This window comes from Capricornis sumatraensis, chromosome 19 (genome assembly GCF_032405125.1).
Source record: "Capricornis sumatraensis isolate serow.1 chromosome 19, serow.2, whole genome shotgun sequence".
Lineage (NCBI taxonomy): Eukaryota > Metazoa > Chordata > Mammalia > Artiodactyla > Bovidae > Capricornis > Capricornis sumatraensis.
Genome location: NC_091087.1, coordinates 39,565,896 through 39,710,074, shown reverse-complemented (window position 1 = coordinate 39,710,074; position 144,179 = coordinate 39,565,896). Strand labels below are relative to the sequence as shown.

General features: G+C 41.1%; 1 protein-coding gene across 1 annotated transcript; it reads left to right on the top strand.

Moving 5' to 3' along the window:
* Window positions 1–57,820: 57,820 nt before the first annotated feature.
* Window positions 57,821–124,340, top strand: PEAK1 (pseudopodium enriched atypical kinase 1). The gene is made up of 4 exons (XM_068991586.1): window positions 57,821–60,963; window positions 83,351–83,544; window positions 102,220–102,965; window positions 123,183–124,340. The coding sequence occupies exons 1-4, from the start codon at window positions 57,821–57,823 to the stop codon at window positions 124,338–124,340; spliced, it is 5,241 nt and encodes a 1,746-aa protein (XP_068847687.1).
* The last annotated feature ends 19,839 nt before the right edge of the window (window positions 124,341–144,179 follow it).

The window sequence follows — 144,179 nt, the reverse complement described above, 5'->3', positions numbered from 1 at the left end:
AAGAGGAAAGAAAGGACTTTGAGAGTGTTGCAAAGTTGAAAGCATAATTCTTCATGGAATTTATTCTGAGTAAGAGAGAAGTGAGAATACTCGTTACAACAGAAGGGTAATGGTTTTGTATCTTGGTGAGATCCAAGAATTGTTGGAGTAAAGATCTACATTTTGAGCAAACATACCAGGTGAGATACAAGTCATGTGGATGTGGGCCACTCTTGAAGAAGCATTTACAATAGTTTTGAGTCATAATGGTTGTTAGAGAAAATACCTGTTTTTGTTCAAATTACATAGTATATCAATTTAAACACAGGCAGAGATGCTTGTAAGAAAGTGAATTTATACATATGTGGTGTAGGAAGACATTAACCATTGATACCTTAGAAGGGAGTAGATTAATGGTCACAGAAAATGAGTGTAACATTGTTTTATTATACATTTAGCTTTTAAAATATATTGTAAAATTGAACATCTGTTAAATTGTATCTGCATGTGTTTAAATTTTTCTTATAAATTAATTGTTCAGATAGTTAATTTCTATTTACTTCTGAAATTTTGAATCTACTTGTATATTTTAATTACAATATTTTATCCACATCTGAAAATAAAATTATGCTCTAAAATTTTGTTATTACAAGAAAATTCTGAATTTTAGTTTAATTTGGGCCGTTTTTCAAACTGAAGACGCTGTCTTTAATTCCCTTTGTTAGCCTAATTATGCACTTGCAAATTGTTCTCAGTAAAACTTGGCCTTTAGTTTTAGCTGCCTTCCTTTGCTTAGGAAGCCATTGCAGTTTTCCTTTATTAAACTGAATCGGCACCTGTCTTGGAAGACTTGATGAAAAGTACACTTAGTAGTCTAAACGACTGGAATTCTTGTTTATTGAAGTGCACATACTTTATTGCTGAGCTTTGGTGGAAGAAATGTCATGAAATTTGTGATGGGTATTAGAATATTTCAAAATACCAAATTTATATTACAAGAAAGGTTAAAATGATTTTCCCCAAATCTATTCTTTGTTAACTACAACTATTTTATACTGAATTTGTGGGCACTTTTTCCCCAAGTGCCTTATGTCATTATATATTTACTATAATTATTATATGCCTTTGAACAGGTACCTTATTAATATGTACACTGTTGAATGCTTTTTCTAACAGCTTCAGTCAACTGCCAAATGTTATTAATGGCCAGAACTAGGCTGGGCTATAAGAATACAAACAAAATACAAAATGAGGTCCCAGATGTTAGGACACCTTTTAGATGTTTATATTTTGCCCATAATTTTGCTTTTCACTTCTCAGTAGTACTACATGTTGTAAACCAAATTATACTTCTTGTTTTATAAATATATTTGCCACTTTGCTATTTCTGTGTTTTTGCTGTGCTGTTTCTTTTCTACCTTATTTCCAATTCTGTGTCATCTTTCCTCATTAACACTCGTCTCAAATGCTATCACCTACATGATAAGTACTTCCTTCATCCAATAAATACACTGTAGTGGCACTTATGTTTGCCCTGTTTTAAATATTAATATATTATATTTTATTCTGCCCCTTGCTTGAAATTAGCTCTTCGAGAGTAGTGTCTTATTTTACTGCTCTTTGTATACACCATGTCATACCTAGCATATAGTAGTCAGAAAATATTATATTATACATTGAATTAAAAAATCAGAAATAGCTATAGAAAAATAACATATGTGACAAAAGTGGTCAGGAGTCAAATACCTGTGATCATGAGAGAAGTGATCAATGCTGAGTTACTGAGAGGATCGCACATGAGTTGAACCTCATACCTGAGGACCCTAAAGTAAAATCAATCAGAGCAGGTGCTATGGGAATGATACATTCCATTTAAAATGACAGTTTCCATAAATTGAATTAATATTGGGAGATTTGATAGTCTTTGACTTTCCCTGATTGCAGTAGAGTTACAACTTCTTCCATGTTATGAATGATATAGCCTTTTTACATAGTGAATATACTGGAAACAAAACCATGTCTAGTCCAGAAAATCCTCTTAGAGTAAGGATGTCAGTATGGGTGATAACTAGCCATCCTGTGAAAGGCCATAAATCCCAATGAAGTGATCTGTCTAATATTCCTTTCAAATACATTTGGGACTCTGGAGATTGTTTCCATTCCCAGAGTCTTGGCAGCTGATCTCTGCTGAATACTGCAGACTCCCTCAGAAGGTTTTTGTAGGGGACTTGACTGGTTTTGAATGAGGAAGTAGGTTCTGGAGAGCTGCTGGAATGAAAATCACTGGAATAGTGTGATAAAAGGCTGAGCTTTCTATGTCCAGTACATCCTAAGTGATAGAGAAGCCACGTGGATAGTGCCCTCTGGCAGAGCCATGTCTCCTGGAGAAGAGTAAAGCTGGTTTTGACTGTCAAATGGGTCATCTAAAACCACAGCCATCTTATCCTTTAGTGCCCAGGACCCTCAGTACCTGTAGGGGCTCATGAAAATGTTTTAAAGTCTTTTGAAATCCAAAGGAACAAATGAACAAAATGTTTTAAGACCCTGTTGCTGGCAAAAATTGAAGGCAGAAGAAGGGGCGGCAGAGGATCAGATGGTTAGATAGCACCACCAACCCAATGAACATGAATTTGAGCAAACTCTGGGAGGTAGTGAAGGACAGGGAAGTCTGGTATGCTGCAGTCCATGGGGTTGCAAAGAGTCATGCATGACAGTGATTGAATACACATGCATTAATATATTTGTCTTCATACCAAAAGGGCAGTAAATACAATTTTTCACTTTTTTATGGAGGAAGGGCCATGAAGATAAAGTGTTCTGGGCCCATAAAATTCATAGTGCAGCATTGCCTGAGATGTACCCACTTCTCAAGTTTGGTGCTAGACTGCAAAAAAACAGCAGCTTTGGCCAGATACGTGATATTTTAATCTACTTCTTTCTCTCTGCATCTTAGTGCTTCATCTGTCTAATGAGGAATATGGATCAAGCATACTGTGAGGGTCTTGCAGGTCAAACTTTATTCACTGAAGTCCTGCACCAGAAGTTCTGGAAAAGTTAAAAGGCCAAAGCAGGTTATCTAACATGACCTTATTATGAACTCAGGTCCTGTGAGAACCTGTGGACACAGAACAGACCCGGTAACCACCCTATATTTTTTGAGTCCAGTTAGAAGTACAAGTTCAAAATGATAAAAGCATGATTAGAATGCAACTGGTAAAAAATTAGAGGTAGTAAAGTGTCTTGTGTAAGTACTCAGTAAAAATGAATGTATAAAATAATGATATATGTAAAATATTAGCCTATTTTCTTAAGAGAAATCTGCATTTAACAGAAAAAATATTAACCTGTGGGATTTTTTTCTTACTTATGCTCTACAGAACAATAGCAGAAAACATTTTGGAGATGGTTGTATCTAAACTATTTAAATCTATGGACTTCCCTGACAGTCCAGCACTCTGTTTCCAATGTAGAGGCTGTGGCTTTGATCCCTGATTAGGGACTAAGATCCCCATGTCATATTGAGGGGCCAAAAAAAGTACTTAAATCTCATTTCTACAAACTGTAAGCTTCTGAAGATTGTTGTTATTGTTCAGTTGCTAAGTCATGTTCAACTCTTTGCAACTCCGTGGACTGCAACACACCAGGCTCCCCTGTCTTTCACTATCTCCTAGAGTTTGCCCAAGTATCATGTCCATGGAGTCTGTGATGCCATCCAACCATCTCATTCGCTGTCACCCCCTTTCCTCCTGCCCTCAATGTTTCCTAGCATCAGGGTCCTTTTCAATGAGTTGGTTCTTCACATTCAGGAAGCCAAATGGAGCTTCAACTTCAGCATCAGTCCTTCCAATGAATATTCAGGGTTGGTTTCCTTTAGGATTGACTGACTTGATCTCCTTGCTGTCCAAGGGACTCTCAAGAATCTTCTCCAGCACCACAATTTGAAAGCATCAATACTTGAGCATTCAGCCTTCTTTACAGTACAGTTCTCACATCCATACATGACTACTAGAAAAACAATGGCTTTGACTGGATGGACCTCTCTGCTTTTTAATACACTGTCTAGGTTTGTCGTAGCTTTTCTTTCAAGGAGCAAGCGTCTTTTAATTTCTTGGCTGCAGTCACTGTCCACAGTGATTTTGGAGCCCAAGGGGGGAAAAAATCTGCCAGTTTCCACTTTTCTACCATCTATTTGCCATGAAATGATGGGACCAGATGCCATGATCTTTGTTTTTTGAATGTTGAGTTTTAAGGCAGCTTTTTCACTCTCCTCTTTCACCTTTATCAGGAGGCTTTTTAGTTTCTCTTTACTTTCTGAGATTAGAGTAGTATCATCTGCATATCTAAGGTTGTTGATATTTCGCCCAGCTTGTGATTCATCCAGGCTGGCATTTCACATGATGTACTTTGGCGCTAGTGGTAAAGGACTTAGATTTTACAGGAAATGTAAGAGACACAAGTTTGACCTCTGGGTCGGGAAGATCCCCTGGAGGAGAGCATGGCAACCCACTGTAGTATTCTTGCCTGGAGAACCCCATGGACAGGGGAGCCTGGCGGGCTATAGTCCATAGGGTGTCAAAGAGTCAGACACTACTGAAGTGACTTAGCAAACATGCACTCTGTGTATAAGTTAAATAAGCATTGTAACAATATACAGCTTTGACATACTCCTTTCCCAATTTGGAACCAGTCCATTTTTCCGTGTCCGATCCTAACTGTTGCTTCTTGACCTGCATACAACTTTCTCAGGAGACAGGTAAGGTGGTCTGGTACACCCATCTTTTTAAGAATTTCCACAGTTTGTTGTGATCCACACAGTCAAAGGCTTTAGTGTAGTCAATGAAGCAGAAGTAGATGTTTTTCTGGAATACCCTTGCTTTTTCCATGATCCAACAGTTTTTGGCAATTTGATCTCTGGTTCATCTGCCTTTTCTAAATCCAGCTTGTACATCTGGAATTTCTCGTTCATGTACTGCTGAAGCCTAGCTTGAAGGATTTTGAGCATTATCTTTCTACCGAGTGAAATGAGCACAGTTGTACAGTAATTTGAACATTCTTTGGCATTCCTTTCTTTGGGATTGGAATGAAAACCGACCTTTTCCAGTCCTGTGGCCATTGCTGAGTTCTCCAAATTTGCTGGTATATTGAGTGCAGCACTTTGACAAATCATCTTTTAGGACTTGAAATAGATCAGCTGGAATTCTATCACTTCCACTAGGTTTATTCATAGTAATGCTTCCTAAGGCCCTCTTGACTTCACACTCCCAGGATATCTGGGTCTAGGTGAGTGACCATACATACCATCACAGTTATCAGGGTTTTTAAGACCTTTTTTGTTTAGTTCTTCTGTGTATTCTTGCCACTTCTTTTTAATCTCTTCTGCTTCTGTTGGGTCCTTGCCATTTCTGTCCTTTATTGTGCCCATCTTTGCGTGAAATGTTCCCTTGGTATCTCCAGTTTTCTTGAAGAGATCTAGTCTTTCCCATTCTCTTGTTTTCTTGTATTTCTTTGCATTGTTCACTTAAGAAGCCTTTCTTAGCTCTTTTTGTTCTCTGGAATCTGCATTCAACTGGGTATATGTCTCCTTTCTCTTTTGCTTTTCACTTCTCTTCTTTTCTCAGTATTTGTAAGGCCTCCTCAGCCAACCACTTTGCCTTCTTACATTTCTTTGTTTTGGGGCTGGTTTTGGCCTTCTTTGTAGCCAAAGATGGAGACACTCTATACAGTCAGGAAAAACAAAACCTGGAGCTGACTGTGGCTCAGATCATGAGCTCCTTATTGAAAAATTCAGGCTTCATTTGAAGAAAGTAGGGAAAGCCATAGGCCATTCAGGTATGACCTAAATCTGAAGATTAAGCCCAGAATAAAACTGTTATTTTCTGTTTATTTTATAAGGTTTTATCATTTTCTGTCTAATCCAAAATGTGTGCTGTATTAAGATATTAGAACAATATTTCTCTAACTTCTACCTCTACTGTCTCTATGTTATTTATTTTTTGGATTTTGGTAGAAAATGGTCAATGCCTATTTGATGTTCCTCCTATAGTAAATGGGCCTCTGTATCAGTTATACTACTCCAACCTCCTTATTTGCTTACGGATAGCATACTGATAGAAAACAGGATGATTTAATGGATGCCTACAAAATGTATGATTAGAAAGGTTAATTTGCTGAAAAACAGCTATTACAGAATGACAAAGAATTTACTTTTAGATTGCCTTGGGTTTTTTTCCCAGTCTAGTCTTTTGATGTGCATCAGAAACACCTGTGCTACCTTTTTAAAAAAAAGTAAAAATATTTTGGTGCCATCTCAGACCTGCTGGTTTAGGAACTATGAGGATGTAACCCATGCATCTGTATTTTGAAAAAGATCCCAGACTCTTGTGGCAGGCACTGAAGGTTGCGAACTTCTGACGTATAGTCAAATAGAAAGAAGCGTAGACTTTAGACTTAGATCTGACTCCATAGTCCAGGTATGCCACAGTCTAGGTATATGAAGCAGGATGTAGGTCTATGACCGAATTACTTAATCTCTCAGAGTTTCAATTTCCTTATCTATAGGACTGGAATGGTAACACTTCAATAAGGTAGATGTGGGACTTAAAGGAGATAATAAAATTTCTTGACAGTAAGTGATAGCTGGTATTGTTATTCTAACTATTCTGAGTTATCCTCGGTTTTCCTCTTGACTTATGAAGAGTGAGATTTATCTCACAATAGTTCTTTTTCTGCATCCAAAAAATATTTATGCAGACCTTCCTCCAGCTATCTTTTAATTAGACAGATTTACTTTGGGTTTTGCACTTTCCTCCAAGCTTGCCTTTGGACTACTTAGAAAAATAATAGAGAAAATAGGTAGCATCTTGGCTTTTAGCTTCCTTACCATCCTCTGGAGTAGCTTATTATTTTGGATCTAGTTTCAAAGTTATTCACTGTCTTGTTTTAAAAATAGGAATATTGGTTTATCTTGAACTTGGGACATAACCTTGTTAGTTCCAAAATCTTCAGAACAATGGGTTTTTGTTAATGAAATAACATGTGGATGCCTAATTCTTTGTATTGGCAACTCTGTCATCATATGTTTATATGGTTAATCTCTGTAGATCTATAAATGATAATGTTTCAAATTTCTTTTGAAACATCTCAGGTAAATTTAACTGGTAATGTAATGGTGGAAAAACTCCAGAAGAAAAGAGAAGAGGAAAGAGAACGTCCTGTTCTGGATAATGGTCTTTCTACATGTATAATATCACCCATATATTTTATTTTCAGTCGCCACAAACTTGACAGAATTAAGGGAAAGTATTGATTTCTCTTTTTGTTTCATAGTTCAAGATTGATCAAATACTCAGAGCACAGGGCTAAGCTTGAATATTTAATTTACACAAACTTTGCCTAGGATTGAACAAGACTATGACTAGCTGCCTTCTCTCGTGAAATGTATATCACAGTGCCTTCTAGCAAGGGGCTCCCCCTTTATTTACTTTGTTGGCTTCATCATATATATAAAACTGAGTGTATTAAAAGTTATTTTGAATTTAAGAATTGCAAGTGCTGGGGCTACATACCATCATGCTTGGTGTAGCCTTCCTACTTGTTTTATTTCTAGGATTGCCATTAAGAGTAGTCTTCTGTTTACTATTTGATTTTGTGTGTGTGTGTGTGTGTGTGTGTGTGTGTGTGTGTACGTACGTATGTATGAATCTCTGCTGAGATTCCACCATTGTTTATTTCTGAACCACAATACCATTTAGGAATATCTAATACCACCCTATTGTTGGGGTTTGTTGGGGTTTTCCATGAAATGTTACAAAAAACCCAAATGAAGTTTGGGACCAACCCTATAGTGAGTATGGAGAAGGAAATGGCACCTCACTCCAGTATTCTTGCCTGGAGAATCCTGTGGACGGAGGAGCCTGGTGGGCCGCTGTCCATGGGGTTACACAGAGTCGGACACGACTGAAGTGACTTAGCATAGCATTGTCAGACAAGGAAATGCACAAGCTACAGCAGATGAGGATATGAATAGACAAAAACCATTTTAACCACCTGATACATTCAAAGATCAAACAATCATCATAGTGTAACACCAGTCAATGAAACATTAAGTTGTCTACTATGTGTAGGCTTTATGTGAACATACCAAAGAAATGGACTGTCTCTGAGAACAATGTAGTTGGGGAAAATATCCAGAGATCCATAAATGTAATTGCAGGGTAACTCCGCACACCAAGCTCTTAACAGGGGTCATGTAGTATAATATAATGCTTGAGAACATAAACTTTGAAACTAGATTGCCTGGGCTGAAATCCCAGCTCCTCTACTAACTGTGTGACCCTGGTCAAGGACTCAAAAGTGCTTCATCGGTAAAGAGGAAATAGTAATCGATCTGAAGTATGGAGAGTTTTGAGACCCAAGTTAAGAAATGTGGCTTTGATAACACTGAGAAACAGGAATTCATGGTAATTTTTTGAACAGACAGGTTACATGATGAAATTAATTGAAGAACATTATTTTAATGAGTGTATATAGATGGGGTGAGAAGGCCTGGAGGCAAAGACAGCAGCTGGGAGAATGCCAGAACATTGTAAACATGAAAGGTGCAACTGCAGAAGTGGAAATAGGTGGGAAAGGCCAGAAATCACTGTGGAGGAAAAAACAACCAGATTTCATGATGGATTTGATGTGTTTTTAAATACCCCTCTCCCTACAAATGGCATAATTCAGCAAAAACCTAGAAAATGCTGGTGTAGCAGCTCAGTGGAAATCTCCTGTAAGTGTTGGCGGAAATTATAAACTCTGGGGACTCCAGCTGGTAATGTGTGCATTCACTTACAGCTTCCTTTGCCCCTTTATACACTAGAGCACAACAGGAAATATTGGCTTATCCGTTTAGGACCTGTCTCTATAGGAGATGCTTACTGAACTGAACACATTTGTTTAGAACTAATTGACCTTTCTAAAGCAGTGTTTTTTTAAGAGCTTACTCAAATTAGACAGACTTTAACCATCTGATAAGTCAGAGACAAATCAGTCCTCGTTTAAACAAAGCCAACAATCCTGTTAAAGGAGAAAAGCAGCAAAGATGGAAGGTATCATCAGACAAAAGAATGCTGTATTAGTGAAACTGGCCAATCATGAAAATTTTATTATAATTTGAACATTGAATTTATTACTAATCTTTTCTTGTTTTTATGGTATTATCTGGGTGACACAGTCTTTTTTGTTACAGGATATAAGAATGTTAGATTTGTGAGATTATAAAGTAGAAGAATCTAGAATCAGAAATAACATAATGTCTTGGTATCCCGAAGGTAAGGTAAGGTAAGATGAAGTCGCTCAGTCATGTCTGACTCTTTGTGACCCCACGGACTGTCGCCTGCCAGGCTCTTCCATCCATGGGATTTTCCAGGCAAGAGTACTGGAGTAGGTTGCCATTTCCTTCTCCAGAGGATCTTCCTAACCCAGAGATTGAACCCAGGTCTCCCACATTGTAGGCAGGCGCTTTACCATCTGAGCCACCAGGTATCTTTGACTGGATTTATTTCTCTTCAATTAGAGAGATTCTTGAAGTTAAAGGAGAAAAAAACCAATATTCCATCTAATTTTTAAGCTTTTTGAGGATTTTGACTCAGATTTTTTAATTTTGATGCTTAATAAAGAATAACCCTGATAAAAAGTAAGAATGTCGGTTTAAGAGAATTCCCTTAAATTATACTCAAAGCCATGGATTTTTGACTCAGAGGCAGTCTTTCTTGTCCCATGTGAGTACTTTATAAACATAACAATTGTAAATTGAAAGTTTTTAAAAATCTCTCAAGTGAGGCTATTGTTTTCCCCTTTAACACATTGTGGTCTGGTCAGTTACTTCAAGCAGGTTGGTTTTAACTATGTGACAGATCTCCTGTTTTCAGTGAGGAGAAGGATCCATCAGTAATTTTATGTTTTTGTTTCTGTAACAGGACATTGATAATTTTATTTTATGACCAGTCAGTTCCTTAATGGGTTTAACTGTGTTCTCTCTGTAATCAGATGCATTTTACTCTTCCCACTAATCTTATTCGTTTGGGTTGTGGCTAGATGTGTAAAAAAAAGTCTATTTTTATGAGATCTTTTGTCTTGACAAATGAACTCATAAATCCTTTCAGTTAGCAATGGTATTAGAGACCACTACTGAAAGAGAAAATTGCATTTTGTAGGGTAATATGCAGGTCACTTGCCACTATAGTTAAATCAAGGAAAACCTTGAATTCAGGTGAGGACAGCTATTGCTTATAAATGTACTTCATTCCTGCAGGTCATATCGTGGCTCTTTGGCCCTTATCACTTTAAGGTAAAATCTTGACTAGGCATGTGCTATTGTTTAGACTTGGATGTTTGCTAAGATGAGTGGGTGAAAAGTGAGAGATGAAACTAAGCTCTTACCAGGTAGGAAACAAAGGGTGGAATAATGACTTTAAAATTTGCTGCAAAAGTGCTCTTAGCAAGTGAAGCAAAAGCTACTGTTCACAATTTACAAAATTACATTATAGAAATGCATTAAAATACTTATTTTTCCAGAAAGTATTGTTGGCCCTAGGCTAATTTCTACCTCTTTAGCTTTGAACGTAATTTAGTCATTGTTGGATTAATTATAATTAAGATAATTGCTTCTCAAGCTTTCATGAACATTCTAACCTTTTAAATCACTGATTTAGGAGGTCTGGAGTGGGCCCTGAGAGTCTGCATTTCTAACAAGCCAACATGCATGCATGCATGCCAAGTTGCTTCAGTCGTATCCAACTCTGTGCAGCCTTATGGACTAGAACCTGCCAGGCTTCTCTGTCTATGGGATTCTCCAGGCAAGACTACTGGAGTGGATTGCCAAGCCTTTCTCTAAGGAATCTTCCCAACCCAGGTATCGAACCTGAGTTTCTTACATCCCCTGTATTGGCAGGCAGGTTCTTTACCACTAGCGTTACCTGGGAAACCTCAACAAGCCAACAAGTGATACCAGTGCTGCAAGTTACTGGACCATATTTTGAGATATGGTTGTTTAGTCGCTAAGTCATGTCCAACTCTTTTGCAACCCCGGACTATAGCCTGCCAGGCTCCTCTGTCCATGGGATTTCCTAGGCAAGAATACTGGAGTGGGTTGCCATTTCCTTCTCTAGGGTATCTTCCCAACCCAGGGATCAAACCCATGTCTCCTGCATTGGCAGATGGATTCTTTACTGCTGAGCCACCAGGGAAGGAGGAGTCTAAACAATTATTTTTATTACCTTCCTGCTATCGTCTTCCTGTGTTTGCCTCCTCTTGGCCTATAAGATCTAGCTGTTTGGGGGACTTCTTTGGTGGTCCAGTGGTTAAGACTCCGTGCTGCCCCTACAGGGGGCATGGATTCAAGCCCTGGTCAGGGAACTAAGATCCAGGCATGCTATGCAGCGCTGCCAAAAGAAAAAAAAATGAAAGCATTAAAAAAAAAAAAAAGATAAGCTGTTTGCTGTTTATTTGACCACTTCAAACTATTTCAGAATGCTTAATGATCCTATGAGAAAAACAACTGCATCTGAAAGATATGTGCCTTTATTAATGGAAAGTCCATGCTTTGTCTCAGGCCATAGTGGTCTTTTGTTATTTCTTCTTGTAAAAAATTGAATCACTGAGAGGAGTCAACTAAGAAAGATTTTTCCATTTAATTATGGTTATATGAAGAGGGCATAGGTCTTGGAGTGGGGTCTGGACTGTGTGACCTTCGTCAGATTACTTAATTCATTAGTCTATAAAATGAAAATACTTACCTACATAAGGTCATTGTCATGGTTAGTGATAAGCAATAATGTAAATGAAGTATCTGGTATAGTACCTACAGTATGGTTAGCAGTTAATAATAAGCATCCCAGGCACTGAATGGGATGAGAAAAGCATTGAAAGCCATTTAATTTTCCCCTGGAGAAGGAAATGGTAAACTACTCTAGTATTCTTGCCTGAAGAATTCTATGGCCAGCGGAGCTGAGCAGGCTGCAGTTCATGGGGTCACAAAGAGCTGGACACGACTGAGCGACTAAACAATAATTTTCTTTACATCCAGGATTTCATTAGCAATGTAGCTAACATGGAGGGGGGAAAAAAAACCTGAACTGTTTTCTGTTAAGGAAAATTAAAGGTTAAAATTATGTTTTAAAAAATTTTTGTTTCTGTTCTGCTTTATGTTTTTTAAAAAATAACTCATTTGATTTCTTTGGGAGACTTGGAGTCAAACCACTTTTCTGAATGACCATTAGATCCCCGTGATTCAGAGAAGAAATAAAATTTTAGATTCTCAACCTATTTTGAATAAGAGAATTAATTCCATTCTCTCCTGACTTGTCTGAATTTTTGAGGCCAAGATATGCCCACATGGTGACATTCTCAAGGACTCTTCTGTGTCCTTTTCCTCAGTATAATAGCGAGGAGAATCATCAGGAACAACACAGCTGGCATCTTGAGGAAAATGACATAAAATTGGCATTGCACACTAAGCCTGGAAAAGCCAACAGTTGTTCAGTTACTAATCTTTTTAGGCAGAGCCTTTGATTTGGCCCAAAACTACTTCAGCTTACCATAGAAGTATTTTATTTGCTGCCAAATTTCCTCACTAACCTTAGTCTGAAACACAAGCATGTAGGCTATACTGGGGTGTGTTGGGTTTTTTTTCTTCCCCTTCATTTTGATTCCCGTTCCTCATTCACATTAGCTGGTTTCCTTATCCAGGGCATGAAATATTTGCCCAGTTAGGTGCTTCATAACACAGATTCTTTCTAACAGCACATGTTCCAGGATAACCCATTAGCTATGTTATATAATTGGGAACTCTAGGTTAGAGTATTCATCTGAAAGAAAATATTCTCTCAGTACCCCTGGGCTTAGATCTGTGCTATCATTTGTTTCACTTCAAAGCTAATTGAAATCAGCCAGCCTGTGTTTCAAAATATCTACACATATTACCAACCATCTGGCTGCTCACAAATGATGAAGACATTTAATATAAAACCTGGTTAATGCACTAGCCTCTCACCTCTGGAGAACAAATCTTGCCTAGGACACGACAATAGAGGGCGCTCATTTGGGTCCCCAAACTCATAACAATTTGATGTAATCCCTCCCAGGTGACTGACCATGTGATAAACATTCAGAATTATCTTTGTTGGAATCATTGAGAGCTGCAGTGACAGAGCAGAAGGTTTATGTAGAGCCATCAGAGCAAGAATATCTAGAGTACATTGCATGTGGGTAAAGGGCATATGAGACTTTTAAGTAACTTGATGTAATTCTTTTCTTTTATGAAAGTGATGTTGAGTGAAATACACCTGTAATCTTGTAGTAGAAAATTTGGAATATATACATTTTCATTTGACATTCTGTATTAGTCTTTCAATCTTTTTTGTTAGATTTATGTGCATTGTTTTTAGCAAAACTGGGATTATCCTGTATATAAGTAGTCTTTTTAAAACTAGTTATGTTTTATAGATACTTTTCAATGTCTTCAAGTAACCATCTCTATTTCATTAACTGTATAATATTCTGTCATATTGCCATGCTATATTAAGTTACTAACCTCCAATATTATGGGATATTTAAGTTGTCTCTCATTTCCCTATCAGAAATAATGCTGTACTGAACATCCTGTAGAAATTAATGTGCATGAAAATTAATAATTGAGCATAGCATTGCCTTCCTGTAGATAAATTCTTAGAAATTGCAAGATCCAAACACATGTAAGGATTTAATGTGCTTATTTGTTTTTATCTTTATTCTTTGTATATTTGCGGATGTTTTACGTATGCCTTATCACCCTTGAAAAGACCTCTACTTCCTGGGGGGGTTTGGGAGGCCCATGCCCTGGGCACGTATAATCTTAATTCTCCGATCAGGGATCAAACCCATGCCCCCTGCAAAGGAAGCATACAGTCTTAGCCACTTGGACCACCAGTGAAGTCCTTAGATGTGTATATTTTTTGCACTTTTCTTAGGTAGTGTGTAGAATACTCCACAGTCTAACCAACAGCTAAGTTGGTTTTGGTTTTTGTTTTTACATTTTAGAGCAATGCAATAGATGATTTATTGATTTCTTAATGTTTAATTTGAATTTCTGGGAATTTTAGTAACCTAGCCTATTGACAACACCATAATTATTTTTGCTGAGATGTCTCAAATAAATTTCTTATATATATATATAACACTTATCAACTCTAGTCACAAATTAATAAAAGGAAAGTATTCTTTATTCAAGGAACACATTCTAGGTAGTAATAAATAACAGGATTAAAAGACATTACATTTGTTCTGCTGCCTTGAAGCTTTGAGTAAAAACTGTCATCTTTAAATCAAACATCTCAGTTCAGTTCAGTTCAGTCGCTCAGTCATGTCCGACTCTTTGCGACCCCACGAATCGCAGCCGCCAGCCCTCCCTGTCCATCACCAGCTCCCAGAGTTCACCCAGACTCACGTCCATCAAGTCAGTGATGCCATCCACTCATCTCATCCTCTGTCGTCCCCTTCTCCTCCTGCCCCCAATCCCTCCCAGCATCAGAGTCTTTTCCAATGAGTCAACTCTTCGCATGAGGTGGCCAAAGTACTGGAGTTTCAGCTTTAGCATCATTCCTTCCAAAGAAATCCCAGGGCTGATCTCCTTCAGAATGGACTGGTTGGATCTCCTTGCAGTCCAAGGGACTCTCAAGAGTCTTCTCCAACACCACAGTTCAAAAGCATCAATTCTTTGGCGCTCAGCAGTCTTCACAGTCCCACTCTCATGTGCATACATGACCACAGGAGAAACCATAGCCTTGACTAGACGGACCTTAGTCGGCAAAGTAATGTCTCTGCTTTTGAATATGCTATCTAGGTTGGTTATAACTTTTCTTCCAAGGAGTAAGCGTCTTTTAATTTCATGGCTGCAATCACCATCTCAATGCAGAGTAAATTTTTGTTCATCAACTCTCCAAAACCAAGCAAATTTTACTAAGACATTTGTCATCTTTTACCAAATTTCTCATGAAGAATTTTCTTTTCTCTAAAGAGCACAACTTTTCCCCTTTTTCCTACTAAATTAACCATGGCTATTTTTTCTTCTTTTCCCTTTCACATTTTGTTTTAAAAAAGCCCAACTGTATTTTGCTTTTGTGACTCTTAAATTGCTAGCATTTATAAATGTGTTAACTCTTGTAGAAGAGGGAGGGGGTGTTGATGTCTGTATACTCTATACTCATATATATGAAGTATTTGCACATAAGTCAGAATTAAGTAATGATTATAATGACATTAAAGTACTGCTTACTAATAAATGAATTTTAATATATACCATTTGGAGAAGGAAATGGCAATCTACTCCAGTACTATTGCCTGGAAAATCCCATGGACAGAGGAGCTTGGTAGGCTACAGTCCATGGGGTCGCAAAGAGTTGGACACGACTGAGCAACCATTAGAGCAGAAAACTATATTAGACCCACTGAATTGAGACTCTTAATTAGTTAATGAGGGTAAAATGCCTTGAAGGTGGAGTATCTTCTAAGTGCTATGTATTGTTTTAGTTGGAGTTTTATTCTTTTTGGTAGCAATGGCTTCAAAGTCAATTTCATTTTTACAGTATATCAATCAAAAAGAGGTTTAAATTCTTTTCCAGTCTTCCACTCAGACTCTTTGGCTATAGAAGTATTGATGAAACTATAGTATGGACAGTCCCATAACTGGGCTTTCATTAATGGCAATTTTACATGCTACTGATATGTGGATATGGGAAATGTTTGATTTTTATCTCCTACTGTATAGTTATATCCTGATAGAATGATAATCTACTATATGGTATCTGAAATATACTACAGTCTGTAATTATCTGTTTTTACTCTGTGAACCAGACTCATACATCTAAGGAATAATTTTACATTGATTTGCTTTTATAATAGTCCTCACTATTAAATAAATAATGAAAGGGGCACCTACTGCCTAATAATAGGAAAATTTACTCTTTTATGGTAATCCATATTATTGCTGAATTTTAGGGTCATCAATAAGTCATTTGCTATTTCATTTCTATTCTTTGCTTCCCTCTGCCAGTAGCCAAGTTAAGACCTCATTACCTTCCACCTGCACTACTAGAACTGCTTCCTTACTACTCTCCCTACTTCCCATCATTGCAGTTAATTTTAAACAGTACAGATAGATTAATCTTGGACTAAAATATAGATATAAGTATATTATCCTTCTGCCTAAAATGTATATTTTATTGGGTATACTCCTAGCTATAGCTAGCATTCGACAACTTATATGATTTAATCCTAACTTAATAGTTCATCATTATTTCCCATCTCAGTGCATCTTTCCCATCTAGGCTTTCTTACCTACATACCTTTCCTTCAGTTCAGTTCAGTTCAGTCGCTCAGTCATGTCCAATTCTTTGCAACCCCATGAATCGCAGCATGCCAGGCCTCCCTGTCCATCACCAACCCCCAGAGTTCAGACTCACATCCATCAAGTCAGTGATGCCATCGAGCCATCTCATCCTCTGTCGTCCCCTTCTCCTCCCACCCCCAATCCCTCCCAGCATCAGAGTCTTTTCCAATGAGTCAACTCTTCGCATGAGGTGGCCATAGTACTGGAGTTTCAGCTTTAACATCATTCCCTCCAAAGAAATCCCAGGGCTGATCTTCAGAATGGACTGGTTGGATCTCCTTGCAGTCCAAGGGACTCTCAGGAGTTTTCTCCAACACCACAGTTCAAAAGCATCAATTCTTTGGCGCTCAGCCTTCTTCACAGACCAACTCTCACATCCATACATGACCACAGGAAAAACCATAGCCTTGACTAGATGGACTTTTGTTGGCAAAGTAATGCCTCTGCTTTTGAATATGCTATCTAGGTTGGTCGTAACTTTTCTTCCAAGGAGTAAGCGTCTTTTAATTTCATGGCTGCAGTCACCATCTGCAGTGATTTTAGAGCCCAAAAAAATAAAGTCTGACACTGTTTCCACTGTTTCCCCATCTATTTCCCATGAGGTGATGGGACCGCATGCCATGATCTTTGTTTTCTGAATGTTGAGCTTTAAGCCGACTTTTTCACTTTGCACTTTCACTTTCATCAAGAGGCTTTTTAGTTCCTCTTCACTTTCTGCCATAAGGGTGGTGTCATATGCATATCTGAGGTTATTGATATTTCTCCCAGCAATCTTGATTCCAGCTTGTGTTTCTTCCAGTCCAGTGTTTCTCATGATGTACTCTGCATAGAAGTTAAATAAGCAGGGTGACAATATACAGCCTTGACATACTCCTTTTCCTATTTGGAACCAGTCTGTTCCATGTCCAGTTCTAACTGTTGCTTCCTGACCTGCATATTAAATAGCTTAGAATGCCCTATACTTCTTTTTCCATACTACCCTCAGAAATAACCCATACTCACTTGGAGAAGAGAGACAAGGAGCTGTGCAACTAAGTCCCTTTCAGCTAGGGACTAAATGCAGTCTGTGCAGTGCAAAATGGATGGCAAAGATGCAGACAGAGAAAGACCTGAATCCTTTATGGTCTGGTATACCAGAAAAGAGAAAATGGGAAACTGGGAATGCACAAGAGAGAGTGGTTTGCAAGGGAAAGAGCCAGAAAGATCTCCAGATTTTTATCTGCTTACATCTCTGATTGACCTCTGAACCATACATGCCTAGAATAGACTCAGCCCAGCCCAACTAAGGACTTCCCCGGTGGCAGTAGTGGTAAAGAACCCACTTGCCAGTGCAGGAGCCCTAAGAGATGCAGGTTTGATCCCTGGATCAAGAAGATCCCCTGAAGGAGAGCATGGCAATCCACTGCAGTATTCTTGTCTATAGAATCCCCATGGATAGGGGAGCCTGGCAGGCTACAGTCCATAGGGTCACCAAGAGTCAGACATGACTTAAGCAACTTAGCACACAGCACATAGCCCAACTAAAATGAAAAGATCTCCTACAGTAGAAAAAATGTTTACAATTAGAGATTAACCCCCCACAGTTTTTTAAAAAATCACTAAAACAAAGAAATACTGGAGAAAAATAACGGACTTTATGTGTGTTAGTCGCTCAGTCGTGTCTTTGTGACCCCACGGACTGTAGCCCACCAGGCATTGTGTCCATGGAATTCTCTAGGCAAGAATACTGGAGTGGGTTGCCATTCCCTTCTCCAAAGGATCTTTCCAACCCCGGGATCAAACTGGGTCTCCTACATTGCAGGGGGATTCTTTACTGTCTGAGCCACCAGGGAAGCCCATGTATGTACATAACATACAAAGTACCAAGAAAATAAAATACTTTCTCAGGAGAAAAGATGATCTGTTGTTTCCAACATCCAGATGAACCAAGTGTTGGAATTAGTATACAAGGGTTTCAAGACAGCTATTATAACTATTATCAATGAAGTGAAACAAAATATGCTTTCAGTGCATGAGAATCTAAACAGATGTTGGCAGTAAAACAGAAACAAAAAAAAGACCAAATGGAAATTCTGGAAATGAAAAGCAGTTGAGTGGACATGACAGAGGAAAGAGTAAGGGATTTCAAATCGATCAATATTAGTTATCTGAGGGGGGAAAAAAAGAAAGCTTATAGGGGAAAAGAACAAAGCCTCAAAGGTCTGTTGGCTAGTGTTTAATATTTGCCTTCTCATCAGAAATCATTGAGGACAGAAAGAGTAGGATAGTATCTGGAAAAAAATGAACAGTCAACCTAGAATTCTATACCTAGCAAAAATATTATTCAAGAATGAAGGATGAACTTATTGTGGTGATCATTTTGCAATTATATACTTTATTCAAATATCAAATTACACTGTACACTTGAAACTAGTATTATGTAAATTATACATCAATTTAATGAGTGAAAAAAGAATACAATTTTTAGATGAAAGAAAACAGAAAATTTGCTACCAAGAGACCTGCTCCACAAGAAATGTTAAAGAAAGTTCTTTAAGCTAGAGATAATAATTCTAGATGGAAGCATGAACATTCAGTAAAGAATAAGAACTCAGACATTCTAAATATATGGGTAATATTTCATTTCTCCAAACTCCCAGAATTCTTTATCTATAAATCTTGGTATACTTCTCATTTTCTATGTTTCTGTATTTTGTCATTTTATCTGCATACTTCAACTCCCCTAAAAAATAGGCTAATTTTGAAGTCAGTGGAAGCAGGGATCATTTTTAACTTTATCTTAGGTCCCACAGTCTGACTTTTGCATATCTTATTATTTATTTTCCTTTTTCAAAAGCAATGGTAGACCATCATTCCATTTAATGAAGGATTCCAGTTGATTGGATTTCAGTCTTTTCTGATTGCAAACATATTGGTTTGGATATATGTTTGGCTTAGGGAATCGTGATCTCTCAAAATTTACTTTATCTGACAAAATAATTTCTTTTTTGTTTAGACTCATAGCTTATGTGTTTCTTTAAAAAGTTTCTCAGTTGATAGACAAAAAAGATGATTTTTGCTTACACTAACCTCTAGGAGATACTACATGGGTCCTACGTATGGGATATTGGGTATAAACAACACAAATAACTCAATGGGGTTTTGAAAAAGCTAGAAATGTTCTTGGATTAGATGTTTCTCGTAAGAAGCCAGATGCATAATATTAAGTCCAAATTCATTGAAGACCATTTCCCAGGACCTTGTGGATAATATTGCCCTAGTTTAGAGAAGGCAATGGCACCCCACTCCAGTACTCTTGCCTGGAAAATCCCATGGACGGAGGAGCCTGGTAGGCTGCAGTCCATGGGGTCGCTGAGGGTCAGACACGACTGAGCGACTTCACTTTCACCTTTCACTTTCATGCATTAGAGAAGGAAATGGCAACCCACTCCAGTGTTCTTGCCTGGAGAATCCCAGGAACAGGGGAGCCTGGTGGGCTGCTGTCTATGGGGTCGCACAGAGTCGGACACGACTGAAGTGACTTAGCAGTAGCAGTAGCAGACAATCTATATGCAAATATAGAGTTTAGAGAAGGGAGCAGATAATGAAAATACCCCTTGTTTGGCTTCTGCCAAAGAGTAGCAGACTTTCAGAGTTGGGAATAAATAAATTTTACCAGATTCTTCATGAGTCTTAGATATGCTTATATCCTATATTATTGAGTTCAAGTGAAATCAACATATTTTACATGATGAAATTATAATCGACATTTATATTTTTAAAATTTAGGAGCCTGATTTATCTTTTTGCCCAAACTTAGGGCTATGTCACTTCCCCATGTCAAGTAACTAAAGGCAAGGCCAATTTTTAATTTTCTCAAAAGGAGATTTGAATCCAAAGTACTTGGACAAGTAGTCATCTGAGGTCCACATTTCTATACCAAATATTCAGGAGATCATTGACTCTAAAGACATTATTAAAAGTAGGAGAAGTAATGAATAGGGAATCTTAGAGACTGAAAAGCCTGGGCTGAAGTTCCAGCTCAACCACCTAATAGCTCTAATGATGTAACCTTGGAGGGATGTTCCCTTGCCCCAAGCCTATTTCTTCAGTCGTAAGAATGGAAATAAGAATTCTTTGTTCACATGTTTATTTTGAAAATTCAGTGGTTATATGTTTTGGTTCCTGTTACTTCTTCACACCGAATACTTGTTACTTGCTTTCCCCTTATTCAATCATAAGAAAACATGAGAAAAAGGTGTTTGCTTCCACTTATAAAAAGTGTTTACACCCACTAGGATAAGGTACTCAATAATTATTAATGAATAAATGATTTATGAAGAATTATTTTTAATAATTATCAGTGTTTAACCTCAAAAACGACAGAATGATCTCTGTTCATTTCCAAGGCAAACCATTCAATATCACAGTTATCCAAGTCTATGCCCCAACCAGTAACGCTGAAGAAGCTGAAGTTGAACGGTTCTACGAAGACCTACAAGACCTTTTAGAACTAACACCCAAAAAAGATGTCCTTTTCATTATAGGGGACTGGAATGCAAAAGTAGGGAGTCAAGCAACACCTGGAGTAACAGGCAAAATTGGCCTTGGAGTACGGAATGAAGCAGGCCAAAGACTAATAGAGTTTTGCCAAGAAAATGCACTGGTCATAGCAAACACCCTCTTCCAACAACACAAGAGAAGACTCTACACATGGACATCACCAGATGGTCAACACCGAAATCAGATTGATTATATTCTTTGCAGCCAAAGATGGAGAAGCTCTATAAAGTCAACAAAAACAAGACCAGAAGCTGACTGGCTCCGATCATGAACTCCTTATTACCAAATTCAGACTGAAATTGAAGAAAGCAGGGGAAACTGCTAGACCATTCAGGTATGACCTAAATCAAATCCCTTATGATTATATAGTGGAAATGAGAAATAGATTTAAGGACCTAGATCTGATAGAGTGCCTGATGAACTATGGAATGAGGTTCGTGACATTGTACAGGAGACAGGGATCAAGACCATCCCCATGGAAAAGAAATGCAAAAAACCAAAATGGCTGTCTGGGGAGGCCTTACAAATAGCTGTGAAAAAAGCGAAAAGCCAAGGAGAAAAGGAAAGATATAAGCATCTGAATGCAGAGTTCCAAAGAATAGCAAGAAGAGATAAGAAAGCCTTCTTCAGTGATCAATGCAAAGAAATAGAGGAAAAGAACAGAATGGGAAAGACGAGAGATCTCTTCAAGAAAATTAGAGATACCAAGGGAACTTTACATGGAAAGATGGGCTCGATAAAGGACAGAAATGGTATGGACCTAACAGAAGCAGAAGATATTAAGAAGAGGTGGCAAGAATACACAGAACTGTACAGAAAAGATCTTTACTACCCGGATAATCACAATAGCGTGATCACTCATCTAGAGCCAGACATCCTGGAATGTGAAGTCAAGTGGGCCTTAGAAAGCATCAGTACGAACAAAGCTAGTGGAGGTGATGGAGTTCCAGTAGAGGTATTTCAACTCCTGAAAGATGATGCTGTGAAAGTGCTGCACTCAATATGCCAGCAAATTTGGAAAACTCAGCAGTGGCCACAGAACTGGAAAAGGTCAGTTTTCATTCCAATCCCTAAGAAAGGCAATGCCAAAGAATGCTCGAACTACCGCACAATTGCACTCATCTCACACGCTAGTAAAGTAATGCTCAACATTCTCCAAGCTAGGCTTCAGCAATATGTGAACCGTGAAATTCCTGATGTTCAAGCTGGTTTTAGAAAAGGCAGAGGAACTAGAGATTAAATTGCCAACATCCGCTGGATCATGGAAAAAGCAAGAGAGTTCAAGAAAAACATCTATCTCTGCTTTATTGACTATGCCAAAGCCTTTGACTGTGTGGAAAATTCTGAAAGAGATGGGAATACCAGACCACCTGACCTGCCTCTTGAGAAATCTGTATGCAGGTCAGGAAGCAACTGTTAGAACTGGACATGAAACAACAGACTGGTTCCAAATAGGAAAAGGAGTACGTCAAGGCTGTATATTGTCACCCTGCTTATTTAACTTATATGCAGAGTACATCATGAGAAATGTTGGACTGGAAGAAACACAAGCTGAAATCAAGATTGCCAGGAGAAATATCAATAACCTCAGATATGCAGATGACACCACCCTTATGGCAGAAAGTGAAGAAGAACTAAAAAGCCTCTTGATGAAAGTAAAAGTGGAGAGTGAAAAAGTCGGCTTAAAGCTCAACATTCAGAAAACAAAGATCATGGCATCCGGTCCCATCATTCCATGGGAAATAGATGGGAAAACAGTGGAAACAGTGTCAGATTTTATTGGGGGGGGGGCTCCAAATCAATGCAGATGGTGATTGCAGCCATGTAATTAAAAGACGCTTACTCCTTGGAAGGAAAGTTATGACCAACCTAGATAGTATATTCAAAAGCAGAGAGGTTACTTTGCGACTAAAGTCCATCTAGTCAAGGCTGTGGTTTTTCCAGTAGTCGTGTATGGATGTGAGAGTTGGACTTGAAGAAGGCTGAGTGCCGAAGAATTGATGCTTTTGAACTGTGGTGTTGGAGAAGACTTTTGAGAGTCCCTTGAACTGCAAGGAGATCCAACCAGTCCATTCTGAAGGAGATCAGGCCTGGGATTTCTTTGGAAGGAATGATGCTAAAGCTTAAACTCCAGTACTTTGGCCACCTCATGCGAAGAGTTGACTCATTGGAAAAGACTCTGATGCCGTGAGGGATTGGGGGCAGGAGAAGAAGGGGACGACAAAGGATGAGATGGCTGGAGGGCATCACGGACTCGATGGACGTGAGTCTGGGTGAACTCCAGGAGTTGGTGATGGACAGGCAGGCCTGGCGTGCTGCGATTCATGGGGTCGCAAAGAGTCGGACACGACTGAGCGACTGAACTGAAGTGAAGATAAATTATGATCAAATACGTTTATAGTAATTCCTAGTAAATAGTGATTACAGCAATGGCAAGTTATTACATTATTTTGCCTGACATGTGTATGCTGAGGTGAATGTTTTTGCTGTTACTAAATCAACATCATTTAGCCAAAGTTGCATTTAACTCCATGGCATCTTACTGGAGCCATAGTATCTGCACTGCCCAGAATTTCATCCATATTTAATGTTGTATGGTGCATTAAGCTGCAGTATTTCTTTATTTGTGTAATATTCTTAAAACTTTGCTGCAGGTTCATTTTTAAAATCTATTGTTTTGAAACATTTTATTAGATAAATTAAGCTTCCATGCCTTGAAAAGCAATGCAGTGTAGTACTGGGATCAGCAATTTAATGTATAAGGTTCAGGTCATAATAAGTTAAGCTTTGCCACCCACATAGTCTCTTTGCAACTGCTCAGCTCTGCCTTGGTATCAGAAAAACAGCTCAGACAATATATAAATGAAGGGTGTGCCTATGTTCCAATAAAATTTTATTTACAAAAAACAGGTGGCAGACCAGGTCTGACCCATGGGCCATAGTTTGTTAATCCCTACTGTAACAAAATAGTCTGCAGGTAGAAAACCCAGGAGGGAATCTGTCTATGATATGATCTGGCTGAGTGTTGATAACAAACGAAATCCATTTAACTTCCTTGTAAATTCCTGTTTCTTAGTAAAATTAAAAGGTGAGACTGTGGTTATCTGTCTTTCTATCTTTAACTTTCTTATCTTTTGTCATCAAAAGTTTTCTGGTATGTAAGGCACCTTTGCCTGAAGGATTTAAAAAAAAAACTAAAGATAAAAATCAGTGCTGAGTTATGACTTTATACTGGATGTATAAACTAGATTTAAAACAAATTACACACTTATTTTGGAGAAGGCAATGGCACCCCACTCCAGTACTCTTGCCTTGAAAATCCCATGGGCAGAGGAAGCTAGTATGCTGCAGTCCATGGGGTTGCGAAGAGTTGGACACGACTGAGTGACTTCACTTTCACTTTTCACTTTTCATGCATTGGAGAAGGAAATGGCAACCCACTCCAATGTTCTTGCCTGGAGAATCCCAGGGACGGGGGAACCTGGTGGGCTTCCATCTATGGGGTCGCACAGAGTCGGACACGACTGAAGTGACTTAGCAGTAGGATACACATATTTCTTCTTTACTTCCCTGGGGCTCAGATGGTAAAAGCATCTGCCTACAATGCAGGAGACACAGGTTCAATCCGTGGGTCCGGAAGATCCCCTGGAGAAGGAAATGGTAACCCACTCCAGTACTCTTGCCTGGAAAATCCCATGGATGGAGGAACCAACCTCCCAGTCTGTGAGAACAAACCAGTGATGTCTATACAATGATAGAAGCTTTCATGCTCATTGCTTGTGTATAGCACATGGAAACTATCAGTTGCATGTATTGAATAGATTTTTGTAAAAATAATTGCATTATACTGCCTTAGTGTAATATAAGAAGTAGTAAACAAATAGATAATTTAAAAAAAAAAAACACTGAATAACACCCAGCACTTATCCTATATGATATCTGTTGCATCTAATAGTTGCTGATTTTAATCCTCAGTTTCCAGGGGAAATTAAAGTTCAGAAACATAAAAAAACTTACCCAAGAACACATAGTTAGGTTAATTGTCAGAGCTGAGATTGATCCCAGTACATTAGTTTTCTATTACTGTTCTAAGAAACTGCAGTGGACTTACTGGTTTAAAACATTAGTTTATGGTGGCTCAGACGGTAAAGAATCTGCCTGCAGTACAGGAGACCCAGGTTCGATTCCTGGGTTGGGAAGATCCCCTGGAGAAGGAAATAGCAAGCCACTCCAGTATTCTTCCCTGGAGAATTCCATGGACTGAGGAGCCTGGCGGGCTGCAGTCCATGGGGTTGCAAACAGTCGGACATGACTGAGCAACTATGCAACAACAACAGTTTATTATCTTAACAGTTCTGGAGATCAGAGGTCTAAAATTAGTCTCAGTGCTTTAGAATCATGTTTTTGTCAGGGTTGCAGTCCTTTTGAAGGAGAGTTCTCTACCTTTTCCAGGTTTTTTTTTTTTAGCATAATTGCTTTACAGTGTTGTGTTAGTTACTGCTGTACAACAAAGTGAGTCCGTTATATGTATACATAGATCCCCTCCCTCTTGAGCCTCCCTCCCACTCCCCATCCCACCTACAGAGCACCGAGCTGAGCTCCCTGTGTTACACAGCAACTTCTCACTAGCTGTCTGTTTTACACATAGTGGCACTAGTGGTAAAGAACCTGCCTGCCAGTGTAGGAGACATAAGAGACATGGGTTCAGTCCCTGGGTTGGGAAGATCCCCTGGAGGAGGGCATTAGAACCCACTCCACGGTCCTTGCCTGGAGAATCCCATGGACAGAGGAGCCTGGTGGGCTGCGGTCCACAGGGTCACAGAGTGTGAGTATATATATGTCAGCCCTCTTCTCCCGGTTCACCCCGCCACTCCCCTTCCTGCTCTGTGTCCATACGTCTGTTCTCCACATCTGCATCTCTATTCCTGCCCTGCAAACAGGCTCATCTATACCAGCTTTCTAGATTTCATACATATGCTTTAATCTACAATATTTGTCTTTCTCTTTCTGATTTCACTCTGTATGACAGACTCTACATCCATCCATGTCACTACAGGTAAAGGCTGCCTGCGTTCCTTGCCTTACAGCCCATTTCCTTCTTCAAAGCCATCAGTGGATGGTCAAGTCTTTGTCTTACCATATCATTCAGTCTAACCCTTCTACCTCTCTCCTTCGCTTTTTTTTTTCCCATTGTTTTCTTGATAAACTTTGTATTTTTAATTAGAGAATAATTACTTTACAGTTTTGTGATGGTTTCTGCCATATATCAACATGAATCAGCCATAGGTACACAAATGTCCCCTCCCTCCCATCTCCCTCCCCATCCCACCCCTCTGGGTTGTCACAGAGCACTGACTTTGGGTTCTGTGTGTCATACAGCAAATTCTCATTGGCTATCTGTTTTACATTTGGTAATGTATATGTTTCAATGCTATTCTCTCGAATCATCCCACCCTCTCCTTCCCCCAAACTGTGTCCAAAAATCTGTCCTTTATGTCTGTCTCCTTTGCTGCCCTGCAAGTAGAGTCATTAGTACTATCTTTCTAGTACTAGATTCCACATATATGCATTAATATATGATATTTGTCTTTCTCTTTCTGACTTACTTTCCTCTGTATAATAGGCTCTGGGTTCATCCACCTCATTGGAACTGATTCAAATGCATTCCTTTTTATAGCTGAGTAATATTCAATTGTGTATATGTACCACAATCTCTTTATCCATTCATCTGTTGATGGCCGTCTAGGTTGCTTCCATGACCTATTGCCTCTGTCAGCATTAGGGTACATGTGTCTTTTTCAGTTATGGTTTCCTCAGGTTATATGTCCAGTAGAGGAATTGCTGGGTCATATGGTAGTTTTATTCCTAGTTTTTTAAGGAATCTCCATACTGTTCTCTATAGAAGTGAAGTAGCTCGGTTGTGTCCGACTCTTTGTGACCCCATGGACTGTAGCCTACCATGCTCCTCCGTCCATGGGATTTTCCAGGCAAGAGTACTGGAGTGGGTTACCATTTCCTTCTCCAGAAAGTGAAAGTGAAAGTGAAGTCGTGTCTGACTCTTTGCGACCCCATGGACTACAGCCTACCAGGTTTCTCTGTCCATGGGATTTTCCAGGCAAGGATACTGGAGTGGGTTGCTATTTCCTTCTCCAGAGGATCTTCCCAACCCAGGGATTGAACCTGGGTCTCCTGCCTTGTAGGCAGATGCTTTACCATCTGAGCCACCAGGGAAGACTATATCAATTTGTATTCCTACCAACAGTGCAGGAAGGGTTCCCTTTTTTCCATACCCTCTCCAGCATTTATTGTCTGTAGACCTTCACATCAGTAAAAATGGCTTTGTCCTTCACACTTTTAAGGACCCTTGTCATTACTTTAGGCGCACCCAGGAATCCTGAATAATCTCTTCTCAAGATCCTGATGTAATCACATCTGCATAGACCCTTTTGCTATATAAGGTAACATTTTCACAGGTTCTGGGGATTAGGCTGATGGTATCTTAGCAAGGCCATTATTCTGCCTAACACACCCAGTGAAGAAAAATTTTTTCAAATAATTCCACTTTGTCCTCTCAGTATCCCACAGAAAGGAGAATGAATTATTGTCATCTCTTTGGGCAGATAAAGGATCCTGAGGCAGAAGTAATATGTAACTTTGCTGCAGTTTTATAATTAGTTAGCCTGCAGGGTATGGGGGGAGGGAGTATCTTTTAAGTCCCAATACAGAAGGCTTTCTACTGGATCATACATCCATAACATTTTTATCAGTATTAGGCATTTGATGCTAATATAGGTAAATTGCTTCCATGTCTCTAGATAATCAAACTTGAATTCAACCCAAATTAGACTTGATTCAATGCCCTTGCCATCTGTTAGCTTGTTTGATAGTTTCTGGTAAAAAAACGGGGTTGAGGGGGAATGCATCTTTTCCTAAAGGATAAAGAAATATGCTAAGGATAAAATGGATTCAGACGTTTGGCTTTTATTGGGTACTTTGAAAAATCTCTTTGCTAGTGTTTAGACTCAGTGTTTAAGGGTTTATGGAAGTCTTGAACTTTCTATATCATCTAATATATATGTCACAAATAAATTTTTAAATATTAAAAAAGATAAAAGGGTTGTCATACAGTACAGTTTTTCTTTGAAAAAACTGACTTCAATTTAAGTAGTTGAATCTGTACTGTAAATTTACTTGCTAGTAAGTAGACACCTAATTCTTATTTTCAACAATAGTAGCAATAGAGAGGAGATAGTATTTTGAAAATGAGTAAAAATTAAATGGAACCCTTTATAGAAACTTTGTTTTTTAACTGCTATGTGAAGTGGCAATGGAGGAGGTAAAGAACATGCGTTATTTGATAATTGCTTATGAGTTGGTTTTTTAGGCTATTACTTCAGTTTTTCATCAGTTAATTCTCACAGATAGATGTTTCTGTTTTTTCAAAACCAAATATTTTCACATATTTCACATATTAGACTTCAACTGTTCCATAATCCATCATTTTTTATTGTTTTATTTGATTTTTGTTATTCTAAATAGCACTTTGATTTTTGAGCCATTTTCCTAGCTTTTCTCCTTGGGCAGGAAGGACGATGCTTTTCTTCTGTACTGTTACCTGGAACTCATGGATCTCCTAGTTAACGTAAACAGTTAAACTAATAAAGCAGGAAGGAAGGATGGACACAGTAGTTAACACTGACTGATAATCTTCACCTTGAGGAGAAGCTACTAGTCTGGCCAATGTAAGTCCCATAGAAACAATACTGAGAAAGGGGATATCATTTTCCCAGAGCTTCTGGTGGCTCTTGCTAAGAGAGTGGCCAAGTACAGAGTGGAATGGGATATGCGGGAATCAAAAACTAGTAAAGTGTTTCATTGGTTATCAAGGAATGTAGAAACCACGATTTAATAGAATCATATGGGACTTTGATGTGAGTCAGGACTGGGTTCATGTTTCAGCTTACTACTAAAGAGCTGTGCAGCATTGAGCAAGGAACTTACTAATCTCTTCAGTCCCTCACTTCATTTATTAAAATGGTCATTCCTGCCCCTCAAGATTATTGTATGAATTAGGGACATGACATATATAGTATTAGTAGTAGCCCAGTAAATAGGCATTAAAGGATAAAAATCAGTAGATTGCAGTTGGTGGGCTGAGTCATAGAAGAGTTTCCCTCCAGTTGGCTTTTTCTCACCGACTCTGGCTAGAAGGTCTCAGGGGATAGAACTGCGCTCAGAGCCTTGCCTCTCATTTCAGAGTAGCACTCCATTTGCAGCCCAGCCTGGTAAAAGGCAGGCCTGCACTGAGCCTGGGCTGAGGGGGAGCCCAGTGAGAGTCCTGAAAGGAAAACTGAAAGCGTAACTGGAAATGGAAAACGTAGTACTCCTTGTCAGAAACCCTCTGTCTTCCTTCTACATTCTCCTCTAGTACCCACCACACTGCCCTGGGTCTCTCTGTTATGGACCCCTGTTGTTGAAGAAAGGACTCCTTTCTGTCTAGCCAATCAATCAAACAACACCCTTTTGGAAAACAAAGTCTCATTTAAAAATTTTAAACTAAAAAAAAAAAAGTATGTGCCAACGTATATAAACTCAAATTATTTTACTGCTACACTAATTTAGTTGTGGAAAATTTCCATGTTTTTTTTTTTTTAATTTCCATGCTTATAGTTAACCTTTAATTAAGTCTCTTTTTTTTTTTTTTTTAAGCATTAAAGATATCTATGCCCTTGATTTTTTTTTTAATTAAAAGACCTTTTTAAGAGCAATTTTTGGTTTCCGGCAATATTGCACAGAAAGTAAGGAGAGTTCACAAATACCTGCTCTCCATACATGAACACATCCTACCCCACCAAGATCTCATACTAATGTGGTACGTTCATTACAACCAATGAACCAATATTGATACATCATTATCAGCCAAAGCCCAGTGTTTACATTAGGATTCATCCTTTGTATCGTGCATTCTATAGATTGTGATAATCTACCATTAAACAGAACAGTTTCACTGCCCTGAAATTCCCTTGTGCTCCACCTGTTCATACTTCTCTCCCCGAAAACCCCTGGCAACCACTAATCTTTTTACTGTCTCCATAGTTTTGCCTTTTCCAGAATATCATATACTGGTCGAAATCATATACCTGTATGAAATATTTTCAGATTGACTTTTTTCGCTTAATAATGTGCATTTAAGATTCTTACATTATCTTCAGGGCTTGCCAGCTCATTTTTATCATGGAATAATATTCCATTTTATCAATGTACCACAGTTTATCCATTCACCTATTGAAAAATATCTTGATTGCTTTCAAATGTTAACAATTATGAATAAAGCCATGATAAACATTTGTGTGCATGTTGTGTTGGATGTAAATTTTCAACTCTTTGGGGTAAACATCAAGAAGGATGATTGCTCAACATATGATTCGGAGCATCTTTTCACATACTCATTTGTTATCTGTATATCTTCTTTGGTGACTTACGTGTTTCTTCAGATCTTTTGCCCATTTTTTAGTTGAGTTGTCTGTTTTCTTACTGTTGTATTTCAAGAGTTCTTTGGATAGCAGTTCTTTTCAGATCTATCTTTTGCAAATGTTTTCTTCCATTATGTGGATCTTTTCATTCTCTTGACATTGTTTTTCACTGAACAAATATTTTTAATATAATGAATTCCAATTTATCAATTTTTCCTTTCATGGATCGTGCCTGTGGTGTAGTATCTTAAAAAGTCATTACTAAACCCAAGGTCATCTAAATTTTTCCTGTGTTATCTTTGTCCAGATCCCCTCTCTGCCTCCCTTTCTTTCTTCCTTCCTTCCTTTTCTTTCATATGGATTTCTGGTTGTTTCAGTATCATTTGTGGAAATGACTGTATTTTCTCCATTGAATTGCATTTGCTTCTTTGTCAAAGACTGATTTACTGTATTTTTATGGATCTATTTCTGGACTTTCTCTTGTGTTCCACGAATTCATTAGTTCATTTACCAGTAACACACTATCTTTGTTATTGTAGCTTTATGTTGTTGCTGTTGTTGTTCAGTTGCCAGGTTGTGTCTGACTCTTTGCTACCCCGTGGACTGCAGCACACCAGTCCTCTCTGTCCCTCACCATCTCCTGAAGTCTGCCCAAGTTCATGTCCATTGCATCAGTGATGCCATCCAGCCATCTCATCCTCTGATGCCCTCTTCTTCTGCCCTCAATCTTTCCCACCATCAGAAACTTTTCCAGTGAGTCAACTGTTCACATCGGATGATAAATTACTGGAGTTTCAGCTTCAGCATCAGTCCTTCTATTGAGTATTCAGGACTGATTTCCTTTAGGATTGACTGGTTTGACCTCCTTGCTGTCCAAGGGACTCTCAGGAGTCTTCTCCAGCACCATAGCTCGAAGGCATCAATTCTTTGATGCCTTTATAGTTAGTGTTAAAGATGGGTAGTGTCAATCCTCGGATTTTCTTCTTCAAACTTGTGTTGGCTTTTCTGAGTTGTGCTCTTGATTTTAATTCCATAGACTATGTTATGTAGGTCTGGAATAAAACTTCATCATAGTATTCTACCTTAGCTATATATCCAAGAGCAGTGTACATTATTTTCTTATATACTATTTTCCCCAGATTTTTATCATCCCCATATTTTGTATTACTCTAAAACCTGCTATTCAAAGAATGGTCTGTGTCTCCCAACCTACTAAATCAGAATCTGAATTTTATAAGACACACCAGTTCTTGGAAAGCACGTAAAGTTTAAGAAGCCCTATGATAAAAAAACAAGCTTTATCTAACTGTGAATATGACACAGTAGCTTTACATTTTACAAGTTGAAAGTCCCCTCATGATTCAAAAAGCACATTCAGGATGTAGAAGGTTTTTGTTTCTTCATTTATTTTGAGAGTCTGCTCATTTCAGATCTACTGCTCAGCCAATTAAAAGACAACAGATAAACTAACATTCTGAATATTGTCTTTTCATTATTTTGGGGTTTATCATTGGGAAAAGCTAATTCAGTCCATTTTTACACTGATGTATTGATAGAACTTCTCCAAGGAATTCCAGGCACCTTGGAGGTAGCTTGCCATACTGTTTGTTGTTAGTCACTAAGTCATGTCTGGCTCTTTGTGACTCTACAGACTGCAGCACACCAGGCTTTCCTGTCCTTCTCCATCTCCTGGAGCTTGCCCAAACTCATGTCCATTGAGTCTGTAATGCCATCAACCATCTCATCCTCTGTTGCTCTCTTCTCCTCCTACCTTCAGTCTTTACCAGCATCAGGTGGTAAAGAATTGAGTCGGCTCTTTGCATCAGGTGGCCAAAGTATTGAAGATTCAGCTTCAGCATCAGTCTTTCCAATGAAAATTCAGGGTTGATTTCCTTTAGGATTGACCGGTTTAATCTCCTTGCAGTCCAAAGGATTCTCAAGAGTCTTCCCTACACCACAATTCAAAATTATTAATTCTTTGGGTCTCAGCCTTCTTTGTGGTCCAACTCTCACATCTATACATGACTACTGGAAAAACCATGTGGATCTTTGTTGGTAAAGTGATGTCTCTGCTTTTTAATGTGCTATCTAGCTTTGTCATAACTTTTCTTCCAAGGAGCAAGTGTCTTTTAATTTCATAGCTGCAGTCGCTGTCCACAGTAATTTTGGAGCCCAAGAAAATAAAATCTGTCACTGTTTCCACTTTTTCCCCATCTATTTGCCATGAAGTGATGGGACCAGATGCCATGATCTTAGTTTTTTGAATGTTGAGTTTTAAGCCAGCTTTTTCACTCTCCTCTTTCACCTTCATCAAAAGGCTCTTTAGTTCCTCTTCACTTTCTACCATTAGAGTGGTATCATCTGCATATCTGAGGCTGTTACTATTTCTTCCAGCCATCTTGATTCCAGCTTGTGATTCATCCAGCCTAGCATTTCTCATGATGTACTCTGCATATAAGTTAAATAAGCAGGGTGACAATATACAGCCTTGACGTACTCGTTTACCAACTTGGAACCAGCCTGTTATTCGATGTCTGGTTCTAACTGTTGCTTCTTGACCTTCATACAGATTTCTCAGGAGGCCAGTAAGGTGGTCTGGTGTTCCCACCTCTTTAAGAATTTTCCACAGTTCATTGTGATCCACACAGTCAAAGGCTTTAGTGTAGGCAGAGAAGCAGATGTTTTTCTGTAATTCTCTTGCTTTTTCTGTGATCCAACGAATGTTGGCAATTTGATCTCTGATTGCCATGTAGCCAGAGGCACAAATGATACTTCAGAGTTTTATTTTAAAGACAGAAGCAGAAGTAGAATCCCCAACCCAGTATTAGATGTCAGACTTAGTCCCTGGTGGCTCAGTCAGTAAAGAATCTGCCTACAATGCAGAAGACAGCCTTTAGTTCAGGAGAGTCAATCCCTGGTCCGTGAAGATCCCCTGGAGAAGAAAATGGCAACCCACTCCAGTATTCTTGGAAATTCCCATAGACAGTGGAGCCAGGGGGCTACAGTCTGTGGGGTTGCAAGAGTCAGACAGAACTCAGCTACTAAACCACCACCACCACTGAAACTACACCAGCTCCCTTTATGTATCTGACTTATTTTGTCACACTCGGTATTTACTTCAGACATGATTTTGTTCCAAATCAAGTTAAGCTTTAATATTAATGAAGGCATAGGTATACAGTAAACAACAAAATTCTGTAAAGCAATTATCTTTCAATTAAAAATAAATAAAATCAAAAAAAGAAAATAGAAAATATTAATGCAGTCTTCTAGTTAGAGATAGGTAAAATGAAAGCAGGTGCTTAGTTTCACACTAAGCTATTCATACCTCTATGTTCAAGAAGCATTGTGTTTTCTGCCTTTTTGCTTGGATTTGATTTATGGGGTAATTGTGCTCTTCATAATTTAACAATAGATTTTTGGAGTTGTCCAAAAGTCATCTTAGTTTCTACCTAGGTTGGTATAAATCATTGCTTTCTCTCCATTTAGGCAGAATTCTGATTTTTCTCACATATTTCCTAAGTATTTGGACTAGAAATTGTGATTGGTTTTAATATCTTGTCTCCTTCAGTTTGTCTTGTCTCAGAACACAAGACTCTTAAATTCTCTTAAGAACTTACTGCTGAACACTCTACCAAAATATTTTTCTGTTTAAGGGGGGGAAAAGTAGAACCAAAATTTGAAAACTAATAGAAAATACAAAAATTATTAATTAAAATAATAGAAAAGATTTTAATTACTGAATCATTGCACAGAAACCTCTTGATAAAAATGTTCATGTTATTTTGGACTCTTAATTATGTCTAAATTAATTAAATTCTGCTTGAATAATTAATTATTTCTACTTCTCACTTTTAGGCAAGAGCCCAGGGAAAGGAATGAACCTTAAATGGTCTTTGCCATTAGGAAGGCTTTTGTAGTCTATTATTTATAAATTTTGTTGTTTCTATTTTTGCTTTACCCTCCCCATGAATTCTTTGGGGTAATATTCTGATTTTAAGCAATTATCTTGCCCTACACCATAAACAAATATAGATATCCTAAAATTCTGAGTTCTAGGCTTAGTTATAAGGTAAAGTATATTGTGTTTAATTTTAAAGGTATGCCCTAAGATCACATTGTCTACCATAATCTCAAAATTCCCCAAATATATTTCATATTTAGACTTCTCTTCATTTAGGTTTCCCTTCATGTTGATTTTTTAATGAGCATACCAAAATTCTCCCTGCTATTTGTTATTATTTGGGGAGGGAACTAACATTTGTCAGTGCTTGCTGTGAACCACATGACATACGTGCGTCCCAGTACCCCCTTTTCCTTCAAAGTCTAGGTTTTTTGTATGCTTTGCTGCTTCCTTGCCTGATAAGCCTCTCAGGTTTTAGTGCCATCAGCAAATCAGAAACTAGTCTCTGTCTCTCAATCTAGAAAGATTTTGGGTATTTGCAACCATTAGAATATATTTGAAATTATGGTGATCCAAGAGAATATATATGGGCTTCCCTGGTGGCTCAGAGGTTAAAGCGTCTGCCTGCAATGCGGGAGACCCGGGTTTGATTCCTGGATCGGGAAGATCCCCTGGAGAAGGAAATGGCAACCCGCTCCAGTATTCTTGCCTGGAGAATCTCACGAACGGAGGAGCCTGGTAGGCTACAGTCCACGGGGTCGCAGAGTCAGACACGACTGAGCGACTTCACTTCACTTCACTTCAAGATAATATAAAAGGAAAGAGTGATGAGTAAGAAGAATTAAGAAAACAAATAGCTTTTAGGAGTTGTTTCTCTAACAAAAATTTTACCAAATCATACTTTGAGAGCTCCCAATAGATTATATCTTTCTCTCCAATGCTAACAATATTTACCAAAAACCAAAACATGGAAATGTCATGTAGGATTTTCGTTTGCACTGTTTTATTCCCTGACCTAGCAATGCTATGTTTTTCACTACCACACAGACAAATTGGGGGAAAAGGTAGTTGGCTCAGGAGCTTCATTTGATCTATCTCTCACCTGTTTGTCCACTTAACAAATGACACTGATAAGCTTATAAAATTTTCTCTTTAGTAGAAAAATGGTAGACCTAATATTTAGCTGACTCTTGCCTACAGAGGTCAAATAGTTTATAGAGGAATAGCAGGGCTCATAGGCTGCTTAGCGTGAAATATCGAGTGATCTAGAGGGAACTGCAAGAATGATGGTATTGCTGCTGCAAATAATTGCAGGAGACGCTTGTGAGTATTGCACAGTAAATCTGCACCTTCCGTGTGTACTCATTTAAGGGGAAGCATCCTCCGGATGGAGCATCAGCAACACATGTCTAATAGGTGGATTCATTTTAATATGCTCATTCATTGAATAGGCCTGATGAATTAGTGCATGTCACCATCTGGTACTTAGTGAGGCTATTCATTTTTAAAATGTTGAAATTGCAGGGAATGGTGCACACCAATTAAAATCCTTTTAACTGGATTGTGTTAGTATAAAGTATATGTGTAGGAAGACTTCATTGGAATTCAGCATGCATCTAAGGGTATACACATCAGCCTGAAGTCAATTAGAACAAAGGAAGTCAAGAGAGGGGAAATTCAAGAAGAGCTATCTGTTCTTTTTCTGAATGTGTCTGCTCATTTATTGCTTTCTCTCTGTTTTTTGCTCTTCCAGGCATGCAGTTTTCTTGACTGTCCTCCAGCCTTTCTTTTCTTGTTTGTTTCTTTTTGGCTGCACTTGGTCCTCATTGCTGCACAGGCTTTTCTCTAGTTGCTGAGGGCTGGAGCCACTCTCTAGTTGCAGTGTACAGGCTTCTCACTGTGGTGGCTTCTCTTGTTGTGGAGCACAGGCTCTAGAGTGTGGGCTTCAGTAGCTGTGGCACACTGGCTCAGTGAGTAATTGTGGTTCCCAGGCTCTAGAGCGCAGGCTGAATAGCTGTGGCACACGGGCTTAGTTGCTCCAAGGCACTTAGTTGCTCAGAGATGGAGCCCATGTCTCCTGCATTCGCAGGTGGATTCTTTACCACTGAGCCACCAGGAAGCCCCCTCCCACCTTTTCTTTATTTTGGGTTCCCTTTCTCTCTCTCTCTCTCATCCTCCATTTTATCCCCATTTCCTCATCCTTTCCCCATCCCATTATTCTTCAATTATGCATTAAAACAAAAGCATTGGATGAATAAAACCTAAGCTCTCTATGCAGAGAACATCATGAGAAACGCTGGGCTGGAAGAAGCACAAGCTGGAATCAAGATTGCTGGGAGAAATATCAATAACCTCAGATATGCAGATGACACCACCCTTTGGCAGAAAGCAAAGAGGAACTAAAAAGCCTCTTGATGAAAGAGGAGAGTGAAAAAGTTGGCTTAAAGCTCAACATTCAGAAAACGAAGATCATGGCATCTGGTTCCATCACTTCATGGGAAATAGATGGGGAAACAGTGGAAACAGTGTCAGACTTTATTTTTCTGGGCTCCAAAATCACTGCAGATGGTGACTGCAGCCATGAAATTAAAAGATGCTTACTCCTTGGAAGGAAAGTTATGACCAACCTAGATAGCATATTGAAAAGCAGAGACATTACTTTGCCAACAAAGGTCCATCTAGTCAAGGCTATGGTTTTTCCAGTAGTTGTATATGGATGTGAGAGTTGGACTGTGAAGAAAGCTGAGTGCCAAAGAATTGATGCTTTTGAACTGTGGTGTTGAAGACTCTTGAGAGTCCCTTGGACTGCAAGGAGATCCAACCAGTCCATTCTGAAGGAGATCAACCCTGAGATTTCTTTGGAAGGAATGATGCTAAAGCTGAAACTCCAGTACTTTGGCCATCTCATGAGTTGACTCATCGGAAAAGACTCTGATGCTGGGAGGGGTTGGGGGCGGGAGGAGAAGGGGACGACAGAGGATGAGATGGCCAGATGGCATCACCGACTCAATGGACATGAGTTTGAGTGAACTCAGGGAGTTGGTGATGGACAGGGAGACCTGGCATGCTACGATTCATGGGGTCGCAAAGAGTCGGAAATGACTGAGTGACTGAACTGACTGAACTGAACTGAAGCTCTCTATGTCCTAGAGCTATAATGAGTTCTAGTTGGCCAAATTTTTCTGGATAACTGTGAGTCTGAGCTCTTTAAACATTAAAGGGCTTTTAGTTACAATTATCATTTGGTGCTTATGTGACCTACATTTGTACTGCAAGGAGATCAAACCAGTCAATCCTAAAGGAAATCAACCCTGAATATTCACTGGAAGGACTAATGCTGAATCTGAAGCTCCAATACTGTGCCCCACCTGATGTGAAGAACTAACTCATTGGAAAAGACCCCGATGCTGGGAAAGATTGAGGGCAGGAGAAGAAGGGGAAGACAGAGGATGAGATGGTTGGATGGCATCACCAACTCAATGGACATGAGTTTGAGCAAGCTCCAGGAGATGGTGAAGGACAGAGAAGCCTGGCATGCTGCAGTTCATGGGGTCGCTAAGAATCAGACATGACTGAGGAACTGAACAATGATGACAAAACTAAGATTTGGGGTGCTTTTCCTTTCTTCTATCTTTGTTTATTCCCCAAGTTTGCTATATAGGTATTTATTTTATAATTGAATAAATAAACTTGTAAATAATAAAACCATTTATATAAAAATCTTTCTAAAATATATTTTAAACTGCTGTTTTCCTCCCTTTTTAAATACAGGATACCAAACATAGTTTAACATTTTCTTGATATCTTGCTATAATTAGTATCAGTGTCAATCACAGTGCTATTCTGGAAAATATGGTGATGCTATTAAGGGATATAGGGGCTTGTTTGCCCCACACTGAAATGCTGTTTGAGGTCTTAATTTGGGGGGGGGGGGTATTCTTATTATTTTTTTGCTGTCAGCAATCACTTGTCACTTGCCACTTCTGTCTGAATTCTTCTGTCCCCTTATAAGTTATCTTGATCTCTGATAATAAAGCATCATTTATTCATCTGTTCAATAAATATAAAGTACCAAAACTATGTAAGAAATGTCTCCTGTCTTCAAGGAGCTAAGTGTAGTGAGTGAGAGAAAGAGAAAGTTGTATTCAAACAGTCATAAATACCACAGAATGGGAAATTTGAGGAGGAAACAGTTAATTCTTTAAGAGGATGATCCACAACTTCACAGGGGAGTTGGCATTTGACTGAAGCATCAAAAGTTTTGTAGAATTTTTGAGCAGTTGTTTTATGGTAGACATATAGAAGATGATTTTTTTAAAGGGTAAGACAGTATCTGATCACAGAAGAGCATTATACTCTAAAGAGTTCAAATGGATTGTATAGACATCTGAGAACCAGTCTTGATTTTATGAAGAAATCGGTAAAGTGGTAAAGATTTGTTTTTTTAGAGGAATTAGGAGACAACAGAATACCATCTCAGTATTTCAAAGAGGAATAAAATCCAGCACTTAACCTGGCATTGATTGTATATCATATGAGAAGAACGAGGAGAGGGGTCAAGCTGACCTAGTGTAAATGCCTATGGAAGTTGTGATCCCATTAATTGTTATAGTGCTCAGAAAAAGATGGAGCATATTTTGGAGGAAAGATAACTAATTTTGTTTAGAGTGGTCTAACAGATAGTTGGAAGCTGAAGTCTGAAACTTCAGAGCACAAGAATAAGAAGTAGAGATTCTGGGAAGATATTGCACTCATATGTTTGGGAATAGACAAGGTTACAGAAAAGATGATTAGAAAGAAAGTCTTTCGTAAAGAGTGATAATGGAAGGGGCATCTTTTTGAAAGTGCAGTAGGGTACGCATATCTCCATTCAAATAAATTAACATTGTTACCTCAGTGAATTCATAGTAAAGTGGATAGGGAGTGTACAAATCAAGGGCAACGTGAGAGAGATAGTTATATTTCACCACTCATAAGTAGAGCATTCATCATTATTTCTGTACAAAAATACTGGCCTGAGTTGATCAAGTTAAATTGGTGTGCAAACGGAAGAGTCTAGAAGTGAGACCTGAAGGCTTTTTCCTTCTTTTTGTCTGGTTTTCAACTATGCCCTGAATAGGTAATCTTGCCAGATTAACTATGTCCATAGACAAGAGTTGTTTCTTATACATGAGAAATACTTTTAACTGTTTGAGGTTGTTGAAGGACTGATAAAGAATCCACCTGCAATGCATGAGACCTGGGTTCGATCCCTGGGTTGGGAAGATCCCCTGGAGAAGGGGAAGGCTATTCACTCCAGTATTCTAGCCTAGAGAATTCCATGGACTGTATAGTCCGTGGGGTTGCAAAGAGTTGGATACAACTGAGCCACTTTCACTTTCACTTTCAAGAACTCTGACTACAAGTAATTTCTTTCATTGTTAACTTTGTTTGAATGGGGAATTTACTGGTGGTCCAGTGGTTAGGACTTAAGTGCAGTCACTGCTGTGGGCCCAGGGGTTCAATTCCTGGTCAGGGAACTAAGATCCCACGAGCTGTGTGGCATGGCAAAAATATATATATATATATATTAATGATTTAAATTGGCACTTTAACTAAAACTTGCATTTATATAATTTTGAATTGGTAGTAAATTTTAGAAACAATTTAAAAGATATTCATGTTATCAAACATCATGTTGATTGTGTTGTATGTGTCTGTGTATCAATGTATGTACAAGTCATCTGTATACAGGAAAAAGACTTGGAAGGGTATATAGTAAGCTTTTTGGTTTGGGCTTTTGTTTGTTTGTGTATCCATATTTTCTGATTGTTTTCATAACATAAGGAATTAAGTTATTTCTCATTTAAAAAAAAAAAAAGGATAGGATAAAGGCCAGGAGGCCTAGGGAGTTTGACAACTTGTATAAATGTAAATCTAATTAGTAATGGCCTTTAGCTTTGTTCACTTGCACCTCTGAAAGCTCAGTTGATAAGTAGATTGTTATGATAGGAATGGAAATGCTACCCAATACTCTGGCAACCACAAGGACCAGGAGCCCAATACCTGTTTAGGAATGGCTAACATCCTACCTGCCACTTTACATCCAGAGAAGCATTGGCTGTCTGTAGTGGTCCAATGTTACACACCACAGGCATGTATGTTCACTGATAAGGAGATTAAAGACCTAGAATACTTTTGAGAGCCGTTCAGCTTTTCTTCTTTCTGATTGTGATCCTCTTAATGTAAATATTAACATCTAACAAATACCCTAGAGTCCAAGCTTTTGTTGTTTTCTTGAGACCAGCGCTGGAGGAAACCTGTTGGCATATGTTCATGCCTACCTGGACAATGTGAATCCTCTGACCACAGTTGACATCCTTCATAATCCATCTCTGGTCTCATCACTTCACTTCCTCAGCCCAAGTTTTATTTTTCTGCCTTTTGTCTATGGTAAAATAAAGGTAACCAGAAAATTATCACTTTGCCTTTCTCTTTCCTTCCCACATCTGTGTCAGCATCCTGAATCTTTTGTATTACTCTCACTAAACCGTTTGCACTCAACATTTAGAGTAAGGTTTATATAAGAAAACAGCAATTAAAGTATTTTTTCTGTTTAGATATGGACTACTTGGCTTTAGGCTGTTATTTTCATTCAAACATCAGTTTTCTCATTTTCCACAGTTGAAGTAGTACAATTGTTGCTAACTTCACTGTCTACACTTCTCAGTGTGCCTCTGGGAAAGTCATCCTGGGTCTTCATCTAGGGAGACCCCAGAGTCATCTTAAGTCACTGTCCCTCTCTCCTAATGTCCTGCTGGCTGATATGTACTGTTTATTTGGCCTCTCATATTAGCCCCTGCCCATTAATTCCAACTGCCCACATTAGTTTGGGGCCTTACCTGGTATGGTATTACGAAAGTTGAACCAACCACATTTCCTCCAGCCTTGCCTCTTATCAGTATATCCTTTCCATATCCACCTGAATTCTTAAAGCATAGTAATATTGTATTACTCTATTGCTCGGCAACTCCTTCCTGATAAAATCTGAGAGCATCTCTTGAAAATAATGCAAAACACAGGTCCAAAATAGGATGCTAAAGTTTCTTTGCAAATCAGTTGATTCAGAACTTGGAGTGCATTTTCCTTGTAGAAATAATACATGGTAGGTTTACAAAATAGCCAAAACTTTCAACTTAAGCATCCATAATTGAAGCCTCCCAGTTTAGTTAACAGTGTTTCCACCTGGAATGTCAAGATGCAGTCTAAATATGTGTAGAAGGTATGGAGGAGGTAGTTTCCCTTCCTATCCTGCATTGGATATAGAGATTTAATAAAGGAAGAGATTTAATAAATAAAGGAAGAAAGAACTAATATTTATTAAGTGCATATTATTTATCAGTCTCTGTTAGGCACTTTACATATTTTATCTTTTTTGAGACACAGCTGGCATTTAACATTGTGTAAATTTAAGGTATGCAGTGTGTTGATCTGATACATTTATATATTACAATATGATTACCACCATAGCATACCATAGAATTAGCTCACCCCACTATCACATCATATAATTATCATTTCTTTTTTGTGGTAGAACATTTAAGACCTAGTCTCTTAGCAACTTTGAAGTATGTAATACAGTATTGTTGACTATAATCAGTATGCTCTGAATTAGACCCCCAAAACTTACTCATCTTCTAAGTATAACTACATCTCCCAATTCTCCTATCCTTCAGTCCCTGATAACCACCATTTGGGTTTCCCAGCTAGCTCAGTGGTAAAAAAACAAAAAACAAAAAAACAACCCACCTGCCATGCAGGAGATGCAGGTTCAATCCCTGGGTCAGGAAGATCCCTGGAGAAGGAAATGGCAACCCACTTCAGGATTCTCACCTGGGAAATCCTATGGACAGAAGAGCCTGGCAAGCTGTAGTCCATCGGGTCACAAAAGAGTCAGACATGACTTAGTGACTAAACAGCAACAGCAACCACCATTTTACTCTGTTTCTATGAGATTGGGTGTTTTCCGGTTTTTTTAGATTGTACATGTAAGTGATATAGTACTTGTCTTTTCTGTCTGACTTATCCCACTTAGCATAACACCTCAAGGTCTATCCATATTGTCACAAATGCCAGGATTCCTTCCTTCTCATGGCTGAGTAATATGTTGTATATACAACATCTTTGGCTATTCATCCACTGATGGTCTTGTAAGTTGTTTCCATTTCTTGTCTATTGTAAATAATGCTGCAGTAAATGTGAGAGTAGAGGTATCTTTTCAGTAAATTGTTTTCATTTCCTTTGGATGTATACCCAAGAAGTGGAATTGCTGGGTCATATCTGCAGTCCTATTTTTTTTTAATTTTGAGGAATCTCCATACTATTTTGCATAGTGGCCTAACCAACTTACATTCCCATCAGTGGTACAGGAATTCCCTTTTTTCCACATCCTCATCAATACTTTTATCTCTTGTCTTCTTAATGATTGCCATAGCAGATGTGAGATGATATCTCACTGTGGTTTTGATTTGCATTTCCTAATGACTAGTGATGTTGAGCATCTTTTCATATACTGGTTGGTCATTTGGATGTCTTCTTGGAAAAACATCTGTTCAGTTCTTCTGCCTATTTTTACATCATATTTTTTATCTTTCTGTTATTGAGTTGTATGAGTTCTTTATATATTTAGATATTAACCCCTTGGGCTTCCCAGATGGTGCTAGTGGTAAAAAAAACCCACCTGGTAAAGTGGGTAAACTGGGTAAAGAACCAATGCAGGAGACCCAGGAGACATGGGTTTGACCCCTGGGTCAAGAAGATCCTCTGGAGGAGGGCATGGCAACCCACTCTGGTATTCTTGCCTGGAGAATCCCTTGGACAGAGGAGCCTAACAGGCTACAGTCCACAGGGTCACAAAGAGTTGGACATGACTGAAGCGACCTAGCATACACCCATGCATTAACCCCTTATCCAGTATATTGTTTGCATATATTTTCTCCCATTCTGTAACTTATTTTTTCATTTTATTGATTTCTTTTGCTGTACAGAAGCTTGTTAGTGTGATGTAATTCCACTTGTCAATTTTTGCTTTTGTGGCTTGTACCTTTGATGTCATATCCAAAAAACTGTTCCCAAGACCAGTGTCAGAGAGCTTTTTCCCTGTGTTTTCTTCCAGAAGTTTAACAGTTTCAGGTCTTATGTTCAAGTCTTCAATCCATTTTGAATTGATTTTTTTGTCTGTTGTCTAAGATGGAGGTCCAGTTTCATTCTTTGGCATGTGGCTGTCCAGTTTTCCCAGCCCTATCTATTGACGAGACTGTCCTTTCTCCATTGTATTATTCTTGGCTCCTTTGTTATAAACTAATTGGCCATATATTCCTGGGCTTATTTCAGGGCTCTCTGTTCCATTTGTCAATATGTCTGTTTTTACTCTTTTAATTACTACAGTTTTGCAGTATACTTTGAAATCAAAACACGTGATGCCCCCGCCTTTTTCTTTCTCAGGATTGCTTTGGCTATTCAGGGGCTTTTGTGTTTCCATACAAATTTTAGGGATTGTTTTTTGTTTTTCGTTTTTTTTCTGTGACAAGAAAATGCCATTAGAATTTTAACAGGGACTACACTGAGTCAGAAGGTAAGAGATTAAATTGTTATTTTGAAATCAGTTGTGTTTCTACACACTAACAATGAAATATCTGAAAAATAAAACAATCCCATTTATGATGGTATCTAAGACAATAAAATACTTAGGAGTAATTTTAACCAAGTGAAAGTGAAAGATTTGTACAATGAAAAGAATATTTTGTTGAAAGAAATTGAAGACAACACAAATGGAAAAATATACTGTGTTTGTGGATTAGAAGAATTAATATTGTTAAAATGTCCTTACTACGCAAAGCCATCTATAGATTCAGCACAATCCCTGTATATGTTAACTTAATTCATTTTAACAACAGTTCTATGGGGTAGGTGATTATTATACTCCTTTAACAGATGCTTAGCAAATTAATAATGTAAATGAGATCAGAAAAGGAATAATTACCTGACATAAGAGAATATTGTTTTTAAGCACTGCTTTTCAAACTTCAGTAACTTATAGGCTCCTTTTAACTGATTTTAAAGCTACAGTCTTTTAGTATTGAGGTACATTATTACCATAATTTTACTTAAATGTGAACAAATATAAAATTAGGTATAAATTCTTTATGCTTATATTTCTTATGTAGCTATAAACTAAAACAAATTTAAAAGTGAAGTACCCCAAGAAAAAAGCCTGTAAAACTAATGAAATTCAAATTAACAACACTGTTTTTATACAATAGATGATATTGTGGTGAAACAATTGCTGCTCACAATGTGGATACGGAGCTGCCTGCAACCCCACTGATATTTTTGGCAGCTTTCATTACCATTGGCTCTCTTCTTCTGCCACACTTCTTTCTAGAATGTTGAAAATTCAGGACTGGTACAATGTGCAGTGACTGCACCATGATGTCATTTTGGTCTTTTCTTAGTGGAACTGTGTCATTTACGTATTAAGTAAACCTCTTCTTTTCTCATTATTCCTAACAATCAAAGTAGTGTGCTTGATACAAGCTCAGGTTAGAAAAACAAATATATATATATATTTGTAATACAGTTACAAATCATGATGCTATGCTTAGTTAATAAGTGGCCATTGTAGTGTTCCATTCTATATTTACTTTAGATTGTAAACTTTGGTTTCAGTTCAATAGAGGGGCTGTTTTGGAGTACTCACCAGTTCAGGCTTCCCTGGTGGCTCAGAGGTTAAAGCGTCTGCCTGCAATGCAGGAGACCTGCGTTCGATCCCTGGGTCGGGAAGATCCCCTGGAGAAGGAAATGGCAACCCACTCCAGTATTCTTGCCTGGAGAATCCCATGGACAGAGGAGCCTGATGGGCTACAGTCCACGGGGTCGCAAAGAGTCGGACATGACTGAGCAACTTCACTTTCACTTTCACCAGTTCAGTTCAGTTCAGTCGCTCAGTTGTGTCCGACTCTTTGTGACCCCATGAATCGCAGCACGCCGGGCCTCCCTGTCTATCACCATCTCCTGGAGTTCACTCAAACTCACGTCCATTGAGTCGGTGATGCCATCCGGCCATCTCATCTTCTGTCGTCCCCTTCTCCTCCTGCCCCCAATCCCTCCCAGCATCAGAGTCTTTTCCAATGAGTCAGCTCTTTGCATGAGGTGGCCAAACTACTGGAGTTTCAGCTTCAGCATCAGTCCTTCCAAATAACACCAGGCTGATCTCCTTTAGAATGGACTGGTTGGATCTCCTTGCAGTCCAAGGGACTCTCAAGAGTCTTCTCCAACACCACAGTTCAAAAGCATCAATTCTTAGGTGCTCAGCTTTCTTCACAGTTCAACTCTCACATCCATACATGACCACTGGAAAAACCACAGCCTTGATGAGACGGACCTTTGTTGGCAATGTCTCTGGTTTTCAATATGCTATTTAGGTTGGTCATAACTTTCCTTCCAAGGAGCAAGCGTCTTTTTACTTCATGGCTGCAGTCACCATCTGCAGTGATTTTGGAGCCCCCCAAAATAAAGTCTGACACTGTTTCACTGTTTCCTCACCTATTTCCCATGAAGTGATGGGACCAGATGCCATAATCTTTGTTTTCTGAATGTTCATATACGCTTGAAAATACATCCTGGATCCCAGGTTGATACTCTTAATGTATTTTAAGCCATTATTTATTTATGTGGTTGTTCAGTCACTAAGTTGTATCTCACTCTGTGACCCCATGGACTGCAGCATGTCAGGCCTCCCTGTCCCTCACCATCTCCTGGAGTTTGCCCAAGTTCATATCCATTTAATCAGTGATGCCATCCAACCATCTCATCCTCTGCCACCCTCTTCTCCTTCTGCCTTCAATCTTTCCCCCCATCAGAGTGTTTTCCAGTGAGTCGGCTGTTTGCATCAGGTGGAGCTTCAGCTTCAGCATCAGTCCTTCCAATGCGTATTCAGGGTTGATTTTTCTTAGGATTGACTGATTTCATATATACTTATTAGAATAATCCTCCAAATACTTCTAACAGGAAAGACTGTTAAGCTAATTTATTATGATAACTCTTTGAAAGCAATAAATTTATATTTCTTTAAAGTATTGTATAACTCAGACTTTCATTAATTTAGAAGTACTTTTTCTCTTTCGAATTTCAAGTTATAAATGTCTTATGGGATGTACTGTTACTCTGTTCTGTAACTGGGAAGGTAAATTTTAGTTTGACTGGAAAAATAATGCCTCCTACCAAATTTTCAAGTCATGCAAGACAACAAAGAATAAAGCCTCCAGAAATGGTGAAGCATGATAACAAAGGACATTTTCGCTTCCCCTGATTATGTTGTTGTAAGCATTCAAGTGGGATTTCTCTCAAAATAATCGACTCTTTCTTGGGTCTCTTTCCTTCCCAACCTCTTTCTCCCCTCCTTTTCTTCTTTCTCTTACCTTTGACTCTTTCACTTCCTCATTCTCCCTCTTTGTTATTCCCGTCTTTCAAACCAGAGATCACCTATCTTTTCACATCTCAATTAGTCTGCAGTCTTGCTTTCTTCATTTGACAGTTGACAGCAATGGAGAAGAATATAGTAAGGCGCTTCTAACAGCGTCTCACCAATTGCTCTCAATCAGCCACTTCATCGACCCTTCCAAATAAGGATGGTTCCTGACTCAGGCTGGGCTAGATGAAAGAGCATACTTAATTTGCCTCAGAATATTCACTCCAATACTCTGAAGTACAAAAAGAAAAAAAAAAAAAAAAAAGCACCACGTTTGGGGCAGCCCAGGTAGCTATTTGGCTCTTAGTTTTACTCCTAACTTGCTCTTCAGTGAGTACGTGCACCCTGCAATCTCAGGAGTGAGCTGGGGATGGTAAGGGTGTGCCTGCTTCTAACACTGCTTTGCTCAAGATGGAATTGCACCATGGTAAGCAGTGCTGCTGTTGCTGAGTGAACTGTTTTTCAGGCACCACCATGCTTACATTTAAAGCAGCCTCCAGATACCATAGGTAGCTGAGCTCTACCATTTACATGTACATGCACTCATCCATTCTGGCTCTGCCATGTTAGCCATGTGACCTTGGACAAGTCTCAGTTTCTTTATCAGTGAGGTGGTGCTATACACATCATAGAGTTTTATGAGAATTAAGAGTTTTCATGGGTAAAAAGCTTTAAATGCTGCCCAGCATTAGCTGGCTAAAATTGCTTTTATTCAGGAAGCACTTATTTAGTATCTGCTATATTCCAAGCAATCCAAGAGATCAAGAGATGAAAAAGACACAGCCCTGCCTTCTGGGGACCTGTATAATATAACATGGTCTTACAATAAAGGTATTTAGGGAGTTAGGTAAAGCTTCATCACAGGTAAATTTTGAAGTGGGTCTTGAAGGGTAAACAGGCTGTTGCCAAATGGAACGGCATTAGAGAATACACATTCCAAGCAGAGAGAATCATTTGTGAGTAGAGTAAAACTGAAAAATACTATGGAGTCCTTGACTGTTATTAGATAACATTTTCACCTGCTCTCTGATGCCTACCTTCTTACATAGGGGTCTGAAGTGGGTTCAGTGAACATTTTGGGAATTATAATCTTATAACTAGCTGTTACCTAATTTATAATAATAATAATTATTATTATTATTTAACTGGTTCATCAAAGAATTTGAACTGAAGAATGTGTCGGGGCCTTAGCAGTGCCTCTTTACAGCATCTGCTGTTGCACAGTTCTTATCCTGAGATGACCACCACGTGACAGGAACAGTAAATTGTTAGAAAAAAACTGGTGGTTAGAACAACTGGAAGTGGGTGGTCTTCCTCCTTTCAGCACAGCTTTTTAGTTAAGTTTTCTAAATTAAGTAGGTCTTACCTTGGCTTCTTCTTTAGACAGAAGAACCTTAAGTCTTAAGATCTTGCCTATTCTTATCATTAGCAAAGAACTGAGATTTTTTTCGCTCCTTTGTTCTAATCTCAAATTAAGAAGGTTCCTTTTATTCATGGAATTTCCATTTATGTGCCAAATTCAAGCTGTGTTTTATCTCCTACAAAGCCTTTTCCTGCAGCTTTGCTTTCACTTCCTCTCCCCACCCTTGTAGTCATACACTGAAGGGTTTGGCAGCTGGTTGAGGTATCGGTCAGCATTTTTCACTGTGGAAGGAGGAAAGGTTGGAAACAGTGACGTGGGGATACTTGTCAAATTTTCCTTTCCTTTTTTATTTAAGTGACCCACTCCTTCCATTACAAAAGCCTAATGAGAACCTTGGCTTGTAAATTTTACTTTAGTAGCCTGGAGCTGGACTACAGTAATGTGTTGGATGACGTATAAGCAATAGTTTCTCAGTGAAGAGTATCCTTAAAAGCCCATGTAAAACAGTGAGAATTCTTGATTCGGCCCCTTTGACAGTATGACAGGTTTTATGAAGAGCAATAATGGGCTCTGGGAGTCACAGGATTGGGGAAGGAGCTGAGCAGTCCATTCTCCATCCTCATTTATTAACAGATTCTCCTTGGATGCCTTTAGGAAATACTATGCTTATGGTATTTAATATACCACCAGGACGCCCTCACCTTCTTCACTGACTTGGAAATTCCATCTAGCTTGAGGAGGTCTGACTCTTTCTGTGGGCCTGTCTATTCCAGCTTTGAGATCCTGTGTGGATTTGGCTGTCTTGTATCAAATCTTGAAACAGTTGGACTGTAAGCAAACTAATTATGTCATTGACTGTATAGCAGTAGAGAAAGTAAAAAACAGTAATAGATTCTTTAAAAGCTGTCATGACTAGAAGTGAAATAAGCTACCCGTGAACAGCTTCATCTATAGCCTGGAGGGTTTTGGCATTGAAAACTGTCAAATATTAAATCAGATTTTAGATCATGGAATCCTGGCTAGCTCCTAGGGGCAACTTCAGCCATTACGCTTTCTCATTGAGCATTTCATCTGCAGGATTTGCTTTGAAATTATAAGGGATGTGGAGGCCAATGAGTTTTTCCTTATCCAGCGTTCCATTTGATACTCCATAGCTGACCTGTTTTGGCAAATAAATAGAAGACACCAGGGTAGACTGTCATATATCCTTGCTTAAGTGCCTCAGGAGACACATTTTTTATTTCTCAAGCATGACTTTGGTGGCTAGAGTTTCCCATTTTGGAGGTGTCAATGTTGAGCAGACAAAGCTGCTAGTTATTGATTGCCATTGAAGTCATTTCACAAAGGCAGTAAAGCCCAAGGACTGCTCTTTGGATAGAGCTACAACTAGTGTAGCTTCTCTTTCTAAGAGCCTGTTATAAGTTAAAATAGTTTTGACAGTGTCTTTAAGCGCACATCTTTGTCTCCAAACATAATTAGTGTTGAAAAATGAAACCCTCATAGTTAAGGCTTTGTGACTTAGACAGCAGCTCCATCTGGTGCTAGCTAAAGGTGTTTGCTTGGTTCATCTCTTGGTTTTATAAGATTGAATACAGATGTACACAGAACTTAGAATGCCAAATCCAAGGCTTCAGTTTTATTGATGGGTTTCTACTGCACACAGCACTGACATAAGCTGATTGTGTTCCTGGTGAATCTCATTTGTCTATCCTGTTGATAATGTGATAGCTGCTAATCAGCTCAGCAGCATCTCTTGACTGAATTAACTTATGTGCACTCAAAATGGAGAATTATTTTTACTATCTGTCTACCACATAGTAAAAGAAAAATATACTCTGCTACTTACAAAGAGAAAATTTAATCCCTCTCTTTCATCAGTGGGTTTAACTTGGTTAACAAGATATTAGGCTGGGATGCCTTATTCTTTGTCATCAATACCACATAGGCTAAGTAGACAGGAATTTTTTTTTTTTTAAAGATTCTTGATAACTGAAAGGAACTTCCACAAACTGCTCATAGAAGTCACTTCTGAATAATAGGATTATGCATGATTTCATTTTCTTTATGCTTTTCTGAGTTTTCACAGTGAGCATACATAAGAAAAAAACAAATATTTTATATTACAAAAGAAAAAAGTAATTTAAAAACAGAACATCCTATAGGTAGCTATAGCCTTGAGTTGCTGTTCTCAGTCTTTCTCATTCATTTGTGTGGCCTTTTCTGGGCTTCAGTTTCCCTTGTCAATAAAAGAGAAGAATTGAACTAAGGGCCTGTTCAATTTTAACATTCTAAGGTTTGTAATTATTAATATCTACCCCCTTTTTTCTCTTTTCAGCTTCTCACACTCCCCTGTGTCTGTTTCCAGTATTTGTAGTCAACATGATCTAGTTTTTGCCATACTAAAATAAGGAAATCCTTTCAAGACCCCCTCCCCCATACTCCCAGCTCTTTCTTTCTTCTACCTCCCACTTAAACTTTGCCAAAAAGTTATCTAAAATTACTCTCTCTCATCCCTCTTCGACTCACCACAGTCTGCTTTCCATCCCTGCCACTGCACCAGAATAATCTGGGCTGAGATCACCAGTGAGGTCACAGTGCCAAGTCCAGTAGGCACATTCAAGTTCTCATTCTCTGTTAGCTCTCAGCAGCATTTGAAGTACACACAATGAAATCTTATCTGGCTTCTGTATCATTACACTTAGGGCTGTTATTTTTGAGTTTACTTTGGGGGATATCCTCTTCTCCCTGGTTCACCCACCAAGGCTACCTCCCAAGCTCACTCTGTTTTCTTTTTGGCCTAGCTATTCCTGTGCTAGTAGTACCCAAACAGAAAAGAACAGCAGAATTCCCTTGTGTCCCAGACTTCTAAATTCAACTGCTTGCTCTGTAGTATGCAGGCTAACAAAATATGGACTCCTAATCTTTCCTCCAAGTGTTATACCTCCTCCAGAATCATCCATCTCAATAAATGGCCCCACAAATCACTTGAATACATAAACCTAAAACCTCAATGTCTAAAATCCAGGGTTTCATCGTATACTTTTATCCACTTTCCCTGAAGCTACATTCTCATACAGGTCCTTGCCATATCTTATTTTGCCAACTGCTCTTTAAATAGTCTCCTGGCCTCTTGGCCTCTTGTACTATTCTCCCCCAGTCCATTCTCTATACAGCAGCCAGAACTGTCTTTTATTTTTTTAAGTCAGATTTATTGAGGTTTGATTTATATATAGTAAAATGCCTTTTTTTTTTAAGTATACAGTTCTATGAGTTGTGACAAATGCATGCAGGCATATAACCACCACCATACAATATTTGGATTGTTTTCAGTTTTTACCTGTCAACCTTAACATACAGTGTTTAGTGTAAACACAAGTTTTCATACCTGGAAATGTAATCACTGGGTTACCTGGGAAGTTTATGTTTAACTTTATAACAAACTGCCAAACTGTTTTCTGAAGTGACTGAACTATTAGCATTCCCACTAGCACTGGTAAGAATCTCAATTGCTCCATATCACATCCTCCTTAACCCCAGTTTTTGGTTTTAACTTATTTTAATTATTCTAATAGATGTATGGCAGTACTTACTGTAGTTTTAATTTGTATTTCTGTATGACTAATGATATTTAACATCTTTCCCATGTTTATATGCAATCCATTTACCTTTGGTGGAGTATCTGCTCAAATCTTTTGCATTTATTTTTATTGGATTTGTTTTCTTGAATTTTGAAAGTTCTTTGTATATTCTGGATACAAAGTCCTTTGTTAAATTTGAACATTGCAAAAAAATTCTTATCTGTGGCTTGTCCTTTCGTTCTCTTATCAGTATCTCTTATCAACACTAAATTATCAGTTTTTTCGCTATGGATCATGCATTTAGTGTTGTATCTAAGAACTCTTCTTATACCAAAGTTGCAAAGAATTTTTCCTATATTTGCTTTCAAAAGTTCTGTAGCTTTACATTTTATACTTAAATCTGTGATCCCTTTTGAATTCATTTTTGTGTGTGAGATGTGACTATGAATTAAGGTTCATTTTTTTGCCTATGAATATCCAGTTTTTCTAGCACATTTGTTGAAAGGTATCCTTTTCATTTTTATAAAAAATCAATTAACTATATTTGTGTGGCTCTATTTCTGGTCTCAGTTCTCTTCTATGTCTGTTCTGATCTATATCCAGAATCAGTAACCTTTTTCTTTAAAGAATCAAATCATAAATATTTTAGGTTTTGCAGGTGAAAAAGCAGAAACCAAAATATTATTATGTAGGCACTTGTATAAAGAAAATACATTTCCATGAATTACATTACAAAATTCAAAATGCAAAAATTGAGGATAGTTTTTTTTTTTGTAAGACAGCTCTACTTAATAAGAAGAATGGAATTCTGTTTTAGGAGAGGCATAAATAGTTTGTGCTAAGATCAACAATGATTAATTTTGCTTCATTCAGGTTCAGAATTAGTGTTTCCTGTCATCAAAGTTGATTACAAATATTTGTTTATTGATGCATATCTGTAATGAAATTTCACATATTTTTATCTTTGAAAATGTTTTTCATACAAGTGATTCATGTGGCAGTGGAAATGAAGTTTAGGGAGTGCGGAAAAGTACTGCAAAGTGATGAGGGTGCTACATGGTCTGTCATAACTACTCAGTTCTCCATTGTAGCACAAAAACCACCGTCAGTACAGTTCAGTCCAGTCACTCAGTCGTGTCCAACTCTTTGCAACCCCATGGACTGAAGCACGCCAGGCTTCCCTATCCATCACCAACTCCCGCAGCTTGTTCAAACTCATGGCCATTGAGAGTGTGATGCCATCCAACCATCTCATCCTCTGTCGTCCCCTTCTCCTCCTGTCTTCAATCTTTCCCAGCATCGGGGTCTTTTCCAATGAGTCAGTTCTTCACATCAGGTGGCCAAATATTGAAGCTTCAACATCAGTCCTTCTAATGAATACTCAGGACTGATTTCCTTTAGGATTGATTGATTTGATTTCCTTGCAGTCCAAGAGACTCTGAGGAGTCTTCTCCAATGCCACAGTTCAAAAGCACCAATTCTTTGGCGCTCAGTTTTCTTTATGGTCCAGGTCTCATATCATACGTGACTACTGGAAAAACCATAGCTTTGACTAGATGGACATTTGTTGGCAAAGTAATATGCTTTTTATATGCTTTTTAATATACTGTCTAGGTTGGTCATAGCTTTTCTTCCAAGGGGCAAAGGTCTTTTAATTTCATGGCTGCAGTCACTATCTGCAATGATTTTGAAGCCCAAGAAAATAAAGCCTGTCACTGTTTCCATTGTTTCCCCATCTATTTGCCATGAAGTGATGGGACATGCCATGATCTTCGTTTTTTTGAATGTTAAGTTTTAAGCCAGCTTTTTCACTCTCCTCTTTCACTTTCATCAAGAGGCTTTTTAGTTCCTCTTCACTTTCTGCCATAAGGGTAGACAATATGCAAACAATTGGACCTGGCTATGTGCCAATAAATTCTGAAAGAGATGGGCATACCAGAGCACCTGACCTGCCTCTTGAGAAATCTGTATGCAGGCCAGGAAGCAACAGTTAGAACTGGACATGGAACAACAGACTGGTTCCAAATAGGAAAAGGAGTATGTCAAGGCCGTATTATTGTCACCCTGCTTATTTAACTTATATGCAGAGTACATCATGAGAAACGCTGGGCTGGAAGAAACACAAGCTGGAATCAAGATTGCCGGGAGAAATATCAGTAACCTCAGATATGCAGATGACACCACCCTTATGGCAGAAAGTGAAGAGGAACTAAAAAGCCTCCTGATGAAAGTGAAAGAGGAGAGTGAAAAAGTTGGCTTAAAGCTCAACATTCAGAAAACGAAGATCATGGCATCTGGTCCCATCAGTTCATGGGAAATAGATAGGGAAACAGTGGAAACAGTGTCAGACTTTATTTTTGGGGGCTCCAGAATCACTGCAGATGGTGATTGCAGCCATGAAATTAAAAGACGCTTACTCCTTGGAAGGAAAGTTATGACCAACCTAGATAGCATATTCAAAAGCAGAGACATTACTTTGCCGACTAAGGTCCATCTAGTCAAGGCTATGGTTTTTCCAATAGTGGTGTATGGATGTGAGAGTTGGACTGTGAAGAAGGCTGAGCGCCAAAGAATTGGTGCTTTTGAACTGTGGTGTTGGAGAAGACTCTTGAGAGTCCTTTGGACTGCAAGGAGATCCAACCAGTCCATTCTGAAGGAGATCAACCCTGGGATTTCTTTGGAAGGAATGATGCTGAAACTCCAATACTTTGGTCACCTCATGCGAAGAGTTGACTCATTGGAAAAGACTCTGATGCTGTGAGGGATTGGGGACAGGAGGAGAAGGGGACGACAGAGGATGAGATGGCTGGATGACATCACTGACTTGATGGACATGAGTCTGGGTGAACTCCGGGAGTTGGTGATGGACAGGCAGGCCTGGCGTGCTGCGATTCATGGGGTCGCAAAGGGTCGAACAGAGTGAGCAACTGAACTGAACTGATGTGCCAATAAAACTTCATTTATGGGCACTGAAATCTGAATTTCATATAATTTTGACTTGTCACAAAATAATTATTTTTAATTTTTTTCAACCATTTAACAATTTTAAAAACATCTTTAGCTTATGAGCATACAAAAACATGCAATAGACTAGATTTGCCCTATGGGTTGTAATTTGTTTATCCCATTTCTCTCATCTATACATATTTCTATCCTTTTGCCAGTTGTACCTTGTCAGGATTACTATAGCTTAAAAGTCTTAAAATCTGGTAATATGAGTCCTGCAACTTTGTTCTTTTCTGAAATTATTTCTGGCTATTTTAGTTTCTTGGCCTTCCTATATACATTTTAGAATCAACTTGATGATTTCTACAAAAAATCCTCTCAGATTTTGGTTGGAATTACATTGAATCTGCAGAGGAACTTGGGGAGAATCGACATCTTAACAACACTGAGAGAACTTGATGTATTTCTCTGTTTATTTAGAGCTTTGATCTCTTTAATCAGTCTTTTAGTTTTTTGCATTTAGATTTTGCACATACCATATTAGACTTATACCTAAGTATTTCAGGTTTTTTGGTCAAAGCTGTCTTTTTTAAATGTAGATTATGTCATCTTGTTTCCTTGTTTAAAACCCTCTGGTGGGTTCCCACTGCCCTTAGGAAACTCTATACTTTAAAAGGCTATAAAAGGCCCCATGTGATCTGGACCCTGCTCTCTTTTTCAGCCTAATTTTATGCCTTTCTTCCCCTTGCTCAAAATGTTTCAGTCTAAGAATACCAAGAAGTAGTTTTATCAACTAAAGTATATAACTTTCAGAACATTTTAAAGAGTAAATAAATACTTTCAAACAAACACTTGAAAATATATTTTAATTTTATTGAAAAAAGACATTCCATGATCTCCAGCAAAGAATGAACTTAGATTCTGGCCAAGTCATTGGACTCTCTGTGTGGAATTCTTTGATCTTTGTCTGCATTTCTTCCACTGAGGCAGAGTGCTCTGTGAATGTTGTTTACAAGGGATGTAGCTTTGTATATATTAGCTAAAAAAAATGTTCTTTCCTTTCTTATAAATGTGCTGAAACTTGATGAAAGGCTGTGTTTCTGACAAACGAAAGACACTGGTCGCTGTCATTGTCCATGAATGAAGTTAAACTTTCCAGCTATTAAAATAGTTCTTACATGTACATGCCCACTGCCAGCTTTATTATAATATCCAAAGTGGAAATGTAAGATTGTAGTAGGAAGGTTTGTAGCACTGTGCCAAAGAGAGAGACGAGAGAGAGAGAGCCATAAGATTTTTTTTTTTAAGATAAGCCTCAAACTAGCACATTTAATCAACCAGTGTTTATCCAGCTCCTTGCTATTGTTGTTTAGTTGCTAAGTTGTGTCTTAATTCTCTGTGAGCCCATGGAATGTAGCCCACTAGGCTCCTCTGTCCATGGAATTTCCCAGGAAGAATACTGGAGTGGGTTGCTATTTCTTCTCCAGGGAATCTTCCTGACCCAGGGATCAAACCTGTGTCTCCTGTTTTGGCAGGCAGATTCTTTACCACTGAACCACCAGGGAAGCTCATCCAACTCCTTACATTAGACATATAGAAATGAATAAGATATAGCCCAGGCTTTAAAAAGTTCAAAAACTAGTGAGAAAATAGACAATTAAAAGTGAAAGTGCTTGTTCATGGAGATATGTCTAAGTGACTTTGATGGTACCAAGGAGAAATGAGTAGCCCAGTGGGATTTAGAGTTTGAAAAGACTAGTTGATTTTTAAGACATAAGGTTAGAAGGGAGGCAAGGACTATATCCTAAATACCTAAGAGGCTTGTATTTCATCCTGTAACTCAGAGGTTCCAATACCTCAGTGTAGATAGAATTACCTGGAGACCTTGTTTAAAGATCAGATTCCTAGACTCTTCCCTAAGAGACTGACTTTGGGTGTTTCCCCAGGTGGTTCTTACCCATCTAGCAACCCCTATCTGACATTTTTGGAGCCAATGCATTAGGTAATATTGAACCACAGAATAGTTAAGCTAGGTAATATGGTGATCATATTAGCATTATAGAAAAAAATCTGATAATAGTAGAGAATGGTGGAGTCACTTGAGAATTCACTAAATGCAAATTCTGATGCAGTAGGACTGGGATTGAACTTTAGATACTACATTTCTAACAGCCTTCAAGATGATGCTGATACTGCTCTACTAAGGACCACAGTTTGAGTAACAAAGGTAGAGAGGTTAGATTGGGATGGGGTGAGGCTACTGGCATGGAGATCAGTTAACAACCTATTGCAGGAATCTAGGCAAAAGATGGTGAGTATCTGAACTACCAGCAGTGTCTGGTAATAGGAAGGGGTGCCAGTGAAATGTAATAGATAAAGTTGACAAGACTAATTTACAGAAGGATTTAGGATGTGTAGTTAGACGTGAGGGGAGAGGTGTCAAGAATGATCTGAAGGTTGAAGCTTAGCTATCTAGGTAGATGATAGTGACAGTAGCTGAATTAGGATAAAGACAGAGGAAGAAGGTGGCCTGGAGGGTAGATGAGGGCTGGTTAGAGTATAAAAGCATCTTAACAGTTGAGAAAATAGGTGGGCAAACGATTAGTCCTGGATGCATTGTGTTTGAGGAGTCTATGAGGTATCCAAACATAAAGGGTAGGCAGAAGAAGAGGAACCCACAATGTCCTAAGAAGTTTTAGGTTGGAGGATAACAGAAAGAATGGTTTCACTTCCAGGAGGGGAAGCTCACATATCACTGTCACAGAGGCATCAAATGAAATATTATATATACTTGGTTCAGTGAGAATGCATAAAATTATGGTTTAAAAACTAGCATTTCAAAATGCTAATTAACTAAAGAGAGTTCATAAAGTGCCCAAATTGGTTTATTTCTCAGTCTTTTGATTTAAGGAAAGTTGGAGCCAATATTTTCTAATTATTCGTCATAATAAATGTCATAGTACCTTTTCCATTCAGATTTTCTTCTTCTCTCCCCCTTCCACCATCAGGTTGATCACACTTAGAAGAGCTGCTAAGGAACACAGGAGAGGTGAAAACTAACAGATGAAAGTTTTGCCATGCACTGAAAGGAGAGCATTGTCTGTGAAGTTCTATTTTTAAAAATGTCTGCTTGTAATACCTTTACTGAACACGTTTGGAAACCTGGTGAATGCAAGAACTGTTTTAAACCTAAAAGTTTACACCAGCTACCCCCAGACCCTGAGAAGGCACCCATCACCCATGGCAATAAAACTAATGCCAACCACAGTAACAACCACCGTATCAGGAACACTGGAAACTTCCGGCCTCCTGTGGCTAAAAAACCCACTATCGCTGTGAAGCCCACTATGATGGTGGCAGATGGGCAAAGTGTGTGTGGTGAGCTTAGTATACAAGAACACTGTGAGAATAAACCTGTCGTCATAGGATGGAACCGAAACAGGATGGCCTTGAATCAGAAACCACTTAATAATAATAATGAAGATGATGTTGAAGGATTTAGCCATGTCCCTAAGCCTTATGGGAATAACGATAGTGCAAAGAAGATTTCAAATAACAATAATGGACTAACTGAGGTGTTAAAGGAGATAGCAGGCTTGGATACCACCCCTCAAATAAAAGAAAATGAGGCTAACTCCAGAGAGACATTCTTAGGAAGAATAAACGATTGCTATAAACGATCCCTGGAAAGAAAGCTTCCACCAAGTTGCATGATGGGCGGGATGAAGGATACTCAGGGCAAGCATGTTATTCTGAGTGGGAGCACAGAAGTGATCAGTAATGAAGGGGGTCGATTCTGTTACCCAGAGTTTTCTAGTGGTGAAGAGAGTGAGGAAGATATGCTCTTGAGTAACATGGAGGAGGAGCATGAGAGCTGGGATGAGAGTGATGAAGAACTGCTGGCCATGGAGATTCGCATGAGAGGGCAACCTCGCTTTGCCAACTTTCGGGCAAACACTTTGTCTCCTGTGCGATTCTTTGTGGACAAAAAATGGAATACCGTCCCCCTGCGAAATAAATCTCTGCAAAGAATCTGTGCTGTAGACTATGATGACAGTTATGATGAAATCCTGAATGGTTATGAAGAGAATTCTGTGGTCTCCTATGGACCAGGAAGCACTCAGAGCATGGTGTCATCTGACTCCACATCCCCAGATTCCTCTTTAACAGAAGAATCACGTTCTGAGACAGCCAGCAGTTTATCCCAGAAGATCTGTAATGGGGGAATTGCTCCTGGTAACCCGGGAGATTCTAAGGACGTAAAGGAAAGTGAGCCCAATTTTGAAAGCCTCTCTGGTAATGATCAGGAGAAGGAATCCTCACAAGCCTCTAAAAGCTCAGTAAAAGTTCCAGAGACACACAAAGCAGTCCTTGCTCTCCGATTAGAAGAGAAGGATGGCAAGATTGCTGTACAGACTGAGAAGCCAGAAAGTAAAGCCTCTACAGATATTGCTGGGCAAGCAGTAACCATAAACCTTGTTCCTGTGGAAGAGCAAGCAAAGCCCTACCGAGTTGTGAATCTGGAACAGCCTTTGTGCAAGCCGTATACTGTCGTGGATGTGTCAGCAGCCATGGCCAGTGAGCACCTTGAGGGCCATGCTAACAGTCCCAAGACTAAAAGCTCATCTTCTACTCCAAACTCTCCGGTGACATCACCTGCATTGACATCAGGACACATAAGTGCCCATTTCCAAAAATCCAGCGCCATCCGCTACCAGGAAGTATGGACTTCCAGCACCAGTCCACGACAGAAGATACCTAAGGTTGAATTAATCAGCAGTGGGACTGGACCGAATGTCCCTCCAAGGAAAATATGTCACAAATCAGCACCTACTTCACCCACAGCTACAAATGTTTCCTCCAAAACCATCCCTGTGAAGTCACCCAATTTGTCTGAAATAAAATTTAACAGTTATAACAATGCCGGTATGCCACCTTTTCCAATTATCATTCATGACGAGCCAACTTATGCTCGGAGTTCCAAAAATGCTATCAAAGTTCCCATTGTAATCAATCCAAATGCGTACGACAATCTAGCCATTTACAAGAGTTTTCTCGGAACCAGTGGAGAACTTTCAGTGAAGGAGAAAACCACAAGTGTAATAAGCCACACTTACGAAGAAATAGAGACTGAAAGCAAAGCATCTGATAACACTACTGGCAAACCCACTGAATGTCCCCAAGCTAAAGGGTTTTCAAACAGCACAGAGCGCAAAGGGGGCTCAGTGGCTCAGAAGGTTCAGGAGTTTAACAGCTGTCTTAACAGAAGTCAGTCTTCACCACAGAGAAGCTACAGTTCCAACCACAGCTCCCCAACAAAGCTCCAGAGAACCACTCAAGAACCTGTGGCCAAAACAGAAAGCACTCAGGAGCTTCAGGTGGTGGGCAGTAGCAGTAGCACCCGAGAGAAAGCGAGCACCGTGCTTTCTCAGATTGTGGCTTCTATCCAGCCCCCGCAGTCTCCTCCAGAAATGCCCCAGTCTGGCCCTAAAGCTTGCAGTGTGGAAGAGCTTTATGCAGTTCCTCCTGATGCCGGTGCTGCTAAGACTACACCCAAGGGTACACCGGTGCGCCCCAAATCTCTCTTCATGTCCCAGCCCAGTGCTGAGGCTGAAGCACCTCAGACCACAGAAAGTCCTACCACCAAAGCACAGAAAGATCCACTCACAAAGCCAGTCACCACCCCTCCCTCCAAATTAGTGACGAACCCCCAAAGCGATCCACCAGCCCCTTTTCCCCCACCACGCTCGACTTCCTCCCCTTACCATGCAAGTAACCTTTTGCAGAGGCATTTCACCAACTGGACCAAGCCAACCAGCCCGACCAGGTCAACGGAAGCTGAATCAGTTTTGCACTCTGAAGGCAGCAGGCGGGCAGCTGACGCAAAACCTAAACGCTGGATCTCATTTAAAAGTTTCTTCCGCCGTCGGAAAACAGACGAGGAAGACGACAAAGAGAAAGACCGGGAGAAAGGGAAACTGGTGGGCCTGGATGGCACAGTCATCCACATGCTGCCACCTCCTCCAGTTCAGCGCCATCACTGGTTCACAGAGGCAAAAGGAGACCCCAACGAGAAGCCAGCCATTGTCTTCATGTACAGGTGCGACCCTGCCCAAGGCCAGCTCAGCATGGATCAGAGCAAAGCCAGGGCAGAGCAGTCAGCAGTCACAGAGAAGGGTGGAGCAGAGGAGGGGTCACTACAGGACTCAGAGAAGAAGAAAAGGAGTCATTCATCTCCATCACAGATTCCTAAGAAAATTCTCAGGTATGTAAAATTGACTTGTGGAATATAAGAATTTTTTAAAACATATTTTCAGTTGCTGAGTTTTTTGCATCTTTAAGGTTGTATGAGAGCTATTTTTGTTTTGTAAATACCACTCAGTGGCCATCATCTATCTTTATAACTGCATTCCAAGAGTAGAATATTATTAAAATGATCGTATTGCATTGGACAAGTTTTATGGCCCTGAATCTTTAGCTAAAGTAGCCTGCTGCATTCTGGTAAATGCAGAGGAATTTTAACATAGAAAAACAAATTTGTAACACTTTACTAGCAATAAATAATATGTTACTTTGAAATGCTATGGTAGTATGAGGAAGAAACAAGATCAAATGAATAAATGGTGATACTATTCTTTACTTCACTGTAAGTGAAATCAAACTCTTTAAGCAATTTGTTTTTTTGGCTTTCATTAAGATGTTATGTCTATATGGATTATTTTTTAGGGGAATATTCGTTGTTTTTACTTCTATCTCTTTCTGTCCTATTTCATGTGTTGTGGAAAGGTTGGGGAAACGGCAAGCAGTTTATAGTTTTTTAACATGTAGGCAAAATAAGAGAAGTTAGTTTTTGAGATTGAGACCAAGTGGTATAACTCTCAATCCAGCTAGGCAAACTGCACACGCATACCAGTTATCTAAGCATCAGTTTGCTTTAATACTTAAATACTTGTCTGTTGATCACCTACCCTTTATAAGTCATATCCCAAATATTTATATCAAATCCATGTAATAGCCCTATAAGCTGAAAATCAGAGAAATTAAGAATTGGCCAGATTCACTCAGCTAGCAGTTGTCAGAGCCCAGAATTCAAACCCTGACCTGTCTCACTCTACAATTTTTATTCTTCCTATAATGTTGCATTGTTAATGTACATAAAATCAAACAAAATTTTTATACTTTCACTTGTAATCACTCACATAAACATTTATGTTTAGGAAGTGTATGGTTTTTTTCTTTCTCATTTGTATTTTAAGCAAACTGAATGTACTTCCAATAAGAACAAGGAACTGTTATCCAGGTTTGTAACATGGGATGATTTCCTTGTATCCCCTGCCCTTTTTACTCTTACAAAGATACGCCCTGAGTATTCCATTCATCTGATTCTGAGTCTTCCTGCCTCTTGATTTACAGTGAGCCTTCTCTCCCAGGTCTGGCTTTCTCCCAGCAAAGACAGAAAACTCTGGTTCAGGACAGAGTCTCTCATCAGCTTTTCTTTAGAAAAATGTAAATAAAAATCAGCCTTTAATCCCTTCATTTCTTCTAGCAAAATGCCAGGAAATTTTATATATATTCTTTGCTAAAATAAGCTTTTTATACATGCCTGCAACTAGTTGTCAAAATGCTAAGAAGTTACTATTTTCCTTAAATCCATGTAATAACAAAGCAAGTAGAATAAGGGTAATACATCCCTGTGAAGAATAGTCTTGTCATTGGTAGCTGAAAGTAGATGATAGAATATTGTACTCCAGTAGTAATAAAACACATGTATTGCAGGTTGCTGTTTCATTTAGAAAAGAAGCAATTTAAACACTACATGGCTGAAGTTACCTATGACAGAATGGCAGATGGTTCATGAAAATCAATAAATGTCTTTACTCCTCATTAAGTATGGTTGTGGTGTGTTTATCCACATCCTGGAAGGCAGAGTCAAGGAATAATTTGACTTCTGTTTGGTGAAATGAGATTCTCTACTTTGGCTGCCTGGCCACCATATGTGGGGGTGAGGGTTGCCTGGACCCTTGGCATGGCAGACCTCTTGCTAAACAGCTTATATTGTCAAAGGTTTGCTTGCATATAGGCCAATCATAACTTCTACAATGTATTAGTTCTTTATAGGTCAGTCAGTCAGTCAGTTCAGTTGCTCAGTCGTGTCCGACTCTTTGCGACCCCATGAATCACAGCACACCAGGCCTCCCTGTCCATCACCAACTCCCAGAGTTCACTCAGACTCATGTCCATCGAGTCAGTGATGCTATCCAGCCATCTCATCCTCAGTCGTCCCCTTCTCCTCCTGTCCCCAATCCCTCACAGCATCAGAGTCTTTTCCAATGAGTCAACTCTTCACATGAAGTGGCCAAAGTACTGGAGTTTCAGCTTTAGCATCATTCCTTCCAAAGAAATCCCAGGGTTGATCTCCTTCAGAATGGACTGGTTGGATCTCCTTGCAGTCCAAAGGACTCTCAAGAGTCTTCTCCAACACCACAGTTCAAATGCATCAATTCTTCGGTGCTCAGCTTCTTCACAGTCCAACTCTCACATCCATACATGACCAAAGGAAAAACCATAGCCTTGACTAGATGGACCTTAGTCGGCAAAGTAATGTCTCTGCTTTTGAATATGCTATCTAGGTTGGTCATGACTTTCCTTCCGAGGAGTAAGCTTCCTTCCTTTCCTTTTAATTTCATGGCTGCAGTTACCATCTGCAGTGATTTTGGAGCCCCAAAAAATAAAGTCTGACACTGTCTCCACTGTTTCCCCATCTATTTCCCATGGAGTGATGGGACCGGACAGGTAGCATCCATTTATCCAAAAGATACAGTGCATTTACCGCACTGGTTGTCAGGTTTAACCATACATCTCAATAACTGGAGGACTATTGAAACACAAATTGTCAGCCCAGGCCCCCAGAGTTTTTTGATTTGATAAGTCTGAGTTGGGTCCTCCTAACAAATTTCCAAGTGATGGTGATGATACTCATCCTGGGGCCATACTTTGAGAACCACTGGTCTTCCTCCCATTTTCAAGATATGTACTATAGTTTAAATAAAGGAATTTTGAGGCATTAAGCTTTTCTTAGATGCACACTGGAATTTTCACATTTCATAATGTCCCAGACTAAGTAGAAAAAGAGGTATAAGTGTTAAACAGGTTTTTTCTAAAAAAAACTTTGGAGAGTTTAAAACTTGAATACTCATGTTGAAAAATATACACCATTTGCTTTTTCAGTAATTATTTCATTTACTTGGATACACATTAGTATTTACTTGAAGCAACTTTGAGAGGAAAAACATTACTGTCAAATGTCAACATTTGTGTTTCCAGCTTGATGGCAATGTGATCATTAAATTACCATCCCACGGCTGGGAACACATTGCTGGAAGAAATGAAAATGCAAGTTTTTCTATAAGTAAATGAAGATTCCAAATCTAAATGGCACATAAAGAATAAAAAATACTGTACCAAAGGCCAAACCCTAGGCTCTGAAAGATGAAAGACTTTGTAGAGCCTTGCATTATGAGTTGAGATTTTTTACTAAGTTCATTTATTTGACTGTTCAAGGGACATAAGTTAAATATCTGAACTGTGCTGTCTATGTGCCATAAGGATAAACAGGGGTAAAGATTACCACACTGCTGAAATAGTGGGCGTGAGTTTGACTTCAGCTTCAGCTGTCTGTCTGGACCTTCAGTCTGTAATTAATTTGGGGATATAATAGTAACATGTAAAAGACTTAGCACAGGGTCTGGCACATAGTAGGTGCTTAAAAATATTCCTAGACCCTCTGCCCTCAATGTGATAAATGCTAAACAATGTATGCTCAGAATGGCACAGAAGCACAAAAACCAGAGTGATTAAATCAGCTTAAAAGACATGAAGTCAGCTTCTCAGAAATGAAATACAAACCAGATATTAAATGACAAATGAGATTTTGCCAGCTGGCTGACGAAGACACTGTAGGCAAAGGAACAATATATGCAAAGTCACAGAGATGATGATGGCAAACAGAAGCAAGACAGGTGACTGGAAAAGAATAATGAATAAAGCAGTGGTTCTTTAGATGTGGTGCATGCAAGGTCAAATAGTGACCATGAAAAAGTCACCATTTTCATAATAATACCAAGACATTATTTGTCTTTTTCAGTATGTTGACATTTGCACTGAAGATGCAAAAATGATAATGGGTAAAACTGCTTAGACCTGTGCGAATCAAAACCGTGGCACCATATGGCACCAGTAGTTTTAGAAAAACAAACATCAGTTTTACTTAAGAATGTCCTTGATGAGGTAGTACATCGTATTAAATCTCAACCCTTGAGTATCTGTTAAAAAATTCTGTGTGATAAAATGAAAAGTACACAGAAAGTACTTATGCTGCATACCAAAGCATGGTTGTCTCAAGGAAAACCACTTGCTAAATAGTTGAAGTTTCAAAATTTGAATAACAAAGCTGAACTAGCCTCTTTTTTATGGACCATCTTAAAAGAACAAGTGGCAGACCAGCTGTGGTATTCAGAATTGGGTGTTTGGCAGATATTTTCTTAAGAATGAGCATAGTGAGCCTATTACTTCAAGGAAAACAACTGACAATATTTCTCATCCATGATAAAATTCATGCTTTCACACAAAAATAAGAATTTTTGAAAGCTTGTATCTGCTACCATGACAGCCTCATAATAGTTAAGCATTTTTTTCTGATGCAATTGCTGGTGGCATTAGCAAAAAAGATTTTTTAAATTATATAATGAAATGTGTCAACATTTGGAAGATCCACATAACTCAGTGAACCAGTTACTTCCAAATGATCCCATTTAGGATGTTACAGAATTATGCAAGAGTAAAAGATCCATTGAAACTGCAAGTTAAACCAATGAATTTAATGTAACTGAGGACAAAAAGTTCATTGATACGGTGTGAGATTCCGTATTGCAAGTAACTTTTAAGCAACTATCACTTAACCAAGGTCTGGTATAGTACCAAAGAAGAATATCCAAGATTATCTAGATGACTATCAATGCTCCCTTGCCACCTACATACATGGATGTGACCAGATATTTTTCATATACTTCAACCAGAGCAACATATCAGAACAGATTGAATGCAGAGGCATATGTGAGAATTCAGTGGTCTTCTATAAAGCCATAATATTAAAGAGGTTTGGAAAAAATGTATTATTTTGGTTAATATTTAAAGGTTTACTGTTTTTAAATGAATTAATCATTTTTTAATTTTTCAGTTTTAATTTCTAATAAAATAAATGTCAATAGCTGTAATCCACATAAACAAAGAGCCCTTACAGTTCTCAATAACTTTTAAGAGAACCAAAAGTTTGAGAACTGCTAAGAAAGACTGTGAAGAGCCTTGCATACTACATTGAAATGTTTGGCCTTTATGTTATAGATTGTGTAGCAGAAACAGCTTTCAAGGGGGAAAGTAGAGTGATCTAAAAACTCTTCTGGCAGTAGTATTAAAGGTGAGTCGGAAGTAGAAAATGTTGGTGACAGCAATACCAGTCAAATTTTGGCTCAATAATGTATCCATAGTCATCATTTCTATCCAGCTAGTCTGGATCAAGAGAAATTAATTTAGTGGTTAGTCAGGTCTGTGACCAGGTTTTTAGAAGCACTAGCTTACCTACCATCTCTGCAACTTTTTGGTATCCATAGCATGTCCATAATATTGTGTAGTGAGAAAAATGAATCACTGAAGTCAGACAAAGATTTGAATTCGAACTGTGCCACTTGTAATTGTGTGACTTTTGACTTCACCTCTCTGAGCTGAAGTTCCCCAGCATGTACCATAGTGATGATAATACCTACCTTAAAGAGACATCACAAGGACTAAATAGGTATCTGTAAAGTATACAATACCTAGCAATATCAGTTGACTTCTTTACAAATTATGCTTAGGATATCAGAATTTAAGATAATTTTTGCTTAATGTTTTTCTCCAGCATTCTATTCTTAGAATAAATAGCCAAGTGCTCTTTCTTAAATGTAAGCCCAGTCATATCCCCACACTGAAGGCCCTATATATGTGACCTCTGTCTACCTGATTAATCTTACTTACCCTCTTCCTCATGTGCCTCTGGTTATTCTGGCTTTCTTTCTGAGCGTCTTATTTAAAATGTTGACTATGAAATAGTTACCTCAGTACCACCTTTAATGGAGGACCACTTTTAATCCCAAATTTATTTACATCTCTCCATCTCTGTTTCTACCACTTATAATGGAGACCATAAATAAAATAGTTCCTTTCGATTTCTTTCTTGCTTGCTTGCTTTGGCCACACAACCTGTGGGATCTTAGTTCCCCAACCAAAGTTTAACCCGGGCCCTCGGCAGTGACTGCACGAGTCCTAACGAGTCCCTGAACCACTAGGAAATGCCCCTTATTCTATTTTAAACTTTTTATGAAAGAAAATTCTAAACACATACAAAGGTAGATTCATAAAATGAACCACCACTTACCCTAAAACCACACAACAGTTACCAATTTACGGCCAATCTTGTTTCACCCAGACCTCATCCCATTCCCCCCATTATTTTGAAGCAAATATCAGGCATCATTTCATTTGTAAATATTTCAATATGTATCTCTAAAAGATAAAGGGTTTTTTTTTCTCCTTGTAACCATGTGCCAAAAGAATTCCTTAAACTTTTAGTGGCTAACCCCTAGCTAAACCATCATCTGGTATCAAGATTTTAAATATTATGTATATTCTTTTGACTCCTACATTTGCATCTCCATTTCTGATCTCTTTCCCTGTGATTCACGTGAAAGTGAAAGTCACTCAGTCGTGTCTGACTCTTTGCAACTCCCTGCACTATTACAGTCCATGGAATTTTCCAGGCCAGAATACTAAAGTGAGTAGCCTTTCCCTTCTCCAGGGGATTTTCCCAACCTACAGCTATCCATTTGATATCTCCACTTAAACAACTGGACATCTCAAATGAAATGTGTCCAAAACAGAACTCTTGATTTTTCCCTACAAATCTATTCTCCCCCAAGCCTTGCCTTGCTAAACGGTCCCACCATCCATCTAGTTGCTCAGATTAGAAAACTAGGAGTCATCTTTGATTCTTCTATTCCCCTCATCCCCTACATCCAAAATATCACCAAGTGTTGTGACTCAACCTCCAAAACATATCACAAATCTATTTACTTCTCTCCATCTCTGCTTCTACCATGCTTGTCCAAGCCACCATTTCTCTCACCTGGCCTACTAAAGTGTTTTCTTAGTTGATCTACCTGCCTAATCTCTCACCCCTTTTAATCTAATTTCTCTGGAACAGCCATATAATCTTTTTTTTCCTTTTTTTTTTTAATGTATTTATTAGAGGATAATTGCTTTACAATATCATGTTGGTTTCTGTATATCAACATGAATCAGTCACAGGTATACATATGTCCCCTCCCTCCTGACGCCCACCCTATCTCACCCCTTTAGGTTGTCACAGAGCACAGAGTTTGAGCTCCCTGCATCACACAGCAAATTACCACTGTTTATCTGTTTTACAATGGTACCCCACTCCAGTACTCTTGCCTGGAAAATCCCATGGACGGAGGAGCCTGGTAGGCTGCAGTCCATGGGGTCGCTAAGAGTCAGACACGACTGAGCGACTTCACTTCCACTTTTCATTTTCATGCATTAGAGAAGGAAATGGCAACCCAGTCCAGTGTTCTTGCCTGGAAAATCCCAGGGACGGGGGAGCCTGGTGGGCTGCCATCTATGGGGTCGCACAGAGTCGGACACGACTGAAGCGACTTAGCGGCAGCAGCAATGTATATGTATCAGTGCTACTCTCTCGAGTTGTCCCACCCTCTCCTTCCCCCACTGTGTGCACAAGTCTGTTCCCTATGTCTTCATCTCCACTGCTGCCCTGCAAATAGCTTCATCAGTACCATCTTTCTAGATTCCAGGTATATGCATTAATATGTGATATTTATCTTTCTCTTTCTGACTTATTTCACTCTGTATAATAGTCTCTAGGTTCATCCACCTCATTAGTACTGACTCAAATGCATTCCTTTTCATGGCTGAGTAATATTTCTTAGTATATATATTTTTTTAATGCAAATTGCATTGTTTCAACACAGTGAAAGAAGTCCCTACATAATCTGACCTCTAACTACTGGTATAACCTGTCTCTTACTCACCACATTGCTCATGAACTTCTCCCAATAGGAGTTTTCTTTCTGTTCTTCAAACATGCCAAGCCTAATTCCCTTTTTATCAGCTGTTCACTCTGTTTGGTGTGCTTCTTTCAGATCTTGGCATGGCTGGTTCCTTGTCATTTAGCTCTCAAGATAAATGTCACTCCTTCAGAAAATTCTTCACTGGCTACTCAATCATAAAAAACTGCCCCCACCCTCAGTCACTCCCAATCACATCACGTCATCTTTTTTTATTTTAGATTTATTCACATGTTTATCGCTTTAAAAAACTCTTCCATCTTTATTTCATTCTTCCTTTCTGGATTCAATTTACTTCCTCCCAAGGAATCCCCTTTTAGTAGTCTTTTCCATAAACTGGTAATAAGTTCTTGATTATTGACTGAAATTGTTATTTATTCCATGATTGGTAGATAGTATCTATTGCCAGTCACATACATGTTTTTAAAAATTTAGCTCAAGGGACTTCCCTGGTGGTTCAGGGAAGACTCTGTGCTTCCACTGCAGGGGTTGTTTGTCGCTGTTGTTTAGTTGCTAAGTCACATCCATCTCTGCGACCCCATGGACTGTAGCCCACTGAGCTCCTCTGTCCATGGAATTTCTCAGGCAAGAATACTAGAGTCGGTAGCCATTCCCTTCTGCAGGGGATCTTCCTGACCCGGGGATCAAACCTCCGTCTCCTACTTGGCAGGCAGATTCTTTACCACTGCGCCACCTGAAAAGTCCCCTACTGCACAGAGCACAGGTTCAGTCCCTGGTTGGGGACCTAAGATTCTGTGCTGCTAAGAGTCCATACTGTGCTGCTCAGCCCATGAAAGAAACAAAAATTAGCTTAAAATTTTTCTTTCTGATCAGTTAGAAAAACAATCAATGACTGAGAAAATAATGATAACTTGCCTAGAATAACTATAACACTCTCAACTGAAGTTAAGGATACCATTTGCCCCCTGAAATGGCCTCTTGAACTTTTGTTACTGAACTCAAGCTTGCTCTGCTTGTTGCATGCAGAGCCAGTGAATCCAAGAAACGAGGTGTTGAAGCAAGGAATATAACTTTATTTGGAAAGCTGGCTGACTGAGAAGATGGAAGACTAATATCTCAAAATAACCATCTTGTCGGGGACTGGATACCAGGTTCTTTTATGGATCAAAGATGGGGGGAGATAAGGAAACAAAGTAAAAAGACCATTTGATCCTTGCAGATATCTCCTAGGATGGCAAACCTTAGGCAGGGGGATGTGTTAGTTTCTTGCAGTCATTTACAGGTAGCCAGGGTCAAATGATCTCTCGGTAAGCTAAAAAAGACACTTTAGTTTAAGGGTCAGACAGAGGGGACAGGGTTCACTGAAGCAGGCCATTATGTATGATTATAATAACAAAAGTGGCAAAAAAGAAAAAAACAAGGGTTAAAGTCAAATAAACAAATCCAGCATAGAAGAGTCAAAATTGACTCTTCCCTATTACACTTTGACTAACCTTTCTAGCTCCACCAGCCCTGAAGATCATGTTCCTAATTAGCAAACATCCCTATCATGTACTCTTGGATACCATGTAAGTCCAGTTTCTCTGGGAGTCCCAGAACAGTTCAGGAATCCAGCTCTGCCTCGTATTGCTGGGATTTTATCCAAACTGCAGCAGCTTCCATTGTGGACAAGCAGATTAGGTTTGGCACACCTTTGCTCTCCTAGAAATGCTAGTCATCTATATACACCTTCTTATACCCTTCCAGGACCTTTTTGACCTTCTTAGAGTCCTTAGAATTCAGCTATATTCCTCGATAATGCAGAAGTCAATCCTTAGAGGCCCTCTAATCCACTCCAAGTTTCAGGGGTACAGATCAGGAATTGGCAAACTATGAACTGTGGGCCACATCCAACCTTCTACCTGTTTCTACAAATGAGGTTTGATTGAAAAACAGCCACACTCATTTTTTTACATATCTACAGCTGCTTTTGCACCATAATAGCAGGGTTGTGTGTGTGTGTGTGTGTGTTAGTTGCTCAGTCATATCCGACTGTTTGCGACCCCATGAACTATAGTTCGCCAGGCTTCTTTGTCCATGGAATTCTCTAGGCAAGAATACTAGAGTGGGTTGCCATTTCCTTTTCCAAAAGCAGGGTTGAATAGTTGCAAAAGGCACACATGGACTGTAAAGTCTAAACTATTTACTATTTGACCCTTCATAGCAAAGTTTTCTGACCCTGGACTAAACTATAATATCTGATTTGTCTGTAGTCATCAGGCATGCTGGTGGCCTGGTGGCCGTTCTGGCCAAATGCTAGACATGTTTGCTGCTCACTAAGGTAACCAGGGTCTGAGTCTCTTAATATACGTACGTGTATGCACATGGAGTATGGACAGAGAAATTAAAATACTTCCTAGATTATGATACAATGTGATGTCCTTTTCTGGAAAATTCAGCTAGAAGCTTGAATTTTTTTTTGAATGTTTATGCTCCAGTTATCTCTCTCTCTCTTTTGATATGGACAATCTTTTTAAAAAAAAATTTTTTAACACTTTTTTAAATGGAAGAATAGTTGATTTACATTGTATTAGTTTCAGGTGTGTTCCAGTTATGTCTTAATTTCCATTATCTCTACTCTTTGCTAAGAGAACTTGTCAAAGTCGTCTTTTCCTGCTTAGGACCAAACTGGCCTTGAAGACCAAGTTCCTATTTCTCATAAAGAAAAAAACTGGAGACAGAAGCTGAAAGTAATTGCTTGTTCTCCTGATCATGTTCTTTGCTCTAAAGAAACTTCTGGACTGTCAGCATTTATAAACATCACATCTGCATTTGCTGACCTATTGTTCCTGAAGTTTAGATGAGTTCATAAGTCCTTACTATTGAATTTTTCAATAATCCTCTTTTAGAGAAAATGGATGAATATCTCATTTTATTGTAATCAAAGAATGATACAGGATGGTTGTGGGGTGGTCTTCAGAGAGCTTTATGTTCCTTTCCCTTTGGGGAGGTGATTAAAAATTCAGAGGATTAAATTGACTTGTTTTAAGTCTCATAATGAATGTAGTCCAAAGTGAAGACTCAAACTGAAAATTCCCCTGTTTGTCAGGTCAGCTTTGTTTCCTTATTCGCCTAATGATTCTGAAGTCAAATATCAGTATCTTATTATATAATTCTCAATTTTCATTCATGTTATCTCAGTTGTGCCAGTATCTCTGATAGTGCATTCTTCCTATTTTATTGGAAACTGAAAACAGAGAGGCTCATTGATAGTCCCAGGACCACTCTGCAAGTAGGTGGCAGAGCCAGACTCTGACTTCAGAGATTTTTGGCCTCTGAGTACCTTTTGCTACACTCCTTGGGTGATTATTGAGTCAGCTGGAGTCTATCATGTCCTTTATAAAGTCAGCCTGAGTGCAAGAAGGCATGCTGTGACCACTAAGGGCCACAGTGAGGTGTACTGATGCACTGACTTCAAGCAGTCTTGACGTACTCAACATTGACACAGTTGTTCACTCTCTTCAAAGCACTTCCTGTGAATTTCCTAGTTAATATACACTCCTGTAAATGTCACTACACCCATTTTATAGATGAATAATGGGAGACAGGGACAGACTAGCACTGGTGACAGGGCTGAAATTAAATCTGAGTTTCTAATTTCTTGGCCTTTATTCAGACCTCTAGGCCAGTTTTCAGTCAGTGATTACTTAATATAACTGCAGTCGAGTATTGATTAGAGTCATCAGGTGATATTTAAAGGTTTAATTCCAGGACAAGCAGTTTATCCTCATATGGTGCCTTTATAATGGTGATTTGTTAGTAGCAGGATGAAGGACTTGCCTGAAAAAAAGCAAAGTGATGACAGTGGAGCATGCTGATCAGCTCCCCACAGCAACTCCTAGTTATCATGGAGGGAAACAGCATCAGGAATCAGCCACTGGCCTTTTCGTGCTGCTGGTGCATGGAGAAGCTCCATTCTTCACCAGGGGAGATACCCTGTTCCTCTGCCTTCCAAACTGTGGAGAGGAACCCCCTCCCTTTGGATGCTCCTCATTGGAACCTGTCCCAGTCCCGTCCTCCATAGTGATACCAGCAGAAATTTTGCTGGGAGCCATGTGGACACAGATCCTGGTGCCATTTTCTGGTGCCCTGCTGCCCAGACCCCTCCTGATTGGGTTTATTCAACACCCATTTACTGAGTGCTTTCTGGGATCCTCAGTCCTTGCTGCCTTAGCTTGGGCTCCATAACAACATCCCCCCAGACAGTTGACTTAAACAGCGAAGATTTGTTTTCTCACAGTTCTGGAGGCCAAAGTCCAAGATTAAGGTTCCAGCTGATTTGGTTTCTGGTGGGGGCTCTCTTTCTGACTTGATGACTACTTTCTCACTGTGTCCTCCCTTTCCTCCTTAATACGTACAGAGAGAGAAACCAAACTCTCTGGTGCCTCTTCTTAAAAGGACACAAATCCTCTCTAACAGGGTTAGGGTGCCCTATCCTTACGACCTCATTTAATATTAATTATTTCCTTAGCGGCCCTCATCTCCAACTCCAGCCACACCAAGGTTTAGGGTTTCCACATATGAATTTGGAGGAGATACAAACAGTTTATAACATCTGCCATGGGTATTCAGGGAAGGAAGTGTCCTCATGGACAATAAGACATCATGGGTAATTGAGATTTGAATAGTCTCAATTACTGGCTGAGTTTGGAATAGATGGAAAGAAGAAGGGAGGCAGCTCTAAGAGGGGAAAGCAGGTACACAGAGATAAAGAATATGGTGTGTCCAGTGTACGATGTCAATACATTGTCTGAAGTTGAAGGATTGGGTCTCAGAAAGTTTGAAAGAAAGATGAAAACATATGTTGCAACCTCATAGTGAAGGGCTTTGAAGTCCTACAGGTGGTCTGGACCTGACCTGAACACCTGGCCACAGGACCTATGGCTGATGTAGATCAGAGGAATAGCAGAATGAAAGAGAGATTTTAAGAAGAGTCCCCTGCAGGGTGAGTAGAAAGTACAGGTGCTGTGGTCTCTCTTGGAGCAGCTTTTTCAGCCAAAGGGGCCTGGCTTTTGTGTTCACCTCTGACCTCTGGGTTGTTGTGGTTGTTTTTTTTTTTTTGACCTCTGTTAATGTGAAGAACTGAGATAGTGCTACATGTTGGGAGACTTGACTTACTGCTGGTGTCACAGGTGCCATTTCCTGTGTTCAGAGTGGTCTTCAGCCAACCAGGCCTTCTAATAAAAATCAGAAATGTCATACTAGGCTGTATCCTCATTTCCTAACATGTTGCAAGTTTGTATAATTGCACTCTAAGAATAAACGTCAAAAGATAAGGATTGGTCCCAAAGCACTCCCTCTTTTTTAATAGCCTGTTATGAATCTCTCACCTGTGACTACTTAAATTATTTTATTTTCCCTGTTCAGCCATATCACTTCTGAGCAATGATGCTCCTTTACTAAAAATTTTCCTCCTCACTTCTTACATTTTACTCCTTTTATACTTAATTTCCTGCTCCTCTCTGCAGAGAGGGAGGCAGTGAAAAACAGCCGCTTAAATTGTGGCCCTAGGATCAACTGCTCAGAATCATGTGGGGTGTTTGTATAAATGCAGATTTCTGGGTCAAACCCCAGAGCTGTAAAATCAGTCCCTCATGGTGGGGGGCCGGAAATCTGCATCTTTAACAAGCAATTCTTAGCCATGTTAATAACAATCGGCATAGTATGTTAGAACATAGGCTTTGAAGTTATTCAGACCTGGATTTGAATCCTGCTTTCACCACTTATTCCCTGGTGGCTCAGTGGTAAAGAACCCACTGGAGATGTGGGTTCCATCCCTGGGTCGCGAAGATCCCCTGGAGAAGGAAAGGGCAACCCAGTATTCTTGCCTGGAGAATCCCCATGGACAGAGGAGCCTGGCAGGCTACAATCCATGGAGTCAGGAGTCAGACACGACTGAGCGATTTTCACTTCCATTTTTCAGCACTTATTAGCTCTGTCATCTGAATCTGGGACAAGTGACTTGAGCTCTGCTTCTTAGCTTCCTCACCCATAAACTGAGAGGCAGAATTTGTTTAGAGCACAGACTAGAGCTGAAATGTCAGGTTTGAACCTCAGGTCCACCAGGTGCTAGCTGTGTAACCTAAGGCAGATACCTAAATCACTCTTGGCTTAATATTTCTTCATTTGTAAAACAGAAATAATCACCTGTATGACTTAAAAGGATTGATGTTAAGTGTTAGAAAGGAGGGCAAGGGAAGGGATTTTCATATCCCCGGAATACATTTGGCAATATGTGGAGACTATGTGGTTGTCACAACTGGGGAAGCAGAGAGTGACTCCAATACCTATGGGTTAGAGACAGGGTAAGAGATGTTAGTGTGAACCTACTATGCACAGGACAGCCCTCCACTACCAAGAACTACTTGGACAGAATACCAACAGTGCCACTTTGAGAAACATGACTTAGAATAGGGACATAGTAAGTACCGTGTAAGTTTTGGCTGCTCTTATCATTCGCTGTTATGGGAATAACAACTCTTACTCAGAGGATTACTGTAGGAGATACATATTTTAAGCCCACAGTATCTGGCAGTCAGCAGGTGTAGATGTTAGTGATAGGGGTTAATATTAGGAAGCCAAATATCTATAAACACAGTCTTTCACGCACTAGAACAGCTCCCATTAAAAAAAATCTTTTTGCCATGTAAATAATAACTTTGTTTAGAATGTTTCAAAAGAACGCAGCTGTAATCATTAACACCCTACATTTCAATGATAGCTTCTTTCTCTTCAAAACCCTTTTATCTCTTCATAATCAAGCATTTATTGTTGAATCTTCACAGTGCACCAGGCTTACCTAATAGTACCAGTGTGGTAGCAAGAACACGTTAGAGTTGCATAGTATTGAATTCAGATCCTGACTCTATCACCTGAGTGCACACATAACCATTTTGGTGGTGTTGTTAAGTCACTAAGTCATGTCCGACTCTCTAGCCTACCCTAAGACAGTTCATTTCACTTTTTTCAGTCTCAGTTTCCCCATGTGTAAAGTGAGAAATAATCACCTTTACCTCTTGAGGTGTTCCTATGAGTTAAACCGAAAAGTGTGCAGCTTGTACTGGGTAGCATTGGAGTAGGGCCTGAGAAGTGCTGGTTCCCTTTCCCTCCTGACATCCATCCTGCTAGTGAGCCAGCTGTGTTCTGGAGAGTGTAGGGTACATAATCATCTCACTCCTCTGACTCAAAGGGCAAATGGGCAGTTGAGGGAGATAAGAGGAAAATGGGGAAAACGTACAGTGACTTGCTCTCCAGTGCTTCTGGGCATGTGGGAAAAGTCCAGGACCCAGAGATGGCTGTTCCATATCCTCCTTAGGTTAGTCCTGTTGAGGGGCCTATGGATATTTTCTTCTAACACCTTGCCTCCCCAGGAAACAAACATCAATATCCAACCCCCTTCTTTAGAAGTGAGCTAAGGCCAAATGGTGATGCTGCAAAGCTCCTACCACACCTCTGTTATTGAGAAGTGAAGTGAAGTGAAGTCGCTCAGTCATGTCCTACTCTTTGCGACCCCGTGGACTGTAGCCTACCAGGCTTCTCTGTCCATGGGATTCTCCAGGCAAGAGTACTGGAGTGGTTTGCCATATCCTTCTCCAGGGGATCTTCCCAACCTAGGGATCGAACCCAGGTCTCCTGCATTGTGGGCAGACGCTTTAACCTCTCAGCCACCAGCTTAAGCTGGTTATTGAGAAAGGCAGCCCTATTTTATTGTGCTTTTCCGAGATTAATTTATCTTTTCTGTTAATTTGTACAGGTGCCATTCTGACTTTGTATTTCATAGGATTTTAAAACTGTAATTTTTCTTACTATTATGAAGGTGACAGTGATGTACTGTGGCCTGTGTTCTTATCTACTTTGCTGTCTTACAGTCTGGTGCCTTGAAGACACTTTTAATTTGCTATTCACATTTGTTAAAGAAAAAAAAAGGTGAAACTGTGCAGTGTCTGGAAATTAGAGTCCATTTAAGACCTTGCACATGGCTGCCAATTTTCCCCATCCCAAGACCTAGCCACTTTATTCACACCAGGAGGAGTTACCTTCGTCTGACCAGACTAGGTTGGACATATTAGCAAGAATTCATCAGATCTCAGTTAAAGGTTAATCTCAGTTCAAGATAAGAAGTTTGAAGTTTTTCGGTTAAAGACTACAGAAGGCTTAGTGGAAAATTGGAGACACTAAGATAGTGATCAGTGGATACAACACTTTTCTACCTGAGAATGCCAGTAATTGGGAAGTGTAGCAAAATCAAGTTGATGACCTGAAAACTAAGATAAGATTGAGAAATGTCATATTGGTGGGGGGTCCTAGAGGCAGAAAGACAGGAAGAAATGGAGTTCCCCCCACCTCTTTCAATAGATAAAGAGTATGGGATTCAATAACTTTGAGCTTTCCTCCTCATGTCGATTCACATCCCATTTCTGCAAAGGTCCATCATCCCCAGCAACTCCAGAAATAAGCAGCTTTGGAAACCAGTAATAAAACTATGAAATGCTGTTTCTGATGTGCTTTGATCGGATTTTTAGGGGTAAAAAGAGGTTGTAAAAATCACACATTTCCTTATTGGGTGTCTTGGGCAACAAAAGACAGATACAGCTACTGAAGAAAGCTGGCAAATGGGAATCGAGGATACCATTTGCCCCAAAAGGCAGATGGTCTCTACAGAAGTCTGATTTCATTTACTGTCCCTTCTGAAGCTGAATGAAGGCGGTTGAATTTGAAGATAAAGTTGAACTGAAATTGTGGAAATACTTGGATACATAAAGGCCTTTAATCTGTTCTAATGTGCCATTTGATTTGCCTCTTTAAAAAGTATATTCAGACATTAACAGAATTTCTACAAAAATGTGTCTTGAACAAACTTGCCAGGAAAAAAAAAAAAAAGGATTATTTCATCTGATGGTGTAATGATTAATCCTACCACCTGGGTAAGCCAAGTGAGCTTCCCGCAGGAGATTGCTTCTGCAGCTTTGAATTATGTATGAATATTGCAGACTGATGAATCACTTACCAAGGGATTCATTTATATTACAGACAAATCTGTAACAATGTTACCATTTCCTTTGAACACTTTAAGTTCATCCTCCACTTTCAGAAAATGAGATGTGTTTTTGTGGAGATTGCACATGATTTTTCTAAGTGTCAGGTCAGACATTGTTATTGCTGTTCAGGAGCTCAGTCCTGTCAGACTCTACACCCCCATGGACTGCAGCACACCAGGCTTCCCTGTGCTTCACTATCTCCCAGAGTTTGCTCAAATTCATGTCCATTGAGTCAGTGATGCTATCTAACCATCTCATCCTCTGCTACTCTCTTCTCCTTTTGTCTTCAATCTTTCTCAGCATCAGAGTCTTTTCCAATGAGTCAGTTCTTCACATCAGGTGGCCAAAGTGTTGGAGCTACAGCTTCAGCATCAGTCCTTGCAATGAATATTCAGGGTTGATTTCCTTTAGGATGGACTTGGTTTGATCTCCTTGCTGTCCAAGGCACTCTCAGGAGTTTTCTCCAGCACCTCAATTCAGAAGCATCAATTCTTCAGCCCTGATTCAGTCTTCTTTATGGTCCAACTCTCACATTTACACATGACTACTGGAAAAACCATAACTTTGACTAGATGCACCTTTGTTGGCAAAGTGATGTCTCTGCTTTTTAATATGCTATCTAGGCTTGTCATAGCTTTTCTTCCAAGGAGCAAGCATCTTTTAATTTCATGGCTGCAGTAATTTTGAAGCCCAAGAAAATAAAATCTGTCACTGCTTCTACTTTTTCCCCATCTATTTGCAATGAAATATTGGGACTGGATGCCATGATCTTAGTCAGCATGTTTAATTTTAAGCCAGTTTTTTCACTCTCATCTTTCACCCTCATCAAGAGACTCTTTAGTTCCTCTTTACTTTCTGCCATGAGAGTGGTATCATCTGCATATCTGAGGTTGTTGATATTTCTTTTGGCAATCTTGATTCCAGCTTGTGAGTCATCCAGCCCAACATTTCGCATGATATATTCTGCATATAAGTTAAATAAACAACATGACTATATACAGACATTACCAAATCTCAATTGAAAACTAGTCATTATTGAAAAGTTGGTCAGAGTTTGAGGTACAAGGAAATGTGTGTTATCTTCCATCCTGAAAGCGAAACAAATGCTGAGGGTCCCCGTAAAAGAGCAGGCAGAGTCAGGGTTTGACCCACCCTGGTGATCAAGGATCTAGATGTCAACACCACAGTTATTGCAGACATCCTCTATTGCATTAGAGAACTAGGGATTTTCAACAGGAATTTAAATAGCAAGAATAGAAGAGCCTTAACTTCCTCTCTGTGGGTGATTGATCAGTTAATATTTCTGTTCTATAATAATGATTATCAACTTGTACTTATCCTGAAAACTAGTTACCTTCATCATTATTTGCTACTTTCAAGACATACTAAGATATACTCTTATTAGAAGTCCTAGTAGATTTCTTGTAATTTCATTTTAAAGAATTTTTTTATCATCCATCTCATGGATGAAATGGGGGAAATTTTCATTTTTTTCTTTATCTCTCTCCTGATGTTATCATCTAGTTTACACAGAAGATCAAAGTAATAGGGAAACAGAACCTGGGTTCTCCGATTCCTGTTCTGGTATTTTCTCCATTACACTGAACATTTCCCAGTGAAATGTCAGTGGTGAACCACTTTGTTAGAAGAAAAAAACCTGTATTTGAAAAGCATCATATTACTATTTTCAAGGGTTTCCTGATTTTATGTCTAAATATGAAACATTATTAAAAAAAATCAATGGTCAAAAATTATATTCCCTTATAACATTAATATGCCTAAGATAAATTAAGTATAAAATTTTACTTCCTTTTTTCTTGCTGAACAATTTGTCCATTTATACATAGTGACTGACTCCAGGATTCTTGCCTGGAAAATCCCATGGATAGAGGAGCCTGGCGGGCTACAGTCCATAGAGTCATAAAGAGTCGAACACGTGAAGTGACTTAGCACACGTGCACGCACATAGTGACTGAATCACCTCCTCTGATGCTGTTCTTGACTCTTTTTCATTTTTTAGTCACAGCATATTATCACGTCTAAGCTTGAACTCTCAAAACTCTCCCTTTCCCTTTTTTCCTCTCTTTTACCATTTTCCTCAAGCATCAAGACATAACAGATCATTGATGCATGTTTAAAATTCTTCCTCTTAGACACTGCTGTCACTGTAGATGTAGATTAAATGTCTTAGCATCCATTTGTAAATCTATGTGATTTAACTCTCACCCGCTCCTTGCACAATTCTTTATAGTTGACAGTTGACTTAATTGGTGATTTAATATACCAGTGCACTTATTTAAAATGTGCTTGTGAAAACTGACCTTTGTGTAGAATATAGGTTGTGCTGCTCAGGTTCTCAAAGAGTTAATAAAACTAGCGTTCACTTTGCTTAGCTTCCCGAAGGTAATTTGGCTCATTTCCCAGACCAAACCCCTAAGGTAAAGGTCAAAGTGCAGTGGATTATATTAAGGTGCAGAATTCGAGCCTCTTATATCTTGCCCAACTTGTAGTCCTCCAGAACTCAGTGGGAGCTATGGTTCATCAGAGCTTCAGAACATGATTAACAGACTGAAGAAGGCCCTGTAGAATTTCCCTTAATGGGGAGTTGTATGAGTGAGTACAGTGGGTGAGTCTTTAATATTTCTTGCCTTTTAGCATCTGTATTGTGTTTTGAGAACCCTTTTTGAGTACAGAGCGATGTTTCATGTATGTGGAAACAGGCCCAGGGAATTCCTCATGGTTTAATAGCAGTAACTTTTGTAGTTTTTACAATAGGCTTAATAGAAATAGCCCATTCCCCAGGAGGAAAATAGACAAGCAAGGGTGGAGTTGTGGCTTTTTAACTGGGCTTCACCAGTCATTCTTGACAAATGGAAAAGAGAGATTGGGGAAAGAAAGAAAAAAGGCAAGAGCAAGGCTGCAGAGATTAGGAACCTAAAAACACCTTGCTAGTAAGCTCTCAAGTTGACTCTAGAGTAAGAAGAGAGTGTCTGGAGGTTTAATGTTTTTCCTGTCAAAGGGGGATGATATATTTTAATCATTTTATTGCTTTGAAATTAAAAATGGCTTATATTAACTGTTGCCCAGAGAAGATCATTTTCCCCCTCCTGAAGTGCATTGATAACTACTCAGTGACCTACAGTCTTGATACTAAGTGACATCTGGAGAAGGAAATGGCAACCCACTCCAGTTTTCTTTCCTGGAGAATCCCATGGATAGATGAGCCTGACAGGCTATACAGTCCATGGGGTCACAAGAGTTGGACACGACTTAGCAACTAAACCACCACCACCAAGTGACATCTGAGAGTGACTCAGAAGCGTCTCTTTGCTTTTCTTCACTAATGTATGGAAGTAGAGCCCCCTTGCCATCTTGATTTTATGACTCTCAATATTATGCTCCATACTGGCTTTGTTTTGGGTTGATAACCTACAGCAGCCCAGTAGGTTAATAAGAGTCAGCATGCTTTACCATTTGAGCTCCTCTTTACATGAACCCTCCTGTTGACTGCTAGTGAACTAAAGCCTTCCCACCTCACCCCATCCCCAGGAGCCAGATCCCATAATGGTACCTCCCACTCATTGCTTACTCGCAAGATAGAGAGACCTCTGTGTCTGCCAGCTTTGGAAGAGTACTTTTGAAGTTGTATATCCAGCAGACTTCCCTGGAAAAGGAAGTGGCAACCCACTCCAGAATTCTTGCCAGGAAGATCGCTGAGCAGAGGAGCATGGTGAGCTGCAGTCCATGAGGCTGCAAAGAGTCAGACATGACTGAGCGACCAACACACACTGTATCCCGTAGACTTAAAGGCTTATTTTCTTGCACATGCATAATTTCCATAATGAAAGATTGATAAGAAAGTGCTCTTCCTTCAGATCTGCTCCTTCAAGTCCACAGGTGATATATGTTCTGATGACACATGATCAAACCAAGTACCTCTTTTAAAGAAACTTGTAAATGTCACCATGACTCACTGCCATTTGAAATTCCAGAAATAACATATAACAGTGTATAAGATGTGTCCTTTCCTTCTTTCTCTTTGCCTATTAAAAAGAAAAAACAGGAAGAAAAGCTGGGGAGTATGTGACAGTCTAGGAATACTTTTAGTAGAACCAGAAACTATTAAATGTGCCTGATTTTGAATTTGTTTCATTGACCAGCCCAATGAGATTTTCTAACTAGGGCAGTTTTCTCCACCAGCTTTTAATAACCATTCCACCCCCTTGTACTTTATAGCAACAGAGTTGGCAGTTCAGATAGGCTAGGATGTGGGGAAGACTAGAAGAGCTAGCTATAAGCGAATGAGCAAGCAGCAGAGAAACAAGATTGGAGAAACAAAAAGCATTATGGATGACCATCCTCTGGTGTGTGGCCAGCGGCACGCTTCAGGTTCATGTTAGTTGGCAAGATTAGCTCGAGTACAGACCTTTCTTTTCCATTTGCCTTGCCTGCTGCATGCATACAGGCAAAGGTTGATGCATCAGTGTCCTCCTGGCAAAAAGGCTTCCTGGCCTCAGTTTACAGAATGTAATTGCTTCACTTCCTTATTTAAATCTCAGCTTTATTCCTGATCCTTTACTAAATAGTTTCATAAATACTTTAGTGTGGAATAAAATAAATACTATAAAGTATTTCATATTTGTTATAGTATTATAGCACAGTCCACCCTATTAATTTGTGTGTTCCGTATTCATGGATTCAACCAACTGCAGGTTTGAAAATATTACAGGGAAAAAATTCCAGAAATTTCCAAAAATCAAAACTTGAATTTGCCATGCACTGGTAACTATTTACATGGCATTTGCATTGTCTTTACAGCTATTTGCATCACATTTACATTGCATTGGGTATTAGAAGTAATCTAGGGGTGATTTAACATATATGGAATTGTGTATTTGTATATAATACAAATACTGCAGCCATGTTGTATAAAGGACTTGAGCATCTGTGGGTTTTGATTTCCTGTGGAGAGTCCTAGAACCCATCCCCTGAAGATACATACCAAGGGATGACTGTACTATAGTATGGTAAACATAGTAAATATGTTAAATACTTTCTTAAATACTTGAGTGTATTTGTCTTCAACTAGTTAAGCATTCATTTCCCTCTATCCCCATTATCGCTAACCTCCTACGTACAAGAAGTTCCCTTCCTTACCTCTTATTCTCAGACTTCCCTCTGAGCTTCCTGTACCTCCCCCACCAAGCTGAATTCTCAGTTAGTATGGATCGGGATAGAGAGACATATCAGCCTGAGTAAAAGGCTGCCTTATCTTCAGACAAGTATGTTGGGGCTTACAACCCATTGCTGTGACTATAGGGCCAGTTATTTACATTTACGGCAAGTATGTGCCTTCCATAAATCTAAATCTTAGTAGAGACCTTTGAAGCCAGTGTGGTGATGGTCTGATCTTTTTCAGTCACGTGACCCACGAAGTGACAGACGATTTTTCTCCTCGGGATCCAAGAACTGTTGTTGTGAAGCAAGATGGCGGGGGCGGCACTTCAGTCACACCAGCATTGCACCTACCTGAACTGGAAAGAGAAGAGGAAAAAGAAGACATTTCAGATCCTATGGACCTGAATCCCTGTAGTGCAACATACAGCAATTTAGGTAAGTGCAAATGTCATATAAGTACTATTTATTTATTTATTTATTTTCACAGCAGTGCTATTTATTTATTTATTTATTTATTTTTACTTTATTTTACTTTACAATGCTGTATTGGCTTTGGCATACATTGACATGAATCCGCCGCGGGTGTACATGAGCTCCCAAACATGAACACCCCTCCCACCTCCCACCCCACATCATCTCTCCGGATCATCCCCGTGCACCAACCCCAAGCATCCTGCATCCTGCATCGAACATAGACTGGCAATTCATTTCTTACATGATAGTATACATGTTTCAATGCCATTCTCCCAAATCATCCCACCCTCTCCCTCTCCCTCTCCCTCAGAGTCCAAAAGTCCGCTCTACACATCTGTGTACAATGGAGTACACAGCCATTAAAAAGAATACATTTGAATCAGTTCTAATGATATGGATGAAACTGGAGCCGATTATACAGAGTGAAGTAAGCCAGAAAGAAAAACACCAATACAGTATACTAACACATATATATGGAATTTAAAAAGATGGTAATGATGACCCTGTATGCGAGACAGCAATATAAGTAGTGTTTAAACTTGGCCTTTTTATGTACCAGCCAAATGCCATTATTTCCCTAGTGAGATGATTTTTATTGTTCCATGGTGTGAAAGTTGGAAATTGGAGTTATAAATTTTAACTTACATCAGAAAAAGTCGTGTGTTTAATATGTACTAGGCATGTATTAAACACATTACTATGAGTTCTGTGTCATGCACTAAGAGTTTAACATGGTCCCTGCCGTGAGAGACTCACCTGGCGGGAAAGAGATTAGTTAATGACTTCAGTATAATAGGATAAGTGCAGTGATAGAGAATACACACAGAATATTTTTTGTATTACATTGGGGAGGGTGTCAAAAGATGCCTTCCTGGAGATACTTCCTTACTGAGCTGATTGACAGAGGGAGAGAAGAGCGTTCCAACCAGTGGCAGCAACATGAGCAAAAGGAGATGTGAAACAGCTTGGAACATGTGGACATCACAGCCATTTAACGTAGCTGAAGTGTGCACTGGAGAGTTAGACAAGGTTGTGCATTTCAAGCTAAAACCTAAGTTTTTGGGTTTTGGCTGTTTGTGGTATTGAATTATTAAAAGGTTTTAAGCAGAGGAATGACATGACTAGATTTGTGGTTTAGAACATCCACAGCAGTCTGCCATGTGAGGGTGGATTAGAGGTGAATTATTTGGTAGCAGAAAATCTGGTAGTTGGGTACTATTGCAGGACCACAGAAAAGGATGAGAAAGAAAGGCCTCAACTAAGATAATGAGAAGGGGAACAGTGGACAGATTTAAGAGATATTTGAGAGGTAAAATACCCTGGTAGTTACCTAGATGTGAATGATATAAAGAATCTATAATATATCCCAGATTTCTTACTTGGTGCTAGTGGACTCAAAGAGGTAAGATCCCAATTATTGGAGGTGTTTAGGCAGAGCCTGAGGGATCATCTTTCAGAGATACAGTGAAGGAGAATCCTGCACTACAAAGAGGGTTGAACTAAATTATCTCTAATGTACCTGTTAATGCAAAGATTCTTCCACTTTGAATTCATCTTCACTCTTCTTTCTTGAGTGCCCAGTGACTTCTGATCACACTTTCCCCCTTCCTTGAGTGTCACAGAGTTTCCTTCCTTCTGAAAAGCAAAGCCTGGGGCTGGACAAGGACTTCTTAGTACTCTCCTCCCACGAAGTCAGGAGAGCTGAGTAGCATGAGCTCGACTGCCACGTGCACGGCACTAGTGAGAGTCTTGTGGGCCAGTGGCCAATTCTTCTATCTAGTTTCTCACCTCCTTTCTTTGTCTTTTTTCTCTAGCAGGTTCTTGTAAGGAAAAATCATTCTAAGGTCAGCTAGTATACTTGGAAATAACGGCATCTTAAGAAGACCGAAAGGTTAGATAAAACTAGGCAAAATGCTCTACTGTGTCCTTTCGGGAAACTCAAATCATAACAACCCACATGCAGCTGAAAACGCATTCCATAAGGAGAAGACTTCCATTCTAAGTTCCCGAAGTATTCTGTGATTTGTGGTTGCGGGAGAGTACACTCTTGCAGTTTACCCAAGCAACCATCTTGGATACCATCTTCTAGTGGGAATAGATTTTATAGTCACAGAGCTGATTAAACTTTTCCCATTCTTTTACATTTTATGAAACATATTAAAAAAATGAGAATTTTATTTTTTATTTACTGTATACCCTCAGCATATATATCAAGAATTACAGTTCAGACATTCTTACTGCACCAAAATTTCTTTCATGATGTCCTCAGTAAATATACGCAAACTTTTACTGATTGTATGTTATCTTATGGAATCTTTTCTTTAAAAATATCCATTAGCCCACATCAGTTAAAGTTAACTATTTTACCTTATTATCTTCTCAGTTATATAGACTTTTAGAAAAATAGAGCATTACTTTCATGAATATGCCAAGTGCCTTACATATATTAACTCATTTAATCCTCACAACAACCTTGGGAGTTATTATCTCTATTTTTCAGATGAAGAAAGTACATCAGAGTATATTACTCACAGAACCAGTAAGGACTGAATCAAGATTGGAACCCAGTTTGTCTATATTACTAGACTAAAATGAGTGTAAACACTGAATTCTTGAAAGATGCTGAAAGGCTGCAAGTGTTTCCATTTTTAAGTCATCTGCTTTGAGAGACAAACTTTAAGACATTTTTTGTAAAAGATTTGATTAGAGTACAAAAATACTAAGTTACAGATGCCCCATCAGAAAAATAACTTTCTTTCTACCTGTTGCTTTACTTTTAAAAGTATGTGATGCTTATAAAATGTTGCCTAGCCTTCCTTAAGTACTTAAGTGGCAATGCTTGACTCCATAGGATATGGTACATGGTTTTACTATGTAAGGATATGGTACATGGTTTTACTATGTAAGTACAATAATAACTGAATAATAGATAGAGTTGGCTCCATCAGTTCTACAAACTGGTAGGGTTTTTGTTGTTGTTGTTGTGTTGGTATTGCTAGTTTTCCTAATGTAACAGTATTTTAGGTGGCATCTGGAACTTACCTTTTTTAATATTTTCAATAAGTCATTAGCATGAAGTTTTAAACTATCCCTTGGAGTAATTTCTTAGGATTTAATGCCTTGATAGCTTTAAAGAAAAAAAAGAACTTATGTGTTTTAAGACCAAAAGGAAACAAAACTTCTTTATGTAATAACTTCACATCCTTTTAAAGATTCTAGAATCACTCCCCAAACACATTCTTTCTTTCTTGTTTTTTCCTCTTTCTTAGTCTTCTTCTTTAAAAAAAAAAAAAAATGAATCAGAGAACATATGATCTGATGTAAGAAACTGACAGAGGGAAGTTAAGGATTACTGTAATGTTTTGCTGTGGAATTTATTTCTGAAAACTGCATTGTTAAAAGTAGGCTTAGGAAGCAGTGTTGTGTTTGGTTTTCTTTTTTTTTTCTTAGTAGGAAAAAACATAGGTTTGGGGGAATCAGACAAGTTTGGGCTCTTATGACAGCTGTATCACTGCCTGCCTGCATGACTGTGGGTCAGTTATTTACCATCCTTGAGCTTCAATTTCCTCATCTGACATGAGAGAATTAGTAGCATCTGCTTTGTAGGGCTGATGGCAAAAGAAGTGCTTGGTTCATAGAAGAGCTTAATAATTGTCAAGTTCCCTTATTTCTACCCCAAAATATACTGCTGCTTTCATTTGTCAGTATGTTTGATGTGCTAGCCAGAAAATGTAGAATAAAGTAGAAATAATCTTAAATGTTTGTTAGAAATGTTGACTAAACGGAGCAACAAAATGTTAAGTCCAAAAAGCTGTGAGCTGCCTGTGCAACTGATGGCTGAGAGAGTGAAACGCAGTGAGGAGACAGGACCCCCAAGGTGGCCAGCAGGCACCAGAGGAGATATGACAGATAACAGCAATGTACTGTGACAGGCCCGGTGCCCCAAGGTCTGCTAGTTGTGGCGAAACAGAGGGACAGGCAGACAGAGAAGGAAAAATATCGTATAACATCCCTTATATGTGGAATCTAAAAAGAAATGATACAAATGAACTTATTTACAAAACAGAAACAGACTTAGAGAATGAACTTACGGTTGCCAGAGGGTAGGGATGAATGGGGGAAAGGGTAATTTGGGAGTCTGGAATGGACACCTTCACATGCTGTATTTAAAGTGGATAACGAACAAGGACCTACTGTTTAACACATGGATTCTACTCAGTGTTATTTGGCAGCCTGGATGGGAGGGGAGTCTGGGGGAGAATGGATACACGTATATATATGGGTGAGCCCCTTTGCTATACTCAAAAAGCTTAAAAAAAAACAAAAGGGACCTGGTTTGAACTTGTTTTGTACTTCTCACATTTCTTAGATAGTTCTGAAAACTAATAAGTCAAACAACAACAACAACAACAAAAAAGTGGACTGGAGTAGGCCTTGATTGTTATTGTTGATGTTTAGTCACTAAGTCATGTCCAATTGTTTTGTGACTCCATGGACTGTAGCCCACCAGGCTCCTCTGTCCATGGGATTTCCCAGGCAAGAACACTGGAGTGGGTTGCCATTTCCTTCTCCAGGGGATCTTCCTGACCCGGGGATTGAACCCGTGTCTCCTGCATTGGCAGGCAGTTTCTTTACCAGAGTCACCTGGGAAGCCCAGGCCCTGATTACCCTACTTCAGACTCTCCCCCTAGACCTCCACCCTTGGGACAGCTTCCTTTCTCCACGGTGGTATAACAAGAACTGTTGTGCTTCAACCATTCCTACAAAAAGCTACTGACTTATGCAAACCGTTCATTTGTTTTTTTATCTCAGAGATCCTTCTCCAGGATTAATTCAGCTGCCTTTTTTTCTCCTTAACATAAATAAAGCAACCTTTATTTTGTTTATAACTGGGTTAATTATTAGATTTTAGAGCTTTACTGTACAGTGTGGTAGCCCCTAGCCACAGATGGCTATTTAAAATTAAATTCATTAAAATATAGATAAAAATTCAGTTCCTCAGTCTCATAACAACATTTCCAGTGCTCAATAGCCACATGTGGCTAGTAGTTACTGTATTCAGCATGCGGATACAGAACGTTTTTATCTTCACAGGAAGTTTGACTGGACAGCACTGATTTAAAGAATTTGTTATTTTGCGGATTTGTATTGTGTTCTGCAGGCACAAAAATCATGATTGGCTTTTATGCACTCGACAGGTCCTTAGGGAGGTTGCCCCTTGCAAAGTGATGGTTTTCCTCTGGGTGACAGTGACATGAGATCACTGAACACACTCTGATCTATAACACCTTAATACCCCAAGCTGAATTTAGCAGGGTATCTGCCATTCAAAATGATTTCCTGAAGAAGTGATAGAAAGTTTTTTTTTAATCAGACCTTCAACATTTCCACCATGTTTCTTATATCTATCTCAGAGTGTCTAGAAGAATTATCACTACATTTTTATGTGGCGCACTTGGCTTCTTTATCAGCCCACTAAAATCAGGAGCTTGTAATGACTTCTACTCTGCTGGAAATTAGTTGGTGACTTTAGCTCTCCTTCGCTCACTTTGTAGCCAAGTACTCTAGACATTGCTTTTTTAGGGAGATCTTCCCAGTCTCCCTTTACCGGACAGAGTGTGGCCTGTTCCTCCTCCTTTGTGCCTACAACCTAACACATTATCTAAAACACACAGAAGGTGCTAGGAACACGTTTGAATGAATGTGTCAAAAATGACTTGGCATTTGATTTTGTAAGATTCATGTTATAGAAATTGAGCTCTCCTGAGGAAAGTTCATATAGGAAAATTTCAACTCCTAGTTTATATGTTCCATTTATCAGCTAGCTCTTTTTTTCTAAAATGAGACTCAAGCAGGGATTTCCCAGTTAAGGAATTATGTAAGCCGTACCTCAGTTTGGGGCTTCTCTGATAGCTTAGTTGGTAAAGAATCTACCTGCAATGCTGGAGACCCCGGTTCAATTCCTGGGTCAGGAAGATCCACTGGAGATGGGATAGGCTACCCAATCCTGTATTCTTGGGCTTCCCTTGTGGCTCAGCTGGTAAAGAATCCACCTGCAATGCAGGAGACCTGGGTTTGATCCCTGGGTTGGGAATATCCCCTGGAGAAGGGAAAGACTACCCACTCCAGTACTCTGGTCTGGAGAATTCCATGGACTGTATAGTCCATGGGGTCGAAAAGAGTTGGACATGACTAAGCAACTTTCACTTTCTTGCCTCAGTTTCCTTTCCATGTGAAACTGTTCATGTTCCTCATCTGACTTACCTAGACCATCGTCTTAAGGCTGCACCTATCAAACACTGAAAGAAAACACTTAAAAGGCTTCTATCCCTAGAAATTCCTTTGGCAATGTATTGACCATCAGTGTGAAATTTTAAAGGTTAGTTATACTTAAAGGAATGTCATTACATCGCCAGCCTTGTTGTACATGCGTGCCTGCTCAGTAGCTCAGTTGTGTCCAACTCTTTGTGACTTCATGGACTGTAGCCCACCAGGCTCCTCTGTTCATGGAATTTTCCAGGCAAGAATACTGGGGTGGGTTGCCATTTCCTACTCCACTTGATGTTGTAATTATGGAGTAATGTCATCATAAATGGCAGCTTTAAAAAAAATTCATTCTGAGGAATATATTACCATTCATTCATTTATTCAACTAATAATTATTGAGGCATAACAAATAATTCTGTGGGCCAGACATTATGCCACATAATACAAAGTTAATTATTTGAACCAAAGATTAAAGAATTGCACATTTTTAGATTATCTGGATATTTTTTTAAAAGTGAGAGTGACAGCTTTGAACATTTGTTTGTGCATTTGTTGTACTTCCTAAAAATGTAGTTACCTCTATTTAAAAAGAACCATAGGCTGTGTTCCTATCTTTTAAGTTGGCTGCATTCACAATTTAAAAATAGTTTCCCATGTGTACTGGAATTTGTTGGCAGAGTACAATATTTAAATTACATAGATAACTTACCCCCAAATAAACAATCTCTTGTTCTTGGAGAGGTTCTCACTAATGCAAGCTTTAAAAAACTGAGTCTGTCAGCTGCTACACCACTGACATTCTTTTAAAGTGGTCCATGCATCACATTATTTGAAGCTAAGTCTGAGCCTGAAGTGATCTTGAAGCTTTGTTTTATCATTTGGCATGAAGTTGATGTCCCCTGTGGTTTGCCAGTTGGTGCCTACATTAACGGTGCTGGAACCTAGCACAGTGGTAATGCCCAGGTAGCTTAGAACCCTTCCTCCTAAGCTGCTGAGGCCTCCTGCCAGGGGGTCATGCAATGAGTGCTGGAGCCAGTCGAGAAAGGGCCGCTCATCTGACAAGGCTGGTGTCCAGTGTGTGTGGCATCTATTTCCAGTGCCCCTTTCCCAGTTTAGTGATGACCGTCTCTTCTGTTGTCCTCTCCCTTCCTGTTCTCATCAGTGTTGTTTGTCATGAGCCCTGGGAAAAGATTCAGGATGAAGACTGAAATTACAGTTTAAGTAGAAAAATATATTCCACTTATTTTGGCTTTAACACTTTCATTTGTTGAGTGCCAGCTGTCTCCTGGGAACCAGGCGAGGCACTGGGAATACTGGTGCATATTTAAAGGGTCAATGAAAGCCACTGCCTGGGATGGTCTCAGAGAAGGTCACTAGTTTTAAGCTCAAAAGAGTAGCTATTTGCCAGACCAACAACAAGAGAGAACATTCCACGTAGAAGGAAGAGTATGCGCAAAGGCCTGAAGCTTGATAGAAAAATGAATGGTTAACTACAAGTACTTAATTAAAGGTAGCTAAAGTGCAGAGTGAAGGAGGCAGAGTTGGCAAAATGGGGCAGAGTGGAAAAGCAGGGCCAAATCATAAATGGTATGTATGTATCGCAATGAGTGTATCTTTTCTGACAGGAGATGGAGAGCCACGTGATCAGGATTTCTTAAAGATCATTCTGGAAGCTACTTACAGGATGACTGGAGGCAGGGAGACTGACCAGGAGACCATGACATTCCTGTCTTACTGGGATAAGGAGCTAATTGTACTCATAAACACACTGTCTCTGTCTAAATGGGTCATTCTTAAGTGCCTTTAATCCCTGGCACCCTGAGATGATAATCATTGTCAGGTTTTAAGCAGATATTTGTTGTGATTTTTCCCAAGTGTGTCTTCAAATGATGGTGCCTTCCAGTAGATCTCTATAGATGTAATTATTATTTTGAGTTTTTCACTGTATAATCATCTTTAAAATGTTGATGTGTAGAGATAATAGCTTTCTTATTTCTTTTCTATTGTTAAACCAATTGTCTAAGTTTTTAGAGCCCATATCAATTATTTTCCTTCCTGAGGAGTTTTAAACATCCTTTTTGCTTCTTTGAAGTAGTGTCAGTAAATTATTGCTTTTTAATCCATCTTTCATCATTTGCTTTTCAGAAAGTGATATAAGGCCTTATTTTTCTGTCTGAAGACATTTTTAAGTGAAGAAGAAGTATAAAGATAGAGTTTAGAAAGGAAAAGAAAAGGAAGGAAAAAGAAAGGAACATAGGGATTGAGCATGATTTAGTCAAACATATTTGTCCAAAAGAACATTTTAGTCTATAGCAAGGCAAGATTTAGAACACATTCTTCTTTTTTTTTTTTTTTTCTGTTTAGAGAGCTGGCATGCCACAAAAATGTAGAGTATGTGATGTTATATCAAGCCTGCTGAAAGCTGAGCTTAGTGTCTGGTCCCAGAGGCTTGAGAAGAATGTACAGGATTAAAAGTTTAAAATAAAAACAGCTAAGATACCAAGCTTTTAAAACATTGACCCAAATGATTGGAATTCAGTTAGGAGAACTTGTTCTTCTCAGAAGAAAAAAAAAAACTTAGGACACTTTCAGACTTGGGCAAGTGCCTTGACCTTGCATGGGCTGTAAAATGTTCACGGTTTCATTTGGAATGCAAATGTTTCTGATTCCCATGTGGAAATCTTAGCTCCCAGGAGATCATGTCCCACTGTTTGGAGAGAGAAGCCACTATTAATTATCTTTATTTCCTTGCTGCCTTGGCTGCCCATTTTCATTTTGGAATGATGACCAACTCTGTTGACACCGTCTTTCAGTCTGGCAGCTGTTTCCTGCACACCTGCTGCGTGTCTCACACAGCACCAGAGGTTCCAAAGGAATGTAAAAAAAAAAAAAAAATGCACACAATATAAAAAGCTAAAAATGCTATCATAAAGTGAAAAGTGGTAAGAGAACACAGAGGAAGAAGTGATGGCTCCCAACTTGGGGGTGGGGAGTAGAGAGGAGGGGTGGCTTCAGAAGAGATGGGGCTCCCTTGGTGGCTCAGATGGGAAAGAGTCTGTCTGTACCATCAGAAGATCCCCTGGAGGAGGCCATGGCAACTCACTCCAGTGTTCTTGCCTGGAGAATCGCCATGGACAGAGAAGCCTGGTGGGCTACAGTCCATGGGGTCACAAAGGGTCAGACACGGCCGAGTGCCTAACACTTTCACTTTCACTTTAGGATGGAAGAACACCTTTACTAAGGCAGAGATATAAAAGTAAAAACAGGGAACCTATTAAAAGAATAGGAATTAAGTGATTCTTATGGGAGGTTTGATGAGAAATAGTGACAGATAAGACTGATAGCCTTGCCCAACTTCCTGAAGAGTTTGGACTTTATTCTGCAGGTGGTGGGAAGTGGCATGATCAGCCCTCTTGCACCTCCTCTGATAAGCATGCAAGAGCTGCTGATGGTGTTAGAGCTTGCCTCACCTGTCAGTTCTGAGGTCATTTAAAAGAAAAGGAAAAAGAAAGCACTTTTGGAATCCTTCATTCTTTCTGTTTTCATGACTGTTCTTATTTAGAAGAAAATGGAAAGAAAATGGCCATCCCATAAAGATTCTCACGGGAAGGAATGAGAATAGGTTCATGTTTCTAGGTTTTGTTTTTTGTTCATTATTAATTCATTCCTTCCATTCCCCCCTCAGCCAGACTCTTTGCTTTGTCCTGGGCTATAAATGAGCCAAGTGTCTGCCCTCAATGATTACACCCATGGGGAATTCATATAGGGACACAAGTCAAGTATTCTAAGTGCTTAAGACAGAAATGTTCACATAATACATCTGAGGTCCCCAGGAAGGAGAGGTCAATTTTGCAATTTTGAAGTGGAGTAAGAAACATTCCTCAGAGGCAGAACGTTTAAAGATGAGTGGAGAGAGAAACCATTCCTGGAAGAGGGTCAATAAGAGAACAGACACAGAGCATGAAGTAGCCAAGAGTGCTGGAGAAACCACAAGCAGTTTGGTAGCTCCGATTTAGGACACGCGGGAAAATGCTGTGAGAGAAACAGAACAACCAGGGCTGGGTCAGAAGAGGCTTTCTTTCTGTGCTGAAGCCACAAAACTGCATCCTCGGGACCAAGTCCAAATTCTCAAGGACAGAACTTTTGAAGTACAGGAGGAATGCCATGATCAGACTTGGTGTTTGAATAAAGTCTCTAATGGTTTGTGTGGTGAAGGAAGAAAAACTGGAGACAGTGGTTTCAGAAGACTGCCACAGTAGTCAGGCCAGGAAGATAAGCTGCTGGTGTAGTTCACCGCTTCTAACCTCCTGCATCTTCTGAGTCAGCAAATGGAAAATGAAGATTTGTTACAAAGCCTATTTCTGTCATCTTGTAAATAAACTATAGTTCTGACTTCACACATTAGCTGAGGCAAAATAGGGCTGGGACAGCACCAGGAGGGAGGCCTCACCATCACAGGAAGAGTTCAATAAATGCCAAGCCCCTACATCCTTTGTGATGTTAAGAGCGCAGATTAATGGGAAGATATGACTGAAAACTGAATTTATGATGATTTCTAAGACTGAATTGTTGATTTGCTTTAATATTTAGATACAATTTATATACCATAAAATTCACCCTTTTTGAGTGTACAGTTCAATGAGTTTTAGTTTATTAATAGAATTATACGACCACTTTTCAGGTACCCTATCTATCATATCTAGTCCCTTAAATCTATCTCTCACTTCCACTGTATAATCATAGGGATTTGATTTAGGTCATACCTGAATGGTCTAGTTGTTTTCCCTACTTTCTTCAATTTCAGTCTGAATTTGGCAAAAAGGAGTTCATAATCTGAGCCCCAGTCAGCTCCTGATCTTGTTTTTGTTGACTGTATAGAGCTTCTCCATCTTTGGCTGCAAAGAATATAATCAGTCTGATTTCAGTGTTGACCATCTGGTGATGTCCATGTGTAGAGTCTTCTCTTGTGTTGTTGGAAGAGGATGTTTGCTATGACCAGTGCATTTTCCTGGCACAGTTGCACTCATCTCACACGCTAGTAAAGTCATACTCAAAATTCTCCAAGCCAGGCTTCAGCAATACGTGAACCATGAACTTCCTGATGTTCAACCTGGTTTTAGAAAAGGCAGAGGAACCAGAGATCAAATTGCCAACATCCTCTGGATCATGGAAAAAGCAAGAGAGTTCCAGAAAAACATCTATTTCTGCTTTATTGACTATGCCAAAGCCTTTGACTGTGTGGATCACAATAAACTGTGGAAAATTCTGAAAGAGATGGGAATACCAGAGCACCTGACCTGCTTCTTAAGAAACCTATATGCAGGTCAGGAAGCAACAGTTAGAACTGGACATGGAACAACAGACTGGGTTCAAATAGGAAAAGGAGTACATCAAGGCTGTATACTGTCACTGTGCTTATTTAACTTTTATACAGAGTACATCATGAGAAACTCTGGGCTGGAAGAAGCACAAGCTGGAATCAAGATTGCTGGGAAAAATATCAATAACCTCAGATATGCAGATGACACCACCCTTATGACAGAAAGCAAAGAGGAACTAAAAAGCCTCTTGATGAAAGTAAAAGAGGAGAGTGAAAAAGTTGGCTTAAAGCTCAACATTCAGAAAACGAAGATCATGGCATCTGGTCCCATCACGTCATAGGAAATAGATGGGGAAACAGTGGAAACAGTGTCAGACTTTATTTTTCTGGGCTCCAAAATCACTGCAGATGGTGACTGCAGCCATGAAATTAAAAGACACTTACTCCTTGGAAGAAAAGTTATGACCAACCTAGAGAGCATATTCAAAAGCAGAGACATTACTTTGCCGACTAAGGTCCGTCTAGTCAAGGCTATGGTTTTTCCAGTGGTCATGTATGGATGTGAGAGTTGGACTGTGAAGAAGGCTGAGCACCGAAGAATTGATGCTTTTGAACTATGGTGTTGGAGAAGACTCTTGAGAGTCCCTTGGACTGCAAGGAAATCCAACCAGTCCATTCTGAAGGAGATCAGCCCTGGGATTTCTCTGGAGGGAATGATGCTGAAGCTGAAACTCCAGTACTTTGGTCACCTCATGAGAAGAGTTAACTCATTGGAAAAGACTCTGATGCTGGGAGGGATTGGGGGCCGAAGAAGAAGGGGACGACCGAGGATGAGATGGCTGGATGTCATCACTGACTCGATGGACGTGAGTCTGAGTGAACTCCAGGATTTGGTGATGGACAGGGAGGCCTGGCGTGCTGCGATTCGTGGGGTCGCAAAGAGTTGGACATGACTGAGCAACTGAACTGAACTGACTGATACAACCAGTGCTGCTGCTGCTGCAGCTAAGTCGCTTCAGTCGTGTCCAACTCTGTGAGACCCCATAGACGGTAGCCCACCAGGCTCCCCCGTCCCTGGGATTCTCCAGGCAAGAACACTGGAGTGGATTGCCATTTCCTTGTCCAATGCATGAAAGTGAAAAGTGAAAGTGAAGTCACTCAGTCGTGTCCGACTCTTTGTGACCCCATGGACTGCAGCCTACCAGGCTCCTCCACCCATGGGATTTTCCAGGCAAGCATACTGGAGTGGGGTGCCATTGCCTTCTCCATACAGCCACTACCAGTATCTAATTCCAAAACATTTTCATCACCCCAAACACAATTGTTGCTATTTAGTCGCTAAGTGTTGTCTGACTCTTTTGCAACCCCATGGACTGTTCCCTGCCAGGTTCCTCTGTCCATTGGATTTCCCAGGCAAGAATGCTAGAGTGCATTACCCATACCCTTCTCCAGAGGATCTTCCCAACCCAGGGATTGAACCTGCCCCTCCTACTCTGGCAGGTGGATTCTTTACTATTGAGCCACCTGGGAAGCCTGCCCCAAACAGAAATCCATTAACAGTTGTTTCCATTCTCCCTTTCCCCTGGCTGTGGCAACCACTAATTTGCTTTCTATCTCTATGGATTTATGTGTTTCTAAATATTTCATATGATATATGGTCTTCTATTACTGGGTTCTCTCACTTAGCATAATGTTTCTAAGGTTCATACAGATTGTAGCACACATCAGGGCTTAATTTCTTTTATGGCAGAATAATATGAAGGACAAGCTGGAATCAAGATTGCCGGGAGAAATATCAATAACCTCACATATGCAGATGATACCGCCCTTATGGCTGATAGTGAAGAGGAACTGAAGAGCCTCTTGATAAAGTAAAAGAGGAGAGTGAAAAAGCTGGCTTAAACCTCAACATTCAAAAAATTAAGATCATGGCATCTGATCCCATCCCTTTATGGCAAATAGCTTGGGAAACAATGGAAACAGTGAGAGACTATTCTGTTGGGCTCCAAAATCACTGCAGGTGGTGACTGCAGATATGAAATTAAAAGATGCTTGCTCCTTGGAAGAAAAACTATGACCAACACAGACAACATTTTAAAAAGCAGAGACATTACTTTGCCAACAAAGGTCCATCTAGTCAAAGCTATGGTTTTCCAGTAATTATGTATGGATGTGAGAGTTGGACTGTAAAGAAGGCTGAGTGCTGAAGAATTGATGCTTTTGAACTGTGGTGTTGGAGAAGACTCTTGAGAGTCCCTTGGACTGCAAGGAGATCAAACTAGTCAATTCTTAAGGAAATCAGTCCTGACTGTTCATTGAAAGGACTGATGCTGAACCTGAAACTCCAATACTTTGGCCACTTGATGCAAAGAACTGACTCATTGGAAAAGACCCTGATCCTGGGAAAGATTGAAGGCAGGAGGAAAGGGGACGACAGAGGATGAGATGGTTGGATGGCATCACCGACTCAATGGACATGAGTTTGAGCAAGCTGTGGAAGTTGGTGATGGACAGGGAAGCTTGGCATGCTGCAGTCCACGGGAACACAAAGAGTCGGACACGACTGAGTTACTGAACTGAACTGAATATTATGTTGTGTGGCTATGCTACATTTTGTTTATCCGTTCATCGGTTGGTGCACATCTGAGTTGTTTCCACTTTTGGGCTTTTGTATGCAAATGTTGCCATGAACATTTGAATACAAGTTCTGTGTGGACATATGTTTTCATTTCTCTCAGATATATCCCTAGGATTAGAAATGCTGGATCATGTGTAACTGTTTTACTTTCTGAATAATTAACAAGCCGTTTTCATGGTTGCACCATTTAGATTCCCGCTAGCAATGTATGAAGGTTTGAACTTCTCCATATCTTTACTGATACTTGTCCATCTATTTTATTAAAGCTACCTTAGTGGATATAAAGTGATGTCTTGTGGTTTTGGTTTGCATTTACCTAGTGAGAAATGCTGAGCATCTTTATACATGCCTTTTGGCTATTTGTTTATCTTCTTTGGAGTAATGTCTATGCAGATGCTTTGCCTGCTTTTTTTAAAGAATATTTATTTAGTTGGCTGCTTTCAGTCTTAGTTGCATCATGTGGGATCATCTGTTGCAATGCATGGGCTTTAGTTGCTCCGTGGCATGTGGGATCTTGGTTCCCCAACCAGGGATTGAACTCACATCCCTTTCATTCCAAGGCAGATTCTCAACCACTGGCCCACCAGAGTCAACGTCCCACTTTGACCACTTTTAATGGATTCTCTATCTTTTCACTGTTAGAGTTATTGATAAATTCTGGATACAAGTCTCTTATTGGACATATGATTAGCTCATGTTCTCTCCTATTCTAAGGGTTATGTTTTCACTTTTTTAAAATTGACCTTTGAAGCACAAAAGTTTTTCATTTTTATGAATTCCAATGTATTGATTTTTGGTTACTTGTGCTGTAGGTATTTTATTTAAGAAATAATTGCCTAGTCTAAAAGCTTTACTCCTATGTTTTCTGCTAGGAGTTTGATAGATTTCGTTTTTAACATGTAGATCTTTCATATATTTTGAGTTAATTTTGTGTATACTATAATGTAAGGGTTCAACTTCATTCTTTTGCATGTGGATACCAAGTTGTCCCAGCACCATTTATTGAAAAGTCTCTCTTTCCCTATTGAATTGTCTTGGTATCCTTGTTGAAAATCAGTTAACTGTAAATGTAAGAGTTTATTTCTGGACTCTCAATTCTATTCCATCCACCTGTATTTCTGTTCTTATGCTGGCCCCATAGTTTTTGGTTGTTGTAGTTGTGAAGTACATTTTGAAGTTGGGAAATGTAGGTTCTTTGTTCTGTTTTTCAAGATTTGAGTGGGGAGAGGGCCTCCTCTAGATCTTATGTGATTCCATATGAATTTTAGGATTGTTCTGTCAGTTTCTGCCAGAAAGCTAGCTGGGGTTTTGATGTGGATGACATTAAATTTTCAGAGGAAAACTTTGAGGAATATTTCCATCTTAACATATGTTCTGATCCATGAACATAAATTTCTTTTTATTTATTTAGATCATTTATGTCTTTCATCAAAGTTTTTAGTGCCCAAGTAATTTTAGTGTACAAGTCTTACACTTACTTTGCTAAATATTTTTCTAAATATTTTTTAATGATATTATAAATGCAGTTGTTTTCTTCATTTAACTTTGGGATTATTCATTGCTAATGTATGGAAATACAGTTGAGTTTTTATATTGATCATAAGTCCTACAATCTTGCTGAACTGGTATATTAGTTCTCATTTTTCTGTGGACTCTTTAGGCTTTCCTGTGTACAAGATTATGTCATCTGTGAATAGAGATAGTTTTATTTCTTTTCCAATCTGGATGTTTTTATTTCTTTTTTTTTTTTTTTTCGTAATTTCCCTGTCTAGGTTCTCCAGTACAATGTACAATAGAAGAAACAAGAATGGGGATCTTTGTTTTGTTTCTGATCTTAGTCGGGGAAAACCTAGGCTTTTACCATTAAGTACGATTTAGCTCTTGGTTTTTCATAGGCGCCTTGTATCAGAACGAGGATGAGCCCTTCTTTTTCCAGCCTTTTCAGTGTTTTTATCTTGATAAATATTGGATTTTATGAAATTCTTTTTCTTCTCCCATTGAGCTGACCATGTAAGGTTTTTTCCTCCTCTCTTTATTTACATTATATATGACATGGATTGGTTTTTAGATATTAAACCAACCTTGCATTTCTGGGATAAATCCAAATTTGTTGTGGTGTCTTATCCTTTTTATATGTTGCTTGATTGAGTTTGCTAGTATTTTGTGAGGATTTCTGCATCTAGTAATAAGGGATATTAGTGTATTGGTTTCTTTCTCTTATTTTGTTATATAGGTAATATTGGCCTATCATAGATTTCAAGTTGGTAAGTATTCCTTCCACTTCTATTTACTGGAAAAGTTAATGAAAGATTGGTTTTAATACTTTGGTAAACTTTTGGTAAAATTCATCAGTGAAGCCGATATAGTCCTAGACTTTTCTTTGTGGGAATTTCATAAATTTCTAATTCAATATCTTCACTTGATATAGCTACCTATACAGTTTTGCCTGTTTTTCTCTTTTAGCCCTAAATATTTATTCCTTTAGTCATTCAAGAAATATTTATTAAACATCTATTATAATTAGGCCCTGTTTCTTAACATAGAGGGTACAACAATGAGTAAAACAAATGTCTTGGCCCTCTTAGAGCTTTGCATTCTCATATTCCTTCTCTCTCTCTGTCTCATGCTGTCTGTATATACATATTTTTTTATATGTAATGTAGCTCTATTCTTTGTAAAAGAATATTGCTACATGCCATTTGTGGGGAAAGAGGGTTCTTAGGTTTGCTTATATATTGTCATAGTTTATATAAACTCTTTAAGTGTTCTTGAAGTGGATTGCATGCATGGGAAATGGAGTATAGTGTTGTTATAATCACAGTTTATATTGGTGCTTCCCCTTGGCATTGCTATAAGGACATGATATTTAATAAAAACAAACCACCATCCTTATTCATTATCATCCTCAAGACCTTCCAATGCCTTCTGCTCAGTCTGATCAGTAGTAAGAGCATAGTTTCCTAGGCCTGATATAATAAAGTACCACAAACTGGGGGCTTAAAACAAGAGAAATTTATTCTCCTGTAGTTCTGGCAGCTTGGAGCTGAAATTAAGATGTTACCAAGGCCGTGTTCCCTCTGAGATTCTGGGTAGACTCCTCCCTTATTTCTTCTTAGCATCTGGTGGTGGCCATCAATCCTTAGCATCCCTGGCTTGCAACTGCATTACTCCAAGCAATGCCTCTGTGACGGCATGGTGTTCTCCCTGTGTCTTCATGTGACATTTTCCCCTTCTTATAAGGACACCAGCCGTATTGGACTGAGGCCTACCTTAATGACTTCATTAAGAAGTCATTGGATGCTTGATTAGCTTAACTTGATTACCTCTACAAAGACTATTTTTGAATAAGGTCATATTTAGAAGTACCATAAGTATATTTTAGGGGAGAGAGGATGTAATTCCACCCATAATAGAGCATTATGCTTTAACTCTGAAATATTGAGTGACTATTTCATTTTAATAACATTACTATTTTAATAACTTTTATTAAAATTTCATGGTATATTTCTAAGTCTTTAAAAAAAATAATGCCCCATCCTCATTATAAGGCCTGAAGGTATCACTGATTCATATGATACATGTTTTATCTTCTAAGCATAAATTCTGGAAAGGAAACAAAGGTGATTGGTTCTGTAACTGGAGCTTGTTGTCAAAGAAGTTCAAATGTAGCATCTCTCAAATCACAGTTTATATTCCCCCCCAAATAAAACAGAATCATGTAAGAGTTTGTGGGTGATGTTTGAAACAGCAGTTGCCTGCTCATACACATGGTTTCCCTTACCACAATCTCAGAGATCTTTATACATAGACCAGTTTCAGTGGTGCCAGAAGCCATCTCTGTAGGGAAATGAAATAGCATGATTTATGAAACTGTGTTTGTTTGTTTTGGATGGAGATACAATACAATATAACTTTGGAACAAAGTTAAAAGAATAGAATAGTATCGTCTGAGCGCCAATCTAGCGGTCTCATTTGCTAATCCCGCTTGTTTTTAGTAATGCTCCCAAGTATTGCTTTTTAACCTGCAAATGTTATCATCTCTCTTCTGTCACAGTACAGTTCTTTGAGTGTCTGTCACTCCTTAGTACTCTGGTGTGGTGAATACAGCACTCTTGGGGCCAGGAGTGGAGAATCTGGGTTCCTTCTTGAAAACAAAACCTATCGCCCTGTTCCTATGGCAAGGAAATACTGAGACATTGTTCACATTTGTTGCTCCCATTAGGTCTTGAATTCTACCTTTAAATTTAGCTATTTGTTCTTTGTTTTCTTTTACCGTTTTTGAATTAAGGTGTTGATTTCTTAAATTCTTACTACTACATTTATTTCTGTTTAAGTTTCAATTATGTAACCAGAACAAAAATTTTATTTAATTATTCTTTTTTTCTTCTTTCTTTATTTTAAAACAATCCAGGACAATCTAGAGCAGCCATGATACCTCCCAAGCATCCACGGCAGCCTAAGGGAGCTTTGGATGATGCCATCGCCTTTGGCGGGAAAACAGACCAAGACGCACCTAACGCTTTGCAACCAACACCACCTCCACTGCCAAAGAAAATGATCATAAGAGCCAATACGGAGCCACTCTCCAAAGACCTCCAAAAGTCCCTGGAAACTACCCTTTGTGTCATGGCTAATCCCACCTACGATATCGACCCCAGCTGGGATGCCAGCAGTGCTGGCTCCTCGGTCAGCTATGAACTCAAGGGTCTGGATGCTGAGTCTTATGACTCCTTGGAGAGACCTTTGCACAAGGAGAGACGTGTGCCCTCAGCAGCAAACAGCATCTCCAGCCTAACCACTCTCAGTATTAAGGATAGGTTTTCCAACAGCACAGAGTCCCTGTCCAGCCGGCGGGGTCCCTCTGGTAGACAGGGCCGGAGTATCCAGAAGCCACAGAGACAAGCACTTTATCGAGGACTTGAGAATCGTGAAGAAGTGGTGGGTAAAATCCGAAGCCTTCATACAGATGCCTTGAAGAAACTGGCTGTTAAATGTGAAGACCTCTTCATGGCTGGGCAGAAAGACCAACTCCGTTTTGGGGTAGACAGCTGGTCAGACTTCAGGCTGACCAGTGACAAGCCATGCTGTGAAGCCGGTGATGCAGTTTACTATACAGCTTCATACGCAAAAGATCCACTTAATAACTATGCAGTCAAGGTAAGAAAATATTGTAAATCTGATTCTAATCCTCTCCAACACACTGTTATTGAGATGGGTGTGTGTTTTTTCCCCTTTTCTTCATTCAGCAAAAACTTATTAAGTATCTGCCTTACACCAGATGTTGTAATAGAAGAGGCCTTAACTTATTATCTAGAGGAGAAAACAGATTTATGGGGACAGACTTACAACACAGTATACTGAATGCTAAGGTAGAAGTTAACAGAATTCTGTGGGAGCTTAGAAGGACCTTAACCCAGACTCTTGATGCTAAAAAATTCTTCTTAAAGTAGATAATACTTGAGTGGGATTGTTTGCAAAGACTTCCTGTACAAATGAGGTCTATTATGTGCCTTTCACCCTCTATGTTTCTGTCTTTATTCCCTAGCAAGTAAGAGACCCTTGTCTATCTCTGCTTTCTAACTCCTCTGCTTCTGAGCGAAATGTTTTTATAGAGGAAGGTAATCAATATTTGTTGATGTACAAGGAACTTTTTCGTGTTACATAATTTAATCTTCACATCAAGTTCATGGGGTTAAGATCTATGTATCCATTTGACAGGTGAGAATAAAGCTTAGGGTCACACAGCTAGCAATTAGTAAAGCTAGGATTTAAACAGGTCTCTCTGGCCCCATAGCCTACGCTTTTCCTGTTATGTCATATCAATTTCTTAAATGTGTATCACCCGTTCCAGACAGCTCGCTTATTTAAGAAGGCTAAAACTCTTAGCATCAAGAATTCTTGAGCAATTGCATTCACTGTAACAGTAAGCCATAGGCTTCATCAGTATAATAACTGAAGCATGGACTTTGAAATCCCAAAGATCTAGATCAAATCCTAACTCTTCCACTTAGCTCTGTCACAAGTTACTCCTCTGAGTGTCAGTTTCCTCAGCTTTAGAAAGGAATAATAATCGTACCCATCTTATGGGGCCGTTTGGCTGCAAGAAAACAAAATACCTAGTGATTGGTATTCACTTCTTTCACTATCCCTTAGCTTCTTCCCTATATTGCTAGTGAAAGTGAAGTCGCTCAGTCGTGTTCGACTCTTTGTGACTCCATGTACTGTAGCCTGTCAGGCTCCTCCATCCATGGGATTTTCCAGGCAAGAGTTGCTGGAGTGGATTGCCATTTCCTTCTCCAGGGGATCTTCCTGACCTAGGAATCAAACCCAGGTCTCCCGCATTGCAGGCAGACGCTTTACCGTCTGAGCCCCCAGGACAGCAACAATCTTTTGAGCCTCAGTTTCCTCCTCTTTCAGATGTTTACAACAATGATGACCAATCTACTTTGTGGGATTGAGATTAGGATCAAGTGAGATAATGCATGTGAAAGAGTTTCTAAAAGCATAAATCTCTATGTAAATGTAACGTTGGTTCACCCTTTGCATAGTCCCTTTTTCCAGATTCTATTCACTGGTTCAAAACTAATTAACATACCTAAATGACTTGTACATGTTAATTTGGCTAGATAGACCAGATGGCATCTTAGTAAATTAATGGAGAAGGTAAACGATTGGCCTTACCCATCTTTCAAGACAGAACATATATTTGGACCAGACCTTCAGCTGACTGCTCTCTGCATTTGCAGCACCTAAGCCACTTCACTCTCTGGTGGTACTCAGAGTGACCTTGTGCCCAGCCCACACTTCTTAAACTGAGGGATAAACTGCAGAGAGAGAATCTAAATTCAAGTTAATACATTACTGTTGAGTCAAAAAAGGCATGTTGAGATTCTGTGTAGTGTTCAAGAGCCATTACACTAGTTGGAGTTATGGGACCTCATCTGTCTCGGGCCTGTATTACTACAGGATCGCCAGTGCAGGATGAATGCCTATTTCAGAAAGGAACATTGAACTATCTGTTCTTTCAAAACAACTGAGAAGTAGGGCTTGACTAACTTTATGTATTATTGCTGTGCAATCTTGTCTCTTTCCCAAATCAATGGCCTGCTATTGATTTCTTTGCTTGTAATGATGCAAAAGCAATCTCCAAAGAACAGGTGGCAAGTGGTTATATACTGAGAGTTGTTGGCAGGTTTGGGAAAGGATGTTTTACACTAAATGGTGAATATAAATGTCTATTTGAAGACCCTCTAGGCATTTCTAGAAGTACCCAGTTGATAGTACAACCTTAAAGGAATAAGCTACTAGGATACTGTGAGCCCTACCTTTGCAGAAATAAACAAAAAAGATTAGCGGTTGGCTCATCAACTTTTTACTGTTTGTCTTCTTAAAATTATCCCTTTCCATACTAATGAAATTAGAGTGACCAGGCAGGTATAACTCTCTCTCTCTTTTTTAATTGATGTATAGTTGATTTACAATGTGTTAATTCCTGCTATACAGCAAGATGACTCAGTTATACATATGTATACATTTTTTAATATTGTTTTCTGCTGTGGTTTATCCCAGGATGTTGAATATAGTTCCCTGTGCTATATAGTAGGACCTTGTTGTCCATCCATTCCATATGTAATACTTTGCATCTACTAACCCCAAACTCCCAGTCTGTCCCTCCCCCACTCCACCCCTATACACCACCCCCCCACAACTGCAAGTCTGTTCTCTATGTCTGTTAAAGAGACTAAAAGGTCTTTTAAAATGTTACAAAAGGAAGTTGGTGCTGGAATTTAATAATTTGAAAGTCAAAGGATACTGCTCCTTAAATACCACTGCTCCTTAAATACCAAATCCACTGTGGTGACAGAGTATTAAGATTTTAACTTTGGGTGTTGTCTTAGTTTGCTCAGGCTGCCATAACAAAATATTAAGAATGAATGACTTAACCAACATAAATTTATTTTCTCACAGTTGTGAATGCCGGAAAGTCCAAGATCAAGATTCCAACTGATTTAGTTTCTAGTGAGGGCTCTCTTTCTGCCTTGCAGATGGCTGCCTTCTTTCCAACTCCTCACATGGCTCAGGGGATTGGAGCTCTTTAGTGTCCCTTCTTGTGTGTGCTAAGTCGCTTCAGTCATGTCCAACTCTGACCCTGTGGACTGTAGCCGACCAGGCTCCTTTGTCCATGGGACTCTCCTGCTGTGTCCTCCTCCAAGGGATCTTCCTGACCAGGGATCGAACCCACATCTCTTATCTCTCCTGCATTGGTAGACAGGTTCTTTACCACTAGGGCCACCCGTGTCTCTTCTTATAAGGACACTAATGCATATCAAGGCCCCACCCTTTTACTCTCAGTTAACCCTAATTACCTCTTTACAGGTCCTATCTCCAAATACAGTTAACACTGGAGGTAAAACATCAACATATGAATTTGAAGGTTCTTGATTCAGTCTATAGCATTCTGCCCCTGACCCCCCAAAAAATTCATGTTCTTATCACATGCAAAATATGTTCAATCCATCCTAACAGCCCCGTAGGTAACTCATTCTAGCATCAACTCTAAAGTCCAAAGTCTCATCTAAATATCATAGAAATCAGATACGTGTAAAACTCAAGGTCTGATAAATCCTGAGGCAAATTGCCTCCCCAACTATAAACCTATGAAACTAGTCAAGTTATATGCTCCCAGAATACAGTGGTGGGCAAGCATGGGATAGACTGTCCCATTCTAAAAGGGAGAAATCAGAAGGAAGGAGGGGATGATGGGTTCCAGCAAGTCTAAAATCTTGCAAGACAAATTCCATTAGATATTAAGGCTCCAGAACAATCCTCTTGGACTCCGTACTCTGTCTTTCAGGCCCACTGAGGTGACAGAATCACCCGTGTCTCTGCTGGGGACCCTGGTCCTTTGGGTCTTTGTAAGGACCCACCCACATGACTGCCAGGGCAGCCTACCCCTGAGGCACTGGGCAGGTTCGTCCTGGCCTTCCCAATCTGGAGAGGCAGCCCGGCCCTTCAAAACCAAGCAGGAACCAGCCTTGCTTCTGGGCCTGCGGTGGGAGTAGCAGCCCTGTGGTGATCCCTGCAACACCTTTTCAGGGTCATTCTTCCTTCTCCTTAAAGAACAGTGCATGCTCACAGCTAAGTAGCTCTATGATCCACTCCTGGAGAATCCATTAGCCCTCCTTCATTCCACCCAGCTTTCTCTGTCCCTTTAGTTCAAACTGACAGTACTTTGCCGGTGTAACCCCATCTCTATTTCTGGCTTCTGCTGAGATGGCTGATTAAGTCCACGAGTCACAGTCTGTCTCCTTATCACATGGCTGTTCTGCTACACCCTTAACATTCTCTTTAGAACAAGTTTTCTCATTTTTTGTGGTGTGGGTAGGCTGTGAGTTTTCTAAATCTTCAAGTTCTGGTTCCTTGTTGCTTAACAGTTCCTTCCTCAACTCCTTCTCCCTCTGCTCTTCACTATCAGCAGTCAAAAGACAGCAAGTTGTTCCTTTAATACTTTGTCTCCCAGCTAAATAGTCAGTTTCATTGCTCACAAGTTCTGCCTTAACAAAATGCTGGAACAGAGTTTAGCCAAGTTCTTTGCCATTTTTTAAGAAATCTCACCTTTTTTCCTAGTTTCTAATAAATGTTCCTCATTTCTGAGACCTCACCAGAATCGCCCTTAATGTCCATATCTCTAGCAACAGTCTGTTCATACATTTCTAGGCTTTTTCTATCATGGCTTTTAAAACTCTTTCAGCTTCTACCCAATTCCAAAGCCACTTCTTTCTGCGTTTTGGGGTACTACTTACAGCAGTACCCTACTTCTCAGCAACAAAATCTTAGTCTGCTCGGGCCGCCATAATAAAATACCATAGACTGGATGTATTTTCTCCTAGGTTGGGAGATTGGAAAGGAAGACTGTCTTCCTGGCGTGTTGCTGGGCCCTTCTGTCTGCACTTGGGAGGGTGGGGGAGGGAGTATGTCACATTGGCTGTTGGGGCTTTACTATGTGAGTCTTAAGAAGACACAGTTCAGTTTATAGCTTTATTCTGTTTTTCATTCAGTGTGACTATCTTTATGATTTTCCTTGGTCTTAAACTAAAAGACATCACAACATCGAATAAAGGAAAACAGTCAGCTAATGTGAGTCCAGATTCTCTATCCGTCATTGTGTATACCCAAGCAAGTCATATAACCTTTCTTGATTTTCACTGCCCTGCCTACCTCATGAGATTGTTATAGGTATATGTGTTTATGTAATGAAACTGTTTTTGTAAATTATGAAGTTATATGAAATATAATAATGCGTTAGTGTTGTTAACAATAATGGAAAATTATTTCTCAACATTCTTTTGGTCATTCATTATTATTCTTCATTAATATTAGGCACTACTACTACTACTAAGTCGCTTCAGTCGTGTCCGACTCTGTGTGACCCCATAGATGGCAGCCCACCAGGCTCCGCCGTCCCTGGGATTCTCCAGGCAAGAACACTGGAGTGGGTTGCCATTTCCTTCTCCAATGCATAAAAGTGAAAAGTCAAAGTGAAGTCGCTCAGTCGTCTCCGACTCTTAGCGATCCCATGGACTGCAGCCCACCAGGCTCCTCCATCCATGGGATTTTCCAGGCAAGAGTACTGGAGTGGGGTGCCATTGCCTTCTCCTAGCCTGAGCATATTTTAATAGGCTCTGCACTTAGATATTTTCTTTCTCATTCCTTCAAAGTCATAAACATCTTTCCTTAAAATTATGAGAAAAAGCTACTAAGTGTAACAATCCTTCAGAATTTTAGTATTGCCAAAAATTGGAAACAAACCAAGTGCCTGATATTAAGGAAACAATGTAATAAATTATGGTGTATTAGCCCAATGGAATGTTTTCAGCTATTAAAAATGTTATTATAAAGATTATTTAAAATCATGGAAAACATTTTTTTACATTGATTAAGTGTCACATTAAAATAGCAGAATACCAAATACTGTAACCATAACTTAAAAAAAGAATTGACCTACAAAATGGTAATATACAAATGATTTCTGTGTTAGAGTAGTAATGATTATGGACAGTTTTTATTTTGTTTAAAAAATGATGTCATAATGTCTCTTCAGTGAAAAAACTAAGGAATTGAAGATTATGGATTATTTGATAGTGAGCTTCTTGAAGTCACAGGTGTCCTTACTTATTATCTCTGTAGTCCCATCCTCTGAACACAAATTATAACTAACTCCTGCTTCATGCTACCCAACTTTGCACTCATTAGTTCCTCTCTTTGGACTGCTCTTCTGGGAAGAGCATTGTCTGTACAGGTAACCTATTTCAGAACCACCTGTGGGATCCTCATTAAAAATGTGCTTACTTTGATCCCATCTCACACCTACAGAATCAGCATTTCTGGAAGTGAGGCCTGGGCAGCTACACTGTTAGCAAGCACCTTCAGGTGGTCCCTCCACAAAATTTCAGGACTGTTGATACAGCGGTTAAGAATTTAGATTGTTGTCAGAAAGACTTGTGTTTAAATTTGTACTTTGGCTATTTTATGAGCTGTGTTACCTTGGCCCAGTTACTTGCCTTTTCTAAGCCCATTGTCTTTACTTGTAAAATGGAGAAAATACTGCATTCTCCCTAAAGCCATTGTGAAAAATCACAAGAGTCAGTTGTACCTGGAGATGTATATAGTACTCAGAGCATCATTTGACACAAAGTAAGCTTTCAGTAAATGGTAGCTACTCATTCCACCACTCCCTTCTCATGTACCTAGAAAACTCCCCATTCAATCATGTCCTTCTCTTTGCCACCCCATTGACTGTAACTCACCAGGCTCCTCTGTCCATGGAATTCTCCAGGCAAGAATACTGGAGTGGGTAGCCATTCCTTTCCCCAGGGGATCTTCCCGACCCAGGGATCGAACCTGTATCTCCTACATTGCAGACAGACTCTTTACCATCTGAGCCACTGGGGAAGCCCAGAAAACTCCTATATTTTCTTAAAGAACCCAGCTCTGTGAATTTTTTTCTCTGATCTTCTGAGAATATGTTGATGGCTCCTCTCTGCATACCCACTCTATACACAGTGGATTTCTCTACCACTGTTCTGTCATGCTACAGTTCTACAGTACTGTGCTGCGCTATGCTAAGTCCCTTCAGGCATATCTCTTTGCAACCCTATGGTTCCTCTGTCCATGGGATTCTCCAGGCAAGAATACTGGACTGGGTTGCTGTGCCCTCCTCCAGGGGATCTTCCCTACCCAGGGATTGAACCTGCATCTCTTATGTTGCCTGCATTTGCAGGTAGGTTCTTTGCCGCTCGTGCCACCTGAGAAGCCCATTCGATACTACCATTACCCAATTAAAGTAACATGCCTCCCCTCCCCACTGGTATACTTGAGCTTCCTTGCGGCAGGGAACATGGCTTGCGAATCCACATATCTTTATTATATTATTAATCTAATATCCTTAGCATTAGACAGCATTATATACTAATATAATGTTGCATACATAGTGGGCATTCAATAAATATTTCTTGACCTTTTGGCAAACATTGACTGTATAAAACATTGTAATATCTGCATGTGTTTACAGAAATACATATGAATAAGGCAAAAGCCTTGCCCTCAAAGAGCATGTATTCCAGTGGGAAAGACAAAGGCATAAGTAACTGTTAAATAAGACATTATAGTAAAGGTTAAGAGTGGTGTGAAGATGTAAAGATAAAGATTAATAAATGAAAGAAGTCATTTTAACATTGTTAAATCTCAGGGCCAATAAAAAAAAGGGCCTCTAGGGTCTACTTCACATTATTCTTAGGGTTAAATACAGTATATGGAGAGAATAGTGGAAAATGGAGCTGGGAAGATTTGGTACCAAATTTAGAGGCTTAGATTGATGAGCTTAAGAGGTTAGCCTTTATTTTGTGTTTTGTGGGAAACCATTAAGGATTTTTAAACAGAGAGATAACATAAGATTAATGATTTTAGAGATGAATGGTTTTAAAAATAAACTGTGGTGGAAAAGTTCAGAAGCATTGGAAGCAGGGGAGCCAGTCATTATGCTACTGCAACAGTCCAGGCAAGTGATGATGAGATCTTGCAATAAGGCCATCCAAAAAAGAGACAGGTGGTGAAGGAGCCAAGGCAGGCAGTTGGCCATCTCTGGTGAGTGCCTGGTAGGATGGTGTAGGATGAGGGCACTGATGCTAAGATTTCACGAAGGAGCAACCCCAGGAGGATGCTGATGCCGTTAACTGAAATATGAATCAGAAAAGCCAGAAAGATGAGCTCTCTGTGAGTCCCTGCCCCTGGGACAGCCAGGTCAAGAGAAAATGTGTAGCCAGATAAAAATGTGAGTTTGGTACTCAGAAGAGAGGTCAAGGTTACCTAGTGCTCTCATCAACTTGATTTAGTTCAAACCGGGAAAGTATGAGATTGTAGTGGTAGAGTCTGCATATTGGGAAAAGGCCCACACAGCTAAGTGACCTAGAGCAGGAGAATTTGAAAGGGATATAGCAAAGGACAAGAACCCACAGATCAGAGTTGAAGATTCAGGAAAGTTTGAGCAATATAAGGAGAAGGCAGGAGCTGAATCTTTGGTAAACCTCAAAAGAAAAAAAAAATACAGTCTTGGTAGCAGTGGAAGTGGATATCAAATGCAGTGAGTTAGGGAAGTGTGGAACAGGGAGGCTCAGGAGACAGTGAGCACAGTGCATTTTTAAGAGCTTTTGTGAAGAAAACACCACATTGATTCCTAGACAGTATTTAACCTTCAGCTCCTGTTTGTGTCATTCATGTCTCCTTTTATCCCCTCATCACCATTTGGTGAGCCACCATGCAGTAGATTGGACCGTCTGTCTCTGTGGCTGCATGTTGGCTGGCCTCCAGCCCTTAACTTCCCTGTTCTAAATAAAATCCACTTTACTTTTGCCACCTTTCAAAGAATCTGGGTAGCCACTGAACAAACACGTAATCTTCAAAGTACACTCATCAACTTTCAAAGGGCAGGCCTTCATCGTTCCAAACAGGAAGAACCTGAGAACAGAGAGGAACAACTACTTTTATATATCGTCATCAACTTTTATGGCAGGCTGCCTCTTCATTCCTACATGGAACTTGTCCTATTAGATCATACCTGAGTCAGTGGATTGGCCCTGCTGTTCCTCCGTGTTATCCTTGAGTGGACAAATGACAGCTTTTTGCCTAGAAGCAGGGTGGACAGTTGGTAAAATTATGGCTCAGTGTCCATAGGACATTCTTTTTTCACTGTTGTTATCAGATCATTTTATAATAAATGCTGCTATGTGAGACCACGTGAGAAATTGATGAAATTACTTTGAGAAAGGCAATGAAAATCTTTTGTAAGCAAAAGTATACATTTCTGACTTATTTTTCCAGCACTTCCAACTCTGTAGTAGTAGGTATCTTCTTTTTTTTAAAGTAGTCCTGGTCTTTGTTCTCACAGAGAGAGCGCAGAAAGCTCAGTGAAGGTTTTCACTTCCCTATTACAGCAGTGGAGCAGCTTCTTTTCTTCCAGCTATGCCAAGAATCTTGTTAAAAGCTTGTAATAAAGTAGAAGTGAACTGTGGAGACCAACATCTTTTATTGCATTTTGACTCTGGAGTCTCCATTGATCTCATTGGGGTGGTTGCTGAGAAAGCAAGACAGTAAATGAAAAAGCATTAATAGGAATAACGGGGATTGGTAGGAATTTACAACTAGTTCAGACTATAGGATCAGGCAGTTAATTGCTGGCTTAGTGACAAGGAACCAACTATAGAGAGGAAACCATTTTCATTTTCATAAGTGTTAATGTTAGTCACTCAGTCGTGCCCGATTCTTCACGACCCCATGGACTGCAGCCCACCAGGCTCCTCTGTCCATGAGATTTTCCAGGCAAGCATACTTGAGTGGGTTGCCATTTCCTCCTCCAAGGTATCTTCCCACCCCAGGGACTGAACCCGGGTCTCCTGCACTGCAGGCAGATTCTTTACCGAGTGAGCTACAAGGGAAGCCCAATTTTTATTTTCATAAAATAAGCCCATTATTTCATTTTCATATTGCAACACAAATGTGCCCAACGTTGGACCTTCCCAGAAAATGACTGATCAGCAGCCAGCTCTACAGACTCATAGCCACCCCAGGTCAGTGTCCACTATATTTCACTGCTGAATGCATACAGAAGTGCCTTAAAGTCTCTACTGGAAATTGGTTTCAAAAGGAGAGATTTGGGGGTACTCATGTAAACCAAGAATCAAAATGAACTGTCTAGTGGGAAAAGAGCCACAGCTTTAATTAATGAAGTGAGAGGACACAGCTGAGAATTATAAATTGGGATTCAAATTAATAGAATTCCTAATCTGGGTCCTCAGCAGGTTGTTCAACTGGTTTGTGCCTCAGTTTCTCCAGTGTGATCATCCTGGGTGTCACCTGGTCAGCCTAAATTACTGGTCTCAGGAACACACAAGAATTTCTTTTGCTTCATATGCTGAGTGGGAGCATAAAAAGAATTCAGTGAGTACAAATCACAAGTGAAATAGTGAAATACTATACAGTTGCCTTCTTGAATTTCTTTTCTAGACTCCAAAATATTGGGGAGGCGGGGTGGGCATGTGAACATTTTTACAGCAAGTCAAGCTGTAAAATACCTGGCCTACCTGACAGGTCTCATAGCAGATTTCTACAGCATGGAGTTCTGATTCCTGGGGGCCCAGACAGTATTTATATAGTAAACACTTAATCCATTTTGAATATGATTGTAACAGCATTGAGCATGTATGGTCTTAGCTCTGTAGCAGCAAGTAAGGCCGTACTCCTTCTGGACAGATCAAAGAATTGAGATCTATCAGTGATCAGTCTGTATTCTCAGAGTGAGGTCATACCAAATAATGAATATCAATTTAGAATTTGCAGCTTTTCATTCTTCGCCCTTTCCCATATGCTGTTGTGCTTTGGGGTAATGTGACAGAAGAGCACAGATGGTATAGTGTGTGTGCAGTCGTCAGCATGTATCATTTTTGTCCCTCTGCCATTCATTCCCCACAACATCGTCTCACTTAAGGTTCACTGAGGTCCTGTAAAGTGCGCAGAGCAAGCTGGAAATGGGAATCCCTGCTGATAAAGTGGAAGTCGGCTGAAGGCACACTAGGCCAACTGGGCCCATAATTGAAAAATAAAAGCTAATGTAGAATATTTTTGAAGAGTCTTGTATTTTATACATATCGCTTCCTTTGGAGAAAAGAGAAAATTGAACGGAATGACAAAGAGCAGTGTTGTTTTGTGTGGGTTTGTACAGCACAAAACCCCTGAGCCTCCAGGGCAGCCTGGACTCAGCAGACAGCCCCCATTGTTCAGATATGACTCATTTGTGTAGTCAGGTCATGAGCATTTATTACCCAGATTTGTCTGCCCTTGCCCCCTCCCCATCAGCTTGCCAGCTTCCATCTGTTTCATAAGAGCTAATCATATATTCTAGCTGTTCTGAGTAAATAAGCCTTATGGCTACATGAGGTCAGATGTCACCGTTCTCAGTATTTGTGTAGCCACACTGAGCGTGCACTAGGTGCCTGGCTCTGTGCTGGGCCCTCAAGATAAAAATATCTGCTCTTAAGACAGACAAACAATGTGACAGCTGTAATAATAGAGACATGTACATGAGGGGCAGCTAAACACAGAAAGGAGATTCAGGCATTTAGCACTTTCTGTCTTTGACACACATGACACATGTGAGGACTTTAAAGAAAGAAATAGGTGGACATCCCTCAGGCAGATGAGGGGAGAAGAGGCGCCTCAATCAGAGAGAGCCCTGGAGGGTAGGACTAGGGTGCTGGCTGCAGGGAGTTCAGTGTGGCAAAACTAGGAGACGGGGGAGAAATAAGCCTCGCAAGGGAAGCCAGGCCAGGACTTTATCCTCTGGAGATAATGGGGAACCCTTAGGAAGTTTATTTGATTTTTTTTTGAAAGATGGCTCTTGTGGCTACGTAAATGGTATATTTGAGGGAAATTACATGGGAGTCGAGGAGACCAGTTGGAAATCTTTGGTAGCAGACCAGCAAGTGATAATGGTAGCCATCGAGATGGAGAAAAGAGGAGAATTTGAAAGCATATGGGAACAAAATCAGTCAAAGCTGGTGATTAACGAGATGCAGGAAATGAGGATGGAGGAGAAACCCAGAGTGAACTTGATAACTCATCTAGATGCTGGGACAGATAACAGGGCCATTCACCAAAAGTGGGCATACTAGAACAGGAAATTCAGTGGGGAAAAGTTCGGGTTTGGTTATGTTGACTTTAAGGCATCTGTCTATAGGATGGGACATATATGGAGAGAAATCAAGTAGGCCTTTGTATAGGTAAGTCCGAAGCTCAAAGATAAGTTTGGATCGCAAATATAGATGTGGAAGTCAGCAGTATATCATGATGGTTGAAGCCATGAGCTTCCTGAAGGGAGAGTGTCAATGAGAAAAGAGAGCAGACCCCTCAAACACCAGCATTTCAGGGAGCCTTTGGGAGGAAGGGTCGAGTAAGTAAGAACTGATAATACCACTCCCCATTCAACAACTGATTTATTCCACAGCCATCCAGTTTTGCCAAATGTCCACCATCCCCCCTCCCCATCTTCCTACTTCATTGCCTTAAACTGAGTCAGTACTGAAAGGGTGGAAAGTGTACACCTTCATTACAGTTCCCGGGCATCGTGGGCATTCTGACAGTGTCAGTAGCATTAGACACATAACCTTGTCTTCTCTGTCCCAGCTGCTTTTAGTGAGGCTTTATAGTCAAAGCCCCACACAGTCTACTGTTTTAAAGTTAGCTATCTAGCTAGATTAAGATTATTGTAGCAAACAGAAATGCTCTATAAAGGCAAGTTTGCCTCAACGGTATGCAGAGTAGTTGCCAGGAGCGACACAGAAAATGAGCTCCTGCGTTGAAGTGAATGTTTGGAATTAAACTTCCCAGGTTGTGTGTGGGGAATCCATTGTCAGCCCTGTTTCCCCACTAAGATCAGGCTTGTGTGAGGGTTATGGGCTTTGACTCAGGTCTCAGAAGGTCTCAGAAGAGATTAACTTGGCTCTGATTCTGGAAGCATGTTTTCCACTGTATCTGGGGGCTCTGGCCTGGTGCTTCAGGATGCCGTGTTCTCCAGACAGGAAGTCCTTGAGGAGCCGTCATGTACTTTTTTGAATGCTCAATTGATGAGAGTCAGTCTTTCTCCTCTCCTTCTCTGTTCTCCCTCGTCTTGATTAACTCAGACAAGCAGGTAGTTTCCCCCGAGCCTCTTTTTTTGTGACAGTGTATTGTCCACGTTGGTGGGTGTGGACCGTCAGCTGACTGGCTCTCCTTTTTGATGTTCTGGCTTTCTCTGGGAGAAGTAGCTTGTGAGAGGGCAAGGAGGCAAAGGTCCGTGTGCCCAGGATGGGCGTGCCCTCCTGCTTGTGCTCCCCGCGCGAAGCCTTCCCTCTGCATGAACGAGGCATTGCCACTTCCGTGGAACCAAGAACGTGTCTGTAAGGAGACCGATAGCGTGTTCGGAGGTTCGGCCTTCTCCAGCCTGGTTTTTGTTCTCTTGCTGCGGTTTCCATGCAGGTGACTCGTGGATCTTGATGTCGCAGCTCCCTCTAGTGTCACCGTGGCTCGGGCTCTCCGAGGGCTTTTCTTCCCATTCAGAAAATGTACGCGATACAGTCTGCCAAAATCGGCAGCATTTTAAATAGATTTTCCCGTACATAGTGAAAACAAATATGAGATGATTTCTCTCCCATTACGAAAGGGAGTCTTACATGGAGATATGGGACCATTCCAGCTCCAGTTCAGTTCCTATTTCAGAATTTCGTGGAGCCAAGCAGTCCTGTGGAAATCATTCTTCTTGGGGAGTGAAAGCTTGGATTTCAGTTGAAGCCAGCTACCCTCTGTAAGGAAGGAATGTGAATTTCTTTCAAGAAAGGTAAATGAAAATGGGAGGCCAAGAAGCTACTTTGATCTCTGCAGCAGAGAAAATACTGAGTGAGAGAAGAAGGAAAAAACAACAAGCAGCAGGAAGACCCCTCTCCATTTGTTCTGGAAAGAGTGGCTTGTTTTCTGAAATGACTTTTGAACTAGAAATTCATCTCTGAAGCCAAGTCATTTTGAGGTCTTTTTTAAACCAAAGGAGTCAAGTTATTAATATTTGAAAAATGGCTACTTTGTGGTGAATAGAATAATATAACACTCCTACCTAAATTAACATCATCACAGCCTCCATAATAAAGATTTATGAGATAGTCATCATATGAAAAACCCTGTTATGGACATCTCCATAGGTCTGTGTTTTGGTTGTAACTGTTTTCTTAGTTATGAGCTAATTAAAAGCACTAGTATTTTGTTTTCTTCTTTCATACTCCAGTCTTCTCCCTTTTTCCTTTGCCCTTACAACTAGAGTGACCAGTTATTCTTCAGCCTGTCTCCATATTATAAGGTGAAGAGATAAGGAAGTGCCAGCTCCTCAGCGTGGCTCTCTAAGCAGACTGTTTTCCTTCAGAGCATCCAAACTGACTGAACAATTTATCATTTCTTCTTCATAAATCACTTTGAACCTTTATCTCAAGTTGATCTGTGAAGCCAAACATAAATTCTTGTTGTAGTATCCATGTTCTTATCTACTCACAAAACTCTGAGATAGCTTCTAAAATTGTGTGTGGGGGTGTGTGGAGTGTGAATAGATACAGTTAGAATAGAAGTAACAATTAGAATATCTTCTCTGCTTTTAATGGCAAGCCACAAAGTGGCAAGTTTTTTTCTGTGCAACTTGGCACAGTGAAAACTACAGTTTGGCTAAACAGCTCTCTTCCTTAGTCTTAGACTGGCCCATCTTAAATCAGAATATAGTGCTGATCTAGACTTGTTGGTCGGGGCTGACCTGGCATGGAGGTGGGAAACCTTAATGGTCCCTGTTTAGCCACCCTCTGCCAAACCTGTCATCAGAGAGCCTCACTGCTGGAGCATGTAGCTCTCAGACCCCAAAGAAAGATGAAATTTTCTGACTTGCTCTCTGAAAAAATGGGCTGCTGCTGCTACTAAGTTGCTTCAGTGATGTCCGACTCTGTGCGACCCCATAGATGGCAGCCCACCAGGCTCCCCCGTCCCTGGGATTCTCCAGGCAAGAACCCTGGAGTGGGTTGCCATTTCCTTCTCCAATGCATGAAAGTGAAAAGTGAAAGTGAAGTCGTTCAGTTGTGTCCGACTCTTCGTGACCCCATGGACTGCAGCCTACCAGGCTCCTCTGTGCATGGGATTTCCCAAGCAAGAGTACTAGAGTCGGGTGCCATTGCCTTCTCCAGAAAAAATGTGAGGATTCTATAATGCATCAGTTTTTAACATTTACAAGTTGTCATTGTTTTAGTCATTATGAATGTTACATTTATACAGCTTAGTAGTTTACAGGGGTTTCCCTGATGACTCAGACAGTAAAGAATCCACCTGCAATGAGGGAGACCTGGGTTTGATTCTTGGATCAGGAAGATCCCCTGGAGGAGGGCAAGGCAACGCACTCCAGTATTCTTGCCTGGAGAGCCCCATGGACAGAGTAGCCTGGCAGACTACAGTCCATGGGGTCGCAAAGACTCAGACATGACTGAGCGACCAAGCACAGCACAGCACAGCAGCAGTAGTTTACAATTATGCTCTACCTACTTGATCTCATTGGATTCTCACAACTGCCCTGTGAATAGGTCTCAGTGTTCTTCATATTGTCTCCTTTACTTAGAAAGACTGGGACCCAGAGAAATTAAGAGAAATGACCAAGGTTACACAGCTGGTAGCAGGCTAAATGCTAGGCCTTTCAAGTCCTTGGCAAGTTTCCCTTCTATAGGGTGACAGAGTTTAACTACAGTCTCATTCAGCCAAACTCAGTGGTATTTGACTGGCTTTTCAAAGGCTGAGGAGTTGGGACCTTTGAACTTCCATTCTAGTGGGCAGTGTGATACTGAGCAAATTATTCAAACTGGAATGTGTCATGTCCTAGATCTAACTCCCATACAACTAAATGATGACTAGTATAAGGTTTTTAAATACCTAGTGGCATATAAATATGAAATATTGCCAACAGTACAGTATAGAAAGAATTCATGTTGTGATTGATGAGCATCAGGATTATATATTATACTGCCTGTGCTGAGACTTAGAAAGCTTTCCTAAGATAATGCTTTGTGAAAGATATATGTTTGAACTTGAACTCAGCCTGGGGATATCTCTATTTCAAGACCAGAAGTTTGCATAAAGAAGAAATGCCAAAAACTGATGAAGTTCGTGGTAGAAGACAAAGAACCTTTTTTTCACATCTCTCTCATGTGTGCATGTACATCTGCTTGTGTGTGTGTGTGTGTGTGTGTGTGTGTGTCATTGACCACTGTAATAAATATGTATAAATACAATGAAAGAGAGAGGGATATTCCTCTCCTTCAGACTCCTTTGCCACAGCTCCTTTTTTAAAAGCGTCTATTCTGATGGAAATCAGAGCCTGCTGCTTCCCAGAACCGAGCATCCATCAGCATCCTCCTAAGGAAATGTACATTTTTCTTTGTAGATAGAGAAGGCCAGAAAAGCTTTTCCAAATTTGCTCTTCTGTGTCACCACAATAAACGAGCAAATTGTAGCCGCTGCAGAGCACCTGTTGCTGGGAGGCTTTGGTGTCTGTGAGGTGCAGCAGCGTGCTCCCGCCAAGGAGGAAAAGTGGCAAGTTTGTTCTTGGTTCCCAGGGTCCTGGAGGAGCTGTCCGGACCAGGCTGTTACAATCTATGAATAGCGTTGGAGACTCAGCCTTCTGTTGTCAGCTTCTCATATCGTATCATGAGGATAATCCTTTTAGGGGTGATTTTTATTTATTTATTGCTTTTCTAACCCTTTAAGACTAGAAATACAATAGTTGTTTGAGGATGTAGAACTCTTGGCTAATGTTTTTGTTCAAAAAACTCTTCCTTGATCCATAACCACTTAATAACTTTCTTTTTGAGAGGCCTTATTGCTTGAATATTGACCTGTTAAGAGAAAATGTACACACGTCATTTTGAAGCATGGTTGTCTCGATTTATGCTCAGCGGTGTCATCGCTGGGTCATATGGTAGTTCTGATTTTAGTTTTTTAAAGGACTTACCTACTGTTCTCCACAGTGACTGTGTCAGTTTACATTCCCACCAACAGTGCAAGAGGGTTCTCTTTTCTTCACATCCTCTCTAGCATTTATTGTTTGTGTATTTTTAATCTACGCCAGTGTTGAGTGTAGGTAGGGTTGCAGCACTGTTTGCAGTAGCCAGGGCACAGAAACAACCTAAGTGTCCAGTGACGGATGAGTGGATAAAGAAGATGTGCTGCATTTCTACAATGGGATATTACTCAGCCGTAAAAAGGAGCAGAGTTGGGTCATTTGTAGAGATGTGGATGGACCTAGAGTCTGCCATACAGAGTGAAGAAATCAGAAAGAGAAAAACAAATATTCTATATTAACCCATATGTGTGGAATCTAGGAAAATGATATTGTTGTTTAGTCACTAAGTCATGTCCAACTCTTTTGTGACCCCGTTTGCTGTAGCCCACGAGGCTCCTTTATCCATGGGATTTCCCAGACAAGAATACTGGAGTGGATTGCCATTTCTTTCTCCAGGGGATCTTCCTGACCCAGGGATGAAACCCACGTCTCCTGAATTGCAGGTGGATCCTTTATCACTGAGCTGCCTGGGAAACAATAGAAAAATGATACAGATGAAACTATTTTCAGGGCAGGAATAGATAACAGATATAGAAAACAGGCATGTGGTCACGGGTGGGAAAGGGACAGGGGGGACAAACTGGGAGTTAAGGTTGGCATACAATATACATTCAGTCATGTTCGACTGTTTGCAACCCCATGGGCTGTAACCTGCCAGCGTCCTCTGTCCATGGAATTTTCCAGACAAGAATACTGAGTGGGTAGCCATTCCCTTCAGGGGATATTCCCAACCCAGGGATCGAACCTAGGTCTCCTGCATAGCAGGCAGTTTCTTTACTATCTGAGCCATGAGGGAAGTCCAATAATATACACTACTGTGTGTAAAATAAATAACCAGTGGAAAGCTGCTGTAAAGTACAGGGAGCTCAGCTCAGTGCGCTATGATGATCTAGAAGGGTGGGACAGAGGGATTGGGGGGAGGGAGGTCCAAAAGGGAGGGGACATATGTATATATACAGCTGATTCACTTCATTGTACAGCAAAAATTAATATACCATTGTAAAGCAGTTATACTCTAATTTTTTTTTAATGAAATGAACCACCAGTGACTCAAATGGAGGAAAATAGGCAAAGGATATGAAGAAATAGGGATCTTCCCTCATAGCTCAGTTGGTAAAGAATCCGCCTGCAATGTAGGAGACCCCAGTTCAATTCCTAGGTTGGGAAGATCTGCTGATAGGCTACCCACTCCAGTATTCTTAGGCTTCCCTTGTGGCTCAGCTGATAAAGAATCCGCCTGCAATGCAGGAGACCTGGGTTCAATCCCTGGGTTGGGAAGATCCCCTGGAGAAGGGAAAGGCTACCCAATCCAGTGTTCTGGCCTGGAGAATTCCGTGGACTGTATAGTCCATGGGGTCACAAAGAGTCAGACATGACTGAGCGACTTTCACTTCACTTCACTTCATGAAGAAACAGTTAATGGTAACGAAAGGGGGGAAATTACAGTGGACCCTTAAAGATGTGAAGAGGTGCTCGATAACTCATTAAAAATAGTATCTCCAAAGATACTTTTCTTCACTTATCAGATCAGCAGAGATAAAGCTTGGAAACATCATCGGCTGGCAAGAATGGGAAGAGAACAAGCACCCCACCCACCGCCCCACCCCACCCCACCCCCCTGCACCACTGGCTGATGTGTAAACTGACTCAAGTTGATAGAGCCAATTTGGTAACATTTATCAAACATCTAAATACAGATCCCTTTGACTCAGCACTTCCCCTTCTGGAAACTTATCCTACAGGTATCCTCATACACAGCAATATGAGGATGTATAGGGCTTTTCACTGCAACCTTGTCTGTAGCTGGAAAGGCCCTGAATGTCTGCCAGTAGAGAGGGGTAACTGAACTCTGTATGTCCATGCACTGGAATGTATGTCGCTATAAAAAAAACAAACTATTAATAGTATACTATCTATGGAACAGTTTCAAGACATGTTAAGTAATAAAACCTGGGTACAGATTGTTGTTCAAAAAGAAAAAAGAGAGAAAATGTAAAACTTAGACTTCTGCCATTGAAATGCCAGTTTTGCTCCAACTAGATGAGACCAACGATTCTCTCAAACATTCTTCTTTATCCTGCCAGTGACCCATGAGTGCCTGAGTTGTGACCATCACAATGACACTCACTGAAAAGTTAGGAAGACTCATAGTTTACCTGGTCAATTCTATGTCAGTCTCCTGACCAGTGATATAAGGTATTCTGGCCTATGTTATAAGCTATTTATTGAGCTGCTGTGTAAGTCTTGGCTATAAGGCTCCACAGAAAGAAAGCATAAATGAAAAATGCCTTTTTGTTTTTCAGTTTTCTAGATGAGGGGCAAGATAGAGTGGAAGGAGGAAGCTTTAGTGTTGGACAGACTTAGATTTGTAAACTAGTGGCCCTGCGTTTGTGTTTTTTGTTTTTGTTTTTTAAATTCTTAAGTCCTCAGCCTACTTTGGGCTTCCCAGATGGCTCAGCAGTAAAGAATCTGCCTGCAATGCAGGAGACACAGGATTGATCCCTGCGTTGGGAAGGTCCTCTGGAGGATGAAATGGCAACCCACTCCAGTACTCTTGCCTGGAGAATTCCACAGACAGAGGAGCCTGGCGGGCTACAGTCCAGGGGGTCACACAGAGTTGGATATAACTGAGCACCTGGCCATGCACACACACACAGCCTATTTAAAGAGCTGGTGTAAGGACTAGAGGGCTCCCCTGTTGGCGCAGCGCTAAAGAGGCCACCTGCAATGCAGCAGCCGCAGGAGAGGCAAGTTTGATCCCTGGGTGGGGAAGATTCCCTGGAGGAGGGCATGGCAACCCACTCCAGTATTCTTTCCTGGAGAATCCCATGAACAGAGGAGCCTGGCGGGCTACAGTCCATAGGGTCGCAAAGATTCGGACACAACTGAAGCAACTTAGCACACACACACACATAAGGACTAGAGGTAATACACATTATGGATTAAGCATGAAGATACTGTTTCTTGAAACTCAACACAGGGTCCCCAAAACCCTTTCTGGAAAACTCAACTCTAATGCTGTATCTTCACTGCAACGCTATTGCTGTCGCTACTCCAGACTCCTACCAGTCACCTTGTAGTTAACCCCTCTTTACGAATCATGAGCCTTGTTATGATAGTGTGCATTTTAAATTATGTTCTTTGCTTTCTTCCTTCAGATCTGTAAGAGCAAAGCTAAAGAATCACAGCAATATTATCACAGCTTGGCTATCCGGCAGAGTCTGGCTGTCCACTTTAACATCCAGCAGGACTGCGGTCACTTCCTTGCTGAAGTTCCTAAGCGCCTGCTTCCCTGGGAGGATCCTGATGCCCCCGAAGAGGAAGAGGATGACATGGAAGCAACAGAAGAGGTGAAAGAAGCTGATGGGAAGGGCCCAGACCTGGGCTCCGAAGCAGAGTCATCCCACAAAGAAAGCCAGGCAGTCGTCAGCAGGAAGCAGAGAAGCCACGTTGTGGTCATCACCAGAGAGGTTCCCTGTCTCACAGTGGCCGACTTTGTGCGAGACTCCCTGGCGCAGCATGGGAAAAGCCCGGATGCGTACGAGAGGCAAGTGTGTCTGCTGCTTCTGCAGCTGTGCTCGGGCCTGGAGCACCTCAAACCCTACCATGTCACCCACTGCGATCTGCGTCTGGAGAACCTGCTGCTCGTCCACTACCAGCCTGGGGGGCCCACCCAGGGCCTGGGGCCTGCAGAGCCCAGCCCCACCCCGTCCTGTCCCACGAGGCTCATCGTCAGCAACTTCTCCCAGGCCAAGCAGAAGAGCCATTTGGTAGATCCTGAGATCCTCCGGGACCAGTCCCGCCTTGCCCCGGAGATCATCACGGCCACGCAATATAAAAAGTGCGACGAGTTCCAGACAGGCATCCTCATCTATGAAATGCTGCACCTGCCCAACCCCTTCGATGAGAACCCAGAGCTGAAGGAGAAGGAGTACACTCGGGCCGACCTGCCCCGCATCCCGCTCCGCTCCCCCTATTCCCGGGGCCTGCAGCAGCTGGCCAGCTGCCTCCTAAATCCCAACCCTTCTGAGCGGATCCTCATTTCAGATGCCAAAGGCATCCTCCAGTGTCTGCTCTGGGGCCCCCGGGACGATCTCTTCCAGACTTTCACCGCCTCCCCCAGCCCTGCTCACAGGAACACCCTGCTCCAGAACTGGCTGGACATCAAGCGCACACTGCTCATGATCAAGTTTGCCGAGAAGTCCCTGGACCGGGAGGGTGGCATCAGCCTGGAGGACTGGCTTTGTGCTCAGTATCTGGCTTTTGCCACTCCAGACTCTCTCAGCTGTGTTGTGAAAATCCTGCAGCCCCGTTAATATGTCCCAGTCACTGGTCTTACTTCATGTGTCACCTTCTTCAAGTTGCCCACACACTTCCCCCTCCTGGTATTCATACAGAATTCAAGGAAAGAAGAGAGACAAGCCTTCCCTCCCCATCCAAGTCCAGTGAGACGCTGAGTCCATCTTAACATTAGGGAAAGTCAGCCGCACATATGTGCAGCTGCCGTTCATGGGAACACCTTCCGCCCTAACTGTCCCCAAGTGCAGGAAATATGAAGATGCATCCTTGAAGTGACAGCTCCTCTGGTTTGAACTCCATGAGCTGGGTCAAGTTCCTCCGGAACTCTGAGTATCACCTGTCTTTTTAACATCGTGTATTTATTCTCACTAGCAATAGACAGATTTAACCAGTACTTACCATCATCTACTAAACTTTCACAACAGACTTTTTTCCTTTAAAGGATCAATACTGGGCCCTCTTACCAGGCAGAACTGCCATCCTTAGCATCAGCCCAGTTTTGGTTCTGGGAATTACATCCTTTGTTCTAGCAGAGGGTAGAAGGACAAGAAGAGAGAACCCATCCTTAGGGTCATGCACCCATTTGGTTTCCATTATCAGTAAGTGTGTGCACTGTGTGGAGGACGGCCCTAAGTCTCCCCTCGTGCTGCCACTGCCTGAATCTCCTTCACCTTGGTTCTGTCCCCACTTGCCAGTGAAGTTTGGGTGTATCAGCCCATGACAGAGCTGACCCAAGGTGGTGTCACCAGGGCCCCAGGAGGGCAGAGTCCAGATCTTACAAATAACTAGCAGGACATAACGAGATGGTATTCCTGCACATGCAGTTCTCTAGGGGCCATCAGGGGAACAGAGTTTAAAGGACCGTTCTTTGATTACTGTCAGAGCTGTCAGCCTCGGCAGCCAGGGCTACCAGTACCCAGATCACAGTTTTCCCCTGAGCCGTAATTGGCCAGCCTCCTTCTATCAGCAGCCAGTGTTAACTAGTCTACCAAATGCTGTAGACAACAGCTCTGCATGGAAATGGCTGTCCTTTGAGCCGTAACAACTCTCTCAAGGGCACAGTGTGGCTGGCTGTTAGGATGGCCAGAAGGCAGAGGAAGGGGAGAAGGCCGCTGACGAGACCGCTGACCTCCGCCTCGCAATGCCCATGTTGTCTAGAGAGACTGCCTCCCAGCTGCCCAGGCACATTGCTCCTGGTGACTCAGAAACACCACTAAGGGCAGCTCATGGGGAGTTTGGATTGCTGAGGTGGGTGGCCGAGAGCACCCTGCCTGGGGTCTGTGCTCCCCTCCTATGGATACATGTGCAATTTTTGTATGTATTTTTTTTAGCTGTATATACAGTGTTTATGTTGCAACTTCACCTGAAGCAATATCCACAGAATATCCCCTTCTTCCCTTGGCACATATTTGCGCTGAGACGAGTGTCGCTTCCACCCACAGTGTGTGTGTGTGTGTGTGTGTGTGTGTGTGTGTGTGTGTTATTCAAAACTGTGAGTATCTGTTCTGTTTACTTCAACTTTGAAATCCCAAGAGTCACTCAGACAGTGTGAGTGTGTGTACACGTGTATACCCATGTATGTGCACATGCCTGCTGGAAGTAGAGGCCAGGCCTCTGGGGGAGCAACCTGTGGCAGGGTTGATAGACACATCCTCTGCCTGGTGGGCAAGATGGCCCTGGGCCCCGCATCAGCCGATGCAGAGCTTGTTAAAGCCAAGCCTGATTGTGCAGTATTATTTAGATAGCACGTTAGTGGCCTTTTGGTAATTTCTAAACTTTTAACATTATTAACCACCTTTCATGTGATTCACCTATATCAAAGAGGATCAAGAAAGGAGAAGAATGTATTTTATCGTGCTCTTCTTTGCTTCATTTTCTTCTTTTCTGAGAGAATGGGAGTCATGAGGCCCATCTGGGGGATGCCCTGTCCTCCCGGCCAGCAGGTCAGGACTTCCAGGGAGGAGAGCTGGTTGGCCCACACAGAGTCCTGTCTCCTCTGGCCAGAGACAAGGCTCTGCCCCTGGGAACGGCCACAGGATGGCGCACCGCTGCAGGCCAGCAGCCCGCTCTCTCGGTGTCCTGCAGCCTGGCCCCACTTTGCCTAGCAGGCTTTAGTAGGTTGCCCTTAGCTAACCCATGTGCACATAACCCCCTGCCCAGTTATACACTGAAGTGGCAGCACAGAGACCACTACCCTGTCCACCAGCACGCCCCCTCAGCAGCCTGCTCTCCGTGGTTTGCACATTGAGACGCTTTCTCAATGTCACTCTCATGCTGCCTAGCCCGTGTGAATTTGAATGTTGACTATTTAATGCAGTTTCATATTTAATGAAGAATGTTTCCTGGTCCCTTTATTTGTTTTCTAGGTATCCTTCACCACCACCACCCTCCTTTTTTTCTCCTGTTTCTGTTTTGGCTTGGATCCAGTCTTCTTCATTTTAACTTGATAGTATTATAAGCACGGACACCCTCCACTACCATTATCTTATAGCACTGGCAAACCGAGCACCTTTTCACATTAGATGTGTTTAGTACTGTTTTCATAGTCGGACTTGTTAAGGGCAAAAGATGAATGCCAGCTAGTCAGGAAGGGACTGGGGCTGCTCTGAGATCGGTGGCTGGATTAATAGTTCTCTGAGTGAGGGCCAAAGGACGTAAGGTGGGGAAGGACGAAAGTGTTACAGGTGAGAACAGAATAGGCAAGATAACCCTATTTCTAGGCAAGAGGTATTGTCAGACGGTCCTCCAAACATTTTTCCAAAATGATGAAGTTCAGTCTCATATTAACACAGATATTTTGCATTTCCATTTTAATTGCAGCAGAAACTTTGAATTCATTCATCAACTGCAAAGAAATCCTGCCCTCAGACATACATATTTATACAAATTATATATATATGAGTTTTGGATTGTGACTAGTATAGCACTTTAAGTTTTCTCAAGTAACATCAAGTTATTGTCTTCAATACGGATTGGATTTTTTCTCTTCTTTTGAAGTCTGTACTATAGATTCTTCCATGTATATTGAGAATTTGAACAATTAAGCCACTATTGGAACTTTTCCGTAAGCCACACGAGCAAGAATAATCTCTCGTACACTTTTAGGTAAACGGGACAATGGCCGGGGTAGCCAAGACCAAGACTGAATGTACAGCAGAGTGCCTTGTTAGCATGCTAACCTCGTCTGGGAGGAAAGAAATTAGATGTTCCACGGAAAGGAGGGGGGCTGTGAAAGGGCTCCCTTGCTCGCCTGAGAGCCCTTGGCGCACTAGCATGATGCCAAGGAGCTAATTCATCCAGAATAACAGCAAGATGGTGGAAAGAGCAGTTGCAACCCATGGCATCAACAACAAAAGAATGGTGACGGACGTCCACCTACCCATAGGCTAAGTCAGGATTGGAAGCCAGGAGTATGGCAGTGGGTTTTAAGTTTTGCCCTCAGAAGATAAACCGGCTGAGATACACAGGGGAGCACAGCGCTCGCATTCCCTAGTCTGCTGATGTTGAGGGCCCAAAAGTAAAATCTGTTGGTTGGAATTTTAAGGGTCTGAGTAGCCTTTCACTGTCACTGGGGGCCAGTTGTGCTTCCAAACTCAGTCCAAGTTTGTGAACTTAGAAAACTAAACCAAGAGATCTGAGCCTCTGGAAATAATGATAATCCTGGGAATTAGACTACCTAAAATAGTATTTTAAAGTGTCTAGCATTATAAAATATCCATGAAAGATCTCTGGGGCCTACTAAACAGTAGGACATAGAAGGATTGCACTCCACTTCTCACATTCGAATTAAGAATACTTTGGTGCTAGGAAATTACCTGACTTAGTTTTGCTGATAGGAGTTTTCCCTAGATGTTACCAGCAGCGATCTGAAAAAAATATGGGTTAGTTCCAGAAACTGGGATGAGCTTAGGATACTGCGCTGTATTCCAAGTGATTCTAGATGTATAAATAAGGTATGAACATACTTGGGATGGGCAGGGAGTAACTTGACTTCCTGGGCTAACTCTGACATGTTTTTTTAATTCCCCTTACTAGTTGACAAGGAGTAAAAATTCTGGTTCAGCCTAATGACTGAACAGGATGGCTGCCCGTGAAAGCAGGTGGTTAGTTTTACCTCATTGAAGCCCATATTCTCAAAGGCCCAAAGTGCTGCGCCAAGACAAATCCAAGTGCCACTCTTGCTCAGTTGTGCGCCGCAGCCTGTGCTGACGGCAGCACCAAACGTGGGGGTTCCGTGGACCAAAACCGATGCCATTAGGGAAGCCACGAGTGGTGCCACGCAAGATTCTAGACAGAGATTATACCAAAGAAACCAAGCCTCTTTGTCCTGATGTTTTTTAGGTGATGAGGCTGAGTTATGACAGACGCCATGGGAAGAGAATTCACATGCATTCCCACATCCAGGTATTCCACTGATCAAGTAAACCATCCTCAAAAAAGCACCTATTTTTTTAAAAACAAGTCCATTTTGTGTATTGGGGGTGGGGGGAGATGATGCTAATGAAAACCTTGGGAAGATTATAAATTCCCCAGCGTTTCAGGAGAAGGAACTATCCCCTCTCCCATTGACATGATTGTGACAATCACCCAAACTTCAGCTTGGGAACATCATATCCCTGTAATACTGAAAGCTGAGGGTTTTTTTTTTTTTGTTTTGTTTTGTTTTAAAGAGATGTGGTAGTTTCAATAGGTTTGTTTTAAAAAAAAAAAAAAAAACTCTTGGGAAATTTCTTTTAAAAAATCTAGTATTTTTTATAAACCGAGGTGTTCACCACTCTTCACCACCATTTTAATATTTATAAGTGCCCAGAAAGTACAAGGTGCTATACAGCTGTTACACACCCTCTCTCCGCAGCTGTTTGAAATTAGAGTAGGTTTTTGCGTCAGCCAATGCAGAAGCTTTTCCCCTTTTCCCCGGGCGGGCTGCAGGGACTTGCATCCGGGACATCCCGTCAGGTGTTTCCCACGCCGCAGCATTTATTCCAGCTTCTCACTTTTCCCCATCCGTTTGCCTCCACTTTTATTTTTTAAATCAAGAAAGTTTCAGGGAATCAAAAGAGGTCGGACATTTTTTAACCTAGCAGAAGTACAGAGTCATATATTTTGCTACAAATATTATATTATGGAAAATCCGCTTTGCCCGTGTAGTGTGTGGAAAGTGTGTGTGTCCGCGCTCCCGATAACTTGAATGTTGAACCAGCCCTATGGCTTCAGGGTAGCATTTTTGAAAGATAAACCACACTGCTTCAGGAAATTTGCTCCAAATAACTACTTGGTTATCCCTTCCCTTAGCAGTTTTAAAAGGTGTTACATGCGAACACACCGGGATGGGATTTTTCTGTTGATAACGCCGGGCATTTTGGTATGAGATGAGGGCAGAAGCAAGATGTTGTCCTTTCAGCGGTTTGAATCATGGCAGTCCTCATTCCGCTCCCTCTTTCATTCCCCACTGGCTCTGCCCATGCTCGCTTTTTGAAAATCTTGTTTCTTTTGTTCTTTCCTGGAGCTTCACCTCTCTACTTAACATATTTTAGAGTTGTAGAAACCTACCAACGAAAGGTCCCCTCTGTCACCAGGTGGCGCCGCCCTTTGGTTTGCTGTGGTACTTTGCTGTGTTCTCTGTGGCATCATGTTACTGTGTAAATAAATTCATTTTCATATCCAGTAAAAGCAGACAAGCTCTTGTCCTTTCAGCTTCTCTCCACACTGCCGTTCCGCGGACATGGTTACATCTTAACTCGCAGGAGGTATGCCTTCTCAGATGCTCCTGCCTGCTGACCTGGACTTGTTTTCAATTCATTCCCTCCCTGAACTGAGAAAACCAGAAGGGCAAGTGAAGGCCTTCAGCTTTCCCCCAGAGCTCAGAGGGCTGCAGGTTTGCTGTGTGAGATCGCCCCCTAGTGACCAGTCACTACATAGAGGTCCTGTTAGTCGCCCAGTGGTGTCCGACTCTTTGGGACCTCATGGACTGCAGCAGCCCAGGCCTCTCTCTGTCCCTCACCATCTCCCGAAGTTTGCCCAAGTTCATGTCTATTGCATCGGTAATGCCATCCAGCTATCTCATCCTCTGACGCCCTGGGTTTGTTTAAAAGGTCCTGGGTTTATTTAAACGGTTTGGTTAGCTGGCTGAGGCTGAGCCTCTCAGTGGCCATCTCAGAGCTCTGCAGACAATATGAGCAGAGCAGGACCGTGCACAGCGTCACCTGCTGCAGAATTCACATCCTTTGCCTGTTCCTAAAGGTACACGGTCACACACTGGGTCCTCACAAAGGCAGACAAGCTAATGAGCAGATGCTTCCATAGCAGACAAAGGAGGCCTCCTGGCTCAGGCAGGACGAGTCCACAGTGGGCAGAGGCAGTGACAGCTGCCACGTCATTGGAGTAGAATGGATGAAAGTGCAAACATGTAGACTCTGAATTTAGACCAGATTTTAGAGCTCTTAACCCTTTACCGTGGACACTGTTTCCAGCCCAGTGTTTCTGCTTCTCTCCACCAGCAAGCATTCTAGAACTTTCAGACATAATATTTAAGGGATATTCCAGAAAAGTGATTTCCAGACTCAAGTTATATATTGCTGAGGAGGAAAAACTGTACTGATGTGGGCCTCAGAGCTCCCTGTGTTGCCTGGGCCTGGGAGGAAGGGTCAAGAGGATAAAGCTGAGAGACGACTCCCTGGGACATAGGCTCAGCTTCTGGACAGGAGCTCAGGGAACTTACCTTCCTTGTTGTGAACTGACTTCTGGAGGGAGAGAACCAAAGAAAGAGACAGTTGGAGCTGAGAGGTCTCAACATTTTAGAGAGGGAACACAGTACGCTTGGGTGGCTGTCCAGTGCTCTGCTGGAGAGTGGCCAACTGGGGCCCCTGAAAGATATGAGCTTGGATGGTGAGGGTTCAGGGTTGCCCAAGTCAGGCTCCAAAGCGGGTGGAGCAAGGCCACAAATGGGATCCCTCTGACTTTTGGTATGACTGGAGAGAGATCCTGTTACCCCTTAAGCACCTTGCCCAGCATGGGATCCATTCCTAAGAATTCTGTCAGTGGGCCCTTAGGAAGACCACTCTTCCCTTTGATTCCGGGTTGTCTAGAGGTGATGGACCACTGACATTTGAGTGGGGCCTTTGGCTTCTCTGGTGGCTCAGATGGTAAAGAATCTGCCTGCAATGCAGGAGACCCAGGTTCAATCACCTAGGTCGGGAAGATCCCCTGGAGGAGGGCATGGCAACCCACTCCACTGTTCTTGCATGGAGAATCCCATGGACAGAGGAGCCTGGTGGGCTACAGTCCATGGGGTCACAAAGAATCAGATACAAATGAGTGACTAACACTTTAACTTTTCTTTGGCTTCCACATGCCTGGGAGCTGACTTCTTTCAACCCAGGTCACAAAGAATCTTGAGTTCTTTCCTACCTGGGATTTACTGGTACGAGAAGCTCTCTGGGTGCCTGGCACAGGGTGTGCACTCTGTGAGCTCTCTACTCTTCTCCAAGACTCAGCTAATTATGCATCCTTGTAAGAGAGCCCATGCTCTACAAGGGAAGGGACTTCATTAGTGCCTCAGGAGCCAAGGGCTGCAGTTGGCAGCTCACAGCTGAAACTTAAAAACTGGATTGCATACAGGGCGGAGGGGGAGGGTTCTTGGTTGCCAAGATCCAGTTCTCTCAAATGTGCAAACCTCTGAGTGGAAACAGGCTGCCTGGACACAACTCCTGACCTCCTGGAGATGTTAGGTAACTCTCTCTCCACGCACACATATCCCAACTAACTGCTCGCTTACCCTCTGAAGGTACGAGGAAGCAACCGAAAGGCTGAGCATTACTGGTCACCAGTCCCAGCTGGAGAATCTAAGCAGGGCTCCTGGGTGAGGGGAACCTAGGGTCCCAGGAATAGAGGGGCGCCGAATCTCTGTCAGGGGGCCGCAGAGCTCTTGCTCCCTGGAGCAATCACCTCACACTTGGGCTGGAGTCCTGGAACCAGGGGTCAGAAGTTGGGCAGAGTGAAAACCTGCAAGCCTGTGGCTCGCCATCTGTTCCTCCTCTCCCCGCAAGTGCCTCTTCTCCCTGCAGCGCACTCCACCGCACACCCAGGGGCACACCCGAAACCACCCCAGTCCCGCTGCCCCGGCCTTCCCTGCCCAAGCCACTCACCCCCCCTGATGCCGAGGACAGAGCCCACTGTGTGTCGGGCTCTGCAGGCCTCCCTGCTCAGGCTTGGAGCAGCCCAGCTTCACCCACTGACTTCTTTCTCCTCAAACTCCTGACCCTGCGCCTTGCCCACGCACTCTGGGCAACTGGCCTGGGTGCTGTTCAGAGAGCCCTGGACTAGTGCCAGTGGGAGCAAGCTTCATTCCACCGCCATCCGAGGAGATGGCGCCATTTTGCCCATTTCAGGATTTGAACACGGATCTGTGTGCCTTGTCAGTGCTTTTTCCTAGGAGTTCCAAAGAGATCAAGAAAGAGTTTCTTGGGATTGAACTAGCTTAGTTTATCCTCACAACATCTCTATGAAGTAGGTTCTAGAATTAATCCCATTTTACCCACGAGAAGACAAGCCAGAGGTTTTATTTGCCCCGAATCCCTAGTGAGGGAACTAGGATTTGTCCTCAAGACAGTCTGGCTCTTCCTCGCAGCTCTCAGAACTCATGGCCTTCCTCCCTGACCCCTTCAACTCCTCAGAATTGTCAGTGGCCTCCTGGTGCCCAGAGAAGACAACCCAACTGCAGAGCCCAAGTCCCGCCCCCTGGCCGTGCGTTTTGCTAAGCAGACCTCCACACCCTGCTAGGCTGGTCTCTCTGCTGCTCAAACACACTGGAGATTTCCCTGCCCACACTGTGCCTGTCCTTACCTCCCCATTCTGCGGGCCCCCATTCAGTCAAGAAGCTTCTGGGGTGACTCCCACTGGAAGTGTTCTCTCATCCATCTGAAATCGCCAGCCTGCGGTCCGATCCGGCGCGCAGCCTGGTGTGCACGTCCTGCTCCTCACTCCGCCTGCTCCTCTCATCGGCCGAGCAGCAGGAGGGGCAAGAACAGCACTGCGCCTGCGGCTCCTGCCTGCAGGTCCTGGGCCAGGTTTCCCCACTTCTAATCCTCACTCCCGCCCTCTGACCCCTACTGCACATGAAGAAATCTTAAATCAGAGTGGGTGAGAAATTTCTCCAAGCCTGCACAGCTGGATGCCAACAGCCAACTCATTGGAAGAGACCCTGATGCTGGGAAAGGAGAAGAGGGCAGCAGAGGATGAGATGGTTGGATAGCATCACTGATTCAATGAACATGAACTTGAGCAAACTCCAGGAGATGGTGAGGGATAGGGAGGCCTGCTGTGCTGCAGTCCATGGCGTCACAAAGAGTTAGACATGACAGCAACTCAACAACAAGCACAGCCAGTAAGTATGAGGGCTGACATTCGAACCCAGCCCGGCTGCCTCGGAAGTCAGTTCTCTTCCCACCACATCACAAGTCCTAGCCTGTTTCTGTGCCAAGGGAAAGCTCTGAGTCCTACAGTCATTCATGCCAACGATGACAGACTGGGGCAGACTAGGAAGCCTTCCTGAAACAAGCAAAGTGGGGAATGGCGGGGGTGGGTGGGGAGGGAAGCAAGTCCAGAGGGGCGCGCCAGGCTGAGCAGTCAGATCCCAGTTCCTTCCAGAAGGGGCTGGCCAAGAAGGGGTGTCACCTGAGGAGGAGGCATTGGCCGCCTTCTGAGGCCTCCCACTCAAGAGGGCGCAGAGCAGCCTCGCCTCCCCTCACCCCGCTCCACAGGGGGAGAGGGGCAAAACCTGCCAAATCAGCACAGCCCAGCTCCACCCAGCCAGCAGTTGCTACTATGGGGCCCTCCTAGGACGGCTTCGGGGGTGGAAAAGGTAACTGGGTGACCACCACTCACCATAGAGGCAACATAGAGGCAGTTTGGCAACTTTCTCCTCCTTTTTCTTCTTTTTCGTGTGTGTGGGTGGGGGGTGTGGGGGTGGAGGGAACCTACTTTCCATTCACCCACCCTGTCCATTCCCTCCCTATCATGTTATCTAGATTGTAAAGTGCTCAACCCTTTGCCAGATCTTTGTGCAAATACACGCAAACCATACACATACACCTGTACAATACTCTGCCAACTGCTTTTCTCACTTAAGACTGACCCAATAGACATCACAATCATAGCACTTCTCAAAAGGCAGCTTCTCTCACTAAAAATGATAGCATTATATAACATTGTTGTTGTTTAATTGCTAAGTCGTGTCCAACTCTAAGACCCCATGGACTGTAGCCTACCAGGCTCCTCTTTCCATGGAATTTTCCAGGCAAGAATTCTGGAGTGGGTTGCCATTTCCTTCTGCAGGGAATCTTCTCAATGCAGGGATCAAACCTGCATCTCCTGCACTGGTAGACATTGGCAGGCAGATTCTTACTGCTGAGCCACCAGGGAAACCAATTATATAACATACATATATGTAAATATATTATTTTTATCATTATTTCCACTTCTCTGGACATCTAGCCACATACTTGTAGGGATGGTTAAACAGTGAAACATGAGAAATTACAAAGTTCTCTCAAGAACTATAATAGAAGTTGCATAGATACAGAGTTGACCCCCCAGGCTGGGTAGAAGAACCATGTTATCTTCTCAAATATTTCATTGAATTTTAAATCTCAATGGGTTATTGTTGTTTTTTTCTTTTTGACCTTTACAGAATGGTTCTGAGTCACTTGGAAGAACAAATATGTGAAAGAAACCCACAAATTGTTGAAACTGAGAAGCTATTTAAGTATATGAAAAAGCTATCATCAACAAAACAGTGTAATAGAGATACAAGAAAAAACAGGTCAGTATAACAGAATAGGTAACTTAAAAACAAAGCTTATTATCTTTAAAAAATGTAATATAGGGTAAGTTAGACATTACTATATGGGAGGGAAAGAAAGTCTTATCCAATAAGATGTCAATCAGTTAGCTCTGTGGAAAATAATTAATCTGCACACTGTAAACCCAAAGAAACCCAAGCAGATCAAAGAGCTACACGGCACAAAGGAAAGGAAAAATGAAAAGAAATCCTAGGAACTAGAAAGAAAGCTAAGTCAATACCTGTTTTATCTCTTGTTGATAGGGGACTTTCTAACTTAAAAAGCAATAGAAGGCATCTGAAAGGGAAAGATCAATAGGTTTGACTACATAAAGATGATAACCCTTCATCCACTGAAAACATTAGAAACAAAACTGAAAGGTAAATAACCAGGCAGAAAAACCATTTCAACAAATATAATGGACATAGGGTTAAAATCCTGTTACAAAGGGCTCATGCAACCATTAAGAACATAAAATGCCAATGGAGAGATGAGAACAGACAAGTCAGAGAAGAATCAGAAGAATACAAATGCTTAACCTTTCTAGAAATAAGAGAAAAGAAAAACTAAGAACCTAAAAACCCTTTTAATAGCATTTTCTGATTATAAATGTGATGTACATTTACAGTAGAAAATCTGGAGGATAAAATTGACCCACTGGGTCACCATCCAGAAGAGACCAATACTGACGTTTGCTGTGTATCCTGCAAGTGTTGCTTCCTCTGCCTTTTTATTTTTAGTTTGAATCCTATTGTTGGCTTCCCAGTTTCCGCCTATCAGGTTAACAAAACTCTTTTTAAAGCTTGTACTCAGTGCTGATGACAGTGTATGAGGTTCAGACAATGTAGGTGCAACTGATTTTGAGGGGAAGGGGCTTAGCTCATCCTGTCCTTTTCCTGAGGCCACAGCTGAGCAGGGGTGTTGGGCCAGTTGTGACCCCAGGAGCCATGTAGAAACTGCAAATCTCCAAGACCAGAGCACCAGAGTCTCCAGGGGGCTTTTCAAAAGGACAGACTCTGGGGCCCCACCCAAGTCTGACGGCAGAGGCCTCCCTCTCCCCAGGGTCCCACGGTTATTTGGAGCTTGCCACGGGCCTCTCTGCCCTGAGTCTGGCTGCCTGGGTTTGAATCCACACTTCACCTCTAGTTAACTATGGTCCTCAGGCACACTCAGAGCCTTGGTTTCAATGGAGAGTGCCAGCTTGCAGGGTCATTGTGAGGATTAAGTCTATCAGAGGTGTTTAGCCCACTGCCTGGCAATAGCATGTGCTCATACTATTTTGTTAGCTCAAAAGAGCAAACTCCAACTATTTGCTTTCTGTTTTTATTACTCAGGACCTATCAAGGGATTTTTGCTGAACAAAGGCAATGTGAATTCAAATCTCTGCCTCATGAGAGTCAGAAAACTGTTCACAGCTTTCAAACGGCAGTTTCTCCAGCTTTCCAAATATCTCCTGGCTAAGTTTCGGAAAGCCCTGCTAACTGTCCTTTGTCTACACCTCCTGCCTGTTCAAGGCAACACAGCACACTGGAGGCAGAAAGCATCCCTCTCCCCTGACAAGGGGCTCAGCCCAGATCCTGCTGGCCCTGCCTGTCCCATCCTTGCTTCTCCGCAGAGCCGCATGAGGGCTGTCATTCCAGCTCCCCTTACGACCGACAACTGGGCCTTGGCATAATGAATGCTCCGGTCGAATGTACTTTATTTTGGGAAAAGTCATTAAACCACTTTTGTGGAAACATTTAATTGAATTAGATTGTTTTCTGATTGTAATAAATGTTAATTAATTGAGTGGGCCGGGTGTCCTTGGATCAGGCTGGCTTCTCTTGGTTTAATTAGGAGGAGAGTGCAAACTTACTTCTTTTTGTCATAAGCCTGAGGTTTAAATTTATCTTTTGTGCTAATAAAGTAATCAGGCAGGTACAAGGAGCAGATTATTTTTTATATCTGAAATTTAATAGCCTGCTTCACTCACAAGCCTCTGCTTGGCATCATCGGGGCATGACCTAGTTCCCTTGTCTTGGCTTAATGAGGTTTATCCATTTCTTTGGGGAAAAGAAAGAAATATTAACTTCTGCGAAAGTCCTTTTGTTTCCCAATAATACCAGTCACCTGGTTCCAAGGGGACAAAGTTGCTAACAGGAGAGGCAGGTGGTCTGTAAGGCACTAAGAACCAGCCCACCCCCCAAATTTTTGTTCACCCCTAGAGTAGGCAGGCAGACCTGGGAAGTTCCAGAAACTCAGAACAGCTCAGAGATCCAGGCAGCTTCCTCATTATAGTGGAGAAGGAAATGGCAACCCACTCCAGTATTCTTACCTGGAGAATCCCACGGACGGAGGAACTTGGGGGGCTACAGTCCACGGGTCGCAAAGAGTCAGACACGACTGAGCAACTTCACTTTCCTCATTATAGAGATCCTGAGACTGCAACCCAGAGAGGGAAGGAACATGCCCAAGGCCACACAGCATGACCCTGGTATAGTAACATCCGTAGACCAGAGAATCCTTAATAACAAATTCAGTTTGGGTCAACTAAAACTGACACAAGCCAGACCCTGGGTTAGCAGTGAGGGTAGATAGGCCCAAGGAGTTTGCACAATAGTAAGATATAAACTGGCATAGAGGTCACACAGCATTGAAGGTAGTATTAAATACTAGGCACACTGTCTCAGACTTGGGGAGGAAGGGCAGTCTGGAAGCCTCCAGAAGGTGTGTTAGCATTAGGTTTTGAAGGATAAATAGAAGTACGCCGGGTAGACAAAGTATGGTGAAGAGCATTCCAGACAAAGGAGTGTCTGCACACCGAGAGCCCCAGGAAGCTTTCAGAGGCTCAGATGTGAGCTGGAGAAAACCCCTCTTTCTGTCTGCTGCAGTAGAGAAGGGTTCAGAGGGGGAGTCTATGGGCGGGGAAAACCAGGTGAGGGAGGCTGGGAGATCCTCAGCTCAACTCATTGCCATGAAAATGGAAGAGCAGGGCTAGATCATGAAATATTTAAGAAGCAGAGTCAATGTCTCCTGGCTTGGTCAGGTGTCCTGAGGAAACCCTGGGAGGGAGCAGATGAGGAGGATGGAGAGGTGACACCTGCCCTTTCGGACAAACTCCCTGGCTACTGAACGGTTGTGCTTCCTCCGAATGGGTCTGTAAGATGGCAACAGCAGCAGCCGCTTGCAGCTAGCAGCTTCCTTTAGCCAGATACCATTACTCGTGCTTTGCCTACATAATGCATTTCCTCTTCAGTGTAACCCTGCCAGGTGGATCCTGTTCTTACCCTCATTTTTCCAGTGAGAAAGGAGAGGAGCCGTGACTCGCCCAAGGTCACTGAACTCCAGAAGTAGGAGAGCGAGTGGCAGCTCCCCACACTGAGCCCAACCTACCCTGGGTAGGTGTGCTCCACATTCAAATGGGGCCTTACTGACTTTCTACACCAAAGTATCCCTAATAGGTGACCAGAGTCTAGGTTTTCCTTTGAGGAGGCAAAAGACCTTACCAGCACCAAACATCATTCCCCAGGGGCACCAGGGCTGACCTGGGCATCTTGCTCACTCCCTCATTCGTGCCCAGGCTCTTCTTGCTGGAGAGAGGAGGTGAGCAGGGCTGGGCTTCCCTCTTTCTTAAAGGCCCCCAGTATAGCAAGAAGGGCCTGGGTTCAAGCACGCTTTGCTCCATGTAACCCTGGACAAGTCGCTCTTCCTCCCCAAGCCTCAGTGACCCCATGTCTGCCCCTGCCCCCAGGGTTGCATGGGGTCTCTGGGGTCCCAGCACACAGTGTGACTGCAGCCACCCCAGCCTTGCTCTTGGCTCCCTTCAGGCTGAGGGGGTCTGAGGACATAGAGCCACCTTCCAAATGGTGTCCTCACAGGTGCAGCCTCTAAGCCCAGAAACCGGACCCCAGGCCTGCCACCCAGGAATCAAGTCCGCTGCCAGCGGACCCTCTTTTTTCAGTAACCTTCAGCAACCCTTCAGTAGTCGGTTGGCCAGGAACCTCAGCAGCACACACCTTCCCTCTTCACTCACCACCCTGACTCTGCCTGTCAGGATTCCGTTCACCCTTCCAGGCCTCAGTCTGCCTGCCTCCTCTCCAACTCCACGGGGCCTCTCCCTACCTGCTCTATGCCCCTTCTGGCCCGCCTGCCACTGGGTACTTGTCTGATGCTAGCAAGCTCCCAGGGTGGACCCAGGGCTCTAAATCACCCCCAGGGCCTGCCAGAGTCATTCGTGCAGGAGGGACAGCTCAGGGTTGTGGATGGATGGAGACAGGATAGAATTTGGCAAATTCCCCTACCCACCCTCCCTATCACACGTATACACGTGTGCATACACGTATGCTGTCACACATGTGCACACATGTACGCTGTCTGGCCCACACTCCCATTTTGTGGTCACACTGGCCTTCCCTCTAGCTCTGCCCCTGTGCCTGGGGCCTCTCCCCACTCCCTCCTGCTCCTCACTGGGCTACCCCAGATGCTTCTCTGAGCCCTGGAAAGTAATTCTACTTCACGTTTCTCACTGGGACACACCTTGACTTTGGGGCAAGGCCAGGCCCTCGGCAAGGTGCCACTGCACACCACTGTGGCCCTGTCCCTAGGAAAACACAAGGAACGTGGCTTGGGAGCTAGTCATTGACAGGCTCCAGGAAACTCCCCCCAAATCCAAGGAGAAAGCCAACCGAGATCCTTCCCAGTGCGGCCAGGAAAGGGGGCCGTGAAACTGAGATTAGGAAGGTTTCCCCTCCTGCTTCCTGCTTCCTAGAAAACAAAGCAGCAGAGCCAACTGGGTCCCGACTGATGGGTTTCGTGCCACCCCCCCTCCCCTCCTGCAGGACAGACCAGCTGTTAGCACCAGATTAATGACCACGATTAAAAGCAAAATGCCCTTGCCACGGCCCACTGTCCTCCCACACCTGTGAGTCCGGAAGCTGAGCTCTAAGCCCTGGGAATGGAAGATTTGTAATGAAATCAGACAGGCCTCTTCACCGCTGATGGTATCAGGGCCCAGGGGAGATGCAGACTTATTTCCTAATCTCCCGTGGAGCATCTGTCAGCCCCGCCACACAGCAATGTCATTCCCGCGCCCAGCAAGGACCTTGCACGGGGCTGGCTGTCCGCCGCCTGCCAGGCCACCTCCCCAGCCTCTCCTCCAGCCCCTTCTCTTTGCCTGGGGTCTGGCTGAATGGACATTCACACACACGCGCGTGCGCACACACATGCACACACACAGCCTGGTTCATTCATAAAGTGTCTGCTCTTTCCCTTTTGCATTGACAGAAGAAAGAGAAAAATGAGAACATCTCTATAGCAGTGTTGTGTGCGCACGTGCTAAGTCGCTTCAGTCGTGTCCAACCCTTTCATAGCCCGCCAGGCTCTTGGAATGTCCATGGGATTTCCCAGGCCAGAATACTGGAGTGGGTTGCCATGCCCTTCTCCAGGGGATCTTCCTGACCCAGCGGTTGAACTTGCATCTGTTACATCTCCTGCATTGGCAGGTGGGTTCTTTACCACTTGGGCCACCTGGGAAGCCGCTATAGCAGTGTTAGAAAACAGTAAAGGTACTGTTGACAAATGAGTCATTCTGCAGGCTTTCTAGAAGCTGAGAAGTAGATGAGAACAAGCAAAATGAGAAGCCCACTGGTGCAGCACAGCCCATGACCTACCCAGACCGGGGACCAGTTTTCCCACCAGCGAGCTTCTGGGCGGCAGGGCTGAGCAGAGGGGCAGAAGGAGGCCTTGGGAGCTGGATGCTCAGGCTTCACCAGTTAGGACTGCATGCTGAGTCAGTGAGGGGTGTGCGAGGCTCACACGAGGCAGAGAGGACAGGGCCCCACAATTACCACAGACGAAAGCAAGGGGGATCTTGGTAGCAGTGGCAGCTCCCGCCATGACAGAAACTTCTCTACTGCTATTGGCTATTACAGCCTAGTCCCTTGTGGACACCTGAGGCCCTGCTGGCAGAAGCTGTAGGACTGGGTGGGTGGGGAGCAGGGAGAGTGGCCTGGACTCCTCTGGAACAGGCCACAGAGACCTGTCCCGCCCCTGCCCCAACCTCGTGGTATGGGCAGAACTCCATGAGACCCAGGATGTCAGGCACAAGCAATCCTGTGGCTGCTGCCCCCACATGGCCATTTGCTCCCAGTTTCTGCACTTGGAAGGGAACAGTTCCTGCCCATACCTCCCCAGCAAGACTCAAATAAGGCCAGGAAACCTTGTGTCGCACACCCTCCTTTTGATATTCATAGTAGGTCTTAGGCATCCAAGGTTCTGAGAGGTCTTATAGTCACTTTTATTCTGTTTTACATTCAGCACAGTTACTATGTGCAGTCTCGTGAATTTTGACAAAAGATCACACCCACATAACCCACAGTCTTATCATTTGTTCAACACTGAACACTTTCATCACCCCAGGAAGTCCCCTCACTCCCCTGGCCCGTCACCTCTACCCCCACCCCAAGGGCTACTGATCTACAATAATAGATTAGTTTTGCCTGTTCTGAAGATTCGTGTTTATGGATTCTTACACAATATCTGCTCCTTTGTGTCTGGTTTCTTTCACTCCATGTATTATCTGTAATATTCACCTACGTTACTCCATGTGTCTGAGGTTCATCACTTTTAATGGTTGAGGACTATTCCATGGTAAGATACATATTTATTACAATGTGTTTATCTATTTTCCTGTTGGTAAATATTTAGAGTTTTCCGATTTTTGCTTGAACAAAGCTGCTATGAATACTTCTCTGTACTAGACTCTGTACTCTGTACTAGACTCTGTGTGAACACGTTTCACCTTTTTCCTGGATGGTTTTACCTGGAAGTGGAATTTTGAGGTGCATGCAAACCTCTAAACTGCTTTACAGAGTACTAGCTTACACTCCCCCTGAAATGTATAGGAGTTTCTGGGGCTCCATGTCCTCTATATCCTCACTGTTATTTGGTGTTATTTCGTCAGTAACTTTAAAAAAATATTTCAACTCATCATTTATCACACTTACTGAACCACTGAACTTTTTTCTCGTGATCCCTTTTAATATCCCATGGAGGCAGTGTGCAGTAGAATACTTGGAGGGTAAAGATCTAGACTTTCTGTTATAAATAGGAGAAATCAAAACATTAGCTATAATAATAAAGAACAAGAGGAGAAAGAGATGCTCAGAAGAGGAGACAAAGGCACAAAATCAGAACAGGCCTCCAGTGGAAAGGAGTGAGTTCAGTAAATAGGAGATAACTTTGGGACTTCCCTGGTGGTACAGTGGATAAGAATCCACCTGCCAGTGGAGAGGATGGGGACCTGATCCCTGGTCTGGGAAGATCCCACGTGCCACAACTACAGAAGCCTGCTTTCTCTGGGGCCGGTGAGCCACAACTACTGAGCCCGCGTGCTGCAACTTCTAAAGCCCACTGCCTAGAGCCTGTGCTCTGCGACGAGAGAAGCCGCCGCAAGAAGGCCATGCTCCGCAACAGAGAACAGCCCCCACTGCTCACAACTGGAGAACGCCTGTGTGCAGCAAGACCCAGGGTAACCAAATAGATACAATTAAAAAAAATAATAATTTGAGAAAACGTCTGAGCCACATTTTTTTGAGAGATTTGAAGGATTTCACACAGATAAAACTGGAGCAGGCTATTACGAAGGAGAAAGAGAATTCAGAAATGACTAACATGTTTGCCAAATGAAGGTCACTTTGAAGTGAAGTCAAAGTTGCTCAGTTGTGTCCGATTCTTTGTGACCCCATGGATTATGCAGTCCATGGAATTCTCCAGGCCGGAATACTAGAGTGGGTAGCCGTTCCCTTCTCCAGGGGATCTTCCCAACCCAGGGATTGAACCCAGGTCTCCTGCATTGCAGGCAGATTCTACCAGCTGAGCCACAAGGGAAGCCCTATACTCCAATACATTGATGAAATAAACAGTTCATAAACACAAATCTTCAACTACAATTGTTTTTAATAGATAGTAGCTCTGAAGGTCACTTTCAGTTCAGTTCAGTTCAGTTCAGTCGCTCAGTTGTGTCTGACTCTTTGTGACCCCATGAATCGTAGCATGCCAGGCCTCCCTGTCCATCATCAACTCCCGGAGTTCACCCAAACTTATGTCCATCGAGTCAGTGATGCCATCCAGCCATCTCATCCTCTGTCGTCCCCTTCTCCTCCTGCCCCCAATCCCTCCCAGCATCAGAGTCTTTTCCAATGAGTCAACTCTTTGCATGAGGTGGCCAAAGTACTGGAGTTTCAGCTTCAGCATCAGTCCTTCCAATGAACACCCAGGGCTGATCTCCTTTAGGATGGACTGGTTGGATCCCCTGCAGTCCAAGGGACTCTCAAGAGTCTTCTCCAACACCACAGTTCAAAAGCATCAATTCTTTGGTGCTCAGCTTTCTTCACAGTCCAACTCTCACATCCATACCTCTTTAAAGGAGAATTCTGAAAATGCAAAAAGGGATGTGGTGAGAGAGAGCAAAGAGCTCAAGAAAGGGGAAAACATTCCTTAAGTAAGGAAAGATTTGAATTTATATTTGAAAAAGCACAGTACATCTCAGCAAAAACTTGATAAAGAACAATCAAGACCAACAGCAGTCAGTCCTGGCTTTTCAGCAGACTAATTAAAGAAAAATTAAGACTTCAAAAAAAGGACAGAAGTGATAGGAGAATTTAGTTTAAGGTAAAGATGGTATTTTAAATCAGAGAGGAAAATGCCGTTTAATAAACGGTTTTGGTATAACTCACCATGCAGCTTAAAAAAAAAAACCAAGGATAGCTTTCCATGTTACTTCCTCTCCTAAAATTCCAAATGGATCTTAATTGTAACAATGAAATTATAAAAATAATAAAAGAAAATCTGTATACTAGCTAAGGTGCTGTAATGGGTAAATTCCAAAAATATCACGTGCTTAGCACAATAGTTTAGTTTTTGCTCCTGTGAAGTCCAACTGGAAGGGGTAGAGTGAGATGGGGATTTTGCTGCCCACAGTTTTCCCAAGACCCAGGATGAAAGAAGCACTGTCATCTTCAACAAGTGAGCTCCCAGGTT

Bases quoted from the DNA above. Each gene is read 5' to 3' on its own strand.
- PEAK1 (XM_068991586.1), top strand. From the start codon at position 57,821: ATGTCTGCTTGTAATACCTTTACTGAACACGTTTGGAAACCTGGTGAA. The intron at 60,964-83,350 runs GTATGTAAAATT...GATCTTTTTCAG, and splicing joins ATTCCTAAGAAAATTCTCAG to TCACGTGACCCACGAAGTGA. The intron at 102,966-123,182 runs GTAAGAAAATAT...TTCTTCCTTCAG, and splicing joins TTAATAACTATGCAGTCAAG to ATCTGTAAGAGCAAAGCTAA.